The sequence below is a fragment of the Marmota flaviventris genome, chromosome 9, assembly GCF_047511675.1.
Source record: "Marmota flaviventris isolate mMarFla1 chromosome 9, mMarFla1.hap1, whole genome shotgun sequence".
Taxonomy (NCBI): domain Eukaryota; kingdom Metazoa; phylum Chordata; class Mammalia; order Rodentia; family Sciuridae; genus Marmota; species Marmota flaviventris.
In genome coordinates this window covers 46307458-46412002 of record NC_092506.1, presented here as the reverse complement: position 1 = coordinate 46412002, position 104545 = coordinate 46307458, and the positions used below count along the sequence as shown (strand labels likewise).

The 104545-nt window shown below is 46.2% G+C and overlaps 2 protein-coding genes across 6 annotated transcripts; both read right to left on the bottom strand.

Annotated features, from left to right (window-relative positions):
- Window positions 1-25248: 25248 nt before the first annotated feature.
- Window positions 25249-27077, bottom strand: Kcnj11 (potassium inwardly rectifying channel subfamily J member 11). Its single transcript, XM_027942417.2, has one exon. The coding sequence runs from the start codon at window positions 26419-26421 to the stop codon at window positions 25249-25251; it is 1173 nt and encodes a 390-aa protein (XP_027798218.1). The 5' UTR covers window positions 26422-27077.
- Window positions 27078-29592: 2515 nt separating this feature from the next.
- On the bottom strand, window positions 29593-103480 carry Abcc8 (ATP binding cassette subfamily C member 8). Of its 5 annotated transcripts, none has more exons than XM_027942307.2 (39): window positions 103333-103480; window positions 101901-102042; window positions 98399-98520; window positions 93299-93465; window positions 91381-91623; window positions 90305-90493; window positions 82179-82343; window positions 79291-79446; window positions 74784-74918; window positions 74330-74492; window positions 64454-64494; window positions 63117-63262; window positions 61126-61252; window positions 60884-61048; window positions 60447-60522; window positions 59700-59805; window positions 51716-51748; window positions 50172-50207; window positions 49417-49515; window positions 48278-48362; window positions 47573-47653; window positions 45853-45990; window positions 44342-44467; window positions 43409-43508; window positions 42963-43204; window positions 42697-42863; window positions 41562-41631; window positions 40811-40968; window positions 38977-39069; window positions 34671-34773; window positions 34019-34132; window positions 33698-33818; window positions 33417-33547; window positions 32406-32484; window positions 32123-32231; window positions 31686-31789; window positions 30818-30951; window positions 30266-30328; window positions 29593-29730 (listed from the first exon to the last, which is right to left on the bottom strand). In XM_027942307.2, exons 1-39 carry the CDS (start codon window positions 103478-103480, stop codon window positions 29593-29595), a joined length of 4815 nt encoding a protein of 1604 aa, XP_027798108.2. The 5 variants fall into 5 exon arrangements, with proteins under 5 accessions (XP_027798108.2, XP_027798110.2, XP_027798113.2 ...); XM_027942309.3 differs by having other exon boundaries at window positions 51716-51751; window positions 60884-61000; window positions 61147-61252; XM_027942312.2 differs by having other exon boundaries at window positions 60884-61000; window positions 61147-61252.
- Window positions 103481-104545: the final 1065 nt, after the last annotated feature.

The window sequence follows — 104545 nt, the reverse complement described above, 5'->3', positions numbered from 1 at the left end:
TTTTACTTGGGCTCTGCTGTTAACATTTCTCATCTTTGAATGATGAAGCCAAAGAGATGATGCTTGAGTGTTTAAATCTTTCTTCACTGTTAGCATACCCATTTTGAGAGCCAACCTGCAGCTCTGGAATCAATGTAGAGGCTGCTCGCTGCTCTGGCCTTTGTGACCACAGATGGTCTGCAAGAATCCTGCCGCTGCTGGGTGCTTGAGTTTCCTTAGACTTGCAGGGATAGCTATACCCCTTCCTGGTCAGGCTTCTCCTCATCCTCAGAAAGTTTCATGATACATTACCAAAGGACTGTCCACCCCATCTTCTGACCACTGGCTCCTCTATCATTACCACATCTCCTGCCTGAGTCAGGTCCCAACAGTGCCATAAACTCTCCACCCACACCTCCAATCCTGCACACTTTGCCTATGTCTGTCCCACATTCACACTCATGAGGTTTTACTAAATAAAACATGCTTTGTTAATTTGAAAAAAAAAAAGATAACAATCTGGGATCACACATTGCATTTAGTTGGGTATGTGTTTATTAGTGTGAAGGATGAAAAGTCCAAGCCTATCCAAAAAAATTGCAATAATATTATAATGAGTTCTAGTATGTCCTGTTCTCATACACTCTCTGAGTAAAATTCTTTTCTATGTTAACTGACAGTGAAGAAAGATATGCATGTACACTAATCTGTATGTACACATATGTATAACGTATAAATATTTCCACGTGTTAGCATCTGTTTCTTGATAAAATTAGTTCTTACTAATGATGTCTCCCAGTACCCTCCATCTGCTTATTTATTTAACTCCTGTATTCATGTACAGCAGTATCTGTTGTTAACCTGAACTGCTGTGAGAAAGTCTTACCAATTAGAGTACTTACTTGCAACTCCTTTAGCCTTTAATCTTACTCAGTTCATTTGCAAAGTTACTTTGTAAGCACCATTCTGCAATCTCCTGCTTCCTATATTTGAAATACAGTTAGGCTCACTTGTCAGTTTGCATTTTTTCTTGGGATTCTTGGAACTGCTAATTTTTTTTTTAAACTTGCACACCTAAAGGTTCACTCTGCATTATACAGTTCTACAGATTTTGACAAATGCGTCCATCATTAGAGTATCATAGAGAATAGGTTCACTACCTTAAATTATTCTATGATTCATCAATTTTTCCCTCCCACTGAGCGCTTGCAACACTGATCTTTTTCCTATCTCTCTACTTTTACCTTTTCCAGAATATATCTATATCTACTGCTGGAATTTGTTGTTCTTTTCATAATTAGACTGAGGAATCATTCAGTAATCCAGTATGTAGTCTTTTCAGGCTGACTTTGTTCATTCAGCAGTTTATACTTAGGGTTCCTTTTTTTGTTGTGTCTTTCCTTTTTGGAGGTACTGTGGACTGCATCCAGGGGGTTCCATCACTGAGCTACATCCCCAGTCCTTTTTATTCCTTTGTTTTTGGAGGGGGTGGGATTGAACCACGCTTAGCAGGCATTTTACCACTGAGAAATATCTCCAGCCCCTCCTTTTAATTTTTAAATTTTGACACAGGGTTTCACTAAGTTGCTCAGAGTTATCTTAAACTTGTTGTACTCTTGCCTCAGTCTCCTGAGTCCCTGGGATAATAGACATGCACCATGGTGCTTGGCTTCCTTCATTTTTTTTTTTTTTTGTCCTTGATTGCTTTGGGTTCCCCCCCACCCCAATCCTTGAATGGGAGCAGTATGTGCATTTGTAGTCCCAACTACTCAGGAGGCCAAATCCGTGAGTTTGAGGTCTATATAGGCCTGTCTGAGCCTAGCAATCCTGTGGAAAGTCAGAAATTGGGAGCATTTTGCCTGGGGGAACACAGGTTAGAGAGGCTGGAGAGAGCTAAGCTCTGCCCAGCTCCCTGAGTCCTGAAGTGCATGGGACAGATGGGGCTACTACAGCGGGTCAGAAGGTTGGAAGAGGGTGTGATGACATCTTGCTCTTGGCTTGCCCAGCCGTCTGGTCTTGCACCCACTGGGCTCCAAGGCCCACTTGGGTCGGCACTCACTGGGCCCCAGCACCAGTCTGGTCCCTGACTCCCTCCCAAGTCCATCATCCACTGATCCCCTGGTCCTGTCAGGTCCAGCACCCAACAGGGGGCCCTCTGGTTCCTCAATCCCCAGTCTCCCAATCTTGCCATAGCTACCAACCTGGTTCAGCATTCAGCACCTGGTCTTGATCCACTTAATATAGAACAGTGCTACATGACAGGCACATAGTTCCCAGCACTCAGTCCTCAGGATGGCCTGGGAGAGAAGTACATGACTGGGAATTTGAAAGGGCAGGGTTGGGGGCTGGATAGATTGAGTTTGGAGACTAAATCATAGACCAGGAGTTGTGGGGTCCACAGATGATGTAAGGGGCTAAGATCAGGCTCCTACATCACATGATTAGAACCCAAAGAAGATTCCTGGGATACAGCCTTCCAACATGGACCGACAATTGCTATACCTCTCCTCCAGGAGCTCCGCCTCCTGGACTAACCTTTCTACTCTAGCAACCCTCACCATCCTGAGGGTGGAGCTACCATCAAACTTCAGACAATACCACCTATAGGCTGAGAGGGGAAGCTGAGAAACTTTTGAACTCCAACAGAAACAACTGTTAATTTTACATTGAGTTTTTTTCTTTTCTTCTTTTTTCTCTCTCATATCTCTACTATTTTTTAAAACTAAATATTTTTCATGCATCAGTTTATTTGCCTGCACTCTAGAATATTCTTAACAAAATATTCCATAAGAATGACATTTTTTAAAAAAGTAAAAACCAGCAAAGGGAGGAACTGGGAAGTCTGAATAGTATATTACAATTTTGTTGTGTATTCTCTTATTTTTTCTTTTAAATTTTTTTCTTCTCTTACTTTATATTTTTCCTCTCACTTGTCTGTTTCCCTGGATTCTCTTTCTCTCTTTTCTTCTGTTAACAGCCAACCTCTATTGATTTCTCTTTTACTCTTCCTATACTCTTCTATCTTCTCTCCTCTTTCCTCATAAACATCATGTTGTACACTACTTCTGTTATTTCTTTGTCCATCATTAGAAATTGTAAACCCTTTTGCAGACTTACTGTTGATACTGTAGACAATACTTGAAAACATCATTTCTGTTTATTGCAACAAAACTGTAGACATCTTAATAGAAGCTATTTGGTTTAAGGCTGTATATTGTTTGCATTGGGTGCTGTTAATATTGGTCTCCCCCTTAAAGGCAAGGTACTGGGAACCTTCAGGGACACTGTAAGTCTACAGGGTAGAAACTGTACTGCCTCATATCCAAACTGCTAGACACACAAACAACATGAAAAAACAAGGGAACGAAGAACCCCAAACAAAACAAGATGTTCTAATAATAGAATCCATTGACAACACAGTAGAAGAAATCTCAAAGAAGGAGTTTATAATGTACATAGTTAATCTGATCTGCAATATAAAGGTTGATATAAGAAATGAAATCAGAGATAAATTTCAGGAGGTAAACAATCATATCAATAAAGAGAGACTCTGAAAAGAAATCAAATAGACATCCTTGAAATGAAGGAATCAATAAACCAAATTAAAACTTCAGTGGAAACTATCACCAACAGACTAGACTTGGAAGGCAGAACCTCAGGCAATAAAGATAAAATATATAATCTTGAAAATAAAGTTGACCATGCAGAGAATATTGTAATGGAACTTCCAACAATTATGGAACAACACGAAAAGACTAAATTTAAGATTTATTGGGATAGGTGAAGGCAAGGAGGTACAAACCAAAGGAATGCACAATCGTTTCAATGAAACAATATTAGAAAATTTCCCAAACCTAAAGAATAAAATGAAAAATCAATACAAGAGGCTTACAGGACCCCAAATGTACAAAATTACAACAGATCCACATCAAGTCACATTATAATGAAAATGCGTAGCATACAGAATAAGGATAGAATTTCAAAGGCCATGAGAGACAAATATCAGATTATGTATAGGGGGAAACCAATGTGGATCTCAGTTGATTTCTCAACCCAGACCCTCAAAGCTGTGAGGTCCTCAAATAATACATATCAAGACTGAAATAAAATGGATACCAACCAAGAATTTTATATCCAGCAAAATTAAGCTTCAGATTTGAAGATGAAATAAAAGCCTTCCATGATAAACAAAAATTAAAAGAACTTACAAGTAGAAAGCCTGCACTCCAGAACATTCTCAACAAAATATTCCATGAGAATGAAATTTTTTAAAAAAGTAAAAACCAGCAAAGGGAGGAACTACACCAATGGAATAGTCAATCAAAGGAGAAACTAAGTCAAATTAAAAACCAGAAATAAACCAAAATGACTGGGAATGCAAATCACATCTCACTAATAACCTTGAATGCTAATGGCTTAAAATCATCAGTCAAAAGACATAGACTGGCAGATTGGATTAAAAAACAAGGCCCAACAATATGCTGTCTCCAAGAGACTCACCTCATAGGCAAAGACATCCACAGACTGACAGTAAAAGAAGGGGAAAAAACATTTCACTTATTAAGATTGCATAAAGAATCAGGGGTTTCTATCCTTACATCAGATAAAGTGGACTTCAAGCCAAAGTTAAACAGAAGGGACAAAGAAGGTCATTTCAGACTGCTTAAAGGAATGATACATCAGCAACACATAACAACTGTAAATATTTGTGCTCCAAACAATAGAGCATCTCTGTACATCAAAGAAACCCTTCTCAATTTCAAGAATCAAACAGACCACAACACAGTAATATAGGTGACTTTAACACACCTCACTCACTCCTGGACAGATCTTCCAAACAAAAACTAAACAAAGACACTATAGAAATAAACAATCCAATCAATAATTTAGACTTAATGGACATATATAGAATATTTCATCCACCAATGAGCGAATACACTTTATTCTCAGCAGCACACAGATCCTTCTCTAAAATAGACCATATCTTATGCCACAAGGCAACTCTTAGCAAATACAAAATAATAGAGATAATACCCTGCATTCTATCAGATCATAATGGAATGAAATTAGAAATCAATGATAAAATAAAATGTAGAAATACTCTAACACCTGGAGACTAAATAATACGTTATTGAATAATGAATAAATAGCATAAGAAATCAGGGATGAAATAAAAAAATACTTAAAGGTAAATGAGAATTGGATACAATATATCAAAGTCTTGGGACACCATGAAGACAATGCTAAGAGGAAAGTTCATTGCATTGAGCTATTCATTAAAAGAATAGAAAGTCAATGAATAAATGACCTAATAATACATCTCAAAGCCCTAGAAAAAGAAGAACAAATCAACACCAAAAACAGTACAAGACAGGAAATAATTAAAATCAGAGATGAAATAAATGAAATTGAAACAAAATAAACAATTCAAAAAAATTGACAGAACAAAAAGTTGGTTCTTTCAAAAAATAAATAAAATCGATAAACCCTTAGCCATGCTAACAAAAAGAAAGAGAGAAAACTCAAATTACTAAAATTCATGATGAAAAAGGAACTATCACAATGATATTTGCAAATTTATAGTCCAATAAATCATAAAATCTTGAAGACATTGACAAATTTCTAGAGACACATGACCTACCCAAACTGAATCAAGAGGACACACACAATTTAAACAGATCAATTTAAAGCAATGAAATAGAATATGCCATTAGAAGCCTACCAATCAAGAAAAGCCCAGGACCAGATGGATTCTTAGCCTAGTTCTAAAAGACCTTAGAAGAATTAACACCAATACTCCTCAGTTAGTCTATGAAATAGAAAAGAAGGGAACACTTCCAAACTCAGTCTATGAAGCTAATATCACCCTGATACCAAAACCAGACAAGAATATCAAAGAAAGAAAATTTCAGACCAATATCCCTGATAAACATAGATGCAAAAATCCTCAATAAAATTCAGGCAAATTGCATACAAAAACATATTAAAAAGACAGTGCACCATGATCAAATGGGGTTCATCCCAGGGATGCAGGGTTGGTTCAACATACGGAAATCAATAAATGTAATTCATCACATCGATAGACTTAAAGACAAGAATCATATAATCTTCTCAATAGATGCAGAAAAAGTATTTGACAAAATACAGAAATTCTTCATGTTCAAACACTAGAAAAACTAGGGATAGTAAAAACATACCTCAGCACTGTAAAAGCTATATATACTAAACCCAAGGCCAACATTATCCCAAATGGAGAAAAGTTGAAAGCATTTCCTCTAAAAACTGGAAGAAGACAAGGATGCCCTCTTTCACCCCTTGTATTCAACATTGTCCTTGAAACTCTAACCAGAGAAATTAAAAGAAAGAAATTAAAGGGGTCGTTCTGAAACTAAAAAATGAATTCAGCAAAGTGGTAGGATATAAAATCAACACCCATAAATCAAACACATTCCTAAACATCAGTGATGAATCCACTGAAATAGAAATTAGGAAAACTACTCCATTCACAATAGCTTTAATAAAATAAAATACTTGGGAATCAATCTAACAAAAGAAGTGAAAAACCTCAACAATGAAAACTACTGAACACTAGAGAAAGAAATTAAAGAGGACCTTAGAAGATGGGAAATCTTGGGTAGGCAGAATTGACATTGTCAATTTGTAATTGCCATACTAGCAATTACAGATTTAATGCAATTCTTATTAAAATGTCAATGACATTTCTTTATAGAACTAGAAAATACAATCATGAAATTCATTTGGAAAAAAAAGAGACCCAGAATAGCCAAAGTAATCCTTAGCAAGAAGAGTAAAGCAGAAGTCATCACAATACCAGACCTTAAACTATACTAAAGAGCAATAGTAACAAAAACAGCATGGTATTGGCACCAAAACAGACACATAGACCAATGGTACAGAATAGAAGGCACAGAGACAAACCCACATAAATACAGTTATCTCATACTAGACAAAGATGCCAAAAACATTCATTGGAGAAAAGATAGCTTATTCTGAAAGGAAAGTGACCACAACACTCGGAGCAATCAAAAGATCTTTATTGCAGCAGTGCAACAAAGAGAAAAGAAAGAAGGAAAGAAGGAGAGAGAGAGAGAAAAGAGAAGAGATGAAGAGGGAGAGAGCAAGAGCAAGAGAGAGACAGAGAGCGCACGCAAGAAAGACAAAGAGAGCAAGAGAGAGAGAGAGAGCAAGAGAGAGGGGGGCCTGGCAGGAGGGAGTTTTTATAGCCCAAATCTAATGGGGCTTCTGGGTCTGCAAGCTGCCTTGTTGGCCCAAGGAGGGGTTAAGTGTTCAGCCTTGAGCGGGGTTGAATGTCCAGACTTGACGCAAACAGGTGATAAAGGACCAGATGGGGGGGGGTTTGAGTGCGTGGGCTATCTTGCAGCCAACATCTGTTCAGCCTGCCCTGCAGACAACACAGTTCAGCCTGCTCTGCACCCAACATATTCAACTAAATGGTGCTAGGAAAACTGGAAATGTATCTGTAGCAAAATGAAGTTAAACCCTTATCTTTCACCGTGCATGAAACTCAAAGTAGATCAAAGACTTAGTCACTAGAACAGAGACCCTATAGAAGAAAAGTAGATCCAAACCTTCACCATGTTGGCTTAGGAACTGATTTCCTTAACAAGACTCTAAAAGTGAAAGAAGCAAAATCAAGAATCAAGAAATGCGATGGTATCAAACTAAAAAACTTCTTCACAGCAAAGAAAATAATAACATGAAGAGAGAGCCTACAGAATGGGAGAAAATTTTTACCACATGTGTTGAGAGCCAATGCCACAGTCTGGCTGGGCACAAATCACAAGCCACTCAAGCAGGAACAAACTTTATTTCTGAACTCACGCGAACACCACCCACTCGGCCCTTCCAGGAACTCCACACACGAACCAGAACTCCCTTCACCGGAACCTCACCAACCATCCCGAACTCTCCAGGAATCCCCGCAAGAGCTCAACTGGAACTCAACGGGAACTCCGCGAGAACTCAAAAGTAGCGGGCGCCTGAGGCAGCAGGAGCCGCCCTATTGCCGGACAGCAGGGGTCTAATATACAACTGAATACACAGCCTGTTTCAATCCAGCATCATCCAGTCACAGCAATTATACACAGCTTAACTTAATTATCATCATCTTAATGGCTCCCTGGCGTCACCTCTCAACCACTCTTTCTGGCAAAATGCTAGGCACCATCCCGACTCAGCTGTGGATGTGGGGAGAAAGGTACACTCATACATTGCTGGTGGGACTGCAAATTGGTAAACCACTCTGGAAAGCAGTATGTAAATTCCTCAGAAAACTGGGACTGGAAGCACCATTTGATCCAGTTATCCCACTTGTTGGTTTATAATGAAAGAGCTAAAATTGGTATATTATAGTGATGTGGCCACATCAATGTTTATAGCATCTCAACTCACAATATGGAACTAACCTAGGTGCTCTTCAACAGATGAATGGCTAAAGAGAATGTGGCATATATACACAATGGAATATTACTTGGCCTTAATGAAGAAGAAATTACGGAATTTGCTGATAAATGGATGGAGCTGGAGAATATCATGCTAAGTGAAATAAGCCAGTTTCTAAAACCAAGGGCCAAATGTTCTCTCTGATATAAGGATGTTAATTCACAATAAGGGGGAGGGCTAGGGAAGAATAGAAGTACTCTGGATTAGGCAGAGGAAGTGAAGGGAGGTGAGGGGGCTTTGGGGTAGGAAGGATAGAAGAATAAATCGGACATTATTGTTCTACGTGAATATATGATTACATGACAATTGTGATCCTACATCACGTACAACCAGAAGAATGGGAAGTTATACTTATTTATGCATGGTGTGTCAGAATGCCTTCTACTATCATGCATAACTAATTAGAACAAATAAAAAATAAAAACAAATAAAAAATAAAAACAAATGTTGCTGGGGCCGCAACATCTAGCTGATTGGCTCCTCGGCCCCAGCAACATCTAGCTGATTGGCTCCTCTGCGGTGATGCTCATTGGACTGTTTCCCTGCCCTTTCAGACCACGGAGCTGCTCATTGGGGGACTTTTTTGGCTCCGCCCACGTGACCCAGCCAATCGGCCTCAAGAGCAGGAGGTTTGTGGGAGGTGGAGAAGAAGCTTGTGGGGGGAGAGACAGGCTTGTGAAAAGCCGGTGGTGGCAGTTGAAGCTCTGAGGGTTTTTCCTGAGAGGCTGTTTTGTTTGGCGTGTTTGGTTCTAAAAATAAAGTTAGTTTCTTTTGACAAGTGGCTCCTGATTGTGCCCAGCCAGACTGCGGCATTTGGTGGCCCGTACGGGGATCGAACCTGCGACCTTGGCGTTATCAGCACCAAATTTTTGATGGGCTCCCTTCATGCCGGAGAAAAAACTAAAGATGTTATAGCTCACTGCTTACAAAATTTTGCCACTGTGGGTGTTCCAAAACAGTTAAAAACAGATAATGCCCCTGGTTATACTTCTACCTCTTTTAAACAATTTTGCTCAACATTTGGCATTACTCATATAACAGGAATCCCATACAATCCACAGGGACAAGGCATAGTTGAAAGAGCTCATCAAACTATTAAAATGTACTTATTAAAGCAACAAGAAGGAATTGGGAAGGGGTATATATTCCCCAAAGATAAACTTAAAATAACCCTTTTTACTCTAAACTTTTTAAATTTGGATTCATCAGGACTTAGTGCTGCGGAAAGGCATATTTGTCCAAAAAATGTGCATAAGCCCAAGGTACTTTGGAAGGATATTCTAACAGGACAATGGAAAGGTCCTGACCCAGTAATTGTCTGGAGTCGGGGGTCTGTTTGTGTGTTTCCACAGGGAGAACAGCAGCCGATTTGGATTCCAGAGAGATTAACCAAGGTCCTGACCCAGTGATTGTCTGGAGTCGGGGGTCTGTTTATGTGTTTCCACAGGGAGAACAGCAGCCGATTTGGATTCCAGAAAGATTAACTAAAGCGATTTCTACAGACCAAAAAGAAGATGATTTGGCTCAAATCCATAACAACTGATATCCAAAACTCCAGTTTGGCTATTCTTACATCTGCAACAGAACCAGGATGCTTTTTTCAATATCTATTTTATTATTGCCCTTTGCCATATCATGAAGTTCTATTTTGTTTTTTGAGCTCATACAGACCTAGGTTAATGTTTTGCTGATCAGTTCTATTTTTTGACTATAGAGTTTTTAAACATTGCAATGGAGATTTCACCTGTAAAAAGTTATAAGGCCTTTACTATAATGTTATGTGTTGTATGTATTATGTTATGTGTGCACACTTGTGTTTTGTGTTATATGTTTGAATGTCCATATATCATATATGATGAGCGCTCATGATAAAATGGATCCAAATATTTTTTTTTTCACGTGATTTATATGGTTTAATTTATATTGGGTAAACAACTGTTGAGGATTGTTTTAATATGTAAACAAAAAAGAAGGTTAACAGATCTGTTTGTTTACTTTCACCTTTCCTTTTCATTATATTTAATAATTCTCTTAAAGATAATGTAAATTGTTAAGAAAATTGTTTTCTTTTAGTGCCTTCTGTAATGTTACATAATTTTTTCTTTAGCCATTATTGCCAGAATTCCTATCTTCATCCCAGTGCTGGTGAAGTCAAAGATAAAACCAATCTACACCTTCTACAATAGCCATCACTGAACTGCTTGCAGAACTTGCCTGGACACATTATGAGCTCACCTGTATGCATTGTGAACTATCTGTTGGTGCAGCGACTTGTGGTAGTGTTGGGGTATTTTTGCTGATGATGTCACCGGTGGTACAATTTTTCAAAGGAGCCCTCAATTGGCTTAATGTCATGGCATTTTGCATCCTCCTCTACTAGTGATGGTCTAAAATTTGGGGGCCAACAGAGGTGAGGCAAAGAACCTCACCCCCCCACTGGTGCAAAGGCCTATCCACAAGTATAGCTGTATGCTGGACCGGTAGTCAGTGACGGGTATGATCCAATTGCAGTGGTACCAACCTAAGACAGGAGGCTGACGCCTAGAGGTCAGTTCATCCGATGACGGGTAAGGACCATATGTTGAATTGGACTGCCTAACAGGCACGGTCCCTAAACCACATGCTTGTTGTTTAAACAGAGAGGGGGAGATGTTGAGAGCCACAGCCGAAGGGGCCCCAGCAAACTTCCAGCTGCCGGCTGATGATTGGCTCACAGCGGCCCCAGCAACATCTAGCTGATTGGCTCCTCGGCCCCAGCAACATCTAGCTGATTGGCTCCTCTGCGGTGATGCTCATTGGACTGTTTCCCTGCCCTTTCAGACCACGGAGCTGCTCATTGGGGGACTTTTTTGGCTCCGCCCACGTGACCCAGCCAATCGGCCTCAAGAGCAGGAGGTTTGTGGGAGGTGGAGAAGAAGCTTGTGGGGGGAGAGACAGGCTTGTGAAAAGCCGGTGGTGGCAGTTGAAGCTCTGAGGGTTTTTCCTGAGAGGCTGTTTTGTTTGGCGTGTTTGGTTCTAAAAATAAAGTTAGTTTCTTTTGACAAGTGGCTCCTGATTGTGCCCAGCCAGACTGCGGCAGCTAGGAGTGTGATTGCTGAATCATATGGTTAGACTATGTTTAGCTTTTAAGAAACTGCCAAATTTGTCTTCCAAAGTGGCTGTATCATTTTCTATTCCTACCAGCAGTGAATGAGAGTTCCTGTTATTCTGTATCCTCAATAAAATTTAGTATTGTTAATTTCTTTGCATTTTAGGCATTCTAATAAGTGTATAGTGCTATCTTACTTTTTTAATTTGCAATTCCCTAATGACATGCAACATTGAGCCTCTTTTTATGTGGTTTATTTATAAGGCTTATCTTTTTATGGTTTATTTGACATCTCTTTCTCTACATATCTACGAAATGTCTCTTTGGATCTTTTGCCCATTTTTAAATTGGGTTCATTATTTTCTTATAAGAGTTATAAGAGTTCTTTGCATAATTTGGATACAAGTTCTTTATCAGATTATGTTTTACAAATATTTTCTCAAAGTATGTGGCTTGTTTTTTCATTTTCTTAACAATATTTTTTTGCAGAGGAGAAGTTCTTAATAATTTTCATTTTTCTTTCATAACTCATGCTTTGGCATTACATTTAAAAGTTCATCACCAAACCCAAGTCCACCTGAATTTTCTCCTCTACTATCTTCTAGAAGTCTTATAGTTTTATGTTTTCATTTAGTTCTGTGATTCCTTTTGAGTTTTTTTTTTGGGGGGGGAGGGTAAAATATGCCAGATCTGAGTATAGATTCCATGTGCATTTGTTTGCATATAAATGTCCAATTGCTCCAGTACATTTATTGAAAAGAATCCTTTCTCCTTTGAATTTCTTTTGCTCCTTTGTCAAAGAGCAGGTGGATATATTTGTTTGGGTCTATTTCTGGGTTTTCTGTTGAGTTCCATTGATCTGTTTACATGTTTTTTTTTGTAAGTATCACACTGTCTTGATTACTGAATCCTCATAGTAAGTCAGGAAGTCAGAAGTGTCAGCTTTTAATTTTTTTGATACTTCTTTAGTCTAGTGTTAGTTACTTGGGTCTTTTGCCTGTCCATATAAACTTGAGAATCAGTTTGTTGACATCCACAAAATAACTTTCTGGGATTTTAATTGGGATTGCATTGACTCTGTATATCAGTTTGGGAAGAATTGACATCTTAACAATATTGATTCATCGTATCCATACACGCAGAATATCTTTTTATTTATTTATATCTTTGGCTTCTTCCCTGAGTTTTGTAGTTTTCCCATATAGATCCCATATAGATCTTGTATGTATGTTGACAGACATTGTTAGACCAGGACGCAAGAAAAGACCACTGACTCCAATTAAAATCAAATTAAAGCAATCTTATTATTTCGACTGGCTGGGCTGCCTCTCCCTCCCAAAACGGCGGGAATAAGACAGCACCCCAGCTTTCCTGCAGCCCAGCTTTATAGCCCAGAAAGTTACACAAAGGGGGGTTACAGATAACAGAACTCTGACAAGCATCACACTAATGGTAGTTTACATTTTTTGCTGGCCCCAACATCAGAATTTATGAGGACCATTAGAGCCTCAGAGAGGGTCGTTGTCTGGCCAGGGAAGGCCAATATTTATGAGGTGTCACTAAGTTTCAGAGAGGGCTGCTATCTGGTCAGAGAGCCAGGCATGGGTGAGTTCAAGGCAAGTTCAGAATTTTTACTATAAATTACTGTAAATTCTGAACCAAGCAGGTTCCGAATTTGCAGTAATTTATAGTAAAGCCGAAATGATCTTTTCATGGTTTTGTGGCGAGATGCCCAATTTTAAGAAAAGATCAGGTTGGGTCTATCAACATATCTAATTATTCCTTTTCTGGGAGGAGGATTGTTCTTAATATTATTGTATTTTTAATTTCAAATTTCAATTGTTCATTGTAGTTTATATGCAAACAATTGTTTTTGTATATTCATTTTATATCTAGCAAATTTGTTGTAATCACTTATGAGCTCCAGAAGACTTTTTTTTTTTTGCCAGTATTTGGAATTTTTTTTTTACATAAATAACATTGCCTATGAACAAATTCAACTTTATTTTTTTCCCAATCTATATGCATTTTGTTTATTAAAAATCATATTCTATTAGCTAGGACTTCCAATATAGTGTTGAATAAAAAAGAGGGGTTAGAGGGGGCATCTTGCCTGTTTTTTTTTTTTTTTTTCTTATCATTGAATAATGACTTAGTTGTAGGGTTTTTGCTGTTGTTTGTTTGATTTGTTTTTTTAGAGGAGGAAGTTTATTTTGGCACTTAGGGTTTCAGAGGTCTAAATCCATAGAGCCTGACTCTATTCGTAAGGGCCTGAGGTGGGGTAGAACATCATGGTGGAAGGATATGGCAGAGGGAAGCAGCTCAGAACATGGCCATCAGGAAGCAGAGAGAGCTTGGTAGATGTTCTTTATCCAGTTGAAGAAATTTCCCTTTATTCTTAGATTCCTGAGAGTTTTAACCTGTTAAGTACCAAGTTTTAAATTCTGCAAACAGAATAATTATTGCTCAATTTAAGATTTTATAGGTGTACCACATCTGGGATGATGAAACAGAATGGGTTTTAATATGAATGCATGTTGGATTTTGTCAAATATTTTTTTCTGCACTGTTGATTTGTAGTCATATAATTTTTCTTCTTCAGTCTGTTGATATAAGGGATTACATTAACTGATTACTTTTCTATCTGGAATAAATTCCATTTGCTTGTGGTATATAATTCTTTCAATAAATTGTTAGATTATTTGCTATTATATTGTTGAGAATTTTTTGCATCTAGTTTAGTGAGAGATATTGGTCTGTAATTATCCTTTCTCATAGTATTATTATGTGGTTTTAGCAATAGGGTAATACTGGGGTCATAGAATGAATTAGGATGAGTTTCCTCTACTTCTACTTTCTGGAAGAAGTTGTAAAAAATTTGTGTAATTTCTTCTTTAAATGTTGAGTAGAATTCCTGGTATTTTCTTTTTTTGAAGGTTATTAGTTGTTTATTCAATTTCTTTAATAGGAATAGACCTACCCAAATTATCAACTTCTTCTTATGTGAGTTTGAGTTTTGGTAGATTGTGTCTTTCAAGGATCTGGTCCATTTAATTTATCAAATTTGTTGGCATAGAGTTGTTCTCATAGTATTCTTTGATTTTTTTTGGTCTATTTTTTATTTCCTCTTATTTCTGCATGCTTTAGTTTTTAATTTCTCTTTATTTTCTAGCTTCCTAAAGTAGATATTTATAATTTTACCTCATCTTTCCTCTTTTTATGTAATTTCTCTTTTGCAATATATGCATTTGATACCATAAATCCCCTTATAAGTACTGCTTTTCCTCTATCCCACAAATTTCGTCAGTTGTATTTTCATTTCACTTTATTCAAGATATTTCAAAATCTTCTTCTATGACCCATGCATTATTTAGAAGCATGTGGCTTATTGTACTGGTAATTTGGGATTTTTCCAGCTATCTTTCTGTATATTGAAATACAGTTTAATTTCATTGTGTTGTAAGAACATACTTAGTATACTTTCTATTCTTTAGAATATGTTAAAATGGCCAGGCTCTGCGGTGCATGCATGTAATCCCAGTGGCTCGGGAGGCTGAGATAGGAGGATCGGGAGTTCAAACCCAGCCTCAGCAAAAAGAGAGGTGCTAAACAACTCAGTGAGACCCTGTCTCTAAATAAAATACAAAAAAATAGGACTGTTGATGTGTCTCAGTGGTCAATTGCCCCTGAGTTCAATCCCTGGTACCCCCGCGCTGCCCCAAATATGTTAAGATGTATTTTATGACTCAGAATGTGATCTATTTTGGTAAATGTTCCATAATTATAGTATTTTATAAGTCAGTTAAATCCAGTTGGTTGGTGGTGCTATTCTGAATAGGGACTGTTCTGACTGCTATTATGCCTACTGGGTCCATTAATTAATGAATATGGGCTATTGAATTCTTCAGTGGTGATAGTGGATCTCTTTTGTAGTTCTCAGTTTTTTGCTCATGTATTTTGATAGTTTGGTGTTAGGTATATGTTTATTAAAGACTGTGTTTTGGGGGCCAGGCATCGTGGTTCATGCCTCTATAATCCTAGCAGCTTGGGAGGCTGAGGCAGGAGGATTGGAACTTCAAAGCCAGACTCAACAACTTTGCAAGGCCCTAAGCAACTTAGCAAGATCCTATTTCAAAATAAAATATTAAAAAAGGGCTAGAGATGTGCCTCAGTGGTGAAGCAATCCTAGGTTTTTCCAGCTATCTCTCTGTATATTGAAATATAGTTTAATTTCATTGTGTTGTAAGAACATACAAAGTACCCCAGTACCAAAAAACATCCAAAAGGCTGTTTTTTTTTTTTTTTTGAGAATTGATTACTTTTTTTTCCAACATTTTAATTTTTAGTTGTAGTTGGACCCAATACTTTTATTTTATTTGTTTATTTTTATGTGGTGCTGAGGATTGAACCCAGGGCCTTGCACGTGCTAGGCAACAGCTCTACCGCTGAGCCACAACCCTAGCCAGAGAATTGATTATATTTATCACTAAGTAATGTCCCTCTTCATCTCTGATAGTTTTTCTTGATCTGAAGGCTACTTTGTCTGAAATTCATATAACTACACAGTTTTCTTTAGATTAGTGTTAACATAGTATATATTTCTTAACCTTTTTACGTTTAATATACGTGAGCTTTCATATTTAAAGTGGGTTTCTTATAGAAAACATATACTGTATTTTATAGAATAATTGTTGTTACCACATTTATGTATATTCATTAGAATTCTGTGCATCCTAATCTTGCAGCAAAGACAGTGTAGTAATAAACAATTATTAAGTAATACTAGCACAATTGAAAAAAAAGTTAACATAATAGTTGCACCCCACTTTTTTACAAAAATATGTGACAAAAAATCTGTGATGATTATGTGGTGAAATACTATATTTGATCTTGGTTTTTAAAAATCCATTTCTATAGTCTCTGTTTTTTTACTGATTTAAAAAAAATAAATGACAGTGGAATGCATTACAATTCTTATTACACACACATATACATAGTCTCTGTTTTTTAATTGGAAGATTTAGACCATTCACATTTAAAACTATTGTGCATATTGTTGGATTAATGTGCACCATTTGTTTTCTATTTTTTTAAAATAAATATTTATTTTCAGTTATATATGGGCATAATATCTTTATTTTATTTTTATGTGGTGCTGAGCTCAAACCCAGTGTCTCACACATGGTAAGCGAGTACTCTACCTCTGAGTCACAACCTCAGCCCCCTGTTTTCTGTTTGATGTACACATTCTTTTTTTCTGTCTTTCCCTCTTTTTATGCCATCTCTGTTTTGATGGAACATTTTTATGATTTTTTTCTTCTATCTTTGTATATCAATTATATTTTTAAAATGTGCCATAGTTGCCTTAGAATTTATAATGTATATTTACAACTCACCTACTTTCAATTAATATTGTATTGCTTCATTACAGAGCATTTCTAATTCCTCCCTCCCATCCTTTCTAATATTGCTGTGATTTATTTCAATTATCCATATGCTGTGATCACCTGATACATTATTGCTGTTATTATTTTGAATAATTATTAAGGACAAAAATTTTAAAATTTTATTTTACTTTCATTTATTTCTTCTCTGAAACTCTTTCTTCCTTTATGTAGATTTTAGTTCCTAATATCATTTTTCTTCTCTCTGAAGAATATTTAATCTTTCTTTCAGAGCAGGTCTATTAGTGACAAAGTTCATTTAGTTTTTGTTTGAGAGTCTTTAACTTCACTATCATTAATTTTGGGAAAATTTCAGCCATTATTTCTTTGAAGTCTTTCTCTTGATCCTTTTTCTCTTGTTCTTTCCATGCAGTTCTATACCTTTGTACTTAATCCCATATGTTTTGGATATTGTGACTTTTTAATTCATTTTTTTCTCTTTGCATATCAGTTTGAGAAGTTCCTACTGACATCTTCAATCTCACCAATTCTTTCCTGGTTAGGGTCAAGACTATTGACAAAACCCATCAAAGGCCTTCTGAATTTCATTTACAATATTTTGATTTCTAGCATTTCCTTTTGATTCTTTCTGAGAATTTCTGTCTCTTTTCTTCCATTACCCATCCATTCATATACATTATTTACTGTTTTCCATTAATTACCTTGACATTTTAATTAGTTATTTTTCTTTTTCCTTTCTACTACAAAAAAATAGATACTATTATTTAAAATTTCCTATAAATTCCAGAATCTGTGTAACACCTGAGTCTGGTTGCTAAGTTTGCTTTATCTTTGTGTACTTTTCAACATGCCTTGTAATCTACTGTTGAAAGTTAGGTATTATGTATCAGGTAAAACAAACTGGGGCAAATAAGCCTTTCTTTTTTTCTTTTTGAAATATTGGGGATTGAATGCAAGGGCGCTTTACCACTGAGCTATATCCCTAACCCTTTTAACTTATTATTTCAAGACAGTTCTCATTAAGTTGTGAGGCTGGCTTTGAACTTGTGATCCTTCTATCTCAGTCTCCTGAGTCATTTGGATTACAGATATGCACCCTTGCACCCGGTGCAAATAGGCTTATAGTGTGGGGTTTTATGTTAATTTGGTTAGAAGTTGATCTGTGTTTAATATTTGCTGTAGTTGTTGGTGCTAGAGGTTCAGTGTATGCTAGTTTCTTTTTTAAAATCCCCCTTTCTGGTTGTCTTGTGTTTCCCTATGTACTCCTTCTAAATAGACTATGTGTCTTGCAGGTCTCAGTTGTAATTCCCCACTTTCATACTAGAGTCCTGTTGAGGTGGTGGTAAAGTGTTGGGGAGACAGAGTCATAATCTTATGATTAAATTTCATTCTTTTAATGTCCTGAGCCTCTGGGCTATGACCTTCAGAAATATCTCCCCCTCCCCATCACCACTTTGTAGTTGATCAGGACTAGAAGGACTGGCATTGACTACTTGCTCTTCCCCCTACAACCATGCCCAACAATGAGCTGGAGTCTCACCACACCAAACTGGGAACTCCCTGAGGGTAGATAAGGACTCCTTATTATCAGCCCAATGACTGACCCAAGGCAAGCCTTTAGCAAAGGTAAGTAAACTGAATTGGACACTGCATAGGTTTCATATTCTGGGTGTGTTTGTGCCAATATTTTTGTAAAGCAGGGTTTCTTAAACTGTTTGTTATCAGACACCTTTCAGATACATTGTAATAGAGACTACTAATTCTAAGCATATTTAGCTCCACATGACAACTTGCCCAAATTCTACTCCAGGTAGATATAGCCATGTGAACTTAGAGTCTAGTAGTTCTGGATATAATCAAAAGTACCAAGTGCTCCTTCTGGGAAGTACCCTTGAATAAAAGGGTGCCTTAAAGAAAAAAACTCTTATCTCCCTCTTTTCTTCATCATTCCTGTACAATGGTGGAATACCAAATGATGATGGCTGAAGATGAAAAAATCCATTTCCAAATATAAGGTGGAGGCTACATGCTAAGGATGGCAGAGTGACAAGATAAAAGGATGGTCACAGTATTGCCATACCGGCCCTGGGCTAGTCCATTTGTGTGAGAGAAAAATAAACTACATTTTTCAAAGCTGTTTACATCCAGTTTCCCATCTGAGGCTCCTGAGGATAGGGGTTATCAGGAACCAGGGACCATCCCTGCCAGGACCTGCCCTTCTAGTCAGGCTCCATGTCCACCATGAACTCTTGACTAAAAGGTTATATCAGTAGTCCTGTCTTACAGGCTGTGCCCCAAGATGAGGAAGCCATTGTAGGATGGTCTTGAAGATGCCCAGGGTTTTCTGCAAGCACATCAAATCCTTAGGATAACACAGTTTACTGCAGAACCCCTCTTGCTGGTAGGGTGGGGTTTTTTGAGCTTATATACTGGTTGCCTTGGTCATGGCTCTGGTCTTCGATAGGATGACCCTATGGATCAAATGCATCTTCCTGAGCTGAGAGGTGTAAGGAAGGTAAGGGCTACCTAGGGACTCTGAGGGATGTGATCTGGATGTGCCAGATGGCTCCTAGAGGGAGAAAGGAACTGTTTCTGAAAGTAAGGGCCAGAGGTATGTGTGAATGGAGTGTGCAGGATGTATGCGGGGGGATGGAGAGTGTGAAATTGAAACATGCTCTGTGTGGTTGGCATGAGGGGTTTGTCTGGGTGATAAGAATATAGATGATAGAAGATGGTGAGGTATGGAAACTTTGAAGATGAGTGTGGTATGCGTATGAGGTGTGCAGTGTGCAATAGTGCAATTTTTCTGACATGTGCTAAATACTCTCATGTGTGAAAATATACACGATAGGAATAGAGGTGCTGAGATTTGTGGCAGAAGGTGGGTGGTTAGATCTCTGACAGGAAAAATGACATTAATCACATAGATTCTAGTAGCAGTTTTGTGGTCCCTTTGGTCCTTGTCAGTAGGTTTCATTCTTTCCCCTGTTTTGGACTGATTGTATCACTTGCATTTTATTGTTGTAAAAGGTAAGGGGTTCCTCAATAAAATGTAGCCCTGAGTCTTGAACTTGGCTCCTAGAGTTCTTTTTTTTTTTTTAAGAGAGAGAATTTTTTTTTAAGAGAGAGAGAGAGAGAGAGAGAGAGAGAGAGTTTTTTAATATTTATTTTTTTTAGTTTTCGGCAGACACAACATCTTTGTTTGTATGTGACGTTGAGGATTGAACCTGGGCCGCACGCAAGCCAGGCGAGTGTGCTACCGCTTGAGCCACATCCCCAGCCCCCAATTTTTTTAATATTTATTTTTTAGTTTTCGGTGGACACAACATTTTTATTTTTTTAATTTTTTTTTTATGTGGTGCTGAGGATTGAACCCAGCGCCCCGCACATGCCAGGCGAGTGCTCTACCGCTTGAGCCACATCCCCAGCCCTAGAGTTCTTGATCACAGGAAAGATTGTGGGCTGTTCTTAGGATTGAAGCTGGGGTATTTTGTGTGTGTCTCTGTGTGTTTTCCGATGTGTTGGGGAAGAACTTTCCCATCTGATTTCCATGTGTTGCTTTGTGAAGCTGGGGAGACACATTGTGGAGCCTCCCTGTGTCTCTCCATATAATATGAGGCTCACAGTGAATTGAACCTGATGAGGTCTTTGAACAGTGTGGTCTGCATTATTCTCATACCTACAGAAACTGCTGGCTGAGACAGGGAAATTCCTTCCCCTACTTGCTCATATTTTATTAGTACCTCAATGGATTGACTTACCACTAGATCTTACTGGTTTGACTGAGAATTCCTGACCTTCACTAGAAGTTTCTAAACTCAATCCCTAACTATGGCCCAAATAGCAAATAAAATAGCACAAGCGTTAGAGGCCCAAGGGACCAATGTAAATGTGTTGGTTAAAATGGTTCTAGAAAAACACATTGCCATCAAGTATTTATGGGCCTGCCAAGGCAAGATCTGCAAGAGTAAATACTTCTCACTGTAAATGTGTTAGGGAGAGCTATCAGTCAATGAAAAAAACCGCTTATCCAAGACTGATTCAAGAGATTTATTCTCCTAGTTGGATCTAAGCTAATGAAAAAACTGGATCTAAAGTGGTTTTCAAATGTTTCTTGCAATATTTGTGATTACTGTCATATTTCTTGCCTTTCTCTGATATCCAGATGCTATCATGACAGACATATGGCAATGACGCCACTGAAAGTGGAAGAGAAGGCTATGATCAGCCTGGGTCCAGGGGTAGCTTGCACAGACAGCTCCATCCTACACTGTGAAGAGCAGGCTATGCTCTGATCTCAGTTACTTCATGAGATACAGAATAGTGGTTTGCAGGCTGTGCCTGACCCTGAGTTAATCCATTTTGGAAAGCAGTAGTTTTCCATAAGCTACTCCATTTTGAGACAACTGCCAAGGTAAAATGATTCTGTACTTTCTTTGTACAAGGAAACAACTACTATCTGTCCTATGCTTTTGGTAGATATACAAAGATCAGGGGAGTAGATATAGAGTGACAGGGAAGAAGGAAGAGAAAGAAGAAGGTAAATGAGAATAATTTAGCAAAATCATGTTATATTTGTATATAAAGATACCAAAGGGAATTTTACTTTTATGCATATATAGAAGAAAGGTAGTTTAATAAAGGAGAGAAGGGAGAATAAGAGGAGAGAAGCGGGGGAATTGGGCTTTAAATCAAATTCCTTGCATGTATGAGTTTGTAAAAATTAACCCAATTACTATATAATTATGATGCTCTAATAAAAATATTTTAAAAAATCCTTTTCTGACCACCTACATTGACTATCTTTGCCTTCTTATCTCTCTTTGCTTGTGCTCTTGGCTCAGCATTCTGGAATCCTGCAGCCATGTTAACTATTTCTTAGTTTTTCTGTGATCACTCTATACATCATTGTGTGAAGTATATGATTTGAATGTTAGAGATATTAGAAATTAAGATTGGAATGGAATAAAAGAACTTATGTTTGCCCAGCTTATGACTATCAGGTTGTTTTCATAACAAGAAGTGGGTAGCCTGACTTCACTAACCTGTGGAGCTCAGGACTAAGGCCTGGGACATGTCACACCATTGATGTGAGTTGGTGACAGAGGTTTAGAAGATCTGCCCCCTTGGGCTGCATCATCACTGACTGGGGACAGAGTAGTCTGGAAGGCAAGGAGCCCAGGGCTTATGCAAGCAAGAGGAGGAGGGAGGGTTCACCATACATGTAGCTTAGAGAAAGTATCTGTGAGGCCCCTCTGATTCTGGGTGTTTGGGGCATAATCTGTACTGTCATTTAACATAGCTGAGCCTGTTGTCAGTCTCAAATCTGGGACTCAGACAGGCCCTGGGAACTCCCGAGTTATACTATATATTTTGATCATGTGGGGGCAAGGATGGCTTAGACAAGCTATCGAGGAACTTTCCGGCTTCTCTCTAATCTAAGCCTTAAGGCTGGGGATCTCCCTTAGAGTGGTCAGAAATGGAAGGACCAGCAGCTCCAATTTTCCGGGATCATGTAAGTCTTCCTTGTGGCCAGAAGGTGGCGCTGAGACCCCAGTTCTGCAGATGTCAGGCTGTCACCAGCCACTTAAGGTCTGTAAGGGGTTGGAGGAAAGTTATTCTGGATGGGACTCCAAAGATGCTGTGACCAAGGGGCTCCTTGTTAGTGACTCTGGCCTCTCCCATGGCCTTAGGGTTTGACCAAATTAAGTTCCAAAAGCCAGACCCTCAAAACTCCGGGCAGACTCTGACTAGCTTTTCAATCTCTTCTTTGAACCAGAAATGGGTCAGCTTTGCAAGGAAGGGAATCAGTGCCAGGGACTATGTGGGTGAGGAAGAAGAAAGTTTATAGCTCACACAAGCAGCAGCAACTTCCTGGACCCCTTGGCTTTCTCTTGGCAGCCTGTGACAGACCCTTACTGATCCAACCACAGCCCAGTCTGCAGGCTTCTTTTTAGTAATGACTCTGGCTTGTGGTTCTGTACATCATCCATTCATCTGTCCACCATGCATCCATCGATTCCTTCACTCAGTACCTACTCAGTGTCAGACCCAATGTTGAATCAGACACAATTCCTAATCCCAAGAAGCCATGAACTTTGGGGTCATAAACACAGGCAGAGGAGACTGCTCAGGGAAAGGACAGTTTTTCTCCAGAGAAACCAGGAAAGGCTTTGAGGAGACATCACTGGGTCGGAACTTCTATGGATTTTAGCAGAGATGAGGCCTGGGCAGGTCAGGCAAAGGGGAAATCATAACAAAAGGCTTGAAAGTCAGAACCTCAGTTATGTGCAAGGAGGGGACACACAGATAGTTAGGGAACTGGCTGAATCAGGGTGCAAATTATTCTGGCAAGAGAACAGTGGAATGTAGGGTAGAAAGGAGTCAAGTCCTGAAATGGCTGGCTAAGAAGTCTAGCCTGGATCCAGAAAGTAATGGGAAACTACTGAAGAGACTTCATGTGGGAGGAAATGATCATAACCCTTCTAAGACCACTTATATGGCTACAGGTTGCCACAACCCCTCTAATCCTTAGCTGGAAGGGACACGTGTAGAAAGTAAGACCAAGCAAAGAAATGCATCACTGCAGGAAACCATAAACACACTTTCTCTCTTAATGCTTGCTTGGTCAGTTTTCTCATAATTAACTATTGAACACTTATTACAGACCAGGCACTTTGACATTTACATATGCTTTTCACTTACACCTACAGTTCTATGAAGTAGATACAGTCAGCATAGATAAGGCAACAGAGACAGAGAGTTACTTGGCCTAAGTCATATAGCTACAGCCAGGATTTGGACCCAGGCATATGTCTGGAAAATTCACCTCCCAACCACAACCCTTATGCCTGTAATGACCCCGTTCCTCTCCCTAGGTACCTTGCCTTCCAATAGATCCCTGGGAGGGAGGCAGGGCCCAGGGCTATAAGGCCTTCTGGATGCAAAAAAAAAAAAAAAAAAGAGGTAGCTAGACTGCTGGCAGTACTAGGTCACCTGAGGAGGGGGAAGTGCCCCTGAGCTGGGGGAGGAGGAGCCAGCCTCAGCTCCCTTTCCTGGACTCCCTGCTAGGGCTCACAGTACTTCTTGAATGTGGGGTGACAGCTGCCAGCCCCACCCTCCCTTTCCACCAGCATACTTGCTGCCTCCCCAGCAAGAACAGCTCAGAGTTTAGGTCACGAAGGGGAGGCTTTATTGACAATGCAGAAGGCAGAATTCTGGGCAAGGACACACAGCACTGCTCCGTGAGTACAGGCTCTAAGAGTCCTGGCTTGGGTCAAACCCATTAGGACCAAGAGCCTCTTCACCTCAGGGAGCTCATACCCCCTATCATTTGGAACTTTCAACACTTTTTCCAGCAACTCAAAGGCACCCCCACCCCCAGTTGTCCTCTGGACAAAGTGAGTCACAGCTGCCATTGGGGAGCCAGGAGCAGAGTTCAGTCTGAGGCCCGTTGTATGTGGTAGCCACAGGACCTCTTTCCTCAGCTCTCTGTGCTTGGCATGTCACTGGCTGCCTAGCCCATTCTAGCCTCCCAGGTTGGAGACAGAATGGGAACAGCAGCCCCAGCCCAAGGAATCCTCTCTGCAGAGAGGGTGAAATGGGTGAAGGGCAGGGTGCTGGGCCCATCTCCTGCTCCCTAAGCAGGGCTCAGCAAAGCCTTCTTCTGTTACCCTATCCCTGCTGGGTCCCCCTCCTGGGCTGAAGCCTGACAGTGGAGAGAAGCTCTGCTCATCTCGGCCTACCCCCACCTGTGTAGGTTCCACAGCTCCAGCCGTGGAGCTGCAATGTGCTCTCACTACCTGCCCTCCTTTGCAGGTGGAACCCACCCCTTAGCCCATCACTTTTTCAGGGACAAAGTAGAGCTGAGGCCTGGTCACAGGGATTTTTTGGGGACCACAGAAACCAGAAGGCAGGCTGCCAATCTGGGGATTGATTTCCCCAGCCACCTGCCTGCTGGTATTAGGTTGATCATGGGGGCCAGGACTGGCTGGAGACCCAGCTTTAGGGCCTAGTACACCCACAGTCTTCCCTTGGGCAGAGAGAGAGGGATAAGCCAGTCCTGAGCTGGGCCGGAGGAACAGGGACAAAAATAACCCAGTACGGGCTCCTGCTGAGGCCAGAAATAGCAGTGACAAGTGCCTTGCAACACCCTGGGCACAAAGCAGGGAAGGCTGAGCTGAGGAGGGTCCAGGCCTTCACTTTGCCAAGGGGCCCACACCACATCCACTGTACCTACCATACCAAACTGCCTGTGTGCACATGCACATGTGGGGACCCAGGGACCATGACTTAAGTCAGGGCATCTGGAGAGATGCTAAACCTTGGTTTGGCCTTGGCCATGGCCACACTGCGTTTGCGCAGGGGCCCACGGGTAGAGGCGAGGGTCAGGGCATCCAGCAGGCTGCGGTCCTCATCAAGCTGGCGGGCTGTGCAGAGTGGCGTCGGCACTTTAATGGTGTTGCCAAACTTGGAGTAATCCACGGAGTAGCGGCCGTCCTCCTCAGCCACAATAGGGACAAAGCGCTGGCCCCACAGGATCTCATCAGCTAGGTAGGAGGTGCGGGCTTGGGTGGTGATGCCCGTGGTTTCTACCACACCTTCAAGGATGACAATGATCTCCAGGTCCTGGTGGTGGTGCAGGTCACTGGGTGCCAGATCGTAGAGTGGACTATTGGAATCAATGACATGGTAGATTATGAGCGGCGCCACCAGGAAGATGCTGTTGCCACCCACGCCATTCTCCATGGGAATGTCCACCTGGTGAAGAGGCACCACTTCGCCCTCAGGGCTGGTGGTCTTACGCACCACCTGCATGTGGATGGTGGCACTGATGATCATGCTTTTGCGGAGGTCACCCACGCGGAGCATGAAACAAAGGCGGCCATGGCGAACAGCAATAACAGCGTGCTTGCTGAAGATAAGAGTCTCTGCTCGCCGGTGCGCCTGCGCAGTCTTCATGAAGATGCAGCCCAGCATGATGGCGTTGATCATGAGCCCCACGATGTTCTGCACAATGAGGATCAGGATGGCCAGTGGACATTCCTCTGTCACCATGCGCCCACCAAAACCAATGGTTACCTGGACCTCGATGGAGAAAAGGAACGCGGATGAAAAGGAGTGGATACTGGTGACACAGGGCACTATTGTGCCCTCACCAGAAGCCAGGTCACCGTGGGCAAACGCAATGAGCCACCAGACCATAGCGAAGAGCAGCCAGCTGCACAGGAAGGACATGGTGAAGATGAGCAGTGTGTGTGGCCACTTGAGGTCCACGAGCGTGGTGAATACGTCCTGCAGGAAGCGGCCCTGCTCCCGGATGTTCTTGTGGGCCACATTACAGTTGCCTTTCTTGGACACAAAGCGGGCCTTCCGCTCTCGAGCTCGGTACCTAGGTTCTGCAGGGTCCTCTGCTAGCCGTGTCAGCACATACTCCTCAGGGATGATGCCCTTGCGGGACAGCATGGTTCCGGTGACCCCAGGGAGGGGTTTCCCCCATGGGGGGCACAGCCCTGACCTGGCCTAGGGTCTCCCAGGCACCCTCTCACCTTGGGCTACCCTCAGCCTGTGCTATCTTCACACCTGAGATGGCCTGTCCTTCCAGATCCGTCTTCACCTCCACCTGGATCCTGACTCACTTCTTTACACCAGCCTCACCCTTCAGCCCACTGCCCATTGCCTAGTGAGCCCTCCAGCCAGGCGGCCCTGGATCCCCACACAGCTCTCCTCCACACCTGGGCCTCCTCCTAACATCCCTCTGGTCCCCCAGCCTTCCTTTCTCAACCCACCTCAGAACTTAACACCTCCCGATCTTACCAACTAGCGAGACCTCGCACAACCCCCCACTGTTCTGCCGCCCTACCCATTTCTGTCCCAGATCCCCTCCAAGCTCCAGCTTCACGTCCCGACTGCCTCTTCTAGGTATGCGCCCTCTTTCCTACCCCATTCCTCCCCTATCGCCCCCGCCGCTCCCGGGATCTCTCTCCAGCTCTTGTCCTCTCTGTCTCCTTGGGATCCTGCGCCCTCCGGAGTCACCACCCGACCCGGCTCAACTCCGGATCCCCTCGTCTCCCCCGCTACCTGGCTGGGCTAGCTCAGAGTCGAGGCCTCCCGGCTGCTCGCCGGCCGGCCGCACGCACGCCCGCCCCGCGATCCCCGCCCGCCGCGCGGTCCCTGCCCCGCCCGCTTGTCGCCGCGGCACCTGCTCCTGCTCCTCAAGCCACAGCCATCGCCTCCCCGCCCCCTCCCGCTGACTGAGTGCTGGCGGCCGGCGGGTTTCGGTCAGTCTGTCGGTCTGTGGGTCCGCGAATACAGACCAGTGCAAGGTGCGGATACAAGATTAAGGGCGGGGGTCGCCCGAGGAGCAGAATTGGGGACTGGCCGCTAGGGGGAGCCCGACCTATTTCTGAGCGGGAGAGGGGACGGGCATAGGCGCAAGCTCCGCCCCTAGCCACCCCCTACCCTGCCCCTCCTTCTTCCATCTCAGTCTGTGCTTGGGGCTTTGTCGGTCCAATTCGACTGACAGATCATATGAGGTTCCAATTTCACTATGAAATTGGAGGGCGCGAAGGGAGTCATCATCTGTCCTAATCTGGGATAGCAGCCGCTGTCGCCCTGATTCCCCTCCCTCCTTTTACCCATCTGCAGTTGGGTCATCTCTGCCTCTAGAGAGGCTCTGGGTTTCCAGGGAAAGGAGGCACTGAGAAGTGGAGCCACTATCCCAGAGCCAGAGGCCCCTAGGACCACCTTTTCTTAGTCTTAGATCCCTTGAGAATCCGAAGACTCCAAATCTTTCCCATTACAAAAACAAACAAACAAACAAAACAAAACAAAACAAAAAAAAAACTTCAATAGGATTGGGAGCACAGTCCAACACCTACCATAACAATGCTCATTTTGTAGCCCCAGAAGCCTGGGAAGTTCCATCTTCTCTATCCCAAGAGGCCCCAGCCAACCCTGCATTTTAGAGGATGTGAACTACTGGCACTTGCTTTACACTCCCCATGTCTGTAGCCTGATTTATTTCAATATAAGTAATAGGAGGTATCTGGACCTGAGTTGTTTTAGAGCTAGCTTAGACACTGGGGTCCCAGGCTTTTGTCTGGACATGTTTCTATTGTAGATATTAGCCTAAGGTTGCCTTGTTGGTTGTTGGAACAGTAATGGCTTCATTTGCTCCCTGGGGCTCATATCCTTAGAGAAGAATCCCTTGGACCATGCATGGTCATCTGTTATCTGGCGCTAAGGCAGGGGCTTTGACCCTCTTGCAGTTAAACCCAAGGACCCTAGGTTTTTACTTCAGGGCCTGGCAAGCCAGTACTGTAGGTGATATATAAATTATTATAAAATGATATGTAAATTAGCACCTGTCATTTGTTGACTGAGGGCAGGTGTGCACTCCTATTTCCTGATGAAGATGACGTTAGGACAAGCTGTTGTTTTGGTCTCTCCAGGGTCTGGGGCCTGGCAACTCTCAGCCACCACCTGGCTAATTGTGATACTTGCACTGTTCTTACTTTCTGAAGGACCACCATTCCCCACTTCTGAATGTCCTTGCTTTGGGGAACAGAGATGGGGATGTGGGATCTAGGCCTAGCCAGTAGGTATGTTCTGGCCCTCCAACCACAGTGGTGAAGATGAGAATGTGACCAAATTTATCCATTGAGATTTGCTCCCAAAATTTTTGCTAGAGCTACTGGGAAAGAACATCTTTTTTTCCTTTTGGTTGCTAGCAGCCATCTGTCATCAGAAAGGAAGAGGTAAATGGAACCCAGAAATGGAGGCACATCCCTGACATTAAATACTTGGAGTAACCGTGTTTGAAATAGTATACCTCCTGGTCTTCACAGTCACATACCACAATAAATATGTTTTTGTTTAAGCCATTTTGAGTTGGGTTTCCATTATTGGCAAAGGAAATAGTATTAATCCAGGGTACCAGGTTCCACAATTTTAATCCAAGAATAAATACCCTAAGGAAGAGACCTGTCACCTTATCCGACGGGGTTTCCACAAAAATGCTATCTCCCTTGCTATGGACTGAATTTTCTTCTCCAGACCTAGCCCCCAATGTGACTGTATTTGGAGCTAGGGCCTGCGGGGAGGTAATTAAGATTTGATGAAGACACAGGGATTGGACCCTAACTCAATATGACTGCTGTCCTTGGAGAGAGAGGGGGTGGGGAGGAGAATTCACAGGGCTGTGTGTATACAGAGGAAAGGTCATGCGAGGACAGTGAGAAGATGGCTGTCTGCAAGCCAAGGAGAAACGAAAGCTGCAGATACCTTGATCTTGGGCTTCAGCTTCCAGAACTGTGAGAAATAAATTCCTGTTGTTGAAGCTACCTACTCTGCGATATTTTGTCATGGCAGCCTGAGCTGACTAACACATCCCTCATTTCACAGATCAGGAAATATGCTTTGGCCCATGTTTACATAGCAACATCAGAATCTGCCCAGTGTCAAGGACAGGCTGATTCCCTGCACCCACAGACCACTGCAGTCTCTGCCCACCAGAGTTGGGGCTCCCAGTAGGAAATAATCAATCTCTTTATTTACAAGTGATTTACAGTTAGAAAACCCAGGCAAGGGTGGGGGCAGGGTGAGAGTATAGGATGGCACTTGGGGTCTGACAGGTCACTTGTCTGCACGGACAAAGGAAGCGAAGACACTGTCCTTCTGGCTGAGCAGCTTTTCTGGCTTGTCAAACTCCAGGATGGCACCACGCTTCAGGACAATCACCAGGTCTGCACTCAGGATGGTGTGCACTCGATGCTGGGCAGGCGGGAGGGGGCTGGTCAGGGTGTGGGTGGAAGGGTCAGGGCAGCTAAGGGCTCCCTCCTGCAGCTTGGAGAAGGAGGCATGTGGCCACGATGTTGTATCTCTGTGGTGACTGCCCCTGTCTAGGGGGACTGTGATCTGAGCCCTTCAATACCACCCTTCTCCCCTCCAGCAGGTCTCAGCTCTCCCACATCCAGGTTTCAGTATTCAGGGGCCCCTCACACCAACACCTCTCTTCCCTGACTTCCTATGGAGAAGCAACCCCAACCTAGCTCACAGGACCTTGGGAGGGGGGTGGACCTTGGAACCTGGAGAGAAAGAGGGGATGTCTGAGGGAAGAGCAGGTGCAAATCCCCCTCACCCCAAATCCTGCAACCCAGGATCCCTGCCAGCCCTCCAGACTCCTTGCCCTGAACTGCTCCAGGGTCCTTTCTTGGGGACCAGCCAAGCCCAGGGGCTGATCACTAATGACAGCCCCAGTAGCCAGCCCTCCTGCTGGGTGGCCCCTGCCTGTCAATGGGCCCCTTACCGCGATGGTGACCACAGTGCGGTCTGCAAAGGCTGTCATCACTACCTTCTGGAGGATGTTTTCCTGTCAGATGGAAGAAGCAGCTTGAGGGCTCACCTGCCCAGTTGAAGGGGTCTGGACTGGCTTTGGGGATGTGGGGCCCAGGTTTGTGGCCCAGCTCCCATCTGACTCCAATCCTAGCCACCCTCCCCCACCCTCTCTCTGGTCCTGGTTCTCTCAGGACTCATTGGGTGTCCAGCACTCAGGGGCTGACTTGGCTTCCTGGAGCTCAGTTCTGTGAGCACATCATGTGCTGCAAGTGTGATGCTGTTTTGTGGGTGAGGGGTGAGAAGTCTTTGTGGATCTGTGTGTGTGTGTGTGTGTGTGTGTGTGTGAACCTTCTTTAAGACTAGATGGAGTCAGAGTCCCCCCGCCCTTGGCCTCTTTGGCCACACATAGCCCTTGATGTTAAAGGCAACTTGAAAGTCAGGACTGCTTTGCGCAAACTTTTCCCTAACACCTCACTAAAACCCTCTCCAAGGTCTCTACCCCATGGACATGCCCAGAACCAACCGTGGCCATGTCGATGGAGGCTGTGGCCTCATCCATGATGAAAATGCTGGTCTTCCTCACGAAGGCCCGAGCCAGGCAGAACAGCTGCCGCTGGCCCTGGCTGAAATTTTCCCCGCCTTCTGTGATGATGGCATCTGAAAGCAGCCCCAGGCACAGAGAGCAGGGCTCACGGTGTGAGCAGAGCAGACGGCATGGGTTGGGGGGGCATTTGCCCCTAGGCGGTAGTGTGTCAGGAGCACACCTGATACAACCCAGATGCCATCTGCAGGGACTGAGGTGAGAAAGGCATCTGTGGTGGTGTGCTCTGCTGTGGCCTGGCAATCCTGGGAGGGGCCATGTATGCTGAGTGTGTGCATGGAGAGTGGCCACACAAGTTGGGGCCTCAGGGAGGGCAATCCACAGAAGCCAAAGCTTGGCCAGGCCCCACAGATCCAGGAGGTGCAGTACACCCCAAGGCCCTGCCCTCCCCTGGAGGGGTCAGAGTCTTTCTAATAAACTCTTTAAGCGAACAGTGTCCAAGATTTTCCACTCTGTTCTCTCTTCCCTAGGGCAGGGGATAGGGCAGGACAGGACTAAAGATACTACCACAGCATGGGTGACAAACTCTGTCATACAGGGACCTCTATTCTCTCCCTGAGCCCTGCAAGAGAGGTGAGAGCCTGAACGGACTTGCGGTGTGACCTGGAGCAAGTCACTACCTCTCTGGGCCCCTGAATGGTGGAAGGTAGAACAAAATGGTCTCTGGTCCTATCAGATCCCAGACTTCAAACTCAGGCCACCAAAGACGTGGCTATGAGTCTTCCCTCCCCAGCCCATGGATGCTCTCTTAGCACCCAGCCAGCCTGGCTGTGCGGCCAGGAGTTGTTACCGAGGCCTCCAGGCAGCGCCTTCACCACCAGCTTCAGCTGGGCGATCTCCAGGGCCTCCCACAGTGTGCTGTCTGAGCACTTCTTTTCCGGGTCCAGGTTGAATCTGGAGAGTGGCACAGAAACCCATAGGGAAGGGAGCAGTGGGCTGCCTCCATCCCCAGGGTCCTGTCACAGGCAAGGCTGGTGAACGCTCGTGGGTGAGAACTGAGTCATTTGGAGGCTTTGCTGGGTAGGGAGCACCGAGGTGGCGGCAGTGGGTGTGGACAGCACTGAGAGCTGTAGTGCAAGATGTCACCAGTGCTGGTCTTGGCCTCATGAGAAGGGCTTGAAGGTGACACTTAGCTGAAGACCCCAGTTCCCCCACATCCTCCTCTTTGTATTGCAGACTCGATGAAGCTGAGCTAGCATGGGCCTGGGGGGGGGTGAAGGGGCTCACCGGATGGTGCCACTGAAGAGGACGGGGTCCTGCAGGATGATGGAGAGACGTGAGCGCAGGGTGTGCAATGGCAGTTTGGCGATGTCAATGCCATCGATGATGATGCGCCCTGCATGGAGATGATGTGGCAGGTAGGCACCACCAGGGATGGGGTGGTGCTGGGGACGGGCTCAGCCTGGGACATGGGCCCCAGTGAGGAGGCAGAGAAAGGCAGCGACTGTTGGGCCTCATGTAACATAAGACCACAGGCCAGGACTCATGTGGTGCCCAACATACAACTTACCTTCGAACATGTCCACCATGCGGAAGAAGGCGAGAGAGAAAGAGGACTTCCCGCTGCCTGTGCGGCCACAGATTCCGATCTGGAAAAAGGAAGGCAGGTGTGTTGCTCCGGCTTCAGGGGCTGCCAGGAGTGACCTCTAGTGCTAGCTCTTGGTAAGGTGTGCAGGTGGGGAAGGTCACAGCCTCTCCTCTTCTGCACCAGCTTCTTTTTGGCCATGCTGGGCCACAGGTTTGGGTTTCTTTTCTGTGGTAGGTCTGAGGGGGCTCGGACCTGAGATCACAGTGCAGGGTGTAGATATCCAATTTCCTGGGTCTGGGAGTGCCAAATATGTGACTTCAGGGGAGCTGGGGGCCCTGCTGTGTCTGTGTGCACATGGGTGTGGCAAGAGGACAAGAAGGTGGGCAGGGGTGTGTCTGTGTGCCCTACTTTAAATTGGATCCATCTCTGACCCCATTGCTTCCTGGCTTTGGGGTTCTAATAGAATTTAAAACAAGAGACCAATACAGATTCAGAGAAAGTGACGCAGAAGGATAAGTGAGGCAAGGGCAGGTGGAAGAAGACAGCAGCAGGGACAAATTTACACCCAAAGGTCAGAGACAGTGAGACAGACGATGACAGAAACATAAAGAGATGGAAGGAGAAGGATAGCGTCAGAGAGAAATGGGGCCAGAGAGGAGGGACATGAGGAGTGTTGGGTCAGACACTAGGCAGGGGCTCCCTCCCTGAGGACAAGGACAGCCTTGCTGTCTCCCCCTAGGCAGAGAAGCTCTGCGGTGGTGCTAGCCAGGGGAAAGCCCCTAGAAGCCAGGGGAGTCCAGGCTGTTTGTCTCTGGTGACAGATGAGGACACAAGGTCTGAGAACAGCAAGAGGAGGAAAGCAGGTCAGCATGACAGAGCCAGGGCCAGGAGACTGGGGGTGTGAGTGGGTAAGAAGCCAGGAGGAAGCCTGGGTGGCCATGGGGGACTCTGTGAGCTGCCCTGCCTCACGCCCTCCAGGGCTCTACGTCTGACCTTCTGTCCTGGGGAGATGAGAGCGTTGACATGCTTCAGCACTGGCTTCAGGGAGCTGTCATAGCGCACGCTCAAGTTCTGGATCTGAATCTTTCCTTGGTCTGGCCAGTTCTTCGGGATCAGCGATGGTGCTAGGGGCCAGGCTGGGTGTCAGCCACCCCGCATGGGCCACAACTGGTATCTAGGAGGACCACCATCCCCAGCTCCCTCATCATTCCCCCAGCCCAAGTACACCCCTTCTGTGGGCCCTTCCCCTGAGCGTCTTCACTGCTGCCCCTCACCCAAAAGCCCCTCATAGCTCTCTGCCTCAGTTTTCAGGAGCCCGTGGATCCGCTTCACAGCTCCCAGCTGGATCTCCATGTCTGCCAGGTTCCTCACCATCCAATTGAGGTAGTTGGACACCTGTGGGAAGTCAGTCAGTCACAATGAATGTGGCTTCTCACCCACCACATGTCTGGGGCCTGGGGCCTGTTTATCAGCTGTCCTGCCCACATGGGAAGGCCTGGGTTAGGAGTGTCTCATGACTCAGTTGGGGAAGGAACACTGGGATTCCTGGAGGTCTGGTGTCCTACTCATCCACATCCCAGCCTGCTGTCACTCACCATTAGGGCGTAGGTGAGGCCCAGGCCCACCAGACCGGCAGAGAGCTCCCTGTGCAGGGAGTTGGAGATGGAGGTGGCGGCTGCGATGAGCACCACACATGCACCGATGTACTCCTGAGGAGGGAGAACAGCTGGCCCCAGCCATTGGGGGTTGGACCTATAGAGGCTCTGTCCCACCTCACACCCATCCAGGACAGGGAGCAGCTCAGATATCCCCAGACCAGCCCCACATCACACACACATCAGACACACAGGAGGCTGGGAAATCCTGGGCTCAGGAGCCAACATGTGCCCCCCAGCCTAGGCTCCCCTACTCCCTGAGAAGGCAGGCCTCACCAGCTGGCTCAACATGTATGCATGCATGTGTCATGTCACTCACTGCAGACACACTCACTAGACACACACACAACTATTCTTGCTCCAGGTACAACCCTCAGACACACAAGCCCCCAGACAGTAATATAGGGGAAGGGGACACAGGTTAGATGTTGGAAGGACTGCCAGGGATGGGACAAAAGGAAGGCTCTATGTCCACATAATCTGGTTCCCCATCCTCTCTTCCCACTCCCTGGTCCATGTTTGTCCCTTGCTCTGCTCCACATTCCTATCAGAACACCTGTCCAGGATCTGGGTAGCAGTAGGTGGCACTTGCCATGCGGACTTCCAGCCATCTGTTGGCAGCCGTGAGGAAGAGGGAGGCGATGTTGTTGGAGTCTGTGTATTCCAGGAGCTTCTGCTGGAACCGGGCCTCATACCTGGAGGGAGGATGAGGAGGGAATAAGGTGGCCCACATAGCTCCTAGGAGGGGTCACCTGGGCCTTGCTGGCCGCCCTGACCATGCCACCTCTGCCATCTTATATAGGCTCCCCCAACACCTCCTACTATTCTATGTAACCTGCAGAGTCCCACCTCCTCCAAACTGTTTTCACCCCAAGATTTGTTCTCTCTAGGTCTTCCTGGAGAATAGTGAGCACTATTGCTATCCACCCAGTTTCTCAGGCCAGAACCAGGAATATCCTGGACTCACACTCAATCCCTCAACAAGTCCTCTTATGTATACATCCCCCAAATCCTTGCCTCTGTCCACCTCTCTCCTGCTTCCTGCCTACCAAAACCTCTCCTGGACTCTGCATCAGCTCCTGATAGATGTGCTGGATCTCCCTGTGTGTTATCTCCGCCCAGCGGCCAGCTAGAGTGATCTTTCTAAATCACCAACTATGACCCTGCTGAGAATATCAATGGCCTCTCAATGCTTTTAGGATAAAGAACTATCTCTTCCCCCAAAAATCCAAAGGCCCACTGTTCTCTCTGATATGCAGATGCTAACACAGTAAGAAAATGGGGAGGGAAGAGTAGAAGTTCATTGGATTAGACAAAGGGAAATGAAGGGAAAGGAGGGAGGATGGGAAGAAGAAATACAGTAGAAAGAATCAGACATAACTTTCCTATGTTCATAATGCATACACAACCAGTGTAACTCCACACCATGTACAATCACAAAAATGGGAGGTTATGCTCCATGTATGTATAATATGTGAAATACAATCTACTGAAATGTATAACTAAAAACAACAAATAGAAAATTAAAGAAAAAATTTCTTTCCAGGAGCACCAGCTCCTTCCAACTTCCTCCCCAGCCATTCACTCTCTGACTTATTATTCTGTAGCCATTACCCCAGCATTTTCAAAGCTCTTTGACAATATCAAGTTATTCTGTACCCTGGGGTCTTTGTGCATGCTCTCCCCACTGCCTGGAATACTTTCTCCCTTGCTCTTCATAAGGCTGGCTCCTTCTCAACTTTCAGAACTTCCCTTACCTGAGACCTACTCGGAGGGGCCTTTCCTGACTACTATCTTACTTAAAGTAGGTTCCCCTATTATCTATGTCTGCAGCCTATTAGCTTCATTGCACAGTCATTTTCTCTGGCTGATTATAACCCATCTCTCTCACCAGACTGGGAAACCCATGAGGATGGAGATCATGTCTGTTTTGATCCCAGCATCCGGCACTATCATTAAATATTTGTTGAACAAATGAGTGGAACCTTCTCTGAGCCTCTTAGGTAGATAAGATCTTTCTGTGCAAGGAACGTTAAGGGTTTCTTTCCTATACTCATGCCTCATCCTGTTTCTTCACATTACTGTGAAAGACCTGTCTCCTCTCCCTGATCAGCCTTGACTTCTTGGCCACTTCCCTCAGATTTTGCTGGCATGGGATGGGCTCAGCGGAGGTACAGGAGCACTTGTTTGATGATGAACAAAGAAGAGAATAAAAATCCATCTTGGCACCTCTGGTCTAGTAAAGACCAAATTTGGGGGCTCAGAAGGACCCATGATATGTCTTTTTTTTTTTTTTTTGGTGGAGTACCAGGGATTGAACTCAGGGGCACTCAACTACTGAGCCACATCCCCAGACCTATTTTGTATTTTATTTAGAGACAGGGTCTCACTGAGTTGCTCAGTACCTCACTTTTGCTGAGGCTGGCTTTGAACTCATGAGCCTCCTGCCTCAGCCTCCTGAGTCGCTAGGATCACAGGTGTGCACCACCATACCTGGAGACATGTCTTGTTTACCATCTACTTTTCACTCTTGAAGCTCTCTGTTTGGCCTGTATTATTTCTGGGTGGAGGGCATGTGTCTGAGGACAGCGATGTGAGTCTCTGAGGTGAGAGAGAGCGTGCAACTGCACAGCCAAGTGGTGGATGCGTGCAGGTGGGTGTCTGAGGTGAGTGTGAAACTGTATCTGAAGGAAAATCATGTAGCTATGAGAGTGCAAACACTATGCGTGTGCATGTAAGAAGGCTCAGGTGCTCAGTGTGTGGGCCTGAGTGCTCTGTGTGACAGGAGAGTCTGAAATGGGAGTTCCTGTTATAGGTATGCAATGGTATGTCTGAGAACTAGGAAAAGAGCCAAGCTTTGGAGCCATGCAAACTCAGGCTGGTATCTGAATATCACAATTGTGTGTTAGGATGGAGACTCAGTTTCTTTATCAGTAAAATGGGGATGGGAATAATTCTTATACTGAGCCCAGTGCCAGGCACTCTGGAAACTTTTGTGAAAAAACAGGGACTCTTAGGAAAGTCAAGAAGGTCAGTCAGGTCTAGGCCCTCTACCAGCTCTCAGATTGGTTACCAGCCTCTCTGGTTGAGACTGCATCTGTAAAACATGGCTTCCCAGGCCTGTGTCATGAGGCTGTTTTGAGGATTAATTGTAATAATGCACACGCAACACTTAGCACTTGGCATTTGGTAAGCGCACAATCGATAAATGCTAGTTTGCACTCAGCAGGGCAGGTTGCAGGGCCAAAGCTGATAAATTAAACAAATACAGGGATGATTAAAAAGTCTTTCATTCAAGTTGAAGAATCATTCACTGTGTCAGGGAAGGGTGTGGGAGACCTTGCTGGGCTGCAGTTCCTTTGGCTTGGCCTGGTCACAGGTTTGATCTGAGGTAGGTGACAGGGTGCTGGAATCCACTCACAAGGGACCTGGTCCACATTAGGAAAGTCACAGTCTCTCTGCTCCAGGCCCATCCTGAAGGCCTCTGGACACCAATTGTAAGAGGGACATGCCAGAAGCTAGGCCCAGGGGTGTCTAGGGACTTGAAAATTGAAGACACTGGGGAAATGCAGGCTTGAGATGAGAAATGCAAGCTGGGAGCAGACTCTAGAATCTTGTGCTTCTGTGTGGAGGCAGCATAGGTTTGAGTGGGGGGCAGAGATGTGTAGGGAGCAGAGCCCTGGCCAAGGGAGAGCTCTGCTTTACTCAGACAAGAGATGAGCTCCTATTGGCCCCACATGCCAAAGAGTGAAAGGAGGCTGTGGTGTTACATTAGGGTTCCAGGGCTGACAATGGACTTGATGGCTGGGGAGGAGAGCTTTTCTGAACCCTAGGCTGGTCTTTGAGACCTCAGGTTACAGGGTTTAGTGTCACATGGTTATTGTCATACCCTTGCAGCTGTGTCATTCTATAAATAACCTATTATCACTCTTATGGTGAGGCTTAGAGACCAGAGCCCAACTATCTGGGTCAGGGGTCTCTGGCTTGGTTGGCAGGATGAGTAACACCCCAACAGACTGACCAAGACTTGGCTGGGGGAGCAATAGCCAACTCCACCCCCTAGGCAGCCTCAGATGCTCCTGTTTAGCCTGACTCTGCTGCTCAGGATGGCGAGAGGATGGCAGGGGCATTAAAGTTTTCTGGAAATTTCTCCAGGCTGGTGAACTCTTCCTTATCCTTTGAGTCCTGGCTCCTATGACACCTTCTTTACGAAGCCTTCCATAACTGCCTCTCTTCTATGTCCCCACAGCCCATGTCCCCACTTCTTGCATAGCAGCTGTCACATGGATTTGTCCTGGCCTGCTCTAAGTCTGGACTGTAATGCCTCCAGGGCAGCCACTTGCCTGACTCATCTTGCCCCACATGCCTGGCAAGGGGCTCAGCATGTGGGGGAGCTTAGTAAATGCTGGTTGAATGAACAAGTAGTTTCAAGTATGGGCTTTGTGGGTTTCAAGTATGGGCTTTGTGCAGTTTCCCTATCTGGGCAATGGGAACACTCATGCTCAGCACCTAGGGTAGCCGTGCAGCATGAATGAGAGCAGCGTAGAGAATGTCAGCAGTGTCTGGTGACAAGAGGTTCTCAATATCAGAAGGCATCCATGCTGGCCAAAGACCTGAGGGCCTTTCTAGTACTGACAGTTGAAGACCTGTCCTGGCCTTGTTTCTTCCCGTGTTCTGCACTGGTTCACAGAGGCCTCGGGCCCGTCTGGAGAGCTGAAATTTTATAGCTGGAGCCCAACGGGTCTGTCCCTGCTGGTGGACATCATCTGGGCCTTGGGGCCTGAGGAGGGGCTGAGAGAGGTATGTTCTGGGCCTTCCTAAGTGGGGCTCTTTGAGTTCAATCTCATGACCTGTGACCCTGCCCCCCACTCCTACTTTGGGGGAATTTGGACCTGTACCTGAAGGCCCGGATGGTGGTGAGGCCTTCCACGGTCTCAGCAAAGTGTGAGAGCAGCGGGAGCTGAGTGGTGTCATCCAGCTGCTGGAGGTCCCTGTGCCAGGGAAGAGAGCAGGATGGTTAGGAGGGCAGGTTGTGGCTCAGCCGGGTCTGAATCCTAGTTCTACCTTACCAGTATTTGGGCAAAGGGCTTCACCTTTCTAGGTCTGTTTCTTACCTACAAAGGGAGGAATATGGACCTCCCCATTCACACTGTGAGCACTGAATGAGATCGCTGATGTAAAATGCTTAAACAGAGCCTGCTAGGCACAGTTCCCGTCATCCTGGGCATTGTCCACCTCATGCCTGTGTCCGTCTGCACTCCTGCTGCAACACCCGGCACTGAGGTAAAGTGGGTAGGCAGTGCTGGTTCCATCTTACAGCAAGGCTGACTAAAGGAATGGGAAGGCCAGGCTCAACGTTTTTAATCCATCCTTTCCCAGGGATCATTATAGATCAGTACATTAAAGATTAAGACCTAAAGAGCTCTTGAGTGAGGAGAGGATCCATGGCAACAGAATGGCCTTCCACTCTTCACAGCTGCAACTTGACAGCTCATCAGTGTCAGACAGGCCAGGTTTGGATCCAGGAAGTAGCTTTCGCGGACAGATTATCTCCAGGACCAGAGTGGGTACCAGAGAAACAGGGAGAACATGTCTTCTCTGGCAAAAGAAATGAACTTTGTAGAACAGCTTGTATTACAAAGTGTTTGGAAACATTCCGAAGTACAGAGTACAGTGGTCAAAAAGTCACTGTAATTTTGTTAATATCAATGAACTATGTTCTTCCTGGGTGCTGGGAGCAGATTCTGGATCACACAAGCAAAAAGCCATTTATATAAATATTGATCCTTTGGACAGGTCATTGTAGTCAAAAGCATCTAAATTTAATTATTATTATTGCAGATCAGTATTTCAATTCTAGTTTCTAACAAACTAGGCACACTTTGGAAAGATACTTAACCTTTCTATCCACAACCCACAGTAAGAAACATATTTTATATCACAAATCAGTACACACACTCTTACGTGACCATAACAAAGGTTTCATGAAGCAAAGCTGATATTTTCTGTCCTATTTCCTTGTTTTAAAATGCTGGTTGTGATCCATGATATTGATTTCATGACCCACTGATAGTTTGTAATTGGCAGTTTGAGAAACAGTGACCTATTGGATCTTTAAATATTTTTCTTATAATTCTCTGAATCTGAGTTGGAGAGAATCACTCCTAGGAAGAATCTCCTAGAGAATGTTCTTAGAAAATTCTGAGTAGGAAAGAGGTGTGCCTGGTTCCAAGGTTCTTGAGGGCAATGGATTTCTGGGAGAGGATCTGTGAAGTCAGAGTTTCCAGCCACACTCTGGACTCTTGTGGGCTGGGAGTTGTGATATCTGTAACACCTCTCCTATCAGGTGTTGTCTGCTCTCACACCATCAGCAATCAGTCTGGCTGATGGAAACATGCAGCCCTCATGAGAAGCACTCTGGCAGAATGAATGAAGGGCATAAACGTGTGCACATACCTTGATTTAGGGATTCCATTCCTAACCATATCTTCCACGGAAATAATTCAGATATTATCTGTGGAGTATGCATGCTAACAGAGGGTTATGTTAGAGTAGAAGGATATGATATGGATATTTCCTTCAATTTCTATTTGTTATTTCTGCTTTCTTCTTCTAGGGAACATGACAATACTACTGTTATAATGACGATTCTAGGAAGTCTACCAAACTGCCCAACTGCAAAGCACTTCCCATCCCCCACCCACCCCTGAGGCTGGCAAATGCTGCCATCACCTGGATGCCACCCGGAAGTACTTCTGGATGAAGTAGCACACGACGGCCAGGGGCAAGAGGGCCACAAGGAACATAGGTGTGACATAGGAGATGACAGCCAAGGCTGAGACACAGAGCAGGGTGGAGCGGCTCAGACACTCCAGCGTGGACGGGATGTGCTGAGGGAGGTGGGGGGAGAGAGGCAGGTGTGTTTTGGTATTACCTGTATTAATTAACATGGAGGCAGGAAATACTCTGAACACAGTTAATAATTGGTTATTAATTGGTATTAATTAAATGGTATTACCAATTATTAATTGTGTTCAGAGTATTACCTGCCTCCATGTTTTACTCTCTCACTTTATTACAGGCACATATCTTATCTGTCCAGCTATGTTGTATGCTCCCTGAGGCAAGAATTGGGACTTTGTTTTCTCATTATCTGGTACAATGGTAAATAAAGAAGACAGGCTGAATCTAAATGAATATTCTTCACATAATCAGTACTTTGGTTCAGAATATGCTGGAACTTTTATAGAATAAGCCACTAGGGTCTTGGATGGAAGCCAAAGAGATTTGGTTTCCCTCAGTCCTATTATGAAGGTCTCTCGGGGGGACCCCAGTTCCTGAGACAGCATTGCAATCAGATCAGGGACTCTGGGCTCCTCCCACAGGATTTTGATCTGGGGAACCTGGCATCAAGGAGAAAAAGTTCCCGGGGCCTGGCGTCTCCCTGGACTGGAGAAATGTGGTACAGTCTTCAGAACTCTACCTGGTCAATGGTATTACAGTCAGATGAAAATCTGTTCAGGATGCTCCCAAGGGGTGTGGTCTCAAAGAACCTAAGAGGCAAACAGAACAGTTATTCATTCAGTTATTGATTTTCTTTCTGCTTATTGAATGAGGATGGTTTTTATTTTATTTAATTGTCCCTAGAGTCATCTGTAGGTCTGGCTTCCTGGAAGCAGTTGTCTTTGAGGGTCTGCAGACATCTGACTTGTGTCTCTGAAGATTCCCATAGCTGCCCAAAGGGGTGCTGGCCCTTTATTAGCTTCTTGGACTCTCAGGCCCATTTGTGACCACTGTCACCCTTCTTAGCTCCTCCTCACCCTGACTCACTCAGCAGTTGTCCTCCCAGGACACAGAGTCCTCTCCAGAGGCACAACCTTCCAGAGGTCCCTGGAGACAGCCTGTCAGCTGGCTGACTCTGCAAGACTACTCTGGCTGTCAGCTCTCTGGCTGTGACCTAGAGTCAGCCCAACCCCAACCAGAGGATTTAAGAACCACAGATCTGGGACAAACAGAGGGTCAGTCAACTTAAGGCCATGTCTATGGGCCAAAGAGAGTTCACAAGGCTGAAAAGTAAAAATTGGAGTCATGTGGTGAGGTCAGGTATCTATTAGGGGCCAGGTAGCCTTTTGTCTATTGTGGTTTCAAATGGAATTGGCTAACCAACTGGACAATGACAGCATTAAACCTCTTCCACACCAAGCAGCCTTTGGGTTTTTATCCAACCATTATGGAAGATCAGAACAGCTCTCCGTGCTCCCAGTGTCAGAACCTGCAGGCTTGCAGATGGAAGGAAGAGACAGTGTGGGGGAGGAGGCAGCAGAACTCGTGGGTGGAGATGGGCAGATAGCACCACCTGGGGAAGGGAACTAACCTGTATCCAAAATCCCCAGAGACTCACTCTGAAGGGCTGATGTGACATTTAGATGATCTAGCCATGTAAAATATCTAGCATGGGGTCTGCTGACTAATTGTCAGTTTGAGGAGGAATTTCTACACACATTTCTGTGTCACTCCCACAAACCTATGACAGAGGTCATCTGTGCCCATTTAATAGAAAGGAGAGCCGAGGCTCAGAGCACAGTGACTTGCTCTGGCATGACCAGGATGGGGGGTACCTCATGGGGGCTAGGATGATGCGGCTCAGCAGGCTACGGTGCAGCCGTTTGGCCACCTTTAGCCCCGTCCACTCCACGGTGACAGAGGTGACAAGGCACAGCACGATGCCCAGGCTGCAGAGCACTGTGAACACCATGGCATAGACGGTCTGGTCCAGGGCACAATCCTGGGCAGGCAGAAAATGAAGGGGTTTCCAGGGATACATGAGGGCTCAGCCCTCGCCCCCACCCCTACCCTAGTCCCGCAGGGGGGCTTCTGGCCCTACCTGGCTGAGGGAGCAGTTCCTGGCCACAGGGCTCAGGGTCAGGGCACTGTCGGTCCACTTGGCCAGCCAGTAGTCAATAGCCACCAAGACCATGTGCTTGAGCAACTGGGAGAAGACAAGCAGGGACAGGAGCAGGATGCCAGCAGAGGACAGATACTTGGCACAGGCTCGCCATGGGATCTTGGCTCTCTGGTGCAGCACTGACGACAGGTTGTCGTCTTCCTCGCTCTCAGCTGCTTCCTCTGCAGGCAGCAAAGACCCCGCTGTGGCTTCACATTTCACATCCTTCTAACCAGAGGGTATTTTAATCCCCACTTACACACGGGAAAACCAGGCACACGGAGGGGAGGGGTTTGATTCAAAGCATATTACCTCATCATACCCAGAACCCCAAACCTTAGTCTCCCTGTGGTTGATCACTTCACTCCCAGGCCTGCTGTCTGTACCTTCCTCTTCTTCCTCATCCTGCAGAAAGCCATCTCTCGAGGACATAGCATGGGGCAAGCCCTGGGGTGGATCTGTGTTTTTTCTCTCCATGACCGTCTCCTGAAAGATATATGGGGCCTGGCCTATGTCCTTGGGGTGTAAACACAGGAAAGGGGAGGTTGCAGGTAACCACCCTGGTGATGACTAGTGTCAGGATTCCAGGTTGTCCCTGACTGGGGAAGGTCCACATGGACACACACACATTCAATATGCTAGGATTTACTCCTTTCCTTTCATTGGCTTATAGCACTCCAGTCTCCCAATGGGGGACCATCTCTCCCCTATTCTTTAGTTTGTGATTTGTGTGATTCAGGAGGATACATGATCATGGATGACCCATCCTTACATTCCACTCTCTAGCCAAGAGGATTTTCTCAGGAGTGAGTATGTGACTATGTTGGCCCCATGATGGTCAGCCCTGGGCCTTTTGCTGAACTACTGTGGGAGAGGCACTCTCTTTCTGCAGAGCTGAGTTAGAGAATGAAAGCCTGGGGTTGCTGATGGCCCTCATTGCTACCACGAGACTGAAGCCAATTTTAGGGGAGCCAAGCCAAGAGATGGCAAGAAACAGATTCCTGTGTTTGATCCCCTGGATTCAAGGACATGTGTGGACTTTTTGGTTTCATAAGCCAATATATCCTTAATTCCCACTTTTTTCAATGTTTAGCCAGTTTGAGTTGATTTTCTGAAACTTTGCAACTAAAAATACTCTGGATAAGGGGAGAGTGTCCACCTAATTCTGCCCTGGGTACCTGGTGCAGGTACTGGCTCTCTGGTAGGAGGAAGTCCATGCCAGCTCCCACATGTCTCATTTGAGAGCTTCCTAGAGCATGAGGACAGGAAGGTCTTTGTGAGTTCTGTTTCTACTAGAAACTTCCCCAGGAAACACCCACCTTCTCCAGCTCTTGGTCTTGCCGGTTCATGAGAGTCTTCCAGTGCTCAAAGAGCTGGCACTCAGACCTCTGGAAGTCCTTGAGCGTACCCTCCCTCTGGATGGTGCCATCCTTCATAGCAATGATCTGGAAAGGGAAACAAATCTGGCTTGGGGCTGGGTTGGGGGAGAAGTGGTGGTTAAACACCACCTGGCTGCGGCATCTGAGAAGGAGATAGACATATCCCTCCACCCACTATGAATGGCATCTTTCATCCATGACTCCGGGTGGTAGTGATAATACCTTCACCAACATTGATTCTCAGCAGCTGGGTCTGCAGAGTAAATTAGTGCATCCTGGTCTGCAGACTGGTGACCTCCAAGGACTCCACCAGTAGTAGTTTCCATAGACTTAACAGGCTAACTGAATGCTACCCTTAGGTCTTCCTGATGGCAGGTCTGATGTGTTCCATTAGTGCTTGCCAAAGCACTTGTTGGTCCAAATGTGTGTGGTCATGACTTTTTGAAATTAATAAAGCTTTTTAGGTGAAGCACTCAATGACACCAGCATCATATAGATTCCCCACTGACAACCAACCCTGATCCCTCAACCTCACCCACCCCATGCTGGGGTGTAGCATGGATGCCTCGGAGTCCTGTTCGTGGTATCTTCAGGAACAAGGCATCTCCAGGCCTGCCTTCTTTGGACTCAGCTTTGTCCTTATTACCTTGCCAGGGTTGCCACGGAAACTTAGATGCAAACCTTCTGTACCTTTTTTAATAGTTAAAAAATAAAATCCGAAATTTTCTTTCTTTCTTCTTTTTTTGCCTTTTCATTGTGGAAAAGGATCTCATCACATGGAAGAAAGATTTATTTTGGGGGCGGGGATTAGCAGGGTCATTTGGCACAGACCTGAAGCTCAGAATGGGCCTTAGATTTTGGTTGCTGCTTAGGGGTAATTTTATATGGGAGTAGGCAGGGCATAGATTTCAAAAATAACTATCTTCATCTTAAAAACTAAGTGCTTTCCAATTAATTGAAAAGTAGCTCTTTTCTGCCCAGTGAGGAATATGGGAATTTAGTTAATGTGTGGTTTCACAACACTGCATTCTATTGATGACACTGGCATTTCTATTACCACTGCTATTGTTTCTATATTTTTTCATCTGATCCCATTTGAATCCATCCATCCCCCAGGAGGTCAGAAGGTGGGAAAAGTCTCTCTCATACAAATGGACAGTTCCCAAGGCTGGGGAATGCCATTAAGTCAGGCAGGAATCAGAAGCTAGGTGCTTAGTGTCTGCTTCTTCCTGAGACTTCTTGTTGCCAGACTTGGGTGTCCCATAGAAGCCTCAGACAGCAGTCTGCTGTCCCCTGGACTGAGCTGCCCAGTCTGCAGGAGGCCATTCAGTGCTGGGCTCTTGTGCTTTAGCAATTGCTACTGAGACACTTGTTCTTTCAAAGAGACCTGACTGCCTCTGCCCCCACCCCCACCCCGACCCTCCATGGCCTGACCCTCTGTGGCACCTCACCCAGTCTGCATGGGGCAGGTACTGTAGCTTGTGGGTAACCAGGACCACAGTCCTCTTGTCATCCCGGAGCAGCTCAAGGATCCCAGCCTGCATCAGGTGGTCACTGAGATGAACATCCAGGGCTGAGAAAGGATCATCCTGGGCAGAGGTGAGAAGGAAGAAGCAAGTGTGGGATGAAGGATAACAGTGAGCATAAAATCAAAGTTTTATCAATGCTGATTTAGGAACTGACACTAGTTAGCTGAGTGGCAGTGGACAACTCATCTAACCTCTCTGGGCCTCAAGTACCTCATCTTAAAATGGGGCAGAGATCCATGATCACTTTTAAACAGATCTAATCATTTCAAGTCCTGTCTCCTGAACTTCCAATGTCTCAGCATTTATAAAGTCCAAACTCCTTAGTATGGCATTACAGGCCCTTTCCAACCTGGAAAAGCTTCTTTTTTAGCCTCACTTCTCCCCTGTCCTTTCCAAGTGCCCCTCACCCCATTTCAGGTTTCCAAGAAGATTCCCATTCTAGGCTTTCCTCTGCCTAGAATGCAATTCTGCCTTCTATCTGCCTAGTGAACCCATACTCATCTTTCATTGTCCCAGGTACTAGCCCTTCCTGTGTTCTGTCTGGCCCCTGCTCCTACCCTTTCCTCCTCTCTGATCCAGGCATACCCTGTACAATGCCAGATCTGGTAATTATTTATCCACTCCAGACTGCAAGGTCCCTAAGATCTGATACCCCTTGTGTCTATGCCTGGTGCAGAGCTAGAGTTTAATAAAAGTTTGATGAAAGTAAAGTAGCCACTTAATTTTTATCTAACAGAGTTGTTTAAATCTCAAGTGAATCATGAATAAACTGGGACTTCATAAAGTGCTGAACATGTGTCAGATGCTAACAAAGACTAGGAATCTTTACGTTTGAAGTGTCTTGAGTAACAAGCGCTGTGTGGTAGGATAGTGGAGAAAAAAAAATCTGGTATCAGAGACTTTAAGTTCCTTTTCCCAACTCCCTATCTAAAATACCTGCCTCTTTCCTTCTGTTTGATTGACTTCTCTTCAAGGTTCTCTTCCAGGAAGCTCTTCCTGATGTTTCCAGCCCTCAGTTGTCTGACCCTTCACAGTCTGTGCCACCGTTGGGCTTTGACCTGGATGTGCTTCCTGAGTGTGGGCGAGATATATGGGGCCTGGCCCATATATCCCTGATCAAAACTCTAAATCTTTGAGGTCAAGAGCTGGGTCTTAGGATTCTTTGTTATCAACCAAGGTTGGCATGAAGTAGGGCAGGGAGAGCTGATAAGTTTTCTCTCATGTCTGACTGCTAGTGGTTATCTAGAGTGCTGTGTTGAGGATTTTGAGGCCAAGTTAAGTTCTATGGGAAATAATGCAGTGATCAATTAGCAATGTCTGTCCTGAGCATAAGATGGGAAGCAGTAGCATCATTCTGTATGTGTGCCATTCTGACAGTTGGGCTGCATGTGTGTTTATAGGTTGAAACTGTCCTGCTAAGAGGCAGCTTCTAAGTACAACTTGCCTCTCCTCATGGTTGCTGCTGGGCTTGGTCTAAAGTCTTTGCCTGCATCAGTTTCTCCATCAATAAGATGAGCAGGCAATATTTCTGGCAGGAGAGGTTTGCTCCCGGAGAGGGAGGCTGTTGGGCATTAGTGCCTGTGTGTGTTTGTAGGCATGTGTGTGTGTGTGTGCGTCAGTGTGCACGCAGGGTGGCACTCACCAAGAAGACCACGTTGGTGTGCTGGTAGAGCGCTCGGGCCACACTGATTCGCTGGCGCTGACCACCAGACAGGTTGATGCCCTGTCATCAAAGGGGAGGAACAGATCACGCCCTTAGCCATTCACGGGAGATTGTTCTGGTTCTTACTGGACCACGAGCCATTTGAGACTGAGGGCTGGCTCTCTTCACCTTGCAGAAAGAAGGAATGTGTACATGTTTGCTGAATTCATTTGGAAGTGGGGAGCATGATCCTCAAGACTGAATATTCATCATGTAGATGCTAGGGACCATCTGACCAGTGTAAGAGGACAGAGGAAGTGAGGATTTAAATCACACCCAGGAGAAGACCATAGGAGAAGCCAATATATCTAAGCTTGTGGAGGAGGGAACTTACCTGGAGAATGAGCAGGAACAATACAACCCTGGGTCAAGAACAGTGCTATATGGGCTCATAATATATACATGGGGCAATGAAGGAGATGTCAAGTCATCCCCAGCCTGGGCAGGTGCTAAGCTGACCTCATCCAATAGGTAGGACCGAGAACCCATCAAGAATGCCATTATCAAAGACATCAGGTTTGACCCCACTGCAGGCAACTTATCAGCTTCCATCCCTATCCTTCTTCCCAGTTGTCCACTCTCCCTGAGAAGGATCTCTGGGAAGAGTGGGAGTGATGGGTGGGGAGCAGGGAGGCTGCTACGAACCCGTTCCCCAATCTGGGTCTGATCTCCATGGGGCAGGATGTCAATGTCTGGCTGCAGGGAGCAGGCTTCGATGACCATCTTGTACCTGGAGAGGAGTGGGGGCAGGGAATGTCACTGATCAGTCTGGCCAGAATTGAGCCTCAGCACTCGCACAGGGTCATTAGTTTCTGGGTATCTGTGCCCAGAATGAGCAATGTCTTTACTTAGGCCTCCTACTTAGGTGCAAGCAAACATCATGCGAGCTTCAAAAGAGCTGAGGTCAGCACCTCATGCAGGCTTGAGGCAGGTTAAATATTTGAAAGACAAAATTGGATGGGAGCAAACATGTGGGGTTAAGTGACAAGAGGGGGCCCACATTCTCTGTGCAGAGGGAAAAATTGCAGCCAGAGCCCATGCTCAGGGTACCGCCTGGGAAAATCACTGCTGGTTGGTTTAGGTGGTAATGATGATGGCTGGTCAAATATTTGTTTAGCCTGATCTTTTCATCCTTTCCTGGCCAGCTCTTAACCTGGGAAGGTGCCAGCCAGGATCCATGGAGGCATTGGAGTGTCTTGGTGACAAATGTGTTCTTAGGCAGTTTTGGATTTGAAACCCATTTCAGCTAATTATTGGCTGGTTACCTAATCTTTCAGAGCATTGGCTTCCTCGTCTATAATATGGGAATAATAACATACCCACCTCCTGAAGTTGTTGTGGGTGTTAGGTTCAATCACATGTACAAGGAGTTTGGTACCATGCCTGGCACCTGGTAAGACCCTAACAAATGCTGGCCTTCACTATTATCATGGAAGGAAAATAGTGCATAAGTCTGGGAGCTGAAGGTGGGGACTGTGAGAATGGAGAATCAGATGGAGCTGGTCAGTCGGCCCACCAGCCAGGAGACTAGGCAGCACAGCTTTCTCCTTCCTCTCACCCACAAGCAGTACTGCCCCATGCCCCTGCACAGCTGGATCCTTTCCAGATGGACCATATGGAGCTGGCTGGACTCCCAGGTAAGTGGCCTGGAGAGTAGGATGACTGGGTGAGGGTGATTGATGAGGGGCAGGGCAGCTGGTGGGGCCTGGGACCGGCTGGCAACACTGCCAGAGACCAATTCTTCCCCTCCCCCAGGACCCTCCCTCCTCCTGGAGATTTTTTACCTTTGTTTGTTGAAGGGACTCTCAAAGGTGATATTTTCTTCCACAGTAGCATTTAGCAGCCATGGTTTCTGAGATGCATAAGCCACTGGGCCTCTCTTCCTGAAAAATGCAGGTTGAGAGGTGGGGTTGGGGGGGCTTTCTTAGGGGTTTATTCTCAGAACAGGTGTCAAGCTGATGGCTTAAACTGGATTAAGGTGGTGGGGCAGCACTAGATGGGAGGTACAGTTGGCAGAAATTTGTACCATGTGACCTCTCCCTCTTCCAGGGCCTGGGGCAGGATTGGGTGTTCCAAGCCTCAGATGGCTGGGGAATAGGACCTTGGCCTTCTTCAGACTACACCCAGCCTGCCCCAGCCCTGCAACCAGCTCTCTTTCCTGGATCTCTACCCTGAGCCAAGGAAGAGCCAAAAGTGTGATCAAACCAGGTAACCACTCCACCTCTGATTTCTTTATCTTCAGTATTCCTGAACCATTGGACTCCAAGTAAAAGAGCTTGTTTTTTCAAAGAGGAGCCAAGGGAATCACATTTGGTATAATGTGGTTCTCAAGATCTCTTCTCCCCATCACCCAACCCTGAGATCTGGCATGAAGGGTACAGCCTGATGCACAGACCCTTTGTGGGGCACAGAGCCTGCTCCTGCCCACCCAAGCAGCTGGGGCTGGAACCTAGAGCTGTCCTCAGGGTGATGCCACCCCCTCAGGCCTAGAGTTCTCTGGGGAGCCCACACTGGAGGGCAAGTGTCCCTGATATGGTACCTGATATCCGAGTCAGCCACAGTCTCCCGCTCCGGGCTGCTGTGGAGGAGGAAAGACACACTTCAGGTTCTGCCTTCATAGACCATGTCCTCCATAAAGATTCTAAGCTCCTTTGAACCCCTGGGGCCAAGTCTGCAGCTACAGGTGAGATGGAGTATGGCCATCCCAGGGCAGCCTTTGTTGCCTGACTATGGAGGTGTTAGGAGATCCTGGGGTCCAGTTCATTTAAGAGTAAGAATGGGGAGAGGCGTCATTGTACAGGTTCTTGAGGGTAACAACCCGCTCAAACGAGTATAAAGTTCAAGATGTGGTCCCTGAAGACCAGCCTTTTCATCTGCGCTCAGGTGATTAGGTCAAGGTCTCAGGCTTCCAAGACCAAACACATTGTTGGCCAGCAGCACTCTGGCCAGGCCAGGCTGGGCAGCTGACAGCAGCACCTGCACTTTGCAGGTGGGCCACTATGGCCCAGAAAGCCAAGAAGGAATCCAGGGTGATCTGTGGCCCCACGTGGCCCCGTCAGAAGACAACTGTGGAATCTGAGGGGTCTGCCAGGAAAGAAATGTCAGCTGTGGTGCCCTTGTGCTCTGAACTGCCCGGAACTTCTCCAGTGCCAAAAATTCTGTCACTTTGTTCTTGTTGCACACACCCATACTTGTCACATGCCATGCCCATGACTGACTTTTGGCTCAATCACTATGGCTTGAGAGGCTGGGCCTCTCATCACTTTGGGGGTAAGATGGGAGAAAGGGCAGATAAAATACTGGGAAATGAAGTCGTCTCTTTGGTGTGGGAGAATGAAGACAGGAAGCTTAAACTACAGAGTGAATCCAACCCCCTCCCCCATCCAACCTCATACCACCTTGAGAGTCTCTCCAGTGTCTTTGGGAGAGGGTATGGTAGGGAGGGCTTTGAGGGTCTTAGAGCCTCTTTATCTATTTTCCTTGGGTTTTCTGGACTTGCCTTGAACACAAAGCAAGAAGACTCTTCTCTCTGAACCCAAGGGGAATCCAGCTCTTCTTCTTAGACATGTTTCTCAACTTCCTCCACATTTTCACCCCATAGTCTTTTTTGACATGTTTCTCTATTTGTCCTTTCCTGCCATATTTTTTTTAATTTGGTGGGTTTTAGTATACTCACAAGGCTGTGCAGCCATTATTATTATCTAGTTCCAGAACATATTCATCACCCTGAAAGAAACCTGGTACCCATTAGCAATCCCTGCCCTTTCCTTCTCTCTCCCTTCAATCCCTGGCAACCACTAATCTACTTTCAAAGTCTCCTCACCATGAAATTTTAACAGCACAGATGTATTTATGTACTGTGGCTCTGTGGATGGGCACAGAGCATTGTAATATCTGTTTTCTTTCCCCCAAGAAACCAAATTTCGCCCTCATTAAGAATGCATGGCCTAGCCTCACGCCTCTGAAAGTATGTGGGCTGCACAGCCTTGAATCCAACATAGCATTCCCACCCACAGGGTCCTCACTCCCACCCAGGTCCTTCTCTTTGTTGGGATCCACTTACAACCAGTCCCGAGGCCGTACCTGGGGTCCTCTCCTGTCTCACCGTCAGGAAGGCTGCTGGGAACAGATGGAAAGATCAATATCAGTTACTTCACAACCCATTGCCTTTCTAGTATGCTGAGTCTTTGGGGGAGAAGCAATCCCCCCACCTGGCCACCCACCCATGGATGGGGTATGGTTCACTGGGTTCCAGTTCTCGTTTGAGAAAGAAAGAAGAAAGAAAGGAAGGGAGGGAGGGAGGAAATGTGGGTAGCTCTTGCCCCAAAGAAGCCATTTGGGGCAAATGCTCTTTCCCCTGCCCCAGACTAACACTTCAATCTTCCAGAACCAGCCCTCTGCCAAGGAAATGAGTGCTTTGGATAAGCACAATTGGGGGAAAAATGATCTGCTCTATTTTCCTACAGGTCTTACTTTAATAATACTAAAACCAGATAACACTGAACTTTTTAAGCACTATGATAAACATCATAAGAGTATTATCATTTTTAATGTACAAAGTACCATATGAAGGAGGTTCAGTTTAATTGTTTCCTCTTTGCAAGAGGAAGAAAAGAAGTAAGGCTCAGAAAGGCTAGGAATTTGCCCAAAGTCACACACCCATTAAGTGGCAAGAAAACAAATCTGACTCCAAAGTGTCACATATTAAACGTTCACACTCCAAGACTTCACTGTGATTTCCCACATGATAGTTATGATAAATTCCTTCTTGCTAGGAAAACCAGGAAGGAAAAACACAGAGATAGAAAACAGCCTAATGAACCCCTGCTTGGAGGCAGGACTAAATGGAGACCCCGATGCATATATCATCGCCAGTCTCCTCTATTCCTGTTCTCTGATTTTTGTGGTCTCATTTCATTCTCTTAACCCAACCTAACCCTGCATTCTGCAACCACCGGATTGCTGTAATTTACAATTTACAGACAAGCTGTTGACATGAGACAGATTTAAAAGAAAAAAATAATCAAAGTTGACAAATTCCAACTCTGTGGCCAGAGAGCCTAGATAAGCTCATCTCTGGAGTCCTCCTGCCTTGAATGTTCCTGAGTAGCAAAGATTGTTAATTCTGCTTCTGCAGAATCCCTGTGGACATCAACATCAGTGCTCCTGGCCCTCACGCCATGTGCATCATGGTCTGGGGTGTTCAATTAGCCCTTATAATGGACTACCTTACTCTCCAATCAGCTCTTACGCAAGCCTTTCATCCCCAGAGGGATTTTAAGGCAGGAAGAGCATCTGTTTCGGCCTCCGTGGTGCTTAGGGCATGACAGGTCTACAATAAATGGAGGCTGTTAACAGGCATATGAGTAATTGGGGAAGAAGAAAGGGAGGGGCTGGCATTCATGTTTCCACACTTACTGTCTCACCCTATGAGACCCCTATCATCCTATCCCCACTTTTCAGATGAGGAAGTTGAGCCTCAGGGTTTGCAGAGCAGGCCTAAAGTGAGAGAGACAGGGTGTGTGTGTGTGTGTGTGTGTGTGTGTGTGTGTGTGTGTGTATACAGGGAGGGGAGCTGGGGTGTGAATCTGGGTTCAGCTCCTCTTTCTAGTATAGCCTAAGTCTTCTAGAATGAACCTCCCCAAGGCTTTGTGTGTATGTTTTAATCTGAAAAGTAAAGAATGGTACATCTTGCAGCCACTTTCTCTCACTGATTGCTGGGGTCTTAAATGAATGCCGGCTACATGCTATGCCTCTCCTGCCTGCATTTTGGGGCTCCCACATTCTTCCCCACAGCAAGGCGTAAGCTGGGCACATGTGTACCAAGCTGAACCAGGAGCCTGCGCTCCAGGGGCTCATGGTCTAGTAGGCGAATCAGATTCAGATATCAAAGCTGTGACGGCCACAAGAAAAGCTGGAACAACAAAGTTTTAGAGAGCTTTTGGGCAGAAGAACACACAGATACGTACACAAATACATATAGAAAACAGTGGGATACTTCTTGGTGATGGGTTGGAAAGCTGTTGTACCTTCTTTCTCCCTGTGTATCTTTTCTAACTTAATGTGCATTCTTCTAGAATCAGAGGAAAAAAACCGTAATCTTATAAGGTTATTTGGAAGAGGAAGAAGAGATGTAAGAAAATGAGGAAATTTTCACAGATGAAGCCAGAGCTGAGCCAAACCTTGAAGGGTAAAAGGACTGTGACATGGAGGTGATGGGAGGAACCATGGGACAGAGGAGGACACATGCATGGAGCCGGGCAGTGTGTACATGTAGGAAGATCACGGGCTCTACAGTTTGAATCCAGAGGCTTTGCTGCTCACTGGCCATGAAATCTGAGGCAAGCCTTTGCCTTAGAGGAGTTTCTATTTCCTTATCCATCAAGTGGGGGGGAAAAGGAAGAAACCTCACAATGACAGTAGGAGTGGGAGAACTGTGGGGAATAGTCCTTTCAGCCCAGTGCTTGGTCCTCAACGAGTAGACAGAGGAGGACTCAAATGCCGCCAGCACTCACTTAAGACCTAGCAGTGAATGAAAGGGAAGAAGGACTTTGGGAAGAGAAGGTTAGGCCTTCTCCGTTTCTATGGTCCATTCTTCCTGCCAGACAGGGTTGTCACTGTCCTGAAACTTAACCCTTCACCCTCAACACTCTGTTCAATTGGTGCTACTGGGTCCCAAGGCTGAATCTCCAAGGGAGAAAAGGCAGGGCTTTTATTTTCATTGTCCAAGTGAGAAAACTGAGTCTCAAAGAGGTGAAGTAATGTGCCCAAGATCGCAGGGCTGGTGAGTAGCAATCAAGGTCACAACCAGAGGCCTCCTGGTTCCAAGTCTGGCTTGTCACTTCCACACCTCTTTCCACACCTGCCTCTTCCAGGAAACCCAGGGGCACCTGTGCCCCTGATCCCAACTCCTGGAAAGGTCCAGGAACTATACAGCAGGTCAGACCGTAGGGCAGCCCTGAGGAGAACCTTTCTTCTTACCTTCTGAGGAATCAGGGACCTGGGCAGGAGGCCTTCTCACCAGCCACTCAAGACAACAGGTTCTGAGGCAGGCCCAGGGCAAGGAGCACCCAGGCCTCCTGAGGGGGCACAGACAGACCTAATGTGTGTCATATGTGGAAGCCTCAGTAGGTGGTGGCAGGGGCCTCAGGGATCCTCAGTGAGACTCTGTGTGCTGTTCCTCATCTGGAGGTGAGACTCTCCTCCCCACTCCAGTACTTTCCTCCAGGCCCTGCTTCCTGCTGGGTCCTTGGGGACATTTAAAATCATTCTACTGTGGATATTTCTGATCCTATTCTTTATTTCCTGGGAAAGAATTCCACCTGAGTGTATCTGCCAATATTGACTTTTTATTAAAATGTTTTCCATTTAAAAATTACAGAGGAAATTTGCAAATTCCGAGGTTGACAGTTCATTGACGCAGAAAGCCAGACAGGGGTTGGTGACTCTTACTAATGTGAATGCTCGGAGTCCAAGCATCTTGGCTCCAGATCTCTGGAGCCAGGCTGCTGATAAGCAGGGTCTGCTCAGCATTGCCACAGGAGCTCTCCAGCTCGGTCAGCAGGACCTTGGTTGATGGACCTTCTGTGCCCACCCTGGACTCTGTCTGCACACCCCTGTACATAGAGGCCTTGTCAGCCCCCTGAGAGCAGAGACCCATTTTTTTTCCTTTATAGCCACCTACACAGAACAGTTAGAAAATACATATCTTGCACTGGGCACATGGAATACAACATGAAACCTCAAGGAGCCCAGTGTCATTGGGGAGACAGATGCATTAGCAAATGATCACAAGACAGCTGAGGCACTCCTAGGAATCATTCATTTCAAATGTTGATGGAAAAGTTTGGAATTTAGGGTGAGGGGAAATCTTGGGCAAAAGCATGTGGGAAAGATATATCAAGATGCACTTATAGGGACTGGGTTGTAGCTCAGTGGTAGAGTGTTTGCCTAGCATGGGTGAAGCACTGGGTTCAATCCTCAGCACCACATAAAAACAAACACATAAAATAAAGCTATTGTGTCCATCTACAACTAAAAAAATTAAAAAAGAAAAAAGAAACTAACCAAAAATTTTAAAAAAAGATGTACTTATAATGACAGTCTTTTGAAAGCCACATGTTTTCCTGATCTATTAATTTAGTAAGTGAATTAATTTTGCAAAGGCACTCTGGGTTCAGAGAGACAAATAAGATATGGTCCTTGTCTCTAGGGAGCTCACTACCATCTTTCCCGGGAGACAGGCTAGAGTACATTAAAGAGCAGTAGGGGAATTTTGTTCTTGGCAGAGGTACATTGTTGAATAATAATGTTTATAATAATATTTATAGGGCACTTGCTACAAGCTAGGTTAATCCTCACATCAACCTCATGGGTAAAAGGGGAAACTGGAAAAGAAAGCTTATGGAATTTTCCAAAGCACAGAGACCAAAGTTGAACCCTGGAAGCTTGGCTCCACAGTCTTTGCTCAGCCATACTTAGCTCATTTGGTCCTTGGGGGAATAAATGAACAGTTGTACCAATAAACCAAGGCTCATGTCCCCAGAGCATTCTCCACACTGCGCCTCTTAATCCCCCAACTTCCTGCCTTGTGCCTCCTGGAACTCTTACTGGCTGCCTGGTCATCAGGGCTTGGCCCTGGTATGGATGAAAACATTGGAGCAGGTTGGCATCACTCTTGTCTCTGGCTGCAGATGGGCAGACTCCCAGGAGGGGCTGCCAGGTCAAAAGCTATTTTGCTCTTGGCTCATTTTACAAGCACATCATCTTTGTAAAGACCTGAGGCCCAATATCTAGAGCATGGAACTCTTGCAAGTAGTGGAGGAGCACCTGGCCTCTAGCCCCACATTCAATTCATATACAGGATAGATGGTCCCGACAGAGCTATGTGTGCCCAGGATTTTGTTGGAGAAATAGAAGAGAAGCCAATTGAGTTGTGTCCGCTTAGACTTTTTCTTTTAGCCACTTTAACAAGCTCCTAGTTGGTCTCCTTCCTGGAATCAATCCCTGACCTCCCCCCCACCCCTGCCCCCCCCATTCACCATCCTTTATCCATAGCATGTTTCTTCTACAGCTTTGGGACTAAATCTTATATCCCAGGCCTGTTACTTCTGAGCCAAGCCAAATTCACTCCTTCAGTCCCATCTCCCACCACTGTACCCTACACCCCCAGTACTCCAAGAACACAGAACTATTTTCTTTCACAACGGCAAGCTTTTGACTATGTCCTTACGCCTGCTTGGAACATCTTTTTTGGCCACCCCCGCTTTCTCCATCGGAGGCACCCATACTCATCCCTGAGGCTTGCACACCACATCCACAGTCAGCTTTCTCTCCTTGACTGCAGAGATCGCTGCTGTTGCTCCAGGCTGTAGCATCGCACTAATCTAATTTCCTCTCCTTTAAGAGTAGGGGCCACGTCTTAACATTGCATTCCTGTTGTCACAGGGTCTTGCACACAATAGGTGCTCAGTAAATATTGAGTGAGTGAATACATCAGTGTAGAGAAACCAGAGCATGAATGGAATCCAGAACAAGTTCTCGTAACTTCCTAGGGTTGGTTGCAAGTTAACCTGATATGCCTTGCTCTGCTTGGGAAGGTCTGTGGAAGAGAGCAAGGTGGATTCTAGTGAAATAAGAATCTTTGCATTGCAGCCTGTCTCCTGGAACAGAGTCAGGAGCTGGGCCTGGACTGTCCAATGGGAAAAGGATGTATTGATGAGGATAGAATTCTGAAAACCCCATGTAGCGGCTCTGATGAAGAGACAGGCCTGTGAGTGTAAAGCCACACAGGCTGCTAGACTTTGGTCAGTCAGGCAAGCTATTATTTTTTTATGATGCTCTAGTGCCCCCCCCTTTTCTCAGTGCACAGTAGAAAGCCCATATAATTGAACATCTAGCTTCAAATCCTACTTCCGTTATTTTAGCACTGGGTGGCCTCGGGCAACTGGCTTTACTTAGGTTTCCTAAGCAACCTCACAGGGCTTGGTGAAGACTGTCTGAGGCAATGAAGTGCTTTGCATAGTCCTGGCACATGACAGGTGTCCAGTGTTCCCTGCCCTGAAGAGGCCCCTCGTCTCCCCGAGGCTGGGGCACAGGTTTCCAAAGAGAGAAGAACAGCAGTTAGGCTCTGGAGATTAGCACATCCTGAAGAACAGCTGGAGTCTGAAGCAGGGCTGAACCCCTGGTAAGCATGCATGCTGCCTCTGCAGAGGACAAGGAGAGGCACTGAAGTTGGCCTGAGAGCAGGCAGGGGAGAAAAGGATGGAGAGGAGGCAAAGAAGAGAGGAAAGGGACCTGGCACAGAGAGGCTTTGATTTGCCTGTTGAGCAGGATACAGACTGACCTCTATGTGTCTGAAGAATAAACCCTGGGACTAAAATCCAGGGGGCTCCAACCCAAGGGAAAGAACCCTGGAACAGGGCCGCTGCTCCACATGCTGATGTAAGTGCCCCAACTTCTCTGAGCCTTAGCTCCTGCTTCTGTGAAATGGATCAGGAACACCCACCTCCTAGGCTTAGTGGGAGGCTTGAATGAGATCATGCTTGCTATGCCCTTAGCAAAGGGCCTGGTCCACAGCAAGTCCCTAGTAAAGACTGGTGGCTTTCTTCAGCTCATAGTTCACTGGGGACTCCTGTCTTATTGCCAACACAGAGTTAGGCAACAGGCAAGGGGTCCTCATTCCAAAGCCTTGAGGGGCAGTCAGTAACAAAGGACTGGCAAAGCAGCCTTAAATCCAATGTCTGGATCCTCCCAGTCAGGCAGAGAAATCTTGCCAGTAAGACGAAAAATAGAGGGAGAGATGCCTCTACCCACCAAAACATTCTCATCTCAATGGAATTAAGGTTCAAGAGACTGACTGAAGTCATGGGAAATCCCAGGGGTTCATCTGCCAGCCCATGTCACACAGAAGAGGCAAATTTGCAATGTTGGGCGCATACTTCAGGGACTTGTTGGAAAAGCAGAAAAAGAGAGCACATGTTGGTGTTCAGACATTGGGCTCAAGGTCTTAGACTTGGCTCAGTTCTGCACTCATGCTTATGAAAACCTGACATCTTAAATAATTTCCCCCCTAAAAATGATTGGTAGGAAAACTTGTTCTTCTGCTCAACTGGCTGCAAACTTTATTCCTGAATGAGGACTACAAACCCCAACTGGGTGCCTCTTTCCCTTGGCTACAGGAGGGCTGGCCTTGTGCTGATTGCAGGAGCTATCCTCTCCTCAGCTTCTAAATACCTTTTACACCCTCTTTGTTTCCCAGCTCTTCCTTCTTATCTTTTTAGAAGATTCCATTTTATATGCATCTTTTAAAAAAAATTTTTAAATGTATATACATTTTTAGTTGGATACAATACTTTTGTTTTATTTATTTTTATGTGGTGCTGAGGATCGAACCCAGGGCCTTATATGTGCTAGACAAGTGCTCTACTGCTGAGCCACAACCCAGCCCTATATGCATCTTTTATCAAGAATTTTAAGAGCTTTTTGGAAGTAGGTGGATATAAATAATAGATCTATGACTCAGCCTGGGATTCTTTCTCTTTAATTAAGAGAGTGATCTTTGCCCAGAAACCACCATTTGTCTGGGTTATCCCTGAGTCCTCAACATACCCACTGAATGTCCTGTGTCAACTTTGCTGATGACCAAGTTGGAAACCAATATTGGCATTGCAAATTCCCACACTGGGAAGTAATTCAGTTGAGTGAACTTGAGATTTAGAGTTAAACAGAACCAAGTTTGAACTGCAGTTGTGCCACTTAGAAGCTGTGTGAATTAGGGCAAATAGTTTAATTCTCATCTATAAAATGAGAATTGGCAACAGTAATTACCTTGCTAGTTATCTTAAGGATTAAGTGAAATAATACATACAAAGGACTTAGCAAAAAACCCAGTAAGGGTGAATGAACACTAATGATGGTGATGACAGTAACAATTAGCAGCATTTATTGAGTACTCACTGACTGCACAGAGATCACTCAATAAATACATGATACATCCTCCATGGAGAAGAAGAATGGTTGAAAGGAGGACTCCCCACTAATTGGGCCTGGAGGAGGCACTTATTACCTGTTCCAGAAGACAGCCCCTGAGATCTTCTGCATCTCTCCCAGTGCGGCTAGGAGGAGCGAGGACTTGCCGCAGCCCACCTGCCCCACGATCATGGTCAGCTGGCCTGCAGGGAGGGAGGATGGCAATGGGAGGGAAGCCAGGGACAGCCTGAGCAACCATCAATCAGAAGGACATTCAGACAGATATGCTCAGTCACGGAGCACTCATTATCTTTCCTCCTACCTAAAATCCCTAAGAAATTCTCTCTCGCTTTGAGTCTTTCCTTCTGGAAATCGACATCATCCTCTGGCTTCCCAGGCTCTTCCTCTACTCTCACCCCCTAGCCCCCATCCCTGATCCTCCCTTGTGCTTCCCAGTGTGAGCCCAGCTCCTTGTGATTCCAAAGGGTGCCAACTGGGTTCCACCCCAACCCATCTCCACACTTTGCTCAAGGCACTGCCTCTGTCAAGATGTCCTCCCTACCTCTTCCACATGCCTTCCTTGGCTACTCAAGACTGATCATTCTGTGAAGAATCACCTATTCTGTTTGCAATGGTGGTCTGATATTAGGGCCCTACTTGCTGCTGCACATCTGGGCAGCATACAGATGCCTTGAGGACATGGCCCACCCCTCTCTAGCGTTCAGAGTCCAGAACACCCAGCAAGAGTGAGCCAGGGGCAGGTACTCAGCAAATGCTGATTTGGCTTTTTCTCTGTATGTGGGGCAAGCTGAGGGGCCATCTGGAGCAGGGAGCCAGGCCATACCTCGGGGGATTCGGATGGTAATGTTGGACAGTGTGGGGATTCCATCCGGGGTCCAGGTGAAGAAGCCTCCGATAATCTTTATTGGCCACACCCACCATGCAGAAGAGGACAGAAAAGCAAGGGGTTCTCAAAGTGAATAGTCATTCCTCCCACACTGCAAAAGCCAAAAGATACTGACTCCAACCTCCTGGGCACTTCCAGGGCAGAAGAATGGGGAATTGGCTTTCTCATGCTGGCCCCCTGCCCCAGGCACCCTCCTGAGAGAAAGCGGGACTCCCCACTGAGTCCCTAGTTTTAGGATTCCTACAGGCAGGAAGGATGACCTCTGGGTAGACCTCTGTGTTCCATCTCTGGCTTTTTAGATGCTGAGCTTCCCCGGGGAGATGGTGCTGGGCAGCTGGGCAGCTGGGCATAGGGACACACGGTCTAGGACTCACCTGGACACAACAGTTGTCAGCATCCCCGTCTACACTGGGGGCCAGCCTTTGGAGAGGGCCCATGAGGTCCCGATTATCCTCCCGGGCAGGACGCTTACGGTTCACAACCTTGAGGGGCTGGGGATGATGGTTAAGAGGTGAGGACCCACAGGGCTGGGGGTCCCTCTTCCTGGGAGGAAAGGTAGAGGCGCAACATGGCAGGGCAGAGCTTCAGGCCTTAGAGAGCAATCGCTGGGAGTAGCAGGGGGAGGCTGGACACTCACCACCGCCTGGTACTTGCTGGCTTGGCCATGAGGTGCGGGCTCGCGGGGGGCACACTGCTCCTCGCGGATCTCTGCACTGGACAGGAACTCGCTCAGCTTTTGTACACTGCAGAAGAAGCACAAAGACACCCCTCACCCCTGCCAGAGGCAGAGGAGGGGAGAGGGAGGGTGTGGCCTGAGAGAGCAGCTCTGAGAAAGTTCCTGGTCCTGAGGGTGGCCCCCACAAAGCCCACACTGGAGAGGGACAGACAGTGTTTCCCCCCAATGGAGATGGTACTAGATATTACCAGGAATTTTTACTTTAATTTTTTCAGGGATTTTCAGAGTTAGCTGGAGTGGGCTGGGGTCTGGATTAGAGGTTGAAATGGATAGTTTTTAAGGTTAGTTGAATGTTCAAGGTGGGTAGCTTGGATTATTAAGTTGAAGGATGGTTGGTGTTCTAGTTACTGCTAGAGTTAAGGCTGGTCAGTGTTTAGGGCAGTTAGGATTAGGACTGGTTATTAACAATAGGTAATATTTTGTGAGCACATATGCTCATATAAGGTACATACATGCCAGACACTGTTAATTGCTTTATAAGCATTACAGGATTGAATCCCCATAACAAGCTGCTGGGAAGGGGTTACTGCTCATGGAGAATGCTCCTCCTGCCTCTTTACCCTTAGAATTTCCCTATGGACTTGGAGGAGGCACCTGAGGCTTCCCTAGTTCGGTTCATTCTCTCCCATCCTGAGGGTGTGGAAGCTCTATGGGAATGTCGAGAATGGTTTATATCCCTTTTCCTCCCTTTTGCTAAATGTCCAACAAGCTGGGTCCAGATAAGCCTCACTGAAAGAGCCTTAGCTACCCTGGTGTTTTGTCTCTGCAAATAGTAGGATTAGAGTGTTTGGAAATGTGATGTTTTGGGATCAGCAATGAGGATCCTGTCATCCTTGCATTTGTGGTTTCTACACAGAATCACAGGGCTAGAGAGGGTTGGGGGAGGGTTGGTCATTAGAAATCTCAATGCCAATGAAAGGAGGCAGCATAGATGCTAATTCCTGTTCAGCCAGCTATATAACAGAGTTATTTCCCCTTCCATCTTTGAAGCTCTGCTGAAGCTTCCTTGTGTAAGCTGCCCCTCCATCAGCTACTTCATTCCAACAGCTACTCCTTCCTGCAGATCTCTGAGACTCACCAGGGTCCCACAAATCAAGGGTGTTGCCTTCCTTGAGGCTGAAGACACAGAGGATATTTGCAATGTGTAGTCCCACTAGTGACAGGTGAGGACATGGCTAGCTCTTTAGAGAGGCAGGATAGGCTCTTGTTTTCAAGGAAATGATTCAGAGGCCTGAGGAGATCTTCACACCCAAAGTATGGCATTTCCCAGCTGAGCCTCAGCCTCTACCTTCAGGTTCTTGTTCCCAAGAGGGGGATTCTTCTCAGATTGGCAGTGTCGCTGCTGGGCTCTAGAGCCTAGAGCTGTAGGCCAACATGGTGTGACTGCCAGTGCTTGGGGAAAGCTGCTGCTGGAAAGGCAGCACAGATGATCCTCAGAAAAATGGCAGATGCTCAGCCTGGGTAAGACAATCTTTCAATGGCTACTGTCTGACACTTCAAGGGATGTCACGTGGGGTTGGTGCTGCTCATTCTGGGTGACTCTGGAGGGTGGAACTAGGACTAGTGATAAGAATTTATGCAATTTCAGCACCTTAATTTTTTTTTTTTTTTTTGCAGAGTTGTCTTGGAGGTAACAGTGAGTCCCCTTTCCTTGGAGGATATAAACAAGTCCTTCTCCAATGTTGGCATGTTGGGAAAGGCTCACATGGCCTATGTCCCTCTGACCAGCCATAATCAGCATCAGGGAGGCCAGATCAACAGGGAGGTGAGTCCTGGGACAAAGAACTCTGGTTCCAGCTGTTGCTAGAGCAAGCCCTGGTGCTGATACCCAAGCTGCTCATCCAGCACCCTTCCCCAGACCCTCCTCTCACCTCACTAGAGCTTTGACTGTAGAGCGGACCACACTGGATAGCAGGAACAGCGGTGTGACCAGGATATGGAAGAGGGAGAGGGAGGCAAAGGCCACTGAGGGCGAGAAGTCAGACTCTTTGAAAAAGCTGACGTGGCCCACAAAGGTCTGTGGACAGAGACGCAAGTGAGGCCAAGGTGGCTCAGGGCATGGGCCCCCTTCCTCACTGAAGCACCCAGACCTAGGAAGGGAACTCTAAGACTGGCAGGGAGGGGGCATATAAGGGACCTTTTGGTTAGAGACATTCATCACCCTCACAGTCATCTCATGAAAATATCCTCAGCAAGTTTAGGACTTCATGCTGGAAAACAGGGGTTGCTCCCTGGTGATCCCTCCTGATCCTGCCCCTCCTTGCCATGAATGAACAGGGAGAAGCCCTGGGGTTGGTTAGGTCAGTGCTATAGATAGCTCATTTTCCTAGTCTTCAGTCAATTAAAATGCAAAAACACTCATTGCAAAGCCACCTCCTCACTGTGCCTACCCAGCTACTTGACTGGCTCAGCAGTCTGTTATCCACAAATTCCAAAAAGCCAAGCCAGGAACCAGCCCAATAAATCACATTGAAAGTGAATTCCCAAGCATGCCTGACAGACTGTGAACTCAACACAGCTCAGGGACACTGGCCCCAGGGGAAATAAATACGTCTTTTTAAAGAACTGCAGCCCTTACAGTGGCAGAGGATGGGAGGCCGGAGAGGGGCTGCAGGCTCGTGGGGCCCAGACCTTTCTGCAAGTGCACACTGCCTGTCCCCATTGCCAAGCTACACACAGCTTTTGTCAAAATCACTTTAGAAAACCACCATTGTGATATATCATGACGCGGGGACTTGCGGGTGGCATGTTCTTAAATATAAAAAAGCAGGATACACAACTGCCTGTGCCACACAATCCTATTTTTGTAGAAATGACATATCATATGCCTTTAAAAAAGACTGGAAAGAAACACCCTAAAGATGGTAGCAATGGGATTATGGGGCACTTTAATTCTTTTTTATGTTTTTCTTTCAGAATTTTCCATCATTTCCACAATAAATGTTTCACTTTTAATAATTAAAAATATTGATAGCTATTTTAAAAATGAACTTTAATTTCTCTAAATCCTAATTCTCAGATCTTCCAGGCCTTGAGGCAAAAGCCCTGCTGGGGTCAGTTATGGGAGGGACCCATCCCTCTAATTCAGCCCTGACACTGAGCCCCTTTTCTAAGGTCTCTGTGTGGAAAGGCCAAATCTGGATGGCTCCCACTACAGATCTCCTCCCCCACCATGCCACCCCTGGAGATGGAGAAAAGATCCACTTACAATAAGGACGGCTGCGATGGGAATGGCCGTGTTCATGAAAACTGCAGAGGAAGAACAAGGGTGAGTTTAGCGGGAGGAATGAGACAGCAGGACATTAAGATGCCCAGGATAGTGGGGGCACTGCAGCCCCATGGGGTCCTCTCCCCAGCCTGCAGGAGGGGCTGGGATGAGGGGAGGGACAGAACTCCAGTCCTCTGGCTTCCGTCTCCTTACCCTGTTTCTCTTATGCCTGACTTAAGTCTTTATTTAAAGGCTTAGGTGCTTTTATTCTGCTCCATGTGAAGGGGGTGAAGGAAGCCCTGTGGGAAAGTGGTGGGAGAAGGATTGCAGAGCTGCTGCCTGAGGCCAACTGTGAGGTCACAACATGTTTCCGGAGGCTCCAAGAGGCTCAAAGCGGCTATTCCTTCCTCTGCTTTAGAGGAAGGAACAGATACGTCCCTGTATCTACCCAAGCCATGCTTGCTATGATGCAGCAAGCTTCCCAGTCTCCTCTGCTTCTTGGTAAAGATTTCAAACTCATCCACATTGAGGTATTAGTGACCAAGGATAGCTTACATGGGGTCTTCCCTAGACCTAAGGCTTAGAGTCCATATTAGGTGAGTCAGCTGGTTGGCTTCCTTATTCTAGTAGAAGTGAAGCCTCAGATCCTCCATATGGACTCCAGGGGGCAAAGGTAGCTGGACTTCAAGTCACACAGGACGGAGGCCCTGCTAATTATACACTAGGCATCCTTGAGCAGGTCATTTACCTTCTTGTGCCTCAGTTTCCTCACCTGATTTTAATAAACTTGTACTTACCAGCTCACACCCTAAGGTCCAAAGAGATAATATAGGTGACAGGCTCTCTGAGCCCTGAGTGCCACCTGAATATCAGATCTCATGAGTGACTTGTGTAGACTTGCTCCATAGATCACAGCTCTTTGCCCAGAATGTGAGATACCCAAAAGAACCCTGATTCTACGCCTGGCCTTCCTGAGAGAGCAATGTCCCTGCAGCAAAAGTGACCATCCCAGCTGCTACCTTCCCATCTCATCTTGCTTCCTCCATTCTCTTCCAGGCAAGCCCAGAAAGGAGCCTGTTTATGTTATTAGCCAAATTATACCAGAAAGACACGAAGTCAGAAGCCAGGAGCAAAAGGTCAAGGGCTTAACCTGTGCTCATGGCCCCTGTCTAATGAATGGCAAAGACTTTGAAACTCTCAAGTCCAAAGAGTCAACACCATTCCTGAGGCTGGCTGACTGCCTGCTTACTGTGAGCATCCTATGCATGCTAGACACACAGTGTACACTGAGGATAGGGTCCCCAGCTTCAGGGAATCCCAATGCATGGAAGGACACACATGGCCATTACCCTTTTGGGGATCCCAGTCAGAAGAAGGAGGCAGAACTATGCTCCCAGGCAGCCCCTGATATGAGAGGAAGATGAAGAACATGACCCTAGGAAGCTCTGGACCAGAGAGAAAAGACATTGTCCTCATTTGGGGGGAATTCCTAATCTGATGGGTGAGACAAAACCCATGCTACAGAGGAACCCCCAGCCTCATAAAGTACATATGGCTAGAGCTCTTGACACATTGCTCACCTATGACCATAAGGCTTTCTTCCTTTTTTTTTTTTTGGCAGTGCTAGGGACTAAACCCAGGACTTGTCTATGCTAGGCAAGTGCTCTCCAATGAGATATATCCCCAGTCCCCTTTAAAAAAAAAGTTGCCCAGGCTGACCTTGAACTTGCAGTCCTCCTGCCTCAGCTTCTTGAGTAGCTGGGAGTACAGACATGAACCTCCACCAACCATAAGGCTCCTTATTAATACCAGTGTCATATATGATTGTACTTTAATTGCACTTCCTGATAAAGTCTGGGTGGTCTCCAGTTGTCCACCACAATGTCACCGCCCTCATTTGTAGTTGCTAGCAGTGAGCAGCATAGCACTACTGATTACAGTCACGGTAAAAGGGGTCCAGATATAGGACATAGGATATAGGATGGTCATCACTGGCTGGGGAGGACAGGAAAGAGGAGGACACTCATCAGGCCTGGGCCATTGGCATCACTGGCCACATAGCTCTGAATGAGAGGGAGCCCTACCTCTCCCCTAGAGGGTCAATTGCTCCAAGATGTTCCCTGGGGCAGGGGCCTCTCTTCTGCCTTCCTTGACCCATCCCCATAAATTCCTGATGAGGAGGGGCTCAAGCTGTAGAAGACGCATATGCATCAGCACCCACTGGCCCCCTGCCCCCCAGGCTGAGAGCCCTCCTTCACATTCTGGGGCATAGGCTGGGAATTGGATTGTGAATTGGTGCAGTGTGCTTGGAAAGCAATCTGGTGCTTTGTAGCTAGCGCTACACAGAAGTTCAGACCTTCTGATCCTGTAATCCGTCTCCTGGGAATTTATCCTGAATAATCATTCAAGAGAAGCACAAAGCCATCAGCAAGATGGTGTTAGCTGCAGTGCTATCCATCACAGTAAAACAAAGCCACAACCCCAGCAACAAAGCACCCAAACTAAATAAACTCGACACTTCCAACAGGAGGGACTGTCTTAGCAAATGATGGTACATGACCTCTCAGGGAGATTTTGCAGTTGCAAAGCATGTGATAATTGATATTTCATTCTACTGCATGTTTTTCCTGGTCATGATTTTTTTTTAATTTATATTTTTTTCTGTTTTGTTGTCTTTATGCTTATAGCCATCAGAACTCCTTTGAGAAATCAGACAAGCTATAAATAATTTTAAAAGTGAACATTTCAAAGCTGATGCAGCAATATAGAGTGATTATGACATAATTAATTTCCATGCTGTTCTAGCTATTGTATACAGATGATGAAGAATGAAAATGTGATTTTCCAGTTTCTCTACCTTCTCCTGGAAAGATGCCAGGGAGTTCCAGGTCCCCTTTGGGGTTGGGGACTAGGGTAGTGGGATCACTGTCTGCTTGTGTTCCAAAGGCCTCTCTGGAGACCATCCATGGCCCCTGGGGTGGATGTGACCAGCTCTGGAGATGCCAGTGCTGGGAACGGGGAGACCTGGGGCTGCTGTGGGTCCTGGCTCCTTTCTGAGCACAGCAGACAACTGGGGTTTGGGCATGGGTTGCTGGGCATCCACCCCCCTATCATGGGGTTGAAGACCTGAGGCCTTGCTCCCATTTTCCTGAACTACATAAAGCTCTGCAAGATTCTAAAGTGGAGGGAGGGATGGGATGGGAAACATAACCAATGATAGATTTCTCCCCTACTGTGGCACAGAGTGGGGTGACTCACCTTGATTTGATTCAGAAAAAAACAAAAACAAAACACAAAAGATGAAAAACATAACAGGATTCAAATCTTGAGTGATAGGTAGCAAGACATACTTGTTAAGTTATGTTAAGTGAAATAGAAGATGACAGAAAGACGAGAGTGTGATGTTGTTATGGAAGGTTAGATTACATGTGGGCAGGCCTGAAGGTGCTATCAAGCAAAAAGGTCTTCTGTGATGGTGTAGAGATATGGGTATTTTAAAAATTATTCTCTAAGTCTTATTCATTCAAAAATTATTTTTTGAGGTTCTCACTTATTTCAAGCTTTGGGCTGGGATTTGGAGGTACCAAAGTGAGCAAATGTATCAGCTTTTCCTACTCCCCATCCTAAATAAAATAATAAACTACCAAATTCAAAAGCAGGGCTCAGTCACCATTCCCACTCCCCTGGCTTTGTCCATGGAATGCTGTTTGGCCTTGTGGGTGCCAGCCAGCACTGCAATACCAGGAGCTTTTCACTTCCTAAGCATCAGGAAATATTTCAGAAGCCATGCATCAGGGAGTCACAGCCAGCCATTTGTGCCTCTGGTTAACTTCATCTTGGTCCCCTGCAGAGGGATGGTGGAGGGGCCTGCTGCCTTGCAGCCTGGGTCTAATTGCAAGTTGCACCTCCAGGAGGGGAAATGTATTTTGAAGTAACAGGGCTATTTCCCTTTCTGTCCAATTGTCAGAGAAGTAAACAGAGGGGGAGCAAAAGCAGGTAAATAGTATTTCTATTGCTGGAAGCTGTGGGAGCGCATCAGGAGGCCACTCAGTCAGACTGATTTGTGACTCCTAAATTGATGAGCCTCCCTGTTTCCTCCTCAGCCACCCTCCCTGCCAAACCAGGCCAGGACAACTCACTGTGGCTGCATCAACTGGCAGAAGGAAGGGCAGATGTTGAAGAATTTCAGAAGAGCTGGACGAAGGAAGGGGACGAGGTTTCAAGGTCACCTTGTCTCCCTATGCTAGCTGATCTGACCACTGAGGGGGACAGAGGGTAAGCAAGATTTGTAAATAACAGGCAGGCTCTGGGTTGGGGAGAGGGGCTATGCTAGGTGCCACCATCTTGCTGGCCCCCAATCCTCATGAGTGGCTGAGCTGTGTTTTGGGGTTTCTTTGTTTTTCAGGATGCAGTATGAAGACAGTCACATTGACTGACTGTGATTCAGACTTCTGAGCACAGAATGCTAAAAGAGATGGCAAACACATCTTTCACTTAAATGCCTTCCATGGCTCCCTCCTGAAGCACAACACAGATGGTCCTGCAGGAGCTAGTCTTGTTGCCTTTCTTCACCAAGTTCTGCAGGAGTTTGGGACACACCATCATCTCTCTCTGGAGGCCTTTGTGCCTGCTCACCCGGCTGACTCATGGTCAACCTGAGGGAACTAGCAGTGGGTTCCACCTCTGATAGGCCTTCCCTGACACCCACTGCTCCTGAGACTAGATTGGATACAACTTGTAACTCTTATGGGTGAGAGAATACCCTTTTCTGTTCTTGTCACTTATGACACTGGGCTTCTCCAGTAGACTGTAAGCAATGTGTGGGCTAGGACCAAAGTGTTCTCATCTAATGCCTAGGCAGGGCCTAGCTCATGGGAGATGCTCATGAATATTTGTTAAATAAGTGAAAAAACCCCCAAAAGACCCAGGCCAGGCAAGTAACACCAAAAAAAAAAAGGGGGGGGGGTGGGGCACAGATAGAGGAGCATTTGGAACTGACTCTGTGGCTCTGACCACATGCACAGCCGCAGTTCATGGACACAGCCATCCACAAGACTGTGAGTGCCTGAACCATGCCCAGTCCTTCCAATATCCACTTCATTCCATGCCCAGGGCTTCCATAAAGCCTGGCACAGAGAGAGGGCCCTGGAATTGGTGCTGCAAAAAGGTCAAAATGAACTGGAGACCTATTGGTTGGTTGACTGATACGACCTATGAAAATGCCTTTGTCTCCTCTGCAAAGCCTGTTCTCAAAACAAAAACAAAAACAAAAAACAAACAAACAAAAACAGCAACAAAAACCAGAAGCACCTAGAGTTCTGCTGCTTCTGTAAGGAAATGAGGACTGAGCTGACTTCTAAAGGGACTAACCACAGCACCTGCCTTTAGCTTTCTCCCACTTTGTCTTCTACTCACTGAAATCCTATCTACCATTCAAGGTGCAGCCCAAGCCTTTTCTATGTTAATCTCTGTGTAACCTCTTTGGCCACTTGGGCTTCTTTCTCTGTGCTCTGCCATTTATACTGGCAGAGTATACTGGCTAAGGTCCTCCATGAGTCATTGCACCTTGCTGAGCTTCAGTCCTTTCTGCTATACAATGGGACAGTAGAGCCACACACCTCACAAGTCGTAATGAGGATTAAGTGCCGTCAGACTTGCTAGGCAGCCAGCACAGAGCTGGCCACACAGTTTGATACTTATTGTCACATGGTTCTATGCATGTGCCCTCTGACTTCTCAGAGAGCATAAACCAAAAAGAATGCAGAGCATATCTTATGGTTCCCTGCATCATCCTGGTGCTTAGCACAGGGAGGGGCTCACATATACACCTCGTTTAGCATCCACCAATGACTTACATCTGTTTTCCTTCAAAAAGAAATATAGATTCTGATGTTGGGAAAACTGTGTCTCTTTGCTTTTCAGTCTTTTGCGCCACCAGGGTGCCACATATGGGCTGTCAGTGACACTGACAATGAGACCTTCAGATAGAGTATCAGAGGCAATCTTGTCTGCCCTGCAGGCTTGAGTGAATGGCCAGTCTGGATGACCAGACTGAAAGCCCAGCAGGCATCCTAGGCTTGGGCCCCATCAGGAAACATGACTCCCAGGCTCTTCTGTGTTGCCAGGACCCCATGACTGGCAACAGGGGTGAGAATAAGAGATTCCCATTACCTCAGCCTAATGACCTGTGTCTTTATCCCAGTAACAGGAGGAGGAAGTCCAGGAAGAGGCAAATGAGAACACACTGCAAACATGTGCCGATGACTGGGCAGTACCCCAACACCACCCATCTCTCTCCCACTCCCAGGGCTGGTTCATGAGAAGAGACACATCTCTGGAAGGATGACACATTGAGCAAACAGAACCCACCTTTCAGCACTCTACCTGAAGGACATGAGAACTTATTCCTTCCAGCTAGTGTGTGTTTCCATTGTTATCCAGCGCCCTCTCCACCACCTTTCCCAACCTCTAGCAATCACTATTTGTCTTTATGTGTCTGGCTTATTTCACTTGAATTCTAAAGTTCTAGTGCCCAGTGAGGGGACTATAGTTCACACTAATTATCAGGATTTGACCAGTATACATGGTATACATCTATCAAAATTATCACACTGTACCCCATAAGTACAATTAAAATAATAATTTAAAAAATACCTCCTTGAGGCCTCTTCTTTTTTTATTCCTTTCAGAGGCAAACCTGGCTGTTCTCTTTGTACCTCTAGGCCACCTGGATGGGTTCATAGTCCTGGGAAGGCTCCTGCTTGGTTCCAGAGCCCCCTGCCCCTTCCAGAGTCATCTTGGCTCTTGACAAAATGAAGTCTCTTTCCTTACATCTTCGTGGTCACAAAGCCATGGCTTGTCTTTTGAGGGTCCCAAAAGGACAAAGAGAACCTATTTTGATGGGCTAGCCAAGAAACCTAGGCATTGTAGGATGTTGTTTACATAGGAAAACATGTCCCATGTTATAGTTTGGAATCCACAAATACACCTAGGAATATACATCTCCTAGGAGTAGTCAAAGTAGCAGCCACCTACCCCAGGTTGCATTTCCTGAGATTCTCCTACTTTGTTACTCACTGTGCCTAGAATCTTGAGGACCCAATGCCACCATGTTCCTTGCTGCTTCCCTTCCCATTGTCCATGTCAGCAGTGGTGATCCTGCCCCACCTCATCCTGCCACGTTGTTGCTGGGAGAAGCCCCTTAGCTGCTGGGAGACGCCTACTCCCACCCCAGCAGCTGTTCCCAACTGCTGAGAGTGACTGTCAATCAGATATCTCTAACACAGGGGGCTGTATGCAAGGGTGAGGGTGCTGTTAACCCAAACAGCCCAGAGACAAGAAGTTGAACTGACAGAGAGGGAAGACATGGACTTGGGCCTGGGGGCACTGACTTTCCTGGGTTCCCAGATGTTCCATCTAATTTCTCTTGTCTCATGGAGTGAGTGTTCAGCCCCTCTCTGAGCATCACAGGGTCGAGGATGAGGATGAGGAACCTGAACTGTCTTGGTGAGGAATCCAGAAAGCACGGGCTGCCTGCCATGCCCACAGCTTCATTCTGAGAAAATCAGGTCCTAGCAGGACTTTCTGTATAAATATACTATTATGGTTTAGATATGATATGACCCCTGCCAAAAGCTCATGTGAGATAATACCAAAACATTCATAGAAGAAATTATTGGGTTATGAGAGCCTTAACCTAACCAATGGATTAATTCATTGATTGGGAATAACTGGGAATTGGGAATAACTGTACGCAGGTAGGGTGTGGCTAGAGGAGGTAGGTCACCAGGGGCATGTCTTTGGGATACATGTTTTGTCCCTGGTGAGGAACAGTCTTTCTCTGCTTCCTTGTTGCCATGTCCTGAGCTGCTTTCCTCTACCACACTCTTCTGCTGTGATGCTCTGCCTCACCTCAGGCCCACAGCAATAGCATCAGCCATGGACTGAGACCTCTGAAAGCATGAGCCCCAAATAAACTTCTCCTCCTCTGTTGTTTTTGTTGGGTCTTTTGGTCACAGCGATCAAATAGCTGACTAAAACATGGCTTGTACCATGCCTAGTGGATGGCCTCGCCACTGCTGACTGGAGTGGAAGTCCTGCCCAAGGCATAGGACATCCTGGTCTGGCTGGCCCAGGGGGTGCTCAGTCCCAGTTGTGCCCTGCAGTAACCCTTGTATTGAGGGTGGTCACCTGACAGCATGAACACCAGGAACACACAGATGACCTGAGCACCATCTCATTCTCCACGAGGCTTGCTGTATGAGTTTATCTGGAAGATATTCCCAGCATGTCCTCCATTAGTGCCCGCTCTGCCATCCCCACAGGTGTGTCTCTTCCCATTGAACCAAAAAGAAACAATTTTAGCTGGGGGAGGTGGTCAGCATGGACCAGCTCTCCTCATTTCCTCTTCTATTCCCACTCCTGTTATCGCCTATTCTAGATTGTTTCTCTTCACCTAAGAGTCACCTTGCAATACCCTCGCTTTCGTGCCCTTACCCATGGAGGTCCCTAGCACTCTGGAAAATAGCAAGAGAAGACTTCATAGGGTCTAGTCTGACTCATGCTGCTAACCTAAGGAGTAGCTTCAGGAACACAGTCCTCCCTGGGCCTCAGTTTCATCTGTAAAATGGTTGCCCAATGTGCAGAGAGCATTTTCCATGTACTCTTCTTGCCACATTCTATGCGGGATTCCCACAGATCTGTCTTCTCACAAATCCTCTCTTCGGGTTTGTTAATTCATTTAACTTGTCCATTGAATTAGTTTTTTCTTTTCTTTTTCTTTTTTTCCTCTCCAGGTTATTTTACTGGGCCCTTCTTATACATAATGGCTTTTAAACTGGAGCAGTCAGGGAACCCAAGTGAGGTCTGCCAGTTGCTAAATATCCACACTCCACTTATGCAATTCGGGGGTAACTACTGTGGGGTGAGTCCTTGGAGCCATGAGACCAACTGTGAGATAATCACCTGACCTCCACGTGCCCTCACTCTGGCCAGGGGATCAATGTTCACTGAATTAATCTCGATAATGAGAAGTTTAAATTCTGGAAGTTCTTTCTATTCTTTTCCCCGGATACTTTCCCCCTATGTTGCCTTGTTGGTTTTATACCTTCTTTTAGCTCTTTGGTTATATTAAATACATTTATTTTATTGTCTTGTAGACTATTCCATCATCTATAAATATTGAGAGACTAACTCTTCTATTTTTTGAACCTGCTGATTCTCATCTTAGTGCTACATTTTCTCTTGTGGCTTTTTATTTCCTTATTATTAGTTCATCATTCAACAGGAGTGATCACCATAGCAGTTCTATAGTTTCCGTAAAGTGGCTTTTATATACAAGTTTATCAGTTTTGATTTTTTTCTTGGATTAGGGTTCAAATCACTTGATTAGTATAGCTTTAGTCCCGATACCTGTGAGACCCTCAAACTTGGACATCTGAACTCTAAGGATCTTCTTTTTCATGGCCCCAGATGAATGGAAGCTTCCTCTTAGCTTCCCCAGGGCAGTGGCAGCTCAGTCTGACTTGCTAAAAAGTCCTCACATTTAGAAGAATCAGAAACTGTTGTTATTTATTTGCTTACTGCTCCCTGTCAATAACATATCAGGTCTATGAGGAATGAGGCCTCATCTGTCTTTCTCACTAGTGTATTCTAAAGGTCAACATGGTGACTGCTCAGCGGGCTCTTGGTACATGTCTGTGGGATAAATGAATGAGAGCTGTGTGATTTCTGGGGGCTCAGCTACCACAGTCTGTTGGAGATCCCCCTGGGTTGGATGACCCAAACCCTCCCACTTCTGTCACCATCACACCTCACCCAAGCCTATCCTTGCATGTAGGCAGCAGCACCCAGGGCTGGCCTGTTGGGCGGACTCACTGGATATGGAGGTGTAGACAGCAAAGGCCCGGAGGCTGGTCATCTCCTTCCTGCGGGTCATCTCCACCCGTGTGCAGAAGATGTTCTCCCAGGCGTACAGCTTGAGCAGCTTGATGCCACGGAGCATCTCATTGGTCTGCTTCAGTCTCTCGTTGGAATATTCCTGAGGGAGTCAGTGAGTCAGAGGGGAGATGCCTTTATACCCACCCCACCCAAGAGAGAGGCACTGAGTCAATGTCCTCATCCTTTACCCAGCTCCTGAGTTCCTACAGGGATGCTTCCTGCCCTTTCCTTTAATCCCATTTCACAGATACAGAAGCTGAGGCCTACAAGTGAAGTGTCCTACCCAAGGTCAATGACAGTGTGGGTGTGGAAGAGGGGACCCGCTGATGTGAGGGGAGGGGAGGAAACAGACATTGAGGAAGGGTGGGGAAGGGGACCTTTGGACACTCACCAGTGTGCTCCGCTGGGCTTGGGAGAGTTTGGTGGCCACAAAGTACTGGACAGGGGCCAGTAGAATGATGACAGCTGCTCCAATTAAGGCACTGACCCCAAGGATGTAGTAAAGGAGAATCACACCCACGATGATCTGGAGGAGGGTGGCAGGATGAGTTCTCTGACCTGGAGGCTGCCCTGCCAGGGGACAAAATTCCCCTCCCCAGTTCACTACAGTGCGACAGGCCTTGGTGCCTAAGTTTCCAAAAGGTCTTGGGAAGACAGTGGGGCATGGGAGGATGTGTGACAAAGCATTCTCAGAAGGAAGGATGATCAACATGATGGGCTCTCACATGAGCCATTTCTGGGCTGGTAACTAACTGCATTACCTGCAAGGCTGCCTCACTCTCAAGCCTACTTTCCTGATGGAAGGGTCGGAGCTGACACTGCACCGGGAGCATAACAACATGTTTTGTTCTGTGTGCTGGATACTCAGGCTGACATTTTACTCTCATTGGAGAAAGGTGATCCCTGAACAAAGGGACAAAATTGCAGCATCCATGATGCAGACAAAACCAGCCCTTGGTGCAAGAGACTGTTTTTCACTCTCATGCTTTTGGTCTCTTTAAATTTTTAGTGAAGCTGGCAGGTATTCTTTGATAAGAGAATTCATTGTTTCTAGATTTATGTAAATGACTGCCTGCTTGTGAATATTTATGAGAAGGGTAAATCATTCTCACCAGTCCCCAAAGCACCAAGATGACAGTTTCCCAGGTCGCCATTAAAGGCAGGCACTTCGTTTAGAAATACAGGGCATACTTTAGAACCGATGTACTAGCTTCCTTAGTTGAAAAGAAAAAAGAAGGATTAAAAAGTCACCTGGGTTGGCCATGCAGTCCCTGAGTCCTGCACCAGACTAGCATTGAGCTCCCTGCACCACCCTAAAGTTGGAGTAGGCGGCAGTTCTGCAATTTCCATTAATCACAGAAAGCCTCCTGCATTAGCAGGTGTCTGAGAGGTTCTGAATTGACCCATCATCACCTGCCTCCCAGGGATTAACTCATGTTATATGCTGGCACAGGTGGGCAGAGGGCCTCGTTAGGAGATGAACCTCCTACCCTGGCCAGGCCCACCCTGTCATCCACCTGGAAAGTTCTCCCGCATACAGTCCTTTTCCACATGAGCTGTTTTCATAAGTAGGCAGTTCGGCTGTTCTTTGGCCACTGGGTTTATGCCAGACACTGAGAAACCTCTCAGGGCACCCTGAGCCACTAATAAGGCACCTGTTGGGGGCCAGTGTCTGTACCCACACCACCTCCAAGGGACTGGCAGTGACTGGGGCAGGAGCTAGGGCTATAGCTATTGTTCCTAGGCTCCTTCTGATGCTTCTATGCCCCCTCCCCCCCTGTTCTTCTTGGACTCCTTGATCCATTCCATTCTTCTACAGTGGTTGGGATAGCCCTCTTGGGAGATAATACCAGAAATCACTAATTCCAGGTGTGCAAAGCAAGTATTAGGAATTAAAGGGCTATTCTGTCTCCTATTCACAGGTTATAAAGTATCTACTGTAGTGGGGAGATCACAGTCCCTGGGGTCTTTGGCCCTGAGTTATAGTGCAACCCCACCACTTATCAGTTGTGCAATCTTGGGCAAATTACCTAACCCCTCTGAGTCTCAGAAAGTATTCATCTTTAAAATGGTGATTATAATGCCTACTTCACTGGACTGCCATGAAGATTAAATGAATCTCTATAATAGGCACCTAAAACAGTACCTTGCATGAAGTGGGAGATCAATACAAGGTGGATAACCTTTCTTTAAAATATAAAAGTCTCGTGGGAGCCCTGTCACAAGGGAACCATAGAAAGGAGATATGTTGGTAATGTGCTGTTATTAATTCCCTATGTGGCCTTGGACCCTTGCCCTCTCTGGGCTTCAGATACATATGGAATGAGGAAACAGGTTTCTACCATGGCTGAGTTCCTTAACCTTGATGCATGTCAAGGGACAGCCCCTAAAATTACAAGCACATGTGTGAATAAAATTTTTTTCTTTATGAGAAATAGAATTTGAAAGTATATGTAGAAGAGCAGTTGCCTAGAACTGGGGGCTGGGATGAGTAGACTGCCAATGGGGACAGGTTTCTTTTTGGGGTATGAAAATGTTCTAAATTTGTGATCGTTGCACAACTCTGTGATTATACAAAAATCCACTGAATTGTATCATTTTAAGTAGATGAATTATATCTCAACAAAGCTGTTAATTTTTTTAAAGTGTGTTACCAAAAAAAACAATAGATTATGCACGAGGAGAGCCCTTGGGACTCACACAGGAAGAGGAAAAGGAGCTAACTGCAATATTACAAAAAGCCTCTTGCGCTCTGTGGTCAACCAGGTTGCCCAGAGAATCCTGGCCAGGCTGTTTCCTTGCCTTGGGGCTGAAATTATATCTACTCTTTTTGAAGGGTGGTGCTGGGGATCGAATCCAGGGTCCTGCATACGCCAGGCAGGCACTCTATCACTGAGCTACCTCCCCAGCTCTCAACAGTCAACAGTAACTCCTGTATGCTGGCCAGATCTTTAAGTGGCAAAGGTTATAGTGTTGATTAATTAAAAATGAAAAATCAACCAAGTGTAGTGGTGTATGCCTGTACTTGGGAGGCTGAGGAAGTTTAGGAGCTTGGGGCCAGCTTGGGCAACAGAGCAAAAGCCACCTCAAACAACAACAAATCAGAAATCACATGCTATTTCATGATAAATATGCAAAGTAATTAATTAGTGCAGATAAAAGTCTCTGCCCCCTCTCTTGTGTGTAAGGTTTCAATTACACAAATGAGAGGGCCTGGGACAGGGCCAGCACAGTCACCAGCTAGTACTCTGAGCAATGATGCACATGCAATAAACACCATACATACTAGTAACAATAACGTAACAGGTTCAGTGGATGAAATCTTATAAAGCAGGTTGTTCAAGGGGACACAACAGAAAGAACTCGTGGGTAAAAAGCTGGTGACTGCAATAGATGAGCTCTCCAGGCCCTTTCATGCTTTTGTAGTCATTGCTCCTTCTTGGGAGAGGGGAGCAGGGCAATCTGAGCATGCATATGTAGTAATGGTAACTGCATAGACAGCTGTTCCTCCTGCCCTACGTTGTGTCTTCCTAGCTGTCTCCCTGTGTGAGTTGCTGCTTCTATTTTCCTTTAATATATTTTAATTCTACGTTTTACAGGCAAGGAGGACCAATACACTCCACTTAAGATTAAGGTTTATGCAATCTGTATTCCAAGAACCAATGGATTCTGATAAAGCCTCACTCATAGCAAACACTTAGATGTCAAGGGATCTGATGTTGCAAGTGACCACTGCTGGGTACTCTGCTTGGTGTTTACCTACATTATCTAACTGAATCATCACTGCAACTACAGAGAGTAGAAATTGTTCCCCTTTCACATATGGGAAAACCAAGGCTCAGAGAGGCTAAGTATTTTCAGCAGCCTGTCTCATCTAAAGTCCAGACACCTTCTACACTAGGCCAATCCTGTGGACCCTGAAGCCTCTCTGGAAAAGAGTCTGGGATTTAAGTTTCTGGTCTGAGCAGTGAGGTGAAAATTCATTCCCATGACAGGCATCAGATTCCATGGAGGAACAACTCCAGAGATAAGAGTGCGTAAGAGGCCAGGATCAAGTAAGGAGGATTCTCCTACTAACATCCAGGAAGGATGTGTCTGCTCCTGGGCCAGTGCTGGAAACTGTCCAGTTTCAAAACATATCACATTTTTAATTTCCAAAAATAATACACACTTATTGGAGAGCTTAGAAATAAATAAAGAAAACAAAAATCACTTGCAATCCCATCTTGGGGACTTCCACTTCCTTCTTCTGACTGACTTTGTGCAATGTATATATATATTGACTTTGTGCAATATATATATTGTATATATATGCATATTCAGTTTAGTAGGAAGCCTACTGCACATACTATTTTGTAACTTCTTTTCCTTTTTTTAAAGATACATTATAATCCTAGTGACTTGGGAGGTTGAGGCAGGAGGACTGCAAATTTAAGTCTCAGAAATTTAGCAAGACCCTGTCCTAAAATAGAATGTAAAAAGTGCTGGCGATGTAGCTCAGTGGTAAAGTACCTCTGGGGTTCAATCTCCAGTACCTAAATAAATAAATAAAGATACATCAGGATCATTTTGTAGTGTAATTAAGCACTTTGTTATAACATAACTTTTAGTGTCTGTAGAAATGTTCCACATGTGATTATTATACAGTTTATTTAAAGTTGGCTGTAGTTTCAAAGTCTTAATGACACAGCCATCTCTGATTATTAAGAGATGGTTAGACACTTGCAATGTTTGAGATACTAAAGGGACCCAGGGGTATACCTCATGGGGACCCTAAGGGGTAACAGATACAGGCAAACAGAATGGAAATGGTGAGTGCCTAGAAACTGGACACATGCCAGCAGATCATGGTTTTATGTCCTGCTTCCACCCCCATCTCCCAAGCACACATTCAGTACCTGTACTGGCATAGCCCAGAGGTTTGGGCATAAGAAGAAAAACCACATGAGTTGGTTGGTGTCTATGGCCACCAGGTTGCAGATCTGCCCAGCAGTCATTTCCCCCATGGACAGGTTGGAGGTGGACAGGTGCATAATTTTATTATAAATCTTGGTCTAGAAGCAAGAGCAGAGTATTTCACATTCATCATCATCACCATCCTGTTCACCAGCCCAAATGTCGTGGTTCTGGAATGTGCCAGGGTTCCCCATGCAGCCTTAGAGCAGTTCTGTAAGGGGCCTGTGTTCCCATTCTAGTTTTACAAACAAGGCAACTAAAGGCTCAGAGAGGGAAAGGGTTTAGTTACAGATCAAGTCACTCAGGGAAGGAGCAATGAAATGAGGATGCCGGGAGCTCCTTTCCAGCAAGCAAGGTCTCTCCCTTGAGCTACAGGACTTAATTGGCTCTTAAATCTTAAAAGCAGATCTTTGTGTCCAGCTGTACTCTTGATTTACCAGGGGCCAGTGGAGAACACATTTCAAAGCCATAAAAATGATAAAGTGGGGAGCTGCCTGCTACAATGTGGCCTTGTCCACCCTGGGGCAGCAACACACTCTGGGATCAAGTCAGTCATCTGTTGAGTCTTGAAACAAATCAGGATTCAGTCTTGGAAGAGCGGATGTGAGACATGACCATGAATTCTAGCTAGTCACTCCCAGTACCATCCTGCACTCCAGCCACTCCAGGATCTGCATGGGGCTGTCAGGGAAGAGCCGTGGTAAAGGTTTCCCATGAGCTCTGTGTCTAACAGCTTTATGTGCTGAGTGAGTGTGCCTCCCAGAAAGATTGCAATTTTCAGGCTATGTGCTCTTGAACAAGGAAAAAGTCATTTCTGTCTTAAGTGTCCTAGGGATGCCTCCTCTCTAATGCAATTCTATTGTGCATCCTGCTGTAAAGTGGACTCCGAGTCTTTAATTTATCTTTTTATAAACTCAGGATTTTGGGGGGTGGAAGTCATGTTTTCTTAAAGGAGAAAGCTACTCTATGTCTGTCTGGGAATTGATAGGCATCATGGGTAAGGTTTAAAATAAGGACAATGATATTTTTGGACAAATCTATATACTTCCTAGGTTATGTGAGATAGGGTCTTAAAGGATAATCATCTACTTTCAATGAAGTGGGCACACAGAGTCAACTGTCAAGTAAAGCACTATTAAGTAAAGGCCGGGACACATAAAATTGCACACCAACTGAGAGCCAGTATATATTTTTAAAAATTATATATAATTCAGGAATTTCACATAATAACTTTTCATGCAAAAAAAAACATGGTTTCCTCAAACTCATGAAGAAACAGACTCTCATCTATGAGTGTAAATTCTCTGTAAATAATTTTCTGGAAATCTCTGAGGGGAAGAAGGTTTTCTATTTTCTAATTAGTTTCCATGATAAATGCCAGTATTTTCTTTTTTGCGGCATACGGATCAGTCTCTCTTATTAATGCAAAAGATTCGGTTTGATAAAAACAATTACATGCTAATACATTAAGAAGCCACTTTTGGCTCTTTTAGTGTAATTGGAAAATTCTGGGCTGGTGTGATTTATGACATACAAACAGAAAATAGATTTAATCACAAAACTATCCAACCACAAAATTGGTTGCAGTTGTACAAGTCTGTCTGTCACTGGAGGGGTCTGAGCAAAGGCTGGGATTTTTGGAGAGATTTCTAAACTGAGCAACAGTTTGATTATTCTTAGCTTTGAAGTCCCCAAATCTCAGAAGGTCTTAGATTTTCCTGGGCACTTTCCACCATTCTTATATGGTGATGTCCTAAGGAAATACTCTGTTTTCTCCATGAAAATCCAGTGGAGGTGGGCAGTGCTTCCTGTATAGCTGTTCAGGTTTTGTACTATACAACAACACCAAGATAGCCAGGGTTCAGTCCCTGATACTCTCTCCAGCCCAGAATGTACCTTTCTCTCAGTCCCTTTTCAACAGAGCCTCTGAGCCTAGCTCTCACAGGACCAGTCAATGTTATTGATTCTGAAGGACATTTTTGAAGGATTAGGTGGCTTTGGGATTTTACTACAACTTCATGGAATCACTGTGTATGGCAGAATCATTTGGCTGTCCACTCTCCCCATTGCACAAAGGGAACAAGCAGCACACATGGTCTCAGATGATTGTGTAGCTGCTGTATCCGTTCTGACTAAATGTGAAAAATTAACAAACTCCTGTCCTCTTTAAACTACTCTTCTGGAGGGTTCTCTTTCCAATCACTGAATCAGAATTCTAATGGAAACACTGTGGCCTGAAGTACCCTTATCACCACCATCTTCAAAGGGGCCTTGAATCCTCCCTGGCTTTGATGATCCTTCCCAGCAACTCTGAGAAGGAATCCACAGAAGGCAGGACCAAGAGTTTACACTTAAATGATACATCAGACGGACAAGTCTCTCTCATTAGTGACCCCAGATTTAAGAGCTCAAATAGATCTTAGTAGAGGCTAGGTAGATCTTCCATGTCTAACACATATCTGTTTTTGCACCCAAAGAAGATTATTTGGTAGCAGAGCTCTGGAACAGCACTCAGAGAACGATTCTGAGGTTGCGTCTGCACTCAGCAAGAATGCCATGATTGACTGATGGGCGATGTCTGCCACGTTCAAGGGTACAGAGGCCCAAGGGCTGAGCAGTGGACATCCCAGGTCTAGACCAAGGCAGAACCAGAGCCAGAAGTACTTACTACATGGCCCAGGTCCCACTTTTCATTATCCCACACTGCTTTCCTAATCATTATTTCCAAACACTAATGAAAGGCAACAGATATAAATTCACAGCAGAGTTTTTCTTGAGCAAACAATGCAGTTCTTATTGTGAAGTGAAAAAAAAATCATCATGCAAGTACCTGTATTGCTCCCCTCAAGTTAATTCCAGTTTCAATGGCCACGTAGTAGGATGCTTGTAGAAACGTCCTTTGCAGTAGGAGGGCAAGGAACAGAAGCACGGCTAAGACGTAAGCATTAGCAAGGAACTCTTGGGATGAGACAAAATAAACTCCGAGGAATTGTGTCTGTTGGAAAAGAATGTTCAGAGGTAGTGCCATTGCCTGCAAAATGACAACATCAGTATGTATCCCTGCGCCATCATGGCCATGATTAGTAAAAGACCCCTTGCTTGCAAAGCCTTGTGCAATTGTTTATGAGTGAAAAATACGACTGGTAAGTCCAACTATACGTTCTTCCAACTACAGGGAGGGCAGCTTGTACCCTCCTCATCTTCCACTTAGGGGAAGGGAATGAGGCCTAGTTCTAATCTCAGACCCATAAATATGACTCTCGGCATTGTGGCCCAGGAGGGATGACTCTGAATGGAACAAGAATAAATAAAGCAAATCACAGAGAAGCCAAATCCAGAACTGTTAGAGCAAATCCCATGATGTGTTCTCTGCTGCAGAAATGCAATCAGCATCTGCCTTGTCCCCTACTTACCAACAGCCTGTTGTGTGGTAACTTCTGGGCAGAAAAGACCAGTGGGAAACCTGGCACTGTGATGCTCCCGGGGGAAAGATGGGAACTCAGCGCTTACAATAGACTAAAAAGATTTCAGATCTAAGCCCCCACGGGCCCAGCTGTGGGTTCCCAGGACCCCTCCTTTCAAATGGAGGTTCTTTCTCTGCACTTCTAGCAAGATTTCAGATAATACCCAGTGAAGGAAAACATTTTGCCTTTGTTGCTAAAGATACCACAGAACAACAGTGTGTCTGTTTCCAAATTCAGCATCACTAGCTCCCAGGAAAACTTTGATCTTGATAAGTTCATCCCTCTCCAGCAGATGCACATCAATATTTCCACAAAGACAGAACTGTCCCCTTCCTGAGACTCTGCCCTGAACTTTGCATGCTATTTGGAAGGGTGTGGGAGCTGCTGCAGGGTAAAAAAGAAAAGAATAAAGTGATGAGAAGGAGCACAAGGGCATGTCCCCAGCCAGGATCAAGCTGAGTGGGGCAGGACTCTCAGTGGAGAAATTCCTGGATCCATAAATTCCTGGATCTTGGCTATAGAGCTTCCTGATGGCAGAAAGACCCCACTCTTGGTTTAAGAGGGGCACTACAAACCAGCTCTCATGGCTCCCTGAAACTGTCTGGCTTGCTTATAGATGTACCTCTTAGCTTGGAGGGATGGGGTCTCTCTCTGTTGAGGGAACAGGAAAAAGACACAGGGAGACCACTGAGGGGTAAGTGCAAGACTCCAGACAAAGGCCCTACCATGGATGGACCCCTGGGATCTCTGTCCTATTTACTTATGAACCAGAGGGAAAGACAGAGGCAGGAGGTAGAAGGTAGAATGGCAAAGATGGGTTGGTGGCAGCAAAAGGGACCTTAAAATTAGGCCACAGGGGAGAGACTCGATTTTACAAGGGAAGAAGGGGCAGGCAACAGGGTCAGGTGTAGAACTCCATTCTCACAATGCTTCATGAGAAAGGTACCATCACTGGCCCCATTTTGCGCATGAGGAAATGGAGTCTCAGCATGGTTAAATGGCTGTGCCTAGGCTACATGCGGGTCAGGAGACAACATATGGATATGAATCGGTGTGATCTCAAGACATTAGCAGAGACCCACCACCTAAGCCTCATCCAGCCCATTTACCCTGAGTCAATCTCTGACAGGTGCCTAGCTCAGGACACCCAGGCCTATTTAACATGCCCTGGGAATTTTCTGTTCCACCAAGCCTTTACAGAGACCCAGCTCTGGACAGTAGAATCCATTATTTTAAAACAACAAAACACTCCGTGGGCATCATCCCAAGGGAAATAATTTAACATAAGGAAATAGTTGTTTGTCTCTAAATTAGGGTAAGAGGAGATACAAACCTCACACAAATGTCTAGCCTTTTGGAATGGTTGGGGACATTATGATACTCATGGGAACACAGTGCACCCAAGACTACCCATCAGCAGGAGAGCTCTTGAACAGCATGGAACGCCATATGTGCTGTGTCACAGCAACGAAGAGATTCACAGGCTGAAGAGTGAGGGCAGGAGAGGTCAGCTGAGCACACATGATGGCTAGATTGAGAGTGGTCCTCAATATTTGTACACTTTTAAAAAGCAACAAATTCTCTATGGCGGCTCTAAAGGCAAAATCTTGGTTCTTCTCTCCCCTAAAACACACCTTAGGCCTCTCCTGCAAAAAACAACAACAGCAACAAATTTCTGTGGGTCAAGAATTTTGAGACCCATTTAGAAAGAAAAAAAATGACAATCTTGCTGCAGGTGTAAGTCATTAGGTCATGATCATACAGAGGTATGACTGGAATTGTTCCCTTCTGTGTGCTCTGGAGCTTAAAGATGGTCACTTGGGTTCTTGCTTTCTATTTTTACAGGGGTCAAAAGGTGAGTTTTCCATCTGGGAAGCCCTGGGAAAAACCCTAAAACTATCTTTGATTGCCCACAGAATATCTGACATTGTTGTCATTGTCTCTTGAAGGAGACAGTTTCAACACTAAGAGTTCTCACTCGAGCTGGAATGGCAATTATTAAGAACATGAGGAGTAATAACTGCTGGTGAGGATGTGGGGAAGAAGGTCCATGCTTACATTGTCGGTGGGACTGCAGTGCGGAGACTCTTCAAAACACTAGGAATGGAACCACCATATGACCCAGCTATCCCACACCTCGGTTTTATCCTGAAGAATTAAAATCAGCGTACAATAGTAATTAAGCCACTTCAATGTTTAGAGCAGCTCACTTCACAATAGCCAAACTATGGAATCAATCTAGATGCCTGTCAGTAGATGAAAGGATCAAGAGAATGTGGTATACATACACAAAGGAGTGTTTCTCAGCCATAAGAAAAATGAAATAAGAGCATTTGCTGGTAAATGGATGGAAATGGAGAACATCACGCTAAGTGAAATAAGAAAGACTCAGAAAATTAGGGTTGAATGTTTTCTCTCAGATGCGGAAGCCAGAACAAAATAAGGGAAAGAGGGCAGTAGAGGAAGGGATTGGATATCATAAAGATACAGGGAAGATTAGTAGGGTAGAAGGAGAATGAGAGGGAGGGAGGAAGGAAAGGAAAAGGGGAAGAAAATGGAATGAATTTAACAAAATATGTTATATTCATATATAAAGGTACCAAAGGGAATTTCACCTTTATGTATATGCAGAAGAAAGGACGTTTAGAAGAGAAGGAAAGGGAGAATATGGGGAGGGAGGAGGGGAAGAAAGTGGGGCATGGGGATGGAAATCAAATTCTTTGCACGTGTGATTTTGTCAAAATGATCCCAAATACTACGTATAATTATAATGCTCTAATAAATATTTTTTAATTCAAAAAAGAGACAGTTTCAAAGGGATGGAACCTGGAATAGCTAGGTTTTGGTTAAGTAGGAAACAGGCTGGCCAAGAGGTTGGGGTACTGCCCAGGGGAAGTCTAGTGGGAAGAGGGCCCTGGGACAATGGTTGTGAGGACACTGGCCAGCACCCTGAAGGTCCAACAGCTGGAGACAAAAGACCAAGGACCACAGCTTGCCATTCGTGGCAGATAAAATCTCTGGAAGCTCGTATGTCCTAGTTTTTTTGCATTTTCACATGCTCTCAGGGAAGAAGCTATGTTTGTTTCCAGGGCTTTTCCCTGGAAAATAAATACTTTTTAAAATTAACCAATGCTTCTGATCTTTATGCCCCATGGACTTTCTACAGAAGTTGTTGCACAAGTCCCCATTTGGCAGTTGAGACCTACAGAATGTAAGTGACTGCTGAAGAGTATAATGAGGATTAGTTGCAGAGGTGGAACCAGAATTCAGGACTCCCACCTCTATGGTTCTGACCCTGTTGTCCTCTTGGACAGAGGTATGATTGGAATTGTCCCCTTCTGTGTGTTCTGGAGCTTAAAGATGGTCACTCGGGTTCTTGCTTTCTATTTTAGCAGGGGTCAAAAGGTGAGTTTTCATCTGGGAAGCCCTGGGGAAAAAAAACCCAAACTATCTTTGATTGCCCACAGAATATCTGACATTGTCGTCAAGAGCCTGGACCTGGAGGTCAGCCATATCTTAGTTTGAATCCCAGCTCATCATACATTAGCCATTGTGTCCTTAGGTAAATTCTTGACCTCTCTGAGTCTGTATCCTCACTTATAAAATAAGCCCATCAAGGGTATACTTCAGGGGCTGGGGTAGTGGTTCAGTGGTAGAGCGTTCACCTAGCATATTTGGGGCCCTGGGTTTGATCCTCAACACCACATAAAACAATAAATAAAATAAACATTAAAAAGGGTATACTTCAGAGAGTCTACTGTGAGGATTTATTATTCATTGCAGAATTGATTTTCCCAGTGTCTCCTGAAGGTCAAGCAGGAAGCTGGGTGCTAGGCACATAGAGATCATTCAATGCAGTTCCTGTCTGAACTCTTGGGAGATTCAGGGTCAAGCTGGAAAGAGACAAGGGGTGCTTTGATGTGGGAGCACAGGGCATGATAGAAGCACAGAGGGGGAAATTCTAATTCAATCAGAAGGCTTCCTAGAGGAGATGGCATTGAATGGAGTCTTGGTGGCTGAGGAGGAGCCAATGGAGTGAAGGTGGGCACTCCAAACCAGAGCAGCAAAGAGGCCAGTTTACACAAACACCCCAAAGTCACAGCAACACCAATGCATTTAAGTCCATTAAGATACCCATAGTGGGGGCTGGAGCGGTGGCTCATTGGCAGAGTGCCTGCCTATCATGTGCGAGGCACTGGGTTCAATTCTCAGCCCCACATATAAATAAATAAAATAAAGTCCATTGACAACTAAAAATTATTTTTAAAAAAAGATATCCATAGTGATAGCCCAAAGTATAGCTCCCCAAACAGGAATGAAAAGACATGCTACACATACACACACACACAGACACACACACACACAGAAGGGCCGGGGAGAAAGGTACTCTGAGGGACAAAGGAGAACACACATATAAAACTATAAATAGAGCTCATTTGGAAACACACTCACACAATTCACAAGCCTATACATTTGCCCAGTGAGGTTTTTAGGCTGTTGAGGTTTGGCCCTTAGGTCAACCCAGACTGTTCTTTCTTTTTCTGGCTCAGCTGACCTCCCCGAGCAGGGCTGGCAGGTTTCAGACACCAGCAATTCTCCGTGAATCCAGTTCTCTCATCCTCCAGCCAGATCAGTGGCATCTGCGGCAAGGTGACAGATTGGGAGTGGGGGGTTGGGCAGGAGAGGGGGATGGAGAGAACTAGATCATGGGCGGAGTCCAGCCTGGATCCCAGCTTTCCCTAGGGAGTGATGGGGAAGGTGCATCATCGACCTGTCAGGTCACAACAGTAACTAAAGAAGTCAGAGAGGTTCATCTGTGTGGATGCCAAGTGCCAAGTGTGTCTTGCCAAACTGGGTGTCCTGGAAGTGGGGAGAGGACAGGGCAGCCACTGATAAGGAATAAACAATGGGTGTCCTGCAGTAGGATGGATTCAGGTGGGGCTTTCTCACCCAGTCACTGTTCACCACCCAGCATATAGCTAGGGGGCTTCCTTCTTCATAGGTTCATAGGACCAGAAAAGCACCTGACTCTGCATTAGACCTGCTGGGAAGCAGGGAGATGAATCAAATAAGCTCAGTAAGTGACCCCTTTCCCCCATTTTCTGGACTCAGAAGCCCGAATGAGAATCAAGCCATATCCCAGGCAACCACATCATTGAGCGCTCTTTTCTGCAGATGTTGGAGAGTGTATTTACTTTCAACTCTCGTTTCTATGTCGGAAATTTGCTGATTGTATTTGAGCTGCAGGGAACAAATATTAAATCTGATAAAGCCTGCTGCCATTGAGGCAGGGCCATCTGTCCGAGGGATTTATGTGTTGATAAGGAACTGGGACAAGAACATTCCAATGAGAGAGCAATAAATCCTAGGGTTTGTGTATAAATAAAGAGAAAAAGAGATGGCAAAGGTAATGCTCAGATGAACTAAAAGTTTAAGTGTTGTTCTCACCATCTCTGGAATATCCTGCTATGCACTTCCACCTTTGAAGAATTCTCCAAGGGTTTTAGGAAACACAGGAAGAAGAAGAAGATGTGAACAAGTTGATAAGGGCTCTGGCCCCTGTCATTTCCCCCTAATATTAACAACTGGCTTCATGTAGCTGTAAGATTGTCAATGGAGAGTATTCTGGGGTTGCTTATGGTTAGACTAAAGCTGACACTTCTGTGGATAAGAAAAGTGACCACTTCCCCTTCTTTTTTGGGCCAAGTAAAGACCAAAGGCTCCAAAGGCTAGAAAAGACCTCAAAATCCATCAAAGTTTAAGTAAGCAAAATGAATTCTCACACTATTAATTGAATAAGAAATTTCCCCATATGTCCAACTCCTGTCAAGGTCCCATTCAAACACCTCTCCTCTGTGAAGCTGTCTGTGACCACTGGCTGAACTAGTCACTCCCTCTTTCCACAGTTTCATGTGTAATCCTCCTTATAGTTATATGGAACATACAGCATAAACATATTTTATAAAGATTTCTCTCTCCCTCACAATCCTTGAAGCCAAAGTTTATGGTTGGATGATAACAGTTAATTTAGTAACTTGATTGAAAGTGTCCAGACTATGGATTCAAATCCTGACTCTGTTACTAACTAGCTGAAAGACCTGGAGAAAGCTACTTAACATCTCTGAACCCCAAGTTTCTGATCTGTAAAATGGGGATAAGAATACATATCTCATGAATATGGATATAGTAATTATACCCCAATACATCTATTTTAAAAAAAGAAACCCAAAAGAACCAAAGGGTTCTTTTAGAGATTCAATGAGATAACACATGGGTGACCCCTGTGCACAGTGAGGTATGTACTAAGCAGCCACTAAGTGGGTGTTACTGTTGTTAACAGTCCTTGTCCTAACCAGTGCTTCCATATTCTCATAGCCCCAGCTAGGTCTGGTACACAATAGCTTTCAATAAATATTTGCTGAATAAATCAGACAAACAGATTTGGTACATCTCATATTTCTGACCAAGAATGCTCAGCTGACTAATTATATCTCCAGAAAAATTAACATATACCTCCCGAGGATTAACTGCAATCTGCAAGTTTAGCACTGGTGAGATGAATTAACATTACACAAGGAGTGTCTTAAATTATTAAGAGTCCTACTTATTAATTCTCTGCATCACTTTTGGACTGTCTGGGTTAAAATGTTATAATGACTTCTTCACAGAGAAAAGAAAACCTTGAGTCTTATAGGGTGCAAGAAGTTTTTCATTTTGTGGTCATCTGAACCTAAGTGGCTGAAAAGAATAAAGTACCCCTCTGCTCCCAAAGTGGCTGCCATTGGCCCTCAAGCAGGGAAAATAAACCCCAGAAAAAATTCTCCTCTCTTTTGTCCAAAACATTTCAGTTTGTAGCATCTTTGAAGATGGAAAGACCATTGGACATCATCTAGTCTAGTGGGTTTAAAGTATGTTTAAGCAATGGAACCTTTTGTTAAAGAGAAGCTTTAATGGAAAAGTCCAACATTTTAATAGAACTGGGGAAACTCTGAATGAAATTTGCAGTTGAGGAGAAAAAAGCCCCACCCTGGAGGCTTCCTTCATCCCTTCCCTTTGATAGCAGTCTCCAAGATGCTCCTGCAGAACTTCAAGAGCTAGGGGAAGCAGAATGGAAGAAGACGGAGTCCTGCAAACTTTTTCTGAGTCAATTAGGAGGACCAGGACATAACACACATAACAAACCATAGGAGCTCTAGGCATAGGGCAAACACATGAACTTCCTGCAACTTTCTGATTGACTTTGCAAGAGGAGCAGTTAATGGCAATGATGGTGGGGTAAGCAAAGCCAAGTGTCATGTGATTCTTGAAGCACAAGTTCACCTCTTGGCATTTTGGTTGACCAGATACAGAGCATCCTCTGCAGGGGGATGTTGCTGAGGGCTTTGTGCATATGTACAATGGCCTCTTGCAATCTCATGCACAGCTGTGTAGACAGCTGTGAGATAAACAAGCCTTCTAAAAGGTGCCCTGCCCTAACCCAGGGGCAGCCTACCTTGGGCTGGAAGTCGTGGTTCTCCTTCCCAAGGTGGTCCACAATCCCAAAGATGCACAGTGGCCCGGCAAAGCCCAGCAAGTCAGCCAAGATACGGAAAGTGCTGCTCAGGACCAGGCGCCTCCCGAAGGCATGGCAGAGTGCCCGCCAGATGGCCCGGGCACCCTGGGTGCTCTGTGCGTCCTTCCGCTGCCCAGAGAGATCCATAGCCAGGTCAGAGAGGCTGGGGACTCATTCATGACAGAGCCCAGCCTCCCAGAATTCCCCTGGCTCCTGATTCCTGGGAAAATCCAATGGTTACATCCTTGACAAACATCCTAGGTAAGCTCTAGGAAGAAATCACTAAGTGCATGGTTGAGGTGGGTCCTATCAACACCAACAGGGTCTTGATAGGGAAACTGAGGTCAGAGGATTGATCAAGATCACACAGCTGGTTGAGAACTCTCTGATGAGAACATGGCATGTGCCACATTCATTCATCACCATCCACCACCATGTCTGTCTTGGTGTCCCCATGGTGCCAGGGTGGAGGCAGTATAAAGGATCACTGGACTGGGAGTCAGGAGACTAGTTCTGCCACCTACCAGCTGTGGGTCAGCTCTGGGCAGGTCATGGCCTTTGTCAGGGCTTCAGCTTCCTCTTCACTAATATGGGGAGATCTCTGCCTGGCCAAACTCATAGTCATTGTAGGGATCAAGCCAATGCCCTGCATCCCTACTGGGTGAAAATTCCCTCCCTTATAATCAATGAACTCCAGAGGGAAGAGCATGAGGCACAGGGGAGTCCAATGGGATCACTTTTCTTACCAGGCCTCAGTTTCCCCATCCACAGTGAGGATGTTGAACCAGATGACCTGTCTAAACCGTAAGGGCCATTCCAATTGTGACCATCCTATGAATTTTTAGTACTGGACTTGTCCCTGGTTTACTGTGACTCAGGACAATCCTCTTTCTTTCACTGGACCTCAGTTTCCCCAGGTTTCCTACCAGGGATTTGACCTGATGCTTTCTGAGGTCCCTGACTATCACTCTAAACTGGTGTGCAGGGAATGGATGGTGTGGTCACACCCCACTGACCGCCTGGGCATCAAAGGCCTCGCAGAGCCGTCGGTAGTTGGTGAGGGCCCTCATGGCGATGGGCAGTTTCCCGATGGCTCGCAGGTCGATGGGCTTCTTGTGGGCTGTCTTGATGAAGGCATTCATCCACCAGTAGGTGCCCTTGGACAGCAGGTTCACGAACGGTTGTAGGAAGCGCACCCCCAGATCCTGCAGGTCCTCAGGGGGTTTTACCTCCCTTGGTGTCTTGAAGAAGATGTATCTCTGTGGAGCACAAGGCCATGGGGAATGGATAAGTGCAGCTCCTCACCACCCCCAACTTTGCCCATCAAGGATCAGGGCTGTGACATCCCACATTTGACTTCTAATGGACGTGGCCATCTCTGGCCTGTGATTATTTCCAGGAGAAGGATTCCTCAACACCTCTGGACCACTGATGCCAGGGCCTTCTCACTTTGTAGCTATTCACTGAGGTCCATTCTGAATCCCATTAGCTGGGCTGGCCTGGGTCTAGGCTGGGTTGGGGAAAAACAGGGGTCTCCCATATACTGTCAATGAGATAATATGGTGCCCACAGATCTGAGGGCACCATGGTGTTTCATTTGGAGTTCACAGCACTTGAAGTTATGCAGAGCAGGTTCCAGTCCTTCCTCCTCCACATACTAGCAAGGTATTTTTGGACAGGCCTCATGGACAGTGTTTCTCCGCCTCTACGGGGGTGGAACTTGCTTCCAGGATTGCTGTGAAGGTCAGCCCGAGGGTGGGAATGTAAGGGGCTTTGTTTCCCCTGGATCACCAACCAAGAGCAAAGGAACCAGAGAAATGAAAATTAAAGTAACCCTTTAGACTCATGGAAGGCCCAGATGAGAAAGGGCCACCACCCTTTCTGGAGGGTGGGAAAAGGTTTTCTCATTCATTGCAGTTGGACTGCAGACTTTCTGGATAGGCAATATGCAATATTGATTAAAATTTAAAATACACAGACCCTTTGAGCCAGAAATTCCACTCCTCGGACTCTTTCCCATAGAAATAAAAGCAACGATACATAAAGATACAAGTATTTCAATACACCATTGTCTGTGAAGGCAAGAACTTGGCAACAAAGTGAAAGTCTATCAGTAGGGTGAAAACTGAATAAATTACAGCTCATCTACCTGATGGTCTGTTATGCTGCCATTAAGAAAATGGCACTCATTGTATCGGTGTGTTAGAAGGCATCTTAAGTGATATTTGTTGGGTGAGAAAAGCATGATGCAGAAAACAATTGTATAATATGATGTGATTTTTATAAAATAAAGGGGAAAAGTGTATACATTTTATACATGTGGAGCAAAACAATACTGAATAGATATTTATTTAGATTGATGAGGGGTATTATGTGAATAAAAATACAGTATGTAAAGAAACAGGATTGTTCATCTGAGCTATGCAGGAAGGTGGGGACAGGGGCAGAGGGAGGAGAAGGTCAGAGTCTGGGGTGGAGAAGAGAGAAGGAAGGGGGTGGGAAGACACAGGAGAACCAAACACAAGACATGTGTGCAGTCACGGCTACCCATTCATACATATGTATGACTCTATGAATACATTTAAGCACCAACAACCCTGAGATAAAGAAACTGGGAGAAGACAGTGCAGGAAGTGTTTTTTTTTTTTTTTTTTCCTCTCTGTGGGAGTCAACCCATTCTTTAACCTCAGCTAACCATGTCCTCACCCCCCACCCCTTGCGGGGCTTGGACTAGAAGGACTGGGCCAGTGAAAAGGCTCTCCTGACACCTCTCCCCCCAACCTCCCCTCCCCTTTTGGGGCAGCTGAAGCAAGCTGGCTACTTCTTGGTCTTGGCCAAGCTGCAGGGTAGGGGCTAAACCTAAGGGTCTCACAGCAGTCAGACCACCACCCACTTCCCACCCTGACCCAGGTTGTTCTCAGGTGGCTTGCTTACCCTCACCCTGATGACATTGAGCTCCACGAGAAGTAACATCCCATACAGGATCACCAGCAGCCCGGTGAGGCAGAAGCGCAGCTGCGAGAAGCCAATGGCGTGGTCGTAGAACTTGACAAACTTGATGGTCTTGGTGATGAAGGCCAAGGTCCAGTAGATGAGCAGGGCTAACAAGGAGAGATAGGACAACATGGAGGTTGTATGTGCAAGTTCACATGTATGAGCACTTGTGTGTGCAACTATGTGGGAGAGGAGCAAGAATGACATGTAGGGGAGGCAGAGGTGTGCGTGCACACATTTGTGATGAGGGAACGTGCAGGTATGACTATACCAGAGTGTGTCCCTTTGACGTGAAGTATGTTTATGACAGGCAATGTTCAAAACCATGAATGAGGTCATAAGTCAAACTGGTCAGATGAATCTCCCTTAAATAATAATGAGAATAGGAAGATTATATATGTTGAATTTAACTACGTTATAGGCACCATGCCAAGTGAGCACTTTAAACACATGATCTCATTTATTTCTCACAATAACCTTGTAAGGAAAGCATTGCTGTCACCCCCAATTTATCAAAGGAATTGAGGCTCAGAAAAGTTAGGTAACTGATCCAAGGTCACAAAGCCATTAAATGGCAGAGCTACTCTAATACCAGAGGTCATACACATATGCTCCCTGCTGTAACAACTTTCCAGTTGAATTTCCAAGCCGGAGAGCTCTTATAAGTCATTCAATGCAGCCTGTTTGCTTTAAAGATGAGGAATTTAAGGCCTAGAGAGAGGAGGTGACTGTTGCAAAATTGCTGCCTGTTCCTGGCAGAGAGAGGGTGAGGGCTCAGGTCACTGTCCTCACAGTTCAGAGCCCACCACAGCATGATGCTCCTTGTAAGCCTGGGAGGTAGGGGACGCAGGAAAAAATAAGTCACAGTCCTGTAAGGCAGTGCAGCAGAGTGGTTAGAGGTCTGTGGCCAGATATGCATGGGTTCCGATCCTGTAGCATAACTGCTGTGTGGCTTTGGAGTAGGCATGCAACCCCTCTATGCCTCAGTTTCCTCATCCATTAAATGGGGATAATAATAGCACTACTTTGAAGGCTGTTGGAGCAACATAAGGAAAGTGTTTAGCACAGTGAGCCTGGCATATAATGATGCTCTTTGGACATCAACTGTTGACATTTTTATTTTCTTTAGATTTCAGATTTGGGGCCAAGTGAACATTAGAAACTATCTGTGGATTCTATCACAAATTATCATCCCTCCCCCTAATCCACTATCAGCTTGGGGGGAAAACACCAGCAACAGCTAGTTATGTCATCTTTAGAGGTGCTTTGGCATTGGTAGCCCCTGCCCTCCCTGTTCCTACCGTCATATGCAATAAGGTCAGCCCCAGACTCCTAGAGCTTCTCTTGAGGTGCCCTTCAGTGAGTGAAGGAGACCTGCTGCCTGCTCACCATCCCAGGGATGCCAGGCCTGCTCCTGGGGACAAAAGCAGAGATCTGTCCAGTCTTACCCTGGACTGAGAAGCAGGTCAAAATATTGGGCCCCACTGTACCACCAGGGTTCAGCATGCCCAGAAGGGCTGACTCTGTCTAGGTCCTTGGGTGAGGCACAAGGATAGTGGGGCAGAACCCCTCAGGGCTGCAATTTTGTCCCTCAAAGCTTGGTCTGGGCTCTAAGTCACAAGGAATCCATAGCAGGAGGCCTTCCCCTGCCTCCATGACTCTACTCTCCCAACAGATTTTCTCTCAGGCATCAGGACCTCCCAGCCTTGATGAAGGCTGCCAAGTGGGGCTGAGACTTGAAAATGTGCCTTACGTGGTCTTGCCCTGACACTTAACAGATGTGGTCCGATTTGATCTTCTTAACAACACTGTGGCTTAGGTAGGGTTGTTGTTCCTGCCCAGATTAGGAAACTGAGGCTCAGAGAGCCTGAGGGTCTCATTCAAGGTCACAGAGGGGGTCAGTGGTGGACCCAGGGCCAAGCCCAGAGTCATGTCCACAGTCCTGTCCTGCAGTGCCAAGCCACACATAGCAGCACTCAGCAAATGCTTAGTGCTTGACTGAGAGAAGAGGGAAATGTTCAGGAGAAAGAGGTGTTGAGAGGGGGCTGCCAGTGAGCTCTAAGCTCTGGATTCCCCTGAACCCTCCTGCTCCCCATTTCCTCTCTCTCTGTTCGGCACCCCTCCCTACCAAGTTCAGTTTTACTCCCCAATACATTGAATCTCCCCACTGCTGTCCATCCCAGGCCACCATCTGTCTCCTCTGAACCACTTCAAGAGCCCCCCACTGGCTCCCCCACTTCCCCTCCTCCAATATGGCTTCCATAAAGCAATAAACATGGTCACCTTTAAAACACCTCAATGCGCCCATGTTCACAGCAAAATTATGCGTAATAGTCAAGAGGTGGAAGCAACCCAAATGTGCACTGATGATGGATGGGTATCACAATATGGAATCTCCATCCATTGGAATATCACTCAGCCTTTGGAAGGCAGAAAATTATCACACATGTGACAACACGGATGGACCTGGAATATCTTATACTAAGGGAAATAAGCCGATCACAAAAGGACAAACAATGCATGATTCCACTGAGATCAGTTCCTGGAGGAGTCAAATTCACAGAGACAGAAAGTAGAATGGTGGTTGCCCAAGGCTGAGGCGAGGAAGAATGGGGAGCTGTTGTTTAATGAGTCTAGAATTTTAGTTTGGGAAGATGCAAAGATTTTCTGAGGATGGACGATGGTGATAGGAGTGAAACAAAGTGAATTTACATAATGTCACAGAACTGAATGCTTAACAGTGACTAAAATGGTAAATTTTATGTTATGCATATGGTAACCCACCTCCCCCCACTACTCTCAATGGACTCCCATTGCTCTTCCAACAAAGACCCATGCCAGTGGTGTATCCTTTGAGGCCCTGCCTGGTGTAGGCCTCACCTGCAGCTCCAAGCTTCAAAGCTCAGCTCACTTCTGTTCTCTACTCCCACTACCTTTTTTCTTCCAGATTCCCTACTAGGCTTTGTTTGTACTGCCTCAGGGCCTTTGCCCATGCTGTTGACGCTGCCTGAAGCACTGAAGAGTGCTCCTAGGTCCAGCTCTCAGCTCAAGCATGTCTTTTCCCATAGACTTTTTCCTTGGCCTCATCTGGAGTCTCAGGACAATGATTCTTTCATGGAATAACATGAGCCACATCATGGTTCACTTTCCTATGGATTCCAGACCTGTGACCAGACATCAGCTCCTTAGAGGATTAGTTATTTCCCTAATATACACTGCCCTCATCCCTGTAGTTCCTAGGTGCATCTCCTTCACTTTTCTGCCTCTATGGAGCCTCTTTTCAAGTGGCCAAACTCCAAACAAGGAGATGGAGGGAGAAAGTCCTAGTTCCTTGGGAAAGGACTAATCCATCCATGAGTGGCAATTTGTGCTTTAAAGAGAGAGCATCACATGCTTGCTGGAGAATGAGAAAATGAAATCACCAGATGCTGAGGGCATATTGCCAGGGGGCACCAGTCAGCCAGGCCCTGGTGGTTAATGCAGGGCTCTCTGTAGATGAGGAATTGCTTCAGAAACTGGAGCAGGGGGCTCTCTGAACCCTCTTACCCTCCTTCTCCAAGTCCCCATCCACACTCACATGGAAATCTTGAGGTGATCATGTGGATGATCCCGATGGAGCTCAGATCCCACCTCACACAGGAAGGGTGCCCTGTGACTAGCTCACAAAACACCTTTGCCTCCCAATGACACAGCAATGTCATTGGCTTAGCACAGAGTATTCTAGATTCCGATATTGATTAAATGCTGTGATTCCTAAAAATCTCAGTCTGACTTAATGACACACCCTCCAACTGCCAGATGTGTAGCCCTGGTCTTTGATACCTAGGCTAAGCCTGCACAGAGGCAGATCTTTGGCTTTATAAGTTTGGCCCAAAGGATGTAGCTTGAGGATCAGAAACTGGAGGCTGTGTAGATGTCAAGTTGCAGGTTCGCCACCTGATGAGCTGGGTAAACTGGTGCAAATCACTTAACCTCTGAGCCTCAATTTTCTGATCTGTAAAGGGAAAACACTAGTGGGACCTACCTCATAGAGTTGTAACGATTAAATGCTTAGGAAAGAGCCTGGCCTATGGTAAGTCCTCAGTGAGTACTGGTATTAATTTTAACCGCTCTGAATTTTATGTCTGCCTGTGTAGCACAAGGATGCTACCAGCATCAACAGAGCTAGTCGTAGGAATGAAGACAGACAGGCAAGTAAGGGCAGCACCGAGCCTGGAACCACAGTGCACACTTGATGAAGTCCAGCAGTCACTGTGAAGTCAGAACTTGCAAGTGGGCACTGCTTCCTGAATCTCTAAGTGCTGGCAAACCTCAGGCTCTGGTCCCAGGGTCTTTCTCTTCTCTCTCCAGATGATTTCATTCAGGCTCAAGCATTAGATGCCTTAGACCCACCATGGCTGAATGTATCTCCTGCCCTGACCTCCCTCTGAATGCCAACTCTTTGATCAACAACCCACTCAACCCTGGAGCTGGCTGTCTCAGAGACGTGATAAACTCAACATGCCCCAAACACAAAACTTGATTCTGGGCCAACCCCCAAGCCCTTCTTCTGTGCCATATTGGTTATTAGCACCACCATCACCAGGAGCTCAGGTCTCCCCTGGGAGTCTCCCTTACTCCTTTCCTGGCCCCTGACCTCACCTCCTTCACTCTTGCTCCTGCTTGTTGGGCTGAGCCCACGCTGGCCTCTTTACCAAGTTTGTTCTTATCAGAAGGCCTTTGTGCTGTCTGTTCCCCTGCATGGAACACCCTTTCCCCAAATATCTACACGCTCACTCTTGGCTGAGCTTCCTTGACCACCTTTTGTAGATAGCGATGCTGCCATCACTCTCTACCCTTACCCAGCTTGATTTTCTTCACAGTATGCCACCACCTATTTGTTCATTACTGTCTTTGTCATCAGACTGTAAGCTCCGTGAAGGCAGATCTTTTCTATTTCATTTCTGAATCTCTGGCACCCAGAACAGTGCCCAGCACACAATAAGTCCTCAGTAAAACATTATCTGAAGGAATAAATGAAGATGCCCCCTCCTCCCCTACCGATCAGCAGCTTGGGGAAGTTGGAGGTCTCGATGTTATGATAGTAGACCACAGAAGTGACAGCAGCCATGAACGCCATCCCAGCTGGCATGTACAGGTGAAGATGGCGGGATTCCGTCACCCTGAGATGGGGGAGAGAGAGAAAGAGAAGGAGTGAGAGGATGTGGATATGGTGAATATTCCAGTAGAGAACCCAGGCCTTGGGCTTACTGCTCAGCACACAGTAGGGCCTCGGATGATGACCACAGCTCCACTTCATATTCTGGCAGTTCTGCACAGCCCATACCCCAAGCAGCCATTAGCTGAGGACCCAGGAATGCAGAAGCAAAGCTCCGAGGGCTCCGTGTTCAGGTCTTGGGATTCATGAGCCTCTCTCCCTGAGTTCATGTTGTGGAGCTTTGGCAGTGGCCACTGTGAAGGCTGGAACCACTTCCTTGGAGTGAACACAGTTGGGTCCCTGTCCCTGAGGTCCTGTGGGCAGCACAGGGGCCTGTGCATCCCAGCTCACTTAGCAACAGCTCCATTGAACATGAGTGGCACAGGTCAGCACTGGTGATGGGATGACACTGGCAAGTGTCAATATTTGTTGAGCATTTACTCTGTGCTAGGCATGGTTTGAGCACTCGATGGCCATTCACTCACGTAACCTTCGTAAAACCCCATGAAATGGGCACTGTTAGTCTCTCCATTTTATGGTTGAGGAAACTGAGGCATAGAGAGACAAAAGACATCCAGTCACTGCCAGCTCATGCCCTTCCCACTTTAATTCACAGAGGCCTCTGGGATGGGGGACTCAGACCTGGTGGTAACCCCATAGGGAGCCTGAGCCTTCTCCCAAACCTCAGTCTTCCCCAAGACTGGAGATGAGGGTCACTTTAGCTAGTTTGATTGTGCTCCTCTGTGGATGTCAAAACTGGCTTGGCTCAGCTTGGCACCAAAGGCCCACATGACGTGGCTTCCAGCTGCTTTTCCAACATTGCCAGAGCCTCCTCTTTCTGCTCTCACTGTGTTGGGAACCTTCTTCATTCCCAGAGGACTTACTTCAGCCAACTGCCTCTGGGTGCCCTAACTTGCACTGGTCTTTCAATCCAGTGTGCCAAGGGCCCCTGCTTGGAGAAGCTGGCATCAGGAGGAGGCCACCATGACCATAGTTTCTGTTTGACTAGGAAGTCTAGTCTAACCAAACTAGAGTTTGAAGACCACTGCCTTAACCAGCCCCCACTCCCACTTGCCCCCTAAATTTCCAGGTAGGTCTGAAGACTCAGACTGGAGTGGATAGGGGATAACACGGGGCAGGGTCTTCAACTTCTGCTGTTCATTTTCTGTGCATTTCTTTCATGTTTGCTGCTCAGGAGTGTGGGCCCACAAAGATAGGTAATACCCAGCTCAGGAGCTGACCTGTGCCCTGGGGAGGCAGTCATTTGCATTGGGCTGGTTTGAGGTACAGATGCAGCCACACACAAGAGGGGATCTTGATAACCTGCAGGAAGGAGTCTCCCATGTTCTAGTAATACACCATCTGCCCAGGGCTCTGTCACTCTGGACTTGTAGCCTATCCATTCTCTAATTTCGTCCTCTATACTTTTTGGAAGCAGAAAAGCCAGGGGTTGTGATGCTTTCACTGGAAGAGAAAGAGAGGCTCAGAAAGGCTAGATGACTTGCCAAAGTCCCATAGCTGGTTCAGAGCAGTAGAACACCCAGGTTTTCCTTCCTCATGGGCAGGGTGCTTTCTTGGTCACCCTGGCTAATTAAAATCCCATGAGTACTTCTGGACTAAGGGCCCACAGGCATCCCTCCCCTCTGTAGCATTTAGGCTGCTTTGGAAAGTGTGCTGGGGTGGAGGGGGGAGGAAGACTTGTCACCTGCTAGTTAGGTAGCAGTATGCAGTATGCCCTACGGTCTTCTTGCCCGTCTGGGGAATGTGATCATCAGGAGGAGCTCCTGCCCCAAAGGCAAGCAGGTATCATAGTGATCACTGCTGGTGCCTGGATGCATGAATATTGGCCAGGGGGTTGGGATGGGGATGGTGAGGACGTGTGAGTGGGGGCTCCAGATCAGCTGCAGGAACCAGGCAGGGCTGGTAAAAGTCAAGTTTGGGCATAATCTGATTTCAGCTCAGAGGGACTGGACCTCAGATTCTCAAGCCAGATGTCCTTCCCCTGAACCATCCCCTCACCAGGCAGCCATTGTGCCTTGCAGACTTTTCCACTGTGCCTCAGTGAGATGACTGCTCCATTTCCTCTTCTGTTCCTCACTGCTGACATACTGTTTCCGGTTGCAGTTATCTCTCACCTAGACTACTGCAATCACCTCCCATGGCTGTTTCCACTTCTAGCTTCTGCCAATCTCCAACCTGCCTTGGACAGCCCTTGGGCTTCTACCTAAAAATGCTATACTGATAATATTCCTCTTCTGCTCCAAACTGCTGATCAAATCCAACCCAAACAGGCAGTGTGGGTTTTGAAGCCCTTCCAAGATGCCCAGCCCTATTTCCAAGTCTCAGCCTCCACCGCTCCCTTGTATGTGCTCAGTGCCTAGCCTGCATCACTCCTCACACCTACCTGTTTTCCTTACTCAGCCCCACTCCCCTCTAGCCTCTAGCTCAAAGACCTTCTCTCCATGCCCACCTTTCCTCAAGGCCTTGACCTCTGCTACAGCACAGGTGGCTTTGTTCTTCCTCCCTTCCTCCCCAGCACTGATGCCCTCCCTCCCCTTTACTCCTCTGCTTGTGGGACCCTAGCCATCTCTCCAGGCTCAGCTCCAAAGCCCCTCAACCACAGAGCTCTTCCAACATTGCCTTCCCCACTCCTCTCAGAGTATGTACTTGTAACATGATTTTATTTATTTTTCTAAGGGGCTTAAAAAATGTTTGTGGAGCCTTCATGTGTCTTGCACTGTGAATACAAAGATGAATAAGAACCAGATTCTAAGCCAGAGGCCTTTCTGACTCTGGAGATGGTTTTGCAGTTAGGTCCAAACTTCAACATACAGTATCACCTGTGCAATAGCTAAGAGTGAAACATAGGATATGAGGCCCACAAGAAAAGTGGGTGCAGGGAAAAGGCTATTGGGAATGAGGTGAGAGGCAGGGCCTGCATCTTTTGAGCAACTGAGAACCAAGGAAAGGCCTTAAGAAAGAGCGAGTGACACACTTAGTCTCCCCCCACCCCACCCTAAGAAGATAGCAACTGCAGCTTGTGGAAGAGGTCTGGTATCTTTTATAGGAGTTGAGGCATTCTAATAAGCTCTAGCATTATTTCACTAAGTGTTGGCATACACATCTCTGTTCCCTCTATCCTCCAGGACTGAGGACAGGGCCTGGGTCTCATGTGTGTGTGTAATGCCTGGCAGAGAAATCTTTGTACACTTTATGCTAAGTAAAGAGTTGCTAGATTTAATAGCAAATGATACTGGTTCATGGAAGGCAGGTGTGGTGGGGTCTCCTGGGCCTTTCCAGAGCATCCTGGAGCAGATCCACTACCCTGAGTCCACAGTCACTCACCCATCAGACAGGATGCCCTCTGCAATCTCACACACCAGTACAAAAAGCAGCATGAAGGTCAGAATCCAGCGCAGATTGTGCCCTGGGAAATGGAGCCACGTGCTGTGGTGGATGTGCACCTTGGAGCTCTGACTGCCCCATCCTGTAGGGAGAGACAGTAACAGGTAAGAAGTCTGGCCCACCTGAAGGAGGGTGCATGAGCCCCACTAGCGTTCTTGGGCACTTGGTTCACAGCAGGGTGAGGTACATATTAGTTCACCTGTTCATGAGGAGCCCCAAGGCTGGTACACACGAACTAAATATATAAGCACAAAGCCTGGATCACAGCAGGCTCATCCTGTACAGGTACCCATTTTGTATGTTGGCTTCTTGTATGATAGGTCATCAGGTCAAGAATAGAAGTATAAATGCTATTTCTTTTTTAAAAATTTTTGATACAGATGTTAGCAAGTATTGTGTTTCTTTCCTATCTTTGTTATCTTGGTCAATAACTAGCAACTTATTTCTACAGTAATTTCTGTTTAAATTTAATTTTATGACCTTCTTTCCTTTCTTCCTCAAATCTGTATATGAATTTTAAGATATACTATTTTTCTTAAAATGAATGAACACATTCTGGGGAAGGAGGGGACACTCTGTGTTGACAAAGCTGACTGGCTGAGGCGATTCAAGGTCTTGGAGAGATAAAGAAGACCGGAGTGAAGACGCACTCAAGGGTTGCCCCAATTGTGGAGCCCAACTTCGCAGAGGGATTTTAAGCAATCACACTGGGGGCCACCGGGGTCGCTGCAAATCTCCACTCAGAGCTGCTTGGCACTGAGCTGGAGAAGTTGCACTCTGGAGACACGCGCCCTGGATGGGGATCTGAGTCCCTAGCTCCTGCCCCTCCTAACCCAGGGCACGGTCAGCCCCGGGACTGTCAGAGGCTACCGACCACTGTCTGGCCCAGCCTTGGTAAAGCGCGGGGCTCTCTCGGCCTCCATTCCGGTCTTGGAAGCACAGCCTGTCCTCCTCCCAGGGCCCAGCTGTGGCTGACAGGGAGCATGCCTTGGGGGAGGGGTGACCCGGCTCCCTACACAGCACCACTGAGGGTGCAGCTGAACCCCTCCCAACCTTCCTTCCCTTACGAAGACCTCTGCTTTGCCCTTTCTCCACCCAGCTTTGGCCCTGAGGAGGCAAAACTTGGGGATCCCTGAGGGTCAGGAAAAGTCCGCAGTGTTTGGCTTCGGTTCGGGGACACCCCAGGAGGTGAAGGATGCGCGGGTGTGCGATTGTCGGGAACGGCGGGCGGGGCACAGAGCAGGGGACCCCAAGAGAGAGGCGAGAGGCGGTCGCAGGACCGCAAGGGGACGCGGGCGGTGCGGCGCGCAGCGCCTCCTTCTCCGCCTCCTCTTCTATCCCTCCCCTCCTCCGCCGCTCGCCGCGCGCTCACCGATGAAGAGGATGGGGAAGGTGATGAAGAGCAGGAAGACATGCGGCACCACGTTGAGTGCATCCACAAAGCAGCCGTTGTTGAGGACGCCCTGGTCCACCCGGTAGGCGGCCGAGTGGTTCTCGCTGCCGCAGAAGGCCAGGGGCATGGCGACGCGGGTGCGGGCTCGGCTCGGGCTCCGGATGGCTCCGCGCGTCTCCCGCGCCTCGGTCCCTCGCAGCTCCGCCGCCCCGCCAGCCGTCAGCACCCCCCCCTCCGCCCACCGCGGGCCCCGCCCCGCCCCGCCGGCGCTCCCTCCCCCCACCCGCCCTGCTCCGCCGCCTGGCCGGGGCAGCGCGGAGCCCCACAGCCCCGCCGCACCCTCGCAGGCGTCCCCACTGTGTCGGCCCGCTAGCCCAGATGTGTGCGGGGGTCGCTTTGTGAGTGCCCCTCTGCGCGCGTGCGCTGGGGGAGAGGCAGGGCAGGCGGGGTGGGGCACGCTCGTGTTTCAGTGGGAGTGTGGGGGATGCAAAAGACCGGAGGAGGGTCCTTATGGGCCCTGGGAGCGTGAGATTGGGGTCCCGAGTGTAAACTCACCTGAGTATGGCTCCAGTGGATGTAGTGAGATCTGAGGGTCCCCGTGGGCATAGAGTGGCACAAGTCCCCACCCTGTATGGATGAGAAAAGCTGTGAAGAACTTAGGAGGGCACTTGGAAATTTTCAAAAATGGTCCCAGGCTCTTGGTCCGGAAGGTACTTTACAGCCTATCCAAGGCTTTTCCACAGGGATCTCTCAACACTCCTGCTAACTAGTTGAAGTCGCTTCCATTTTTCTGATGAGAAAAATGAGGCCCAGGAAGATTACATGACTGACCCAAGGTCCCACTGCCTGCAAGCTGAGAAACATTGCTCGAATCCAGCTTCTCAGATTCCCTTCATTCCCCCTTCTTTGCTCATGCCTCAAATACATTACAATTTTACAAGGACTGGCAAGAGAATGGGTAGAACAAGTGCTAATCCCAGGCTGAAAAAGAGGTGCTGTGGACATGTATCTGGCCAGAGAGTTGTGAGGCAGTGAAAAACAACTGGATTCTTACTGTCACCTCTTTTTTTCTGAAGTGTTGGGGATCAGACCTAGGGCTTCATGTATGCTAGGCATGCACTTTACCACTGAGCAGCATCGCTACCCGCAGGACTGAAGTTCTTAACTTGACCTGGGACAGGCCTTGCAGGTT

Bases quoted from the DNA above. Each gene is read 5' to 3' on its own strand.
- Kcnj11 (XM_027942417.2), bottom strand. From the start codon at position 26,421: ATGCTGTCCCGCAAGGGCATCATCCCTGAGGAGTATGTGCTGACACGG.
- Abcc8 (XM_027942307.2), bottom strand. From the start codon at position 103,480: ATGCCCCTGGCCTTCTGCGGCAGCGAGAACCACTCGGCCGCCTACCGG. The intron at 74,493-74,783 runs GTGAGTGTCCAA...TGACTCCCTCAG, and splicing joins AAGCCCAGCGGAGCACACTG to GAATATTCCAACGAGAGACT. The intron at 42,864-42,962 runs GTAGGGCCAGAA...CTGCCTGCCCAG, and splicing joins GGAACTGCTCCCTCAGCCAG to GATTGTGCCCTGGACCAGAC.